This window comes from Coregonus clupeaformis, unplaced genomic scaffold (assembly GCF_020615455.1).
Source record: "Coregonus clupeaformis isolate EN_2021a unplaced genomic scaffold, ASM2061545v1 scaf0374, whole genome shotgun sequence".
Lineage (NCBI taxonomy): Eukaryota > Metazoa > Chordata > Actinopteri > Salmoniformes > Salmonidae > Coregonus > Coregonus clupeaformis.
The window spans coordinates 283587-405775 of record NW_025533829.1 but is presented as its reverse complement, the minus strand read 5'-3'; the positions used below and the strand labels follow the sequence as shown (position 1 = coordinate 405775).

Here is a 122189-nt window from a genome sequence, read left to right as displayed (position 1 = left end):
GGCCTGGACGGCTGGGAGCAGACAGCGGGCGGGCAGGGTTCCTGGACCTGGGAGAAATCACCCGGCGGGATGGATCGCGGCCATGGTCGAAGACGTAAGAGAGGCGACGGAGAACCGGCGTGATCAGTGTAAAGTCGTCGACGGTCGAGAGAGGCAACCCCAAAAAAATTTAGGGGGCACAGGGCATGGACTTGACAGGGCTGACGGAGGCAAAAAAGCTATTCAGAAGGCCACCAGGTTCACACCCACTGTCAAAGTAGGAAAAGAAGGTTTAGGTACGGGAGAGGTACTGGGGTGTGTTGCCAGTCCGGTCCGTGTTCAAGATCCCGAGGTAGAGCCAGTGGTGTGTGTGTCACAGTACGGTCGGCCTGTCCTGCGCCTCGCACCAAATGTCACGGTGCGTCGCCAACCCCGTCAGCCTGTTCCTGCCTCTAGCACCAACCTACGGTGTGCGTCGCAGCCCCGGCCTGGCCTGTTCCTGCCACTCGCACCAAGTCTACGGTGTGCGTGCCAGCCCGGCCGGCCTGTTCCTGCCACTCGCACCAAGTCTCACGGTGTAAGCCCCGCCAGCCCGGCCCGGCCTGTTCCACTGCCTCGCTGCAAATCTACGGTGCCGTCGCCAACTTGACCGTCTGTTCCTCCACTCGCACAAGTCTACAGTGCGTTCGCACAACTGATCCGCCCCCTGTTCCTGCCTCTCGCACCAAACCTGCGGTGCGCGTCGCCCAGCCCGGCCCGGCCATTTCCTGCTCCTCGCACCAAACCTCCGATGTGCGTCGCCAGCCCCGGCTCGGCCTGTTCCTGCCACTCGCACCAAGTCTGCGGTGCGGTGTCGCCAACCAGGCCCGGCCTGTTCCTGCCACTCGCACCAGCTACAGTGCGCGTCGCCAGCCCGGCCCGGCCTGTTCCTGCCACTCGCACCAAGCCTACAGTGTGCATCCCGCCCCAGCCAGCCCGGCCTGTTCCTGCCCCTAGCACCAACCCACGGTGTGCGTTGCCAGCCCGGCCGGCCTGTTCCTGCTCCTCGCACCAAACCTCGGTGTGCGTCGCCAGCCCGGCCCGGCCTGTTCCTGCCACTCGCACCCAAAGCTACGGTGCGCGTCGCCAGCCTGTGGCCCGGCCTGTTCCTGCCACTCGCACCAGAGTCGGGGTGCGAGTGGTCAGCCTGGTCCAGCCTGTTCCTGCCACTAGCACCAAGCCCGGGAGTGCGAGTCGTCTGGTCCAGCCCATTCCTGCTACTCGCACCAAGCCAGGGAGTGCGAGTCGTCAGCCTGGTAAAGCCACGTTGCTGCTCCATGCACCGAGCCAGAGTGCGCATCGTCCAGTCGGTGAGGCCCGTTCCGGCTCCGCGCACGAGCCAGGTGTCGCGCCTCGTCAGCCCGGTCCGGCCCGTTGCTGCTCCCCGCACCAAGCCAGGGAGTGCGCATGGTCAACCAGGTCGGTCCTTTCCTGCCTCACGCATCCAAGCCCGGGGAGTGCGCGTCGTCAGTCCGGCACAACCCGTGCCTGGGTCACCGGTGCGTGTCCAGGTACGGTCCACTGCTCACTGCGCGGGCTGAAGCTAACCGCTCCTGCTACGTCCCGGTTTCAGCTCCAGCCCGCGGAGCGGGCAGGACCAGGGGCCGCCATGGGGAGTTTATTGGAGGGGTGGTGGGCAAGCCCGGAGCCAGAACCGCCGCCGAGGAGGAATGCCCACCCAGCCCTCCCCTGTTTTGCTTCTAGTTGGCGCTGATCGCATCGCGCCTTTAGGGATACTGTTCACACCCTAGCTCTGGGACTCTATATTTTGAGCAGGAATTGTGTTCATTCTATGTGTTGTAATTCTATGTTGGGAGTTCTAGTTTGTTTATTTCTATGTTGGCCTGAGTGACTCCCAATCAGAGGCAGTTATCAGCTGTGGCTGGTTGTCTCTGATTAGGACCATATTTAAACTGTCTGTTTTCCTTTGTGTTTGTGGGTTCTTGTTCCCATGTTGGTCTATGTTACCTAGGGCGTCACGTATAGATTGTTGTTTTGTTATTAGATGTGTGCACTTTAACTAAATAAAGTATGTTCGCTCAACACGCTGCGCCTTGGACTACTCGTTCTGACGGTCGTGACAATTGGATTGAGGTCTTGCGGCTAGGCCATTCCGAACATTTCAATGTTCCCCTTAAATCTGAGTGTTGCTTTAGCAGTATGCTTAGGGTTATTGTCCTGCTGGAAGGTGAACATCTGTCCCAGTCTCAAATCTCTGGAAGACTGAAACAGGTTTCCCTCAAGAATTTCCCCTGTGTTGCAGCGCCATTCATCATTCCTTCAATTCTGACCAGTTTCCCGGGTCCCTGCTGATGAAAAACCATCCCCACAGCATGATGCTGCCACCACCTTGCTTCACTGTGGGGATGGTGTTCTCGGGAGTGATGAAAGGGTGTTGGGTTTCTGCGCCAGACATAGCGTTTTCTTGATGGCAAAAGCTCAATTTGAGTCTCATCTGACCAAGAGTACCTTCTTTCATATGTTTGGGAGTCTCCCACATGCCTGCTTGAACACCAAACGTGTGGTAATGCCTTTTTCTGGCCGCTCTTCCTAAACCCCCAGCTCTGTGGAGTGTACCCGGCCCAAAGAAGTGTTCCCTATGACAGATACCCCAATCTACGCTGTCGTTTGTGCTCCTTCAGGGTTATATTTGGTCTCTGTTGGCCTTCTCTGATTAATGCCCTCCTTGCCTGGTCCGTGAGTTTTGATAGGCGGCCCTCTCTCTTGAGTTTAATGTGGTGCCATGTTCATATGCACCGAACCACTTTTCCTTATTATTTTTAGAATTATTTGAAACAAGTCTTTTTTTTTTTCATTCACTTCACCAATTTTACTATTTTGTGTATGTCCATTACATGAAATCCAAATAAAAATCAATTTATTACAGGTTGTAATGCAACAAAATACGCATAAGGGGATGAAAGCTTTTTGCAAGGCACTGTATCTTTAATTCTTTGTTTATCAGACAGTCACCAACCAGTTGTTTCTGGTCTAAGACCAGTGGTCTTGCCTGTTTCTCAGTCCTCTCTCATTGGCACTGTATCATGGCATTTATGTTCATCCATTGTACACAGATAACAGATACACTGCTGATCGATCACGACAGTAAACCTCCAGCAGTTTGTCATGATGAGAGCAGATCTTCTCCTGCTGATTGTGCAGTGGCTTTTACCAGCTTGTGCTTCTTCAAAGCAGGAGATTCATAGTGAGATTGGTGGTGAGTCTCACAGTAAGAAGCCAAACACGTCAGACGGAGGCAGGGCTTTCCGCTTTCTGTTTTGATGCAGACATCACCAGCCACATCTCCATGTCCAGCATAGCACAGAGCAGGGGGGGAGCAGCCTGGATCTGTCTTCTTCAGTTTCTCCACCAACTCCCGCCAACATATTATTTTTCCTCAGATTAGGCCTTGGAGTGAAGGTCTCTCTGCACTGAGGACAGCTATAGACCCCTTTCAGAACATCCTACATCCCAGCGCCCCTCAATACAGCTCCTACAGTAACTTTGTCCACAGGCAGTAGTGACCGGCTCCTTCAGTAGATCCAGACAGACAGAACAAAACAGAACTGGTACCTGGTCCAGCGAACTCCCTGCTGAGACATTTGGACAAAGGTTGTTCCTCACACGTACAGCCACAGATAACACAGAACTCAGATCATTTCCTTTCCTCAGAAGAGAGTTTTTCGGATGGACACTTCCTGGTTTTGTCAGAGGTGGGGTTGAGGAGAGGGAGGGGATTAGAAGAAGGGAGGAAGAGAGAGAACTGCATGCAACAGGAAGAGGAGAGTCAAATAGTTTTGTTCCTAGGTTAGAGCCCTTAACATGGAACAAATGAATACTAAATCTTAAAATGTGAGTTGTTAGAATATAAAGGGTAACAGTTTCTATGAACTACATATGTGCATAATTATTTTAAGCTGACCTTTATAATGCCTTACTAATACACTTTACTTTTTAAATTAGCAAATAACCTGAGGTGTGGTATATAAGCAGGTTGGTATATGGCCAATATACACTACCACAGCAGAGCTGTGGTCTTGGGCACTACGCAACGCAGATTGAGAATTTGGAACACTTTTTCAAAAATCAGAAATCAAATTATTGGTCGCATACACATATTTAGCAGATGTTTTGCAGGTGTAGCGAAATGCTTGTGTTCCTGGCTCCAAACTTTGTTTAGTGCAATAACGTTAACAATACACACATCTAAAAAAGTAAAGGAATGGAATTGAAATATATAAATATTAGGACGACAATGTCGGAAGTCTTCTGGAGTGTAAATATATTTATAAACTGGGTGTTCAAGCCCTTTGATTAACCGACAGCCGTGGTATATCAGACTATCGTATACAAAACATTTTATTTTACTGCTCTAATTAAACTGCAATAACCTACTCATTCAGTTGGTTTTCTTATTTGTACTATTTTCTACATTGTAATAACTTGGTAGGAACATCAAAACTATGAAATAACACATATGGAATCATGTGTACCCAAATAAGTGTTAAACAAATCAAAATATATTTTATATTTGAGATTCTTCAAATAGCCACCCCTTGCCTTGATGATAGATTTGCACACTCTTGGCATTCTCTCAACCAGCTTCATGAGGTAGTCACCTGGAATGCATTTCAAATTAACAGGTGTTCCTTCTTAAAAAGTTAATTTATGGAATTTCTTTCCTTCTTAATGCGTTTGAGCCAATCAGTTGTGTTGTGACAAGGGAGGGGTGGTATACAGAAGATAGCCCTATTTGGTAAAAGACCAAGTCCATATTACTTGGCAAGAAGAGCTCAAATAAGCAAAGAGCAACGACAGTCCATCATTACTTTAAGACATGGTCAGTCAATACGACGGAACATTTCAAGAACTTTGAGAGTTTCTTTTCAAGTGCAGTCGCAAAAACCAACAAAGCTGTGCTATGATGAAACTGGCTCTCATGAGGACCCTTCATAGGAAAGGAAGACCCAGAAGTTACCTATGCTGCAGAGGATACATTCATTAGAGTTAACTGCACCTCAGATTGCAGCCCAAATAAATGCTTTTACAGAGTTCAAGTAACGGCATCATCCCCAACATCAACTGTTCAGAGGAGAATCAGGCCTTCATGGTCAAATTGCCGCAAAGAAACCACTACTAAAGGACACCAATAAGAAGAAGAACTTGCTTGGCCAAGAAACACAAGCAATGGACATTAGACTGGTGGAAATCTGTCCTTTGGTCTGATGAGTCCACAAATTCTTGATATTTTGGGTTCCAACCGCAGTGTCTTTTGTGAGACACAGAGTAGATGAGACGGATGATATCCACTGTGTGGTTCCCACCGTGAAGCAATGGAGTAGATGATGTGATGGTGTGGGGTGACTTTACTTATGACACTGTCTGTGGTTTCTTTAGAATTCAAGGCACACTTAACCAGCATGGCTACCACTAAAGCATTCTGCAGCGATACACCATCCCATCTGGTTTGGTCTTGTGGGACTATCATTTGTTTTTTCAACAGGACAAGACCCAACAGCCAACCTCCGCTGTGGTTAAGAACTATTTGACCAAGAGAGTGATGGAATACTGCATCAGATGACCCCGGCCTCCACAATCACCAACCCACCTCAACCCAATTATTTTTTTTCGGCGCGTGAAGAAAATCAGCCACTTTACAATGCTCCAGCATATGTAAACTCCTTGCAAGACTGTTGGAAAAACATTCCTCATGAAGCGGTTTGAGAGAATGCCAAAAAATGTACAAAGCTGTCAAGGCAAAAGGTGGCTACTTGAATAATCTAAAATCAAAATATGATTTTTGATTTGATTAAACTACTTTTACTACATGATTCCATGTGTTATTTCATGTTTGGATGTCTTCACTATTATTCTACAATGCTTAGAAAATGTCAAATAAAGGAAAACCCCTTGAATGAGTAGAAATGTTCTAAAACGTTTGACCAGTAGTGAAGGTATCAAACTTTTGACTGGTACTGTATAAGCCAGGCTCTGAACTGTCTGCTCTATAGTCATCATTCATCTTGGGGCCAGAATAACACTGCTTTAGCACCTCGTTTAGACTTTTTTCCATCCCTAGATGGTCCTTTGTATTTGGAATCGAATTTTTCTGTAACAGAACACTTGGTATGTCACAATTCTTGAACCCCTTAAACAGAATTCCATCAAGTCCAGATAGCTCATCCCTCTATTGACCATAAGTATAGTATAGCTTTTGCCAAGACTACCTGCATGTTATGGCTTGAATCACCTTTTGCAAACACTCATCTTCTGCAGCAGCACGTGGAAATAACTGTCCACATTTCATCTGAGACTGGCAACTCTCTCTGATAAAGGTTTGGCATGTATGGTCCGTCCTGCTCATATATATCTGGTTTGGTTCTGAGCTGCATCAAAAGCTCTGTACAATGTGTCTGCCACATACCAATTTCTTTCCCCTGGCCTGTACTCGGTGTGTGCCAAAGTCATATTTCTGAAGTTTTGAAACAGTCCCTGTTCTCTTGGTGGTGTGTGTTTTTTTTTGGGGACCCTTCCTTGCAATAGTAACTTAAGGTTGATGAGTCTGTTTCAGCCCACACTGTTTTTACCACAGATAAACACACCATTTCTCACATGCATATGACAGTGCCAATGCCTCTTTCTCCAATCTGAGCATAGTTACCTCAGAAGTTATCAGAGCCCTGGAGGCATATGCAACTGGCGCCATCTAGTGCCATACTGCTATAACAACACTGCACCTTAACCTGCTTTAGAGGCATCTGCTGAGATTTAGGTTTTGAGCTTTTATCATAGAACCTCAGTAGTGGAGCATGCATGATGTAGTGGACATTCTAATCAATAATGAGGAGCAGGGTCGATCACCAATCAGGATATTACTTTTTCCAAACGTATCTTTTATAGCAAAGATACACCCTCTTAATTCTACATGACAAATAACAGATGTAAAGTGGAATGGGAGAGTCAAAGGTGAGACTAGATATATGAGAAAGGAGTATCCCTAAGCCAGAAAGCATTTGCTATGAAGACTGTTCTTACTGTAGGAAATCAGAGTTTAGCCTCCAAAACAAGCTTCCCTCTCATCATTATCCATTCCCCAGCCATCTCTCCCTGGTACCACATACACCAACTCATTCTATGGGAATGCGTTCTGTAGGTTTATCACCAAGGCATCGTTAGATCTACTGTCAGTGTTAACAGACACATGAGAGTTCTAAGAACCCTTTTCTACCGCATAGAAAACAACCATTTGATGCAATAACAGTATTAGAACATCATCTAACGTCATTGTTGTCCTCCACAATGATCAATGCCTTCTACTCCTCAAACTCTTTCTGATGATTACTGTCCTCCAACACCAATCAGTGTTTTACATAGACTTCTCATCTGACTAGTGTGGTTGCCAGATTAGGTACACATTATGCCCAGCCATAGTTAACCAGCCCTAAGAACCTTTTCGTCCTCTTGATCAGTAGGCAGTAGCAATGTTCTTGATGGCGGTCACTTTTTTGCTCTGGTCTGTCTGAACACCTTCACATGTTCGTTTTTTCACCCAAGAAAGGTTATTTCTGTCTTTCTGAATTCCATTTGTCTGCATTTAGCTTTGGCCCATTATTTTACATTTTAGTCCACGATTTTTAGACACCCTTATGTCCAGAGCAACTTACAGTTAGTGTAAATGAATACATTATTATTATTTTATTTAGCCTGGATTGAACCCAGGATCTCCTGTAAAGTGGCACTGCTAAAGCACAATGCAGTGCCTTAGAACCACTGCGCCACTCTGACTAGATCAAGTGCTGCTTTCAACCTGGTGTTGTGCTCTTCAAGAGTCTGAGCCCATATTAGCACAACAACAATGGACACTGTGCATTGCCTGACACACTCTCGATATCTGTTGGACTGTCCTGTGAAAGACTTCTGTGCTGAAGTGAGACCAAACGCGTGGAGCCTTTTAAATGACTAGCTACCAAAGGAGGGATTGAAAGTACAAAGCCTTGTACTCTCCTTGTCTAGACTGATCTGTCAAAACCCTGAAGAGACGTCTACTTTGAGAAGTATTAGCCCCTGCTATGTCCCTGAATATCTCCCTCTGGTAGAAGCAGCTGAAATGGTTCCTTTTTACATGCTTGTTTAGCTCTTTTGGATCCATACACAGTCTGAGCGGGCCGTCTTCCTTCTCAAACTATTACTAATGAGTAGACCCATTCAGTAGGCTCTTCTACTTTGTCTAGGATCCCTAAGGACTCTAGCCTCGGCAGCTCTGCTTTTAGCTGTCTCTTGGTGATAATGGTACCTTTCTAGGTGCATGGATCACCCCTGGTCTATTTGGCTGATCTAACTCCATTTTGTACTGCACCTTGAGTTTTCCTATTCCCTGAAAAACATCGGCACTATGCATCCTCAACACATTATCATTTCACCATATGGAACCCATTTCACTAGACCCAGTAAGTTACATGACTTTAACCCAATGATGGTAGTGTTGTTTCTCCCTTTACTATGACAAACAGAACCTTCAGAGATTCATCATCTACCTCCAGCACCAACCTGCATGTCCCTGAAGACCACTGGTTTTACCTGTAACCGTAACAATTCAATCTCTGGAATGATGTTGATCTGTGCTCCAGTGTCAATTGAAGCCACAATATCAGTTCCATTAGTCTTGTAGGTAGCAGTCCTCGTCTAGTCCTGCAAGTGCTGACTGTTCCCACCAAGAGGTTCACCAAAAAGACCCATCACTGTACTCATTGTCACCACTGTTGTCCTGGTCCTCGTTGACACAGTGTACTGTATTTTTGTTGTTCTCAGCTGCCTGCATTTGGAGTGAGAAGGGGTTCTTCTTGGGCCACAGTTGTCACTCTTTTATATATGCTGGGCACTGGCAAGGTCTGTGCTCTCCTCCACAGCTGCTGCAGGAGCCGCTGGTTCCCTGAAGTGTGATGCTGTCCTTTGAAGTTAGCCGTTGTGACGGCTGTGCTCTTCCTTCGCTAACGTACTCCACTTTGCAGCTACGCGGTGTCACTGGAACACCGCTGTTCCATTGGCCGTATGCGACTCTGAGTCACCTCTGATTTATTCTGGGAGTTCAAAAGACAGAAATTTGACTTATACCAGTTCATAATCTGCTTGCTCTTCATCCATTAGCTGAAAGCTGTTGTAGACATCAATGGTGTCCTAGACTGTAAACAGTGCGACCTTCTGATGCGTCGTCTTTTAAGCCGCTCCTTAGCCGTCAGATAGAGGGCGAGAAGGCTGCTTGGACACGCTTCATTGCTCTTCAACGTTGCCCGTTTCAGTTTCAGTTCTGCTGGAGGCTTTAGCTGCTCCATAGTCGTGAATACCAGCTAGCACTGCAAACGACTAGCCATACATGCACTGCACCTCCGTTAGCTCCGGCGTGGTTGTTTTTACCTCAGTCTCGTCTAGCCCAGTGGCTAGTTAGCTTCTTAATTAATCAAGATTACTAGCTGTTGACGTCGAAGCCTCTTGGCGGCGTTCGAGCATTTTCGACCAAAACTTCCGATGATGGATGAGTCAAATCGAGTTATTTCCTCCTGGTACCATGTTGTATCTTCTTGTCTAAGAAATACTAAAGAAAACAACTGTTCTTTAAAACATAAGTACTTATTTATTCCAAGTTAACCGGGCCGTTCAACGGTATAAGTGCATTAGCTGAGATCTACTCTTTGTTTGAATGTTAAATGATGAGACAGAGAGCATTGATGCTAAAATGTAACAGTCTTGTTCATATATTGCAATACATACCGGGTATTCGGCTCAATACCAACCGGTAAAACACTGGAGTTACAGTAATTAACATTTACCAACAGATGGCATCATTGTGCCATCTTCCACCCATAACATCTTCCCTTTTATAAAATTGGACAGGAACTGTCAATTCACTAACAAAACAAACGTAGTAGTAATTTCCAACATATGAACAGTTTAGTATTTTTTAATTTTTTTCAGTTAACCACTTAACACATTTTGATACTCTCTTCACTTTTATCTCTGTCTGTCAACAATCCCTAATGGGAAACCTACAGATTTATTTTTTAGTATGGCTGGGACAGACGCCCACACATGCAGTGAGAAAAAACAAACTTGTCTGCGTGGACTGCGGCTCCCGACATAGGCGTGTTACCCTGACTGTCTAAGGGGAGGTATTGATGAAGGCGAGAGTCCGACCTGTGATCCCTGGCACTTCGCCCAGTGCCTCAGGCCCGGGCATGTGACTTAGCTGGGTTCCGTTTGTCATAGCGACCCCTATGACCATCAGAGTTCTGAGTAGATGCTGGCTCCAGCAATCCAGGGTCAAACCCTATTACTGACGGTACAGTGATCCATTCCTTGACCAAGTAGGAGCGTGGTGCCACTTTCTGTACACAGAGATCCGAGTCCCAGAGTCCGTCCGGTCCCCTGGTAGTGGCTTCATTCGCACCGTTCACCACCCTGAGCTCAGGTAAGTATTTTTTATTTGTCATAGATGAACTTGGAGGCCTGTCTTCGCGACGTAGCTTCACCAGCACGTCTGTCACCACACATGGCTGCAGGAGAGTGCATGCTACTGCTGAGACTGCTTTTAAAGCTTGGTGCCATGAGGCGCTGGGCGGGCTGCTAATCATGCCTTCTGTATCGGAGTATTGCGCACTGCAGGATTGCTTTCAGCAACTTTCGGAACTCACTTCAGGAGAATGGGGTCCATTATCTGAAATTACCCTATCTGGCTGGCCATAGCTTGGGCAAACCGAGAGCCTTGCAGCGTTTTGATCATTGTCTCTGCAGAAGGAGAGGTCGGGGAGGAGGTCAATCTCCCAGAAGTCTGAGTAATGATCAACTGACCAGCAGAAAGTCTTTCCACTGTGCTGGAAGAGATCTAGACTTACTATCTGCCAGAAATTTTTATTAACTCAATGGCATATGTCATTTGCAGATTGTTGCATTTACTGACATAGTCTTTGATTTCACTCTCTGCATTCCTGGCCAATACGTAGTGTGTCCGTGCTTGTCTGCCAACAGGCCTCACCTCCAATGTGTGACTTGAGAATGCGCGCGCCAACATCTCAGGGCGCAGAGACCGGGGAATAACGACTCTCTGACCCTTGAATATTCACTCCGTTTTGAACACTGAGCTCTTCTTTGACTGGCCCAATATTCTCTGGTGGCTAAGCAGTTTCTTCCTTGCTGTCAGGCCAGCGTCCATCAGAATCACAGCAACCTCAATGCCTGGAGTTACTCGTCCCCCTGTCTGTGTGCTGCTCTGGTTGTTGGCGCTGGTCCGTAACATTGAGGTAGTCAGCCTGGTTGATGTGTTCAACATCCACTTGCTCTGTTTGTAAGCTGCACCTGCGTGTTGTTCTGCTTGGAGCGTGTGTGAGTGCCTGATACAGTAGCCCTGCTGAGCGTGTCACTCACATTACATCTCTGACCCTGGCTTATACACACCACCTTGAGGTTGTAGTTTTGTAGGGCCCAGTAGCTCTGCAGTCGTTTGGGGGCATTCAGAGAGGCTTACTGAATATAGCAATAAGGGGCTTGTGATCTATCTCTCCGGTAATATTGTCACGCCCGTACAGGTAGTGGTGGAAGCGTTGACGATGCAAACACAATGCTGGGCACTCCTTCTCTGTCTGGGCATAGTTCTGCTCTGTTGGAGAGTGGGAGTGCCCTAGAGGCGAATGCCACAGGCTGGCCCTCTTGCATGAGGCAACAGCCCAGTCCATACTGGCTTGAGTCACTCTGAATCGTGACAGGTTTTGGCACATCGTAGTCGCGTACAGGTGTCTGGGTGACCAGTTGTTTTATTTCCCTCACCGCTGTGTCATGTTTTGGGAGCCAATGCCAGATGGTGTCCTTGTCCATGAGGCCTCCTTAGTGGTTCACACACTTCAGGGAGAGCCGCGGGTAGGAACTTGGCCAGGTAGGTGGCGAATCCGGCGCAATGCTGCACTGCCTTCACGTCAGATGGGTGGAGCATATCCAACACAGCCTTCACTTTTTCTGGATCCCGCTTCAATCCGGTGGAGGACAAGATGTGCCCATAGCGAACCTCTGGCACTTTAAACTGAAGCTTTTCTTGCTTTACTGACCTGTCTGCATCTGGACCATCAGCCAGCAGCTTGGCGTCATGGTCACATTCTGCCCCTCCCTCATCACTGTCCCCCACAGCCCACTACGGAGGATGTCATCTGCTATGGGTTCCACGACCACTGAGTCCACCAGCGCTCGTGCTGTTTCCCGCTGATACCACCTCTGGACCACGGAGACACCAAGCGGGAGCTTCAACCACCTCCTTCCTGCCCCAGGGTGTCCAAAAGGTGGTCATGCTTAGCTGCTGGGCTCGTCAAGCTTGCACTCCAGGAAGGGCATCTCTGGCGTCCACGAGCGTGAAGACTCTGGCCTTTGGGGCTTGTAAGAACATCCCCCAAACGTGGGCATAATGTAATGTGAACGTCTCAGAGCCGGTTGAGGTGTTTAGGATCAATGCACATCCGTAGCTTGTCTGGTTTCTTGACCATAACCATATACTTGTTCCAGTCTGTGGGCTCGGTGACGGATATGATGTGGCCATCTGCTTCGTATTTGTCAAGCTGAGCCTTCGATGCTTTGCTTTCATGGCCACTGGTATATTGCGGGGTGCACTGGACAGGCTGGATTGCTGCGTAACCAACTCAAAGTGGACTTCGCCGGGAACTGACCAACCGGTGCGTTGAAGACATCATGGTACTAGCTTGGAGTGTCTCCTTGCTCAGGGGCTCCAACCTGGACTTCGTCTATAATGTTAAGATCAGCTGGGATGGTGAAGTTAATAAACCCAAAGGCGCTCACATGTAGAACCTGACAGTAATGGCTGTTGACTAGCCTCAACTACTTTCAAACTCAAGAGTGTGTTTCTGGCCACGTCAAACACACTCTGTCACAAACAGGCCTAAAGAGGTCATGAACTGGCCTGAATACAGTTTCAGCTTGGTGCTACTCTGTGTGAGTTTGTCTCTGGCGCGAGCCCTACTTTATCTTCCAAGGCTCATAACGTTGCTGTGGCCCTGAATCTAGCTGGCATTACTGTGGTTTATTATTAAGTAGCAGAGTGACAAACCATTTTTTTCCTTTGCCCTTACTGCCCCTATGCACTCGCTAGCATATACATCCTCTGTGCTGTTGTTCCTTCATCTGTGTTTATTTCAATGGAGTGGCTTTACCCTCCTTTCTCTTGCTTTTCCATGCAGGCCTTGCGAAGTGATTAGCTGTACCACAGGATTTGCATCTTTTCCATAGGCTGGGCAGTGTTCTTTTCCTCGTCCATGAGAAAATGCCACAATATCGGCATGCATTGGGGTTGTCTACTGCAGAGTTGGCTGTAGTATTAGCATTAGCTGTGGCAAAGGGAATTTCTTTACTGGCTGCCTGAATGTACCATGACATTGTCCATATGTTGCCTTTCTAGCTCCATGGACCGTATCCGTATATCAGTAAGCTCTGCTGCACGGCATGTCTCCACTGCCCAAGACCAGTGTCAGGTCCGTTCTCTCCAGCAAATCTCCGGGTGACCTCATCAGTTATGCCAAGCACTATCTTATCTCTGATCAGTTCATCTCTTAAGCACCATAGTTCCCACTGTAGCTGCCTTTTTCCCTTAGCCTAGTGACAAAGCTCCGTCAATGGACTCCCCCGTCCTCCTGTTTGCAACAACCGAAAACATAACGCTCGTAGATAACGTTATTTGCTGGCTTAACTCTTCGAGTCTGGAGCTTTTTTAGCGTTTTGGGTACCTTCAATTTGCCCTATATACACATAAAGAAATGTTTACCAGACCAATGTTGGGTATCTTTTTTCAGCACAACTTCTCACCTATGATCTGTTAGTAAGTTTTTCACTTTGACATACTATTTCAACACCTGGACCCAAACACACAGAAAACACAAGTCCGTTTAGAAAAAAAATATGGTTTTTTATCTGCAAAACCCTCAAACATGGTGAACCAAGCATTTAAAAAGCTTCAAATTGAACCACAAGGTGCAAATATGAACATATAAAGTATTTTGGTGATATACTACAAGCAATAAATAACTATTTACAATAAAAGTAGGTATAACCACTGGCGTTTTTCTTCTATTCCTAACCTAAACCTTTGTGCCACTCCCCTCAAAACAGTTTCTGTCCAAAATGAAAAAAAAAGCTTCAAACTGAACCACAAAGTGCAAATATGAACATATAAAAAGTATTCTTGAGATATATACAAAGCAATACACAACTATTTACAAAAAAGTAGGTATAGCCACTGGCTCTTTACCCTATTTGTGCCACTCTTCAAAACAGTTCCTGTCCACAATGACACAGAGAGCCACATCACAGGCCTTGCACTTCCATGGTGTGACAAACCTCTTCTTGTCAACTTGTTTACAGCGTTGACAAACCCTGCGGCCTGCTGTGGCTTTGTCTTTGGCCTCTGCAACATTGGCAATGGGGCCACGAAACATGGCTGGTGCTTTTTTGAAGTGGAACCCTGTCTGGGTCACTCCGCACAGCCGGGCCACAAGTTCTGCCACAAAGTTCTTGTGCGTCATGGGTGTGACCTGTTGGGTCGCACTGATGTCACAGTGCAGGATGCATGCATTTGTTGTTCCCATGTCCAAAAATGCAGGAAGAGGGTACTGGTACCAGCGAGCAGTTCTGCGATGGGTTGAGTAATACTGGAGAAGCTGGTCTGACAGGTCAACCCCCCTCCCATGTACTTATTGTAGGCCATGATGGGGGTAGGGCAGGGAATGTCTTTGCTACCCAGCGTCCAGGTCCTTCCTTCACCTTCCTCTTGATTGTCTCGCCCGAAAACGCTGGGTGGATTGTGGAGCACACCGACACCTCCCGCGTATCCATCCACTTCACAAAGACCAGGCGATCCTCTCTGATCCATCTCACAGACCCCCTCTTCGATTTGCTGGTGAGGGCATTTCTCTGCCACTAGGACACCCTTTTCTGTTGCTTCTGTAGGTCCCACAGGCTCCCAAACTTCATACTTCCCAAACTCAGGAACAGTTTTGGGCTGGTGTAGAAATTGTCCATATAAATATGGTATCCTGTACCAGATGTGATGGCTGAATGAGGTCCATAACAGCATCATATGAAAGTCCATGCACGCTGGGTGTGTGTGCTTTCCCAACATACACGTTGAAGTTTAGAGTGTAGCCATTGTTAGACTCTGCCAACACAAAGAGCTTGATCCCCCATTTGTTAGGGCTTGTCCTTCATGTACTGGGTCATGCCAGTTTTGGCTTTTGTAGCCACCATCCTCTCATGTCGACTGACAGTTCCTTCCTTAGGGATGGTAATGAGCCTGGCAGGCAGTGCGAATGTCGTCCATCAGAGGTTTGACCCTGAACAGTTTGTCATGCTGGGGTGTACCTTTGCGCTGGTCATTTAGACATCCTCCTCCTGGATCACTTAGGTGGATGTTCCATGAGATGGACCGAATCTGTCTCTTGGCATGACCTTCGCTGGCAATGAAACAGACAATATGTGGCTTTGTTTCCAGTAGTCCTGGATACTAGGCAGAGTCACCAATGAGGTGTAGATGAGAGACCCAGAAATCTGTGCAGTTCCTCCACATCAACGTCAGTCCACTGATATTTGCTCCCCTTCTGCTGATTTCTTGCTGCCTGTTTGTTGGTGTTTCTGCAGATTGTCCTCATTGTATCTGCGGCAGTAGAGCAGGAAGAGGTCCTTTGGTGTGTGCCCTGAATGCAAATCCACCTGGGCTCCTGGTGGTCTGCGGGGCATGAACCTACTGGCTTGTGGGGCAGTGTCAGGATCAAATCTCTGTTTTCCATGGCTCAGAGCTCTGTTCTGGCTGTGCTGCTGACTGGGCTGGAGATCTTGACCTGGTCTTGGCCTGATCCTTCCTTCCCGCCCCCTCTGTGATGGCCTCCGTCGGCTTGTTGTGGGGGGTGGGGGCTGTTGGGCCCAGGCTGCTCGTCGTCGTCACTATACAAAACAGGTAAACGGATTCAAGATTATTCAAAGTTCAAGATGTTCATTGGCATTTGCACCAGTGAAGTAGAATAGAATACTATAGTAAGATAAACGAAAGCAATAAAACAAATTCATTTTAGAAAAATGTTTGTCTTCTTACCTCACGTTTTCAGCAACAAAATCAGGGTCCTCAAGTCATCCTGGCCACTCTCATTGTCTGACAGACGAACTTTCCAAAGTTTCTTCATCGCTCATTTGGAATAACAATCGACGTGCTTGTTCAACGTGAAGTGCGCCTCATGTTGCTTCACAAAAACGATACTGCTGACAATAAAACTCTTGAAATACTAACAATTGAAATACTAACTCGTGAAAAACTCTCCAAAACTACTCATGAACTGAACTAATTCCTCTCGTTCGTTCTTTTCGCAATGGCTAGTTGTCATGGGAATGAATGTTTATATACTCGTGTGCATCCTGAAGAACCGGTTAGCTACAAGCACACGTTTTTCCGTTCCTTTTTATCACAAAAAGACGACAAAGTTATTATAATAAATGCAAAGCGCTCATAAAAGAGCGCATATTTTGACGCACTTTTTTCATGGAATTGAAATTATCATAACTTTGGTTTTAGTTGGTGTATTTACATGAAACAAACACTCAAAACGTAGCTTCGGGTCTCCATTTCTGCATGAAATCGACGGCAGCCCTCTGCGTCACTTGGTTTGGATGCTGCGCGGTCCTAAAGCCGGCCCGCGATTTGAACGCGCCGAAGCGTTCGCCGACTCGGAAGAGTTAAAGTAAAGTTGGAGAGCATTTATTTTTATTTATTTATTATTTCACCTTTATTTAACCAGGTGCCGATTTGAGAACAGTTCTCATTTACAACTCATGACCTGGCAAGATAAAGCATTACGACAGTGTGATAAAAACAACACAGAGTTACATATCGGGGTAAAAAACATAAAGTCAAAAATACAACAGAAAATATATATACAGTGTGTGCAAATGTAGCAAGTTATGGAGGTAAGACAATAAATAGGCTATAGTGCAAAATAATTACAATAGTATTAACACTGGAATGCTGATGTGCAAGAGATTATGTCAAATAGAGATGCTGGGGTGCAAAGAGCAAAATAAATAACAATATAGGGATGAGGTAGTTGGGTGGGCTAATTTCAGATGGGTTTGTACAGGTGCAGTGATCGGTAAGGTGCTCTGACAACTGATGCTTAAAGTTAGTGAGGGGAGATAAGAGTCTCCAGCTTCAGAGATTTTTCCAATTCGTTCCAGTCATTGGCAGCAGAGAACTGGAAGGAATGGCGCCAGGAGGTGTTGGCTTTGGGAATGACCAGTGAGATATACCTGCTGGAGCGCAGACTACGGGTGGGTGCTGCTATGGTGACCAATGAGCTAAGATAAGGCGGGATTTGCCTAGCAGTGATTTATAGATGGCCTGGAGCCAGTGGGTTTGACGACGAACATGTAGTGAGGACCAGCCAACAAGAGCGTACAGGTCACGGTGGTGGGGTAGTGTATGGGGCTTTGGAGACAAACGGATGGCACTGTGATAGACTACATCCAATTTGCTGAGTAGAGTGTTGGAGGCTATTTTGTAAATGACATCGCCGAAGTCAAGGATCGGTAGGATAGTCAGTTTACGAGGCATGTTTGGCAGCATGAGTGAAGGAGGCTTTGTTGCGGAAATAGGAAGCCGATTATAGATTTAACTTTGGATTGGAGATTATTTATGTGAGTCTGGAAGGAGAGTTTACAGTCTAACCAGACACCTAGGTATTTGTAGTTGTCCACATACTCTAGGTCAGACCCAGTGAGAGTGGTGATTCTAGTCGGGTGGGCGGGTGCCAGCAGCGTTCGATTGAAAGCATGCATTTAGTTTTACTAGTGTTTAAGAGCAGTTGAGGCTACTGAAGGAGTGTTGTATGGCATTGAAGCTCGTTTGGAGGTTTGTTAACACAGTGTCCAATGAAGGGCCAGATGTATACAAAATGGTGTCGTCTCCGTAGAGGTGGATCTGAGAGTCACCAGCAGCAAGAGCGACATCATTGATATACACTGAGAAAAGTGTCGGCCCAAGAATTGAACCCTGTGGCACCCCCATAGAGACTGCCATAGGTCCAGACAACAGGCCCTCCGATTTGACACACTGAACTCTGAGAAGTAGTTGGTGAACCAGGCGAGGTAGTCATTTGAGAAACCAAGGCTATTTAGTCTGCCAATAAGAATGCGGTGGTTGACAGAGTCGAAAGCCTTGGCCAGGTCGATGAAGACGGCTGCACAGTACTGTCTATTATCAATCGCGGTTATAATATCGTTTAGGACCTTGAGCGTGGCTGAAGTGCACCCATGACCAGCTCGGAAACCGGATTGCATAGCGGAGAAGGTACGGTGGTATTCGAAATGGTCGGTGATCTGTTTGTTAACTTGGCTTTCAAATACTTTCGAAAGGCAGGGCAGGATGGATATAGGTCTGTAGCAGTTTGGATCTAGAGTGTCACCCCCTTTGAAGAGGGGGATGACCGCGGCAGCTTTCCAATCTCTGGGGTTCTCAGACGTTATGAAAGAGAGGTCCAGATTTTGCAGCTCTTTCAGAACATCAGCTGTCTGAATTTGTGTGAAGGAGAAGCGGGGGCATGGGCAAGTTGCAGCAGAGGGTGCAGAGTTGGTGGCCGGGGTAGTGGTAGCCAGATGGAAAGCATGGCCAGCCGTAGCAAAATTCTTGTTGAAATTCTCGATTATTGTAGATTTATCGGTGGTGATAGTGTTTCCTAGCCTCAGTGCAGTGGGCAACTGGGAGGAAGTGCTCTTATTCTCCATGGACTTTACAGTGTCCCAAAACTTTTTGGAGTTAGTGCTACAGGATGCAAATTTCTGTTTGAGTTAGCCTTGCTTTCCTGACTGCTTGTGTATATTGGTTCCTAACTTCCCTGAAAAGTTGCATATCGCGGGGGCTATTTGATGCTAATGCAGTACGCCACAGGATGTTTTTGTGCTGGTCAAGGGCAGTCAAGTCTGAGGAGAACCAGGGGCTATATCGGTTCTTAGTTCTGTATTTTTTGAATGGGGTATGTTTATTTAAGATTGAGAGGAAATTACTTTTAAGGAACAACCAGGCATCCTCTACTGACGGAATGAGATCTATATCCATCCAGGATTCCTGGGCCAGGTCAATTAGGAAGGCCTGCTCGCTAAAGTGTTTTTGGGAGCGTTTGACAGTGATGAGGGGTGGTCGTTTGACCGCGGACCCGTTACGGACGCAGGCAATAAGGCAGTGATCGCTGAGATCCTGGTTGAAGACAGCTGAGGTGTATTTAGAGGGTATGTTAGTCAGGATGATATCTATGAGGGTACCCATGTTTACGGATTTAGGGTTGTACCTGGTAGGTTCGTTGATAATTTGCGTGAGATTGAGGGCATCTAGTTTGGATTGTAGGATGGCCGGGGTATTGAGCATATCCCAATTTAGGTCACCAAGCAGTACGAACTCTGAGGATAAATGGGGGGCAATCAATTCACATATGGTGTCCAGGGCACAGCTGGGGGCTGAGGGGGGTCTGTAGCAAGCGGCAACAGTGAGAGATTTATTTCTGGAAAGGTGGATTTTTAGAAGTAGAAGCTCAAACTGTTTGGGCACAGACCTGGATAGTATGATAGAGCTCTGCAGGCTATCTCTACAGTAGATTGCAACTCCACCCCCTTTGGCAATTCTATCTAGACGGAAAATGTTATAGTTGGGGATGGAAATTTCAGAATTTTTGGTGGCCTTCCTGAGCCAGGATTCAGACACTGCTAGAACATCAGGGTTGACAGAGTGTGCTAATGCAGTGAATAACTCAAACTTAGGAAGTAGACTTCTGATATTTACGTGCAAGAAACCAAGACTTTTGCAATTACAGAAGTCAGCAAATGATAGCGCCTGGGGAGTAGGAGTGATACTGAGGCTGCAGGGCCTGGGTTAGCCTCTACATCACCAGAGGAACAGAGGAGGACTAGAATAAGGATACGGCTAAAGGCTTTAAGAACTGGTCTTCTAGTGCGTTGGGTACATAGAATAAAGGGGACAGATTTCCGGGTGTTGTAGAAAAGATTCAGGGCATTATGTACAGACAAGGATATGGAAGGATATGAGTAAAGTGGAGGTAAACCTAAGCGTTGGGTAACAATGAAAGAGATAGCATCACCGGAGGCACCAATTGAGTCGGTCTCCGCGTTTATGGGGGGTGGGACAAAGGAGCTATCTAAGGCAGGTTTAGCTGGGCTGGGGGATCTACAGTGAAATAGTACAATTAGAAATAACCGAAACAACAATAAGCTAACCATGTTTGGGCTGAGGCTAAACATAAACAGGATGTAGTACCGTAAAAAGGAACAGTCCAGCAGACATCAGCTGTATAGCTGAGTTATCATAAGGTCCGGTGAACAGCAATAGGATAGTTCGGAGGCTGCTAAAAGCACTAGCGAGTACAGAGGCCATGGCTAGCGTGTGCTAGCGGGCCGAGGGCTATCAGATGGAATCTTCGTGGTCGACGTCGTAACCACATCAGACGATTTGGCTCGGCAGACCAGTCGTGTAGGATCGGCGGGGCTCGTGTCAACACTAGGTGGTCCCGTCCGGTTGACAGAGAGGTAGATAGCCGGGAGATGGGCCTAGCTCAGGATAATTAGCCAGACCACAGCGTCCATTTTGTTGCAATTAGCTGGTAGCGATGAATCCGGAGTTAAAGGTCCAGTGATTCAGTGATTCCGGCAGAAAAACTGATATGTTCTGGGTCGATAACGCGCTGTGCAGACTGGCCCAATAATAGTCCAGACTAGAGCTGGCTGGTGAGTGGTGCAGGCCACGGACAATGGTGAAAAACCGCTAACGGTAGCTGATAGCAATTAGCTAGTTAGCTGGCTACTCCCGTCCGGTAAACCTAGAGGTAGATATGAGCCTGGATCTAGGCTAGCTCGAGGCTAACTGGTGCTTGCATCGGGGGCAGTGGTGATTAGCCAGACAGCAACATCCGTTCGGTTGCGGCTAGCTAGTTGCGATCCGGTGATTAATGTCCAGTGATTAAATTAATCCTGCAGAAAAAAAATCCAATGTTCTGGGTGAAATACAGCTAACTGTGGCTAATAGCAAGTAGCTAGTTAGCTGGCTAGCTAGTTTCAACTGGAGATTCTAGATAAAAGGTAAGTCAATAATAGAATCCGTTCCACATTGAGTGAGGCGGGTTCCAGGAAAGTATATTTTGTAGAAGGATGAAAAGTCTGATAGGGAAATATGTATGAAAAATACAAAAAAAACAGGGTATTTACAGTCACACGACAAGAACAGAACTGCACTACTACGCCATCTTGCATCTTACCTTGCTGAGCTACTGTTAGGTTCAGGTTGTGTTTGTATACGTGTCGGCATTCAGCTCCCATTATAGTCCTCAAAGTGGCAGCCACTACCTCATCGTCCTTTTCCTGAAGTCCCGTTGCTAGTGCATAGTCCTCCCATTCACCTCTAAACGTATCCCAGTTTGTGCTCCAATCTCCGCTGAGCTTCATAACGGCGGGAGGGGGAATGTTCGCTGCCATGTCTAAACGGTGCTAACAACACTGAAGCTAACTAGCAAACTCAATCTAGCTAAGGACAATTCCGACAAAGTTTAACTCAACTAAGCTTTTTTTTTTTTTTTTAAACCAGAACAGGTGACTCTAATTTGCGGAAAGCATGGTTAGTTATCCGACTCTGACACCATGTTTGAATGTTCAATGACGAGACAGAGGCATTGATGCGAGTAACCAGTCTTGTTCAGTATATTGCAATACATCCGGGTATCTCAAGTACACCGGTAAAACACTGTAGTTGCAGTAATTAACATTTACCAACAGATGGCATCATTGTGCCATCTTCCACCCATAACACTCTTCTACGCCGGCTTCGTGTCCGATACAGTATGCCACAGAGGCAGGGTTGCCAGGTGAAGCTACATTTCTAACCCAATGACAACTCAAAACCCGTACAAAAGGCTGAAAACTAGCCCCATTTTTTTTTGCACAGCAAAAAAAAAAACTTTTTCCCTTTTTCCATAATGTTATCAAGCCAATTAAGAAGGAATATCATAGTAACTTGTAACGGCTTTATAAGCAAAATTCGAGTTTCCTCAAAATAATAATTTTTGCAAGCTATGACATAACATAATAAAGGAATTTGAATATGTGGCAAGAGTAAAGATAATTTGCCCTAATTAAAATCGGCAGATCATTTTCCATCAATGGATGTTGATTTAACTCGTTTAACTGCTATGATTAAGCAATAAGGCACAATGGGGTATGGGATATGGCCATATACCACAAACCCCGGGGTGCCTTATTACTATTATAAACTGGTTACCAATCACTGATTTAAATATTAGTAATATGTATATGAACTAAATATGCTTGTCACCAACAGCCAGTGTTTATTTTTTAGAATTTGTTTTACCAATAGCCTAATCTGACTACTGTTACCATCAATCTACTGCGTTCTAACAACTGATCGGCTTTGATCATTTCAAATTTAATTAACTAGAAATGTCCATTAATAATAGCATAATAACACAAGTCTACAACAAACTGAAGTTATAGGCTACTTATTAAATAGGTTTTTCAGCTCCAGGTAGGCTACACAAGTGGCACTAATTGAGTGATATCGTCATTTCAACATATTTATTGTATCAAATCGTAGCCTATAATGGCATATACATTAATAGGCTACTTGATGGCCAACAGAGGCAAATGTATCATTCTCCTCATTTAATGTCAGTTTCATTGAGGATTTTCCCCCATTAAAAGAACCACGCGAAGGAGTTCCATAACTTCCATTTCAAAGTTCCACTCTGGCAGCCCCCGAGACCCAAGAACTGAGCATGCATAAAGCGATTCACTTGATAATGTTTTCTTTAAGCAGTCAACATTAGAATGCAGTTTAAACCACCTCAGAGTCGTTTTCCAGTGCTTTGTCTCCATTATTTCTTGACGTGCATCAGTTGTAGCGTATGAATATGTTTAATGGGAAAAGGGTTGGAAATAGGTGTCTCCATAATGAGAATCTAAATATCCTACCTACAACTGGTAAAAAGTTCTAACAACGTGCGTAATGCTCTCGTTCCTCTCGCTCACGTGACTCAGCCAATAGCTGTTGTGCTCTCTCAATAAACTCTCCTTCGGCCCTCCGCATCACTCACTGCCTGACAGTCAGCAGCAGGTCTCTCAATACACTCTCCTTCGGCCCTCACTTGACCTAGATTGGGGTGAGAGTGGAGGATGAGCTGAGAGAGGAGAGGAGAAGGAGAGGAAAGAAGGAGAGGAGAGCTGAATGAGCGGTGTGGTACATACCCAGTGTATTCCTGGGTCATATTATTTTGGGAGTGGGACAGAGCTTAGACAGTGTTTTTACTCATGCTTTTTTATAAAATGGACTTCTGCTTTTTTTCATCACTGTATTTCTGTACATGTTGTTTTTTTCTTACGAGAAACAGCTTGACCTGGCATCCTTTGGGGTGTTAATATGTTGAGAGAAGTGGTATTGAAAAGTCTGACAGAATATATACCCTAACCTGCGATCTGTGGAAGAGGCGATATCTAGAGAGAAATTGTCAATTGTAACCCATTCGGCTGAGGTTTTCAGCCCTCTATCAAAATATTACAAGTCATATGAGCTTAAAAAGGGTTAATTAACATCCTTTGGGGTCTATGATGTTGATAAAAGTGGCATTAAAGAGTCTGACTGTCACGCCCTGGCTCTGGGGACACTGTTATGTTGAGCCAGGGTGTGTAATTCTATGTTTGTATTTCTTTGTTGGCCTGAGTGACTCCCAATCAGAGGCAACGAGTGTCAGCTGGTTGTCTCTGATTGGGAGCCATATTTAACTGTCTTTCTTTCACTTTGTGTTTGTGGTTTCTTGTTCTTATTTGGTTTGTGTTAAACCGTAGACATCACGTTATCGTCTGTTCTTTTGATCGTGTGATCATTAATTAAATAAATATGTTCACCTTCAACGCTGCGCATTGGTCTCTCCCTGACGATCGTGACAGAAGAAACCACCAGAACTGGACCAAGCAGCCTAGTGAGGAGCAGAGTGGGTGGACTTGGCAACAGTGGAGGCAGAGCTTCAACTGGGTCAAGCCGAATGAGGAGCTGAATGGTGGAGATTGGAAGCAGAAGAGCGAGAGTTGGGCGAGAATTATCGAGCCTGGCCTAACGGGGAAGAGAGACTCCCAGAACATTTTTAGGGGGCTCACGGACGTCGGACCAGCAGGAGGCCGCGATAGAGCGGTCCAGCGGGTTGCCAGAGGAGGCCGCCAGGTTACGGGGGCCACTGGTCGAAGAGGGGATGGAGGATGTAGAGGCACGGCGAGAGGTACTGGCGTGTGTTGCCAGTCCGGTCCGGCCCGTTCAGATCCCGTGTAGGAGCCAGTGGTGTGTGTCCCAGTACGGTCCGGTCCATTCCTGCTTCCCGCACCAAGTCTGTGGTGCGTTTGCGTCAGCCCTGTCCGGCCCGTTCCTGCTCTCCGCAACAAGTCAGTGGTGCGCGTCGCCAGCCCAGTCCGGCCCATTCCTGCTCCCCGCACCAAGTCTGTGAGTGCGTTTGCGTCAACCCTGTCCGGCCCGTTCCTGCTCTCGCACCAAGTCTGATGCGTCGCCAACCCAGTCCGGCCCATTCCTGCTCCCCGCACAGTCTGCGGTGCGCCCGTCCAGCCGGTCCGGCCCGCTCCTGCTCCCGCCCCAAGTCAGTGAGTGCGCCCGTCAGCCCCGGTCCGCCCGCTCCTGCTCCCCGCACCAAGTCAGTGGTGCGCCGTCAGCCCGGTCCGGCCCGGCTCCTGCTCCCTGCACCAAGTCAGTGGTGCGCGTCGCCAACCAGTCCGGCCCATTCCTGCTCCCCGCACCAAGTCTGTGGTGCGGCGTCGTCAGCCCAGTCCGGCCCATTCCTGCTCCCGCGCAAGTCTGTGGTGCGTTTCGTCAACCCTGTCCGGCCCGTTCCTGCTCTCTCCGCACCAAGTCTGTGGTGCGCGTCGTAGCCAGTCCGGCCCATTCCTGCTCTCCCGCACCAAGTCTGTGGTGCGCCAGTCAACCGGTCCGGCCCGCTCCTGCTCCCCGCCCCAAGTCAGTGGTGCGCTTCGTCAGCCGGTCCGGCCCGCTCCTGCTCCCGCACCAAGTCTGTGGTGCGTTTGGTCAATCCTGGCTCGGCCCGTTTCTGCTCCCCGTACCAAGTCAGTGGTGCGTCGCCAGCCCAGTCCGGCCCATTCCTGCTCCCCGCACCAAGTCTGTGGTGCGTTTGCGTCAGCCCTGTCCGGCCCGCTCCTGCTCCCACACCAAGCCAGTGGTGTGCGTCAGTCAGTCCAGCACGGCCCGTGCCTGTTCCCCACACACCAAGCCAGTGGCGTGCGTCGTCGGTCCGCACGTCCGGTGCCTGTTCCACTGGGTGCCTGGTCCGCATCGGTCAGATGCGTTACGCCGGGCTAGAGCAATCTCGCTCCATCAGTGTGCAGTCCAGCTCCGGCCAGCGGGGCCAGACCGGACCAGGGGTACTTTGGGGGGTTGGAGAGGAGTGGGGATCAGGCCGGAGCCGGATCCGCCGCCAAGGCAGAGTGCCACCCGGTCCCTCCCTGTGGTATTTAGTTGGCGCGGTCGGAGTCCGCCGGCCTTTAGGGGGGTACTGTCACGCCCTGGCTCTGGGGACACTGTTATGTTGAGCCAGGGTGTGTAATTCTATGTTTGTATTTCTTTGTTGGCCTGAGTGACTCCCAATCAGAGGCAAAGAGTGTCAGCTGGTTGTCTCTGATTGGGAGCCATATTTAACTGTCCGTCTTTCACTTTGTGTTTGTGGTTTCTTGTTCTTATTTGGTTTGTGTTAAACCGTAGACATCACGTTATCGTCTGTTCTTTTGATCGTGTGATCATTTATTAAATAAATATGTTCACCTTCAACGCTGCGCATTGGTCTCTCCCTTACGATCGTGACACTGACATGGAATATCCTGCCTAACCCTAACCTGTCATAAATGTATTTACTGACACAATATCCTCCCTACCCCCAATTCAGTAGTGGTCTTCAGTGAGGTGCACAGCTGCATGTTTCTATCCTCCATGACTGGGAAAGGCCCAGAAGACCCTACATCCATCTCATTAGATCAGAACAGTATGGATCATCAGTGATTCATATTTCTGGTTTACATCCCAAAATATATTGTGTTCATTGTTTTCACAGCCCTTTATGTGATGAGAACAAGGACAGGTGTCCAGTGACGACCCGTCATTCTGTTTTGAGACCCACATATTTAGCTAATGATAAAATAAACATGTTTTTTGTTTTTGGGGGGGCTTGCCAGTTTTGCATGTTATTTTGGCAATAATATGTGTCACATATCAGTTTGTAAACAATGTAAAAAAAAGTAATAATAATATGTCATTGAATTAATAAAGCTGCATACAAACATGGTCTCTTTTTTGTTTTCTTGAGTAAGGCAGCTCCAAAATGCAGGTGTTTCAGCCTAGCTCAGTGCTTTCTGTGGTGGTGGGACAAGCCAGCAGAAAATACGGAGCGTTGCACCGTGATTGGCTCAGTGTTCTGTCACTCATGGGGAGACTAGTCACCGCCAAGTCTAAGGGTAGAACTAGAAAATTCAAGCCCCTTGGGTGCTGCCATAGAGTTACATATGAAATGCCCATCCAAGAAGGCTCAAGGTCATTGGCCACAGATAAAACTACATCAAATCACGTTATATCTACAGTAGCTTTGATTGGACTGATCATGTCAACATCATACTTTCAAAATCTTAGCTAGCAGTCATCATCATGAATCAAGTCGACAATCTACTGGCAAATCCTTTTTAATCCTTGTCATATGAAGAGAAATAATGAAGAGAAATTATAGATAAAACCTATCGGTGCTCATCGGCCATTGGACATAAACATTACACAACAAGTTGGAAATCGCAAATTCAACAATGAGTGGTTTAGAAGGAATCAGTGGCTAACTGCAACCATTGCAAATCAATCATTAGCCTGATATTCAGTGGTGGCTGTGTGGTCCCAAGTCTTAGATTAAGGGTCTCTTTTCCTAGTTTAAAATGATAAACATTCAACATTGGCCATGCTGTCAATGAAGCATTATTTGTGCCAAGCTCAAAACAACTGTTAACTCGGAACTAGAAAGAAAATCGGACTCAGAGAGGGGGACTCATTGTGGCCCAGGTGGCACAAATCGGACTCATTGTGGCCCAGGTGGCACAAAAGAATCAAAGGTCTGACCGCACGGAGATGTTTGGGAAAATGGTTACGACAGGGGATCAGAGTGTTTGTGTCTCAGGTGAAGAGGGTGGATCTGATCTCCATCACCTAGGACTTGACATAGATTAAGTAGATTAATCAAATCTCACATTCTTATCAATTTCTGCTCAATCTGCATGCTTTCTCAATCAGCTTTAACTGTATGTGCACTCGTAAATCAAGTTATTTCTCGAGTTGGGCTCTGGGATATAACAGCCGTTGAGTATCTGATTTTATGGTGGATTGTGGAGGAGGGGGGTTGAGTGTGTTGGAGTATGTGAGTATGTGCGTGTGTGCTTGTCTGGCATATGTTCTGGGGGGGTGGGGATGTTGGGGGGAGGGGGTGGATGACCACGGGAATTATTTGCTAGGATAATAATTGCTTGTCAATAAATTAAATGTAATACAATGGCAATCCGGGTTATATGTTAAAATCCTACGCGTGAACTGCCGACATTATTACGCATATTAATTGATATGATGGCAAATAGGATATGCATAATATTTTAAAAATAGTTATATATATACAATGGGGGAAAAAAAGTATTTAGTCAGCCACCAATTGTGCAAGTTCTCCCACTTAAAAAGATGAGAGAGGCCTGTAATTTTCATCATAGGTACACGTCAACTATGACAGACAAAATGAGAGAAAAAATCCAGAAAATCACATTGTAGGATTTTTTATGAATTTATTTGCCAAATTATATGGTGGAAAATAAGTATTTGGTCAATAACAAAAGTTTCTCAATACTTTGTTATACACCCTTTGTTGGCAATGACACAGGTCAAACGTTTTCTGTAAGTCTTCACAAGGTTTTCACACACTGTTGCTGGTATTTTGGCCCATTCCTCCATGCATATCTCCTCTAGAGCAGTGATGTTTTGGGGGCTGTCGCTGGGCAACACGGACTTTCAACTCCCTGCAAAAGATTTTCTATGGGGTTGAGATCTGGAGACTGGCCAGGGCCACTCCAGGACCTTGAAATGCTTCTTACGAAGCCACTCCTTCGTTGCCCGGGCGGTGTGTTTGGGATCATTGTCATGCTGAAAGACCCAGCCACGTTTCATCTTCAATGACCTTGCTGATGGAAGGAGGTTTTCACTCAAAATCTCACGATACATGGCCCCATTCATTCTTTCCTTTACACAGATCAGTCGTCCTGGTCCCTTTGCAGAAAAACAGCCCCAAAGCATGATGTTTCCACCCCCATGCTTCACAGTAGGTATGGTGTTCTTTGGATGCAACTCAGCATTCTTTGTCCTCCAAACACAACGAGTTGAGTTTTTACCAAAAAGTTATATTTTGGTTTCATCTGACCATATGACATTCTCCCAATCCTCTTCTGGATCATCCAAATGCACTTTAGCAAACTTCAGACGGGCCTGGACATGTACTGGCTTAAGCAGGGGACACGTCTGGCACTGCAGGATTTGAGTCCCTGGCGGCGTAGTGTGTTACTGATGGTAGGCTTTGTTACTTTGGTCCCAGCTCTCTGCAGGTCATTCACTAGGTCCCCCGTGTGGTTCTGGGATTTTTGCTCACCGTTCTTGTGATCATTTTGACTCACGGGTGAGATCTTGCGTGGAGCCCCAGATCGAGGGAGATTATCAGTGGTCTTGTATGTCTTCCATTTCCTAATAATTGCTCCCACAGTTGATTTCTTCAAACCAAGCTGCTTACCTATTGCAGATTCAGTCTTCCCAGCCTGGTGCAGGTCTACAATTTTGTTTCTGGTGTCCTTTGACAGCTCTTTGGTCTTGGCCATAGTGGAGTTTGGAGTGTGACTGTTTGAGGTTGTGGACAGGTGTCTTTTATACTGATAACAAGTTCAAACAGGTGCCATTAATACAGGTAACGAGTGGAGGACAGAGGAGCCTCTTAAAGAAGAAGTTACAGGTCTGTGAGAGCCAGAAATATTGCTTGTTTGTAGGTGACCAAATACTTATTTTCCACCATAATTTGCAAATAAATTCATTAAAAATCCTACAATGTGATTTTCTGGAGAAAAAAAATCTCAATTTGTCTGTCATAGTTGACGTGTACCTATGATGACAATTACAGGCCTCTCTCATCTTTTTAAGTGGGAGAACTTGCACAATTGGTGGCTGACTAAATACTTTTTTCCCCCAATGTAGATACGCAAGGTAGATGGATTATTTTAAATATGTTGTTGGACCATAAACAGATATGGCTCATTAACCTTTACGGACCAAATAATGATGATCCACAATTCTTTGACAATATATATAATAAATGATCAACCCTGCAAGCAATTCAAGACAATATTATTATGGTGGGTGATTATAATTCTGTTTTAAATAGCTCAATGGACCTTGAAGGAAATCACACCACAAACAATCACCCACATGCTCTTAAGGAAATCGTGAACGTCATGGATACATTAGAACTAGTAGATATATGGAGGCTTAAATATACTGATCTAGTGAGATATACATGGCGGAGACTCAATCAAGCTAGTCGTCTTGACTTCTTTCTTATGTCATTCTCGTTGGCACCAAAAGTAAAAAAAAAAGTGTTGATAGGGGACAGAATGCGGTCGGACCGTCATATAATAGGCATATACATTACTCTTACTGAATTTCCACGTGGGCGAGGATATTGGAAATTTAATCGAAGCCTATTGGATGATAATTTATTTATAATTAGAACAAAGGAATTTATAACTGATTTTTTCCAACATAACATAGGTACAGTGAATCCCCTTATTGTATGGGACACCTTTAAATGTGCCTTTAGAGGCCATGCAATTCAATACTCATCTCGAAAACAAAAGCAATTTAGGTCAAAAGAGTTTATACTAACAAAGGAAATAGAAAGTCTAACAGAACAGATAGATGGCAATAAAAACTGTAACATAGAGGCTCCGAATAAATTAGAGGAAAATCAAAAAGAAATGGAGAAACTTATTCAAGAAAGATCAAGTGTAATATATTATAAAAATAAAGCAAACTGGATGGAATATGGGGAAAAATGCACAAAATTATTTTTTAATCTTCAACATAGGAATGCTACCAAAAATAACTTAATGAAACTGGTTAGGCAATTGACCGGAGTCACCCATAATTCACCAAATGATATTTTGAAGGAAGAAACAAAGTACTTTAAGCATATGTTTTTCTTTTCAGTCGCCTCCATCTCCTCTAACTGAAGCTAATTGTAGAGATTTTTTTTCTATTGATAATGTCAAATTAACAGCCACACAGAAAGACTAATGTGAAGGTGAAATTACAGAGGAAGAACTTCTGGATGCAATTAAAGACTTTAAGTCTGGGAAAACTCCAGGGTTGGATGGCATACCAGTCGAGGTATACCAAACCTTTTTTGATATACTAAGAGCACCGTTATTAGCATGTTTTAACCACTCCTATGTAAATGGTAGATTATCTGACACTCAGAGAAGAAGGTCTGATCTCATTATTACTGGAAACAGGATACAAGTGGAAAATATAAAGATCCAGTCCATTTACAAAATTGGAGGCCCCTTACACTTCAGTGTTGTGATGCAAAAATTCTAGCAAAATGTATAGCGCATAGAATTAAAAAGGTATTGTCGGATATTATTAGTTCTAATCAGACAGGTTTTTTACATGGAAGATACATTGGAGATAATATAAGGCAAGTATTGGAAACAATAGAACACAATGGAAAATATGGGGAACCAGGCCTGCTATTCATAGCAGACTTCGAAAAGGCATTTGATAAAGTTCGACTGGGGTTTATATATAAATGCCTGGAGCATTTCAATTTTGGAGAATCTCTTATAAAATGGGTCAAAATCATGTATACGTAAACCCTAGGTGTAAAATAGTAAATAATGGCTATTTCTCAGAAAGTTTTAAACTGTCAAGAGGAATGAAACAAGGTTGTCCACTATCGGCATATCTATTTATTGTGGCCCATGGGAGATGTTAGCTATTAAAATCAGATCCAATAATAATATCAGAGGATTAGAAATCCAGGGCTTAAAAACAAAGGTGTCATTGTATGCTGATGATTCATGTTTTCTTTTAAATCCACAACTAGAATCCCTCCACAGCCTCATATAGGATCTAGATCTACATTTTCTAACCTCTCTGGATTACAACCAAATTATGACAAATGTACTATATTACGTATTGGATCACTAAAAAATACAATTTTTACATTACCATGTAGTTTACCAATAAAATGGTCTGATGGTGATGTGGATATACTCGGAATACATATCTCAAAGGAAATAAATGATCTCACTTCAAAAAAAATTAATAGAAAGTTAGCAAAAATAGATAAGATCTTACTACCATGGAAAGGAAAATACCTGTCAATTTGTGGATAGATCACTCTGATTAACTCTCAGAGGTGTGGACTCGAGTCATGTGACTTGGACTCGAGTCAGACTCGAGTCATGAATTTGATGACTTCAGACTCGACTCGACAAAATGTACAAAGACTTGCAACTCGACTTGGACTTTAACATCAATGACTCGTGACTTGACTTGGACTTGCGCCTTATGACTCGAGAAGACTTCTACGAGGACTTGTAATGACTTGCAAAGCTTGCTAAGAGGACTTGAAATGACTCGAAACTAAAATGTAGGACTTTGGACTCGACTTGAGACTTGATGGCTTTGACTTTTGACTCGACTTGGGACTTGCCTCATCTTTGACTCGACTTGACTCGGGACTCGAGGGCAAAGACTTGAGACTTACTTGTGACTTGCATAACAATGACTTTGTCCCACCTCTGTTAACTCTTTAGTATTATCCCAGTTTACCTATTTGCTTATGGTCTTGCCTACGCCTAGCGAACAGTTTTTTAAATTATATGAGAAAAAAATATTCAATTTTATTTGGAACGGCAAGCCAGACAAAATTAAAAGGGCATATTTATATAATGAATATGAATTTGGAGGACAGAAATTATTAAATATTAAAGCATTAGACCTATCACTAAAAGCTTCAGTCATACAAAAGTTATACTTAAATCCGAATTGGTTCTCAAGCAAATTAGTAAGATTGTCTCACCCATTGTTCAAGAAAGGCCTTTTTCCCTTTATTCAGATTACAACAACTCATTTGCAGTTATTTGAAAAGGAAATAATCTCCCAAATATCACTATTTCTAAAACAAGCCATATAAAGTTGGTTGCAATTTCAATTTAATCCTCCAGAAACGACAGAACAAATAATGCAACAAATATTGTGGTTAAATTCAAATATACTAATTGACAAAAAACCTTTATTTTTGACAGAATGTTTAAAAAAGGTTTAATCTTCGTAAATGATATCATCGGTAGGACTGGTGAAGTTATGTCGGACATGCAGCTAACAAAAACATATGGAAATGTCTGCTCTACCCAAAATTACAACCAAATAATTGCAGCCTTACCGCAAAAGTGGAAGAGGAAAGTGGAAGGGGGAGAAAGTAAGGAACTTGTCTGTCGGCCTTGCATTAAAGAACATAATTGGTTAAGGAAAACTGTGATTTATAAAAAAGTATATCAGTTTCACTTAACCCTCCGGTTGTCCTAGGGTCAAAATGACCCGCCACTGTGTTTAACCAACTTTATTTAATTTGTATATTTTTGGGATCATTTGTGAGAAGGAGGCAGTGAGACTTTAAAGAAAGTATCTGGATCATCAGTAATACTGGACAGTAATACAGTAATACACAGTTATCTAGCTGCTGTGGTGATGATAGTAATACTGGAGGATGTCCTGGGTAAACCCCAGGATGTAGACCACAGTTATCTAGCTGCTGTGGTGATGATAGTAATACTGGAGGATGTCCCGGGTAACCCCAGGATGTAGACCACAGTTATCTAGCTGCTGTGGTGATGATAGTAATACTGGAGGATGTCCTGGGTAAACCCCAGGATGTAGACCACAGTTATCTAGCTGCTGTGGTGATGGTAAGTAATACTGGAGGATGTCCTGGGTAAACCCCAGGATGCAGACCACAGTTATCTGGCTGCTGTGGTGATGGTAGTAATACTGAGGATGTCCTGGGTAAACCCCAGGATGTAGGCCATCTGGCTGCTGTGGTGATGGTAGTAATACTGGAGGATGTCCTGGGTAAACCCCAGGATGTAGACCACAGTTATCTAGCTGCTGTGGTGATGGTAGCAATACTGGAGGATGTCCTGGGTAAACCCCAGGATGTAGACCACAGTTATCTAGCTGCTGTGGTGATGGTAGTAATACTGGAGGATGTCCTGGGTAAACCCCAGGATGTAGACCACAGTTATCTAGCTGCTGTGGTGAAGGTAGTAATACTGGAGGATGTCCTGGGTAAACCCCAGGATGTAGACCACAGTTATCTGGCTGCTGTGGTGATGGTAGTAATACTGGAGGATGTCCTGGGTAAACCCCAGGATGTAGACCACAGTTATCTAGCTGCTGTGGTGATGGTAGTAATACTGGAGGATGTCCTGGGTAAACCCCAGGATGTAGACCACAGTTATCTGGCTGCTGTGGTGATGGTAGTAATACTGGAGGATGTCCTGGGTAAACCCCAGGATGTAGACCACAGTTATCTAGCTGCTGTGGTGATGGTAGTAATACTGGAGGATGTCCTGGGTAAACCCCCAGGATGTAGACCACAGTTATCTGGCTGCTGTGGTGATGGTAGTAATACTGGAGGATGTCCTGGGTAAACCCCAGGATGTAGACCACGAGTTATCTAGCTGCTGTGGTGATGGTAGTAATACTGGAGGATGTCCTGGTAAACCCCAGGATGTAGACCACAGTTATCTAGCTGCTGTGGTGATGGTAGTAATACTGGAGGATGTCCTGGGTAAACCCCAGGATGTAGACCACAGTTATCTAGCTGCTGTGGTGATGGTAGTAATACTGGAGGATGTCCTGGATAAACCCCTAGGATGTAGACCACAGTTATCTAGCTGCTGTGGTGATGGTAGTAATACTGGAGGATGTCCTGGGTAAACCCCAGGATGTGAACCACAGTTATCTAGCTGCTGTGGTGATGGTAGTAATACTGGAGGATGTCCTGGGTAAACCCCAGGATGTAGACCACAGTTATCTAGCTGCTGTGGTGATGGTAGTAATACTGGAGGATGTCCTGGGTAAACCCCAGGATGTGACCACAGTTATCTAGCTGCTGTGGTGATGGTGGTAATACTGGAGGATGTCCTGGGTAAACCCCAGGATGTAGACCACAGTTATCTAGCTGCTGTGGTGATGGTGGTAATACTGGAGGATGTCCTGGGTAAACCCCAGGATGTAGACCACAGTTATCTAGCTGCTGTGGTGATGGTGGTAATACTGGAGGATGTCCTGGGTAAACCCCAGGATGTAGACCACAGTTATCTAGCTGCTGTGGTGATGGTAGTAATACTGGAGGATGTCTGGGTAAACCCCAGGATGTAGACCACAGTTATCTGGCTGCTGTGGTGATGGTAGTAATACTGGAGGATGTCCTGGGTAAACACCAGGATGTAGACCACAGTTATCTAGCTGCTGTGGTGATGGTAGTAATACTGGAGGATGTCCTGGGTAAACCCCAGGATGTAGACTACAGTTATCTAGCTGCTGTGGTGATGGTAGTACACTGGAGGATGTCCTGGGTAAACCCCAGGATGTAGACCACAGTTATCTAGCTGCTGTGGTGATGGTAGTAATACTGGAGGATGTCCTGGGTAAACCCCAGGATGTAGACCACAGTTATCTAGCTGCTGTGGTGATGGTAGTAATACTGGAGGATGTCCTGGGTAAACCCCAGGATGTAGACCACAGTTATCTAGCTGCTGTGGTGATGGTAGTAATACTGGAGGATGTCTTGGGTAAACCCCAGGATGTAGACCACAGTTATCTAGCTGCTGTGGTGATGGTAGTAATACTGGAGGATGTCCTGGGTAAAACCCCAGGATGTAGACCACAGCATATAGAGTTAGTATTTTTTAGGCCTTATCTATTCAGATTCACCAATGTCCCCCTTTCTGAGAATATGAAGACACCAACAAAAGGTTGGTTGAACCTCACAAAGCAGTCGGTCTATGAAGGAACAATATGTTTCTCTCATGATATTTTGACTATCAGGGAGGGATTCAACAGTCTTAGTCAAGGGTTTCATAAAAATGTGTTTTTATTTAATCAGGTACTTTTTCATATAGTACATTAACTGTTCTCACACACACACACACAGACACACAGATACTTGTTAATATGGTTTATGAGGACAATCAGTTTATAACATGGTTTATGGGGACACACCTTTCCCATGGTCCTATCAATGACATGTAATGTTTTATGTAGAAGACACATCTGACTTCCGATTGGTTCATAGGATCATACTGAAGTAACATGTCTGTAAACACATGAGTTGATAGAATTCTCCTCACTCCTACTCTTGAGGAGGGCTGGATGGAGGGCAACTTCAACCTGAAAACAAACACATATTGTCCACATACCCTCTCAGGTTGTACAACGCATTTAACACAACAGTTGTTTGGAACAAAATATTGACCCAACCGTTGTGTCAAATGCTTTGTATATCAGTGGTACAACCTGAGTCTGTATGGGGCCATTAAGGGGAAAATGACACTGAGTATTCAGGCTGGAATTTCAATAAGTTGGAGATTTATAAAGTCATATATTGGTTGGTGGTGACATAAGACTTACTTCTCTTTGAGCTTCTAGTGGAGCATAGAGCCTCAACAACCTCCTAGTGGAGTATAGAGCCTCAACAGACTCCTAGTGGAGTATAGAGCCTCAACAACCTCCTAGTGGAGTATAGAGCCTCAACAGCCTCCTAGTGGAGCATAGAGCCTCAACAGCCTCCTAGTTGAGTATAGAGCCTCAACAACCTCCTAGTGGAGTATAGGGCCTCAACAGCCTCCTAGTGGAGTATAGAGCCTCAACAGCTTCCTAGTGGAGTATAGAGCCTCAACAGCCTCCTAGTGGAGTATAGAGCCTCAACAGCCTCCCTAGTGGGTATAGAGCCTCAACAGCCTCCTAGTGGAGTATAGAGCCTCAACAGCCTCCTAGTGGAATATAGAGCCTCAACAACCTCCTAGTGGAGTATAGAGCCTCAACAGCCTCCTAGTGGAGTATAGAGCCTCAACAGCCTCCTAGTGGAGCATAGAGCCTCAACAACCTCCTAGTGGAGTATAGAGCCTCAACAGCCTCCTAGTGGAGCATAGAGCCTCAACAACCTCCTAGTGGAGAATAGGGCCTCAACAGCCTCCCAGTGGAGCATAGAGCCTCAACAACCTCCTAGTGGAGCATAGAGCCTCAACAGTCTCCTAGTGGATTATAGAGCCTCAACAGCCTCCTAGTGGAGCATAGAGCCTCAACAGCCTCCTAGTGGAGTATAGAGCCTCAACAGCCTCCTAGTGGAGCATAGAGCCTCAACAGCCTCCTAGTGGAGTATAGAGCCTCAACAGCCTCCTAGTGGAGTATAGAGCCTCAACAGCCTCCTAGTGGAGTATAGAGCCTCAACAGCCTCCTAGTGGAGTATAGAGCCTCAACAGCCTCCTAGTGGAGCATAGAGCCTCAACAGCCTCCTAGTGGATTATAGAGCATCAACAGCCTCCTAGTGGAGTATAGAGCCTCAACAGCCTCCTAGTGGAGTATAGAGCCTCAACAACCTCCTAGTGGAGCATAGAGCTTCAACAACCTCCTAGTGGAGTATAGAGCCTCAACAACCTCCTAGTGGAGTATAGAGCCTCAACAGCCTCCTAGTGGAGTATAGAGCCTCAACAACCTCCTAGTGGAGTATAGAGCCTCAACAACCTCCTAGTGGAGTATAGAGCCTCATCAGCCTCCTAGTGGAGCATAGAGCCTCAACAGCCTCCTAATGGAGCATAGAGCCTCAACAGCCTCCTAGTGGAGTATAGAGCCTCAACAGCCTCCTAGTGGAGTATAGAGCCTCAACAGCCTCCTAGTGGAGTATAGAGCCTCAACAACCTCCTAGTGGAGTATAGAGCCTCAACAGCCTCCTAGTGGAGTATAGAGCCACAACAGCCTCCTAGTGGAGTATAGAGCCTCAACAGCCTCCTAGTGGAGTATAGAGCCTCAACAACCTCCTAGTGGAGCAAAGAGCCTCAACAGCCTCCTAGTAGAGTATAGAGCCTCAACAACCTCCTAGTTGAGTATAGAGCCTCAACAACCTCCTGGTGGAGTATAGAGCCTCAACAGCCTCCTAGTGGAGTATAGAGCCTCAACAACCTCCTAGTGGAGCATAGAGCCTCAACAACCTCCTAGTGGAGCATAGAGCCTCAACAACCTCCTAGTGGAGTATAGAGCCTCAACAGCCTCCTAGTGGAGTATAGAGCCTCAACAACCTCCTAGTGGAGTATAGAGCCTCAACAGCCTCCTAGTGGATTATAGAGCCTCAACAGCCTCCTAGTGGAGTATAGAGCCTCAACAGCCTCCTAGTGGAGTATAGAGCCTCAACAACCTCCTAGTGGAGTATAGAGCCTCAACAGCCTCCTAGTGGAGCATAGAGCCTCAACAGCCTCCTAGTGGAGTATAGAGCCTCAACAGCCTCCTAGTGGAGTATAGAGCCTCAACAACCTCCTAGTGGAGTATAGAGCCTCAACAGCCTCCTAGTGGAGTATAGAGTCTCAACAACCTCCTAGTGGAGTATAGAGCCTCAACAGCCTCCTAGTGGAGTATAGAGCCTCAACAGCCTCCTAGTGGAGTATAGAGCCTCAACAACCTCCTAGTGGAGTATAGAGCCTCAACAGCCTCCTAGTGGATTATAGAGCCTCAACAGCCTCCTAGTGGATTATAGAGCCTCAACAACCTCCTAGTGGAGTATAGAGCCTCAACAGCCTCCTAGTGGAGTATAGAGCCTCAACTGCCTCCTAGTGGAGTATAGAGCCTCAACAGCCTCCTAGTGGAGTATAGAGCCTCAACAACCTCCTAGTGGAGCATAGAGCCTCAACAGCCTCCTAGTGGAGTATAGAGCCTCAACAGCCTCCTAGTGGAGCATAGAGCCTCAACAGCCTCCTAGTGGAGTATAGAGCGTCAACAGCCTCCTAGTGGAGTATAGAGCCTCAACAGCCTCCTAGTGGAGTATAGAGCCTCAACAACCTCCTAGTGGAGTATAGAGCCTCAACAGCCTCCTAGTGGAGTATAGAGCCTCAACAGCCTCCTAGTGGAGTATAGAGCCTCAACAACCTCCTAGTGGAGCATAGAGCCTCAACAGCCTCCTAGTGGAGTATAGAGCCTCAACAGCCTCCTAGTGGAGTATAGAGCCTCAACAACCTCCTAGTGGAGTATAGAGCCTCAACAGCCTCCTAGTGGAGTATTGAGCCTCAACAGCCTCCTAGTGGAGTATAGAGCCTCAACAGCCTCCTAGTGGAGCATAGAGCCTCAACAGCCTCCTAGTGGAGTATAGAGCCTCAACAACCTCCTAGTGGAGTATAGAGCCTCAACAACCTCCTAGTTGAGCATAGAGCCTCAACAACCTCCTAGTGGAGTATAGAGCCTCAACAGCCTCCTAGTGGAGTATAGAGCCTCAACAGCGTCCTAGTGGAGTATAGAGCCTCAACAGCCTCCTAGTGGAGTATAGAGCCTCAACAGCCTCCTAGTGGAGTATAGAGCCTCAACAGCCTCCTAGTGGAGTATAGAGCCTCAACAGCCTCCTAGTGGAGTATAGAGCCTCAACAGCCTCCTAGTGGAGTATAGAGCCTCAACAACCTCCTAGTGGAGCATAGAGCCTCAACAGCCTCCTAGTGGAGTATAGAGCCTCAACAGCCTCCTAGTGGAGTATAGAGCCTCAACAACAACCTGGAGGAGTATAGAGCCTCAACAGCCTCCTAGTGGAGTATAGAGCCTCAACAGCCTCCTAGTGGAGCATAGAGCCTCAGCAGCCTCCTAGTGGAGTATAGAGCCTCAACAACCTCCTAGTGGAGCATAGAGCCTCAACAGCCTCCTAGTGGAGCATAGAGCCTCAACAACCTCCTAGTGGATTATAGAGCCTCAACAGCCTCCTAGTGGAGTATAGAGCCTCAACAGCCTCCTAGTGGAGTATAGAGCCTCAACAACCTCCTAGTGGAGCATAGAGCCTCAACAGCCTCCTAGTGGAGTATAGAGCCTCAACAACCTCCTAGTGGAGCATAGAGCCTCAACAGCCTCCTAGTGGAGCATAGAGCCTCAACAGCCTCCTAGTGGAGTATAGAGCCTCAACAGCCTCCTAGTGGAGTATAGAGCCTCAACAGCCTCCTAGTGGATTATAGAGCCTCAACAGCCTCCTAGTGGAGCATAGAGCCTCAACAACCTCCTAGTGGAGTATAGAGCCTCAACAGCATTGAGGGTTCAGCCCACAGGGTCATGGAGACACGTGACGCATGCTGCCCCACCATGACAGCGTACAGTCAGGTCCAGAATTATTGGCACCCTTGATAAAGATGTGCTCAACGGCATCATGAACTTTACCCAGCACCAGGACATTTTAGCCAGAAACCATGATACAGCAGCTATGCATCAGCACACTGAACCCTCAACCTCTGACCCCTGATTGAGAGAAGAACCCAACAGTCTGCCTCCAGTTTGACCATCATCTCCTCCAGTCTGACAACAGGAACTTCCTACCACAACCAATCATCACAACCTCTGAAAGAAAAACACGCCCCTCACACAAACTCAGACCCGTCAGAGCAAGAACTGAACGATGTCAAAGATCATCCATCCCCTACATGACTCAATTACTGAACGATGTCAAAGATCATCCATCCCCTACATGACTCAATTACTGAACGATGTCAAAGATCATCCATCCCCTACATGACTCAATTACTGAACGATGTCAAAGATCATCCATCCCCTACATGACTCAATTACTGAACGATGTCCAAGATCATCCATCCCCTACATGACTCAATTACTGAATGACGTCAAAGATCATTGTATTATATGATAATATATTATATCCATAGGCTACACTCAGTATAGTGTTAATGATGACTGTTTGTTCTGTACATTGATTCAATGATTAGGACTATCTCACTGTATTCACAGATTAAATCCCAAGAGACCAGGAGACCAAAAGGAAGCCTTCAACACTGCATCCCTTCATCCAGTCATAGTAAACAACCTGTCTGTCTGTTTGTCTGTCTGTCTCTCTATTGTGACAGATGTAGACACAGCCAACTTCTCTGTGGTGGTTGTTGTTGCTATCAGTGTTAAGGTCAAGGTACAAAGTGATTGACCTCACTCTGACCCATATACAGAGTTCAACCACTCTGATATACGTCCATCTTGGAACAGAACTCACTAGGCCACAAATTAGAATACATTTAAAGTTGTCAAAACATGTCATCTTCTTTATCCTGTATTGTATATGGCTCTGATTTCACTGTCCTAACACAACTCTTCCTGGTCTGTAGAAATGGCCATTGTGGGAAGAAGTGAGTGGATTCTGTGAGATCCAGACGTCGTTCTTCTTGCGCTGTAAGGACCTGTGTCTCCGGGTCCTCCATGTGATGGCCTACAGTCTGGGCCTGGAGGCTGAGGTCTTCCTGAGTGCAGACAGACACATAGGGAGTGAGTACAGCACTCTCTCTCTCTCTCCGGGGGTTATCTATGTACAATCACACCTGGGTGAAGGGCTGCTCAGTCCTAGGAATGTAAAACTGAAGTTCCATGGTAATAGAGTGACACTGACACTCAGATCTTTCACTTTAAAATGGACGTCAAACAAAAACTAATGATTGCAAAGTTAAACAAACCTTACACCTTTATGCACAAGGACTACTTTTAACAATATATACACAAAAAATAACAAAAACACATTGACTTGAAGAACAGCGCAGATGCAAAGTTTGGTAACAGAATGACGGCACAGTACTGACAACATAGCTGACCTGATGCAGAGGTGGACCAGTGATGTTTTCCTCTCAGTGGTGAGACTTGCCCTTCCATTTGACACACCTTTACCTCATAAGATCATACAAGATGTTACAGGCTTATTACTTGTGGAAACAGACCTGCGTTCAAATACTATTTAAAATAATGTTGAATACTTAATAAGCAGTGCTTGATTGAGTTTGCCTGTTGTAATGGAACCAATAGAAAAGTCCTAAAAGCACAAACATCAAAAACTTTTCTCGTTCAGTTAGTCCCTCCCTGTTTCAGCTAATTATCTTCAGTTTGGTGCCTAGTGAATACGACTCAGGTCTCTATGGAAACATCAATGTAAATTCACCTTAGATTTCTACTCCTCACTTTCCCTTTCAGGTCTATAGGGTTTTGCTGCCCCCTGCTGGAGACTGGCTTTCTTTGTGCAGCTGGAGGATGAGAGAGAGAGAGAGAGAGAGAGAGAGAGAGAGAGAGAACAGAGAGAGAGAGAGAGAGAGAGAGAGAGAGAGGAGAGAGAGAGACGGGACATCAGGTAAAGTTCTGGAGATGAGGGAATGTGTGTGCAGAAAGAAACTCTCCAGTATGGTTAACCACAGTTAGGCCCAGTATGGACTATCAATACAAGTGACCATTTAGAATGTGACCCAGTTCAATGGGTCTTAACAGAACTGGGGGATGTCAGCCATGAAGTTGTCTAAACACAACTGGAATATAATTTGTTTGTGATTCATTGTTAATGGATTTTCAATTAGGAACATTGGGGAAAAACCTAACACAACAACACACATAACACACAACCAATAAAAACAAAGGGGGAGAAAACCACTAAAGTCATTACCATATTGTCATTTTCTAATGACAGGGAGAAAACATGTAAAATCTAGAAGACTACTTTAGATCTGGTCAGAAGAAGCCTAGTGCACTATGCAGGGAACAGGGAGAGATTTGGGACAGAGACAGTAACTCCTGTATGGAAATCTTCATTCTAATGACAGTGGGCAAATCTCCAATCTCCACCCTATTCCCTATGTAGTGCACTACTTTAGATCTGGTCAGAAGTAGCCTAGTGCACTACGTAGGGAACAGGGTGTCATTTGGGCCAGAGTCAGTAACTCCCCTGGGCAGTGGCGGCTCCTGAAAAAATTATCAGGGGGGGCAATTTTTCTGATGATATAGGTGACCTACACACATTTTAAAAAAGATATGTCCAGCAACAACATGAAGACAGGGGCAGCATATAAGTCAATACCAGAAGCATTTATTGACTGATCTCAAAAGTGTTGGCTTACAAAAGCAAAATAAGTTATCACAGTAAAAATAATCAAGGGTGTTCTTTCACATTCCTCAACACTGCATAAACAATATGCATTTCCATAAAACACCTCATCTAATTGTGCCACAAAGTTGACAAGTCCAAGAAAAATACCAGGGTTGGTGGAGCCCTCAGTTTCATCTTTGCCTCTCAAAGCTAACTCAAACACTCCGCAAAACTTCACACACTGGATTAGCCGGCTGAGGATGTGGCGGTTCTTGCTAACCTCATCGTTGTGGCGGCAGACAGCTAGCCTGTATCCCTCATCCAGTTGAGTGGCAATGTTCACTCTCCCCAAAGCAGACAATCTCAAACAGCTATCCATGTGGGTCTTTGACAGCTCATGTTTCTTAATCTTTTCTGAAAGATGGTGCATGTCCGTTACACCAGTCGCTGTACAAGCGGTGCTGTCTGCCGTGCCGCCTTCAGGGTGAAAGAGTAAGCAGGGGTAGCAGAAGACTGCATTAGCTACATCGCAGCCTGCTAGCCAGGTTTTTCGTTCGTACCAATTTTTGGAAAATCCTCGGGTGTAGGACTTTCCCCCTTTAGTAGAAACCTGTTGAATTATTAAATTTGGTCTGGGAGGTCCTAATTGTTTCGTTGCCAATTTATCTTGATTTGTTCGCCGACAAAAAGGAACTTCTTTCAAAGAGACAATCGAGTTGCACTGAACGCTAGCCATCTTGACAGTAGTACGTGAATTGATTGACGCTGCTACCCGCTCTTTTTCTTAGTTACGTTCATGGTTATGTTACGTATGACGAAAGCGCGTAAGTGCAAGCCCTCCCGGAACCCATAGAGATTGTATTGAAAGCTCTGATATTTGAAAAAAAGATTTTACATGAGAGTCTATGAGAGACTTCTGGGCGATTTTCAACCTGACTGAAATCGCCCCAAAAAGGCGGGGGCCATTTGAAGCACGACTTTAGCCTGATTGGACATTTAGTGGCAGATCAGACGTCTAGATTAGAACACTGATAACTACTGTTGCCGTGATATAATTGATTAGAAAAAAAATCCCTTCCTTTTCCCGTTTGGCAGTGTGTTGTCCATATCGCCCTAATGAACACACCGCCCCTGCCCCTGGGTATGAATTCTCTCTCTATCTTATCTGTCTTCTATATGATGTTCTCCTCTCCTCCTCTCTTCTCTCCTCTATTCACTCTATTCTATCATCCACACCACATGCCAGCTTCAACACAATGCATTTAGAAGTTAAAGACACACCTTGGAATAAATAGCAAAGGAAAACTACTACTAGATATATGTTTTATTTCCCATCACCATGAATCATATTTAATAACTGAACAGTAGCAGACCTAACTTCATCTGTTCCTGACTCTAGATAGTGGATTAAAAATACCATCAATCTCCAATTATATTAAGTACAATTCTGAACATTACTGATATACTGAGTGGCAAGTCAAGATATGTGCTGTTTTTATTGTTTGGTTAACAGCACCACCTGCTGGACAGGTTTAATGTTGCTTGACTGAGCAGTATGGGAGAATAAAAGATGCCAAATTTAGGGTCGGTTTCCCGGACATCTCCATTGAACATGCTTTTTAGTCTAGGACTAGGCTTAATCTGTGTCCGGGAAACCGGCCCATATAGTTCAATTAGCAAGTAAGTAACACTACCTGTTCCATGATACTGAGGAAAATGACATTTAGACAGAGAACCATTTGAGAAAACATTTCAATGGTTCTGAATGACAACCAACATACATTAACAGCATACATCATGATTAATGTGAATATATAAGATTAAAACATTGCACTTAAAAAAACATGAATGCATTGAATTGTAATTCATAACATCTTCTGAAGATCAAATCAATCAAATCATTGTACATAAAAACAGAGCAGAATGAATCATCACATCTGGGGACCATCACCACCAGCATGACTAGTATCTATGTGGACCCTACTACAGTTTAACCAGCTCAGCAGTACCAGAGAGACAAAACCCAGGATAGAGGGGCTGAGTGAATGTGGTCTGGACTCTGTGGAGGAGGGTCATTGTGTCAGAGACACTGTAGAAGGACAGAGTACCTGCCTTGTGATCCAGGTACACTCCTACTCTGGAGGACTGAGGGCCTGATACTTCAGTCCCAACACTATTGTGTATGAACAAATAACTACCTCTATAGTACTGTAAACTCCAGGACTTGTTATTGAGTCCAAATCCACCATCTGTCCCTGTTCTGCTAATGTCTTTATATGAGACTGCTGTAACAACACACCCCCCACTCCACTCCACCTCCCAGTAACAGCGTCCAGACAGACCCTCTCTACACAGAACCATCAAGTAGTTTGTGAATCTGTCTGGACGGTCAGGATATGGTTGGACTTGGCCTGTACGTGTCACCTTTCTGTTCCCTTCAGACAGAGAGAGGTGTGTGCCTGCTGTGTTTGGGTCCAGTGTGAGCTGACAGGAATCTGGGAGAAGAGCAGAGACCAATGAGGGGAGTTAGAACAATAAGTTAAGTCAGATACTGTATCTACCCTGTCTTTGATTAGAGCACAGCAGAGATCAAATCAGAGAAATATGAGGAGTCAGATAGATACCCAGTCTTTGATTAGATCTACTATTGCTATATATTTCTAGAGGGATTGTTAGGAGTGTCAGTAAAAAGAGACTGTTAGTTACTTCAGAATAAAGAGACTCACATTGTAAGAACTGTTCTCTGGTCTTGGGCTCTGGAGGCAGTACAACCTCCACTATATTCACTACAGACACACAAACACATTCACAGAGAGAGGGAATGTTATCATCATACCATAATCCACATGTATATGACTAGTAGGGAACTTTCAATGGTCTAAAGTTGATGTTCTTATTATTTTCAACACACCTGTAGTGGAGATCTTGGTCCATTCTCCTTTAAGGACGTCTTCTAGTTTCTCTCTCAGTTCAGACACAGTCTTACTCACATCTCCAAAGTACTGAAGAGGACGGACAACGATGCTGGGTAAGTCTGAAGATACACTGGTACCGGAGAGAGACTGATAACTCTGGAGAGAGAGAGAGAACAGAACCAAATGATTGAGTCTTTCACATTGAGTTTTAGTTTCATATCACATGTATCAAGGCAGTTGAGTTACCTGAAGGAAATGGATGTGATCCTCTGTGTGTGAGAGCTGCTCCAGCTCAGTGCTTCTCTTCCTCAGCTCAGCTATCTCCTGCTCCAGTTGCTCCAGGAGTCCTTCACCTTGACTCACTTGAGCCTTCTCTTGGGCTCTGATCAGCTCCTTCACCTCAGAGCGCCTTCTCTCAATGGAGCGGATCAGCTCAGTAAAGATCTTATCACTGTCCTCCACTGCTGCCTGTGCAGAGCGCTGTTAAGAGAGAGAGAGAGAGAGAGAGAGAGAGAGACTGACTTGTCTTACTTTAATGAGCCATCCTTATTATACTAACACCCCCCCTCCTAAAAACACATTGCGTGCCACCACAACCTCCACACAATCACATTATACAGTACCCAACACCACAGTACAATACACCATCCAGCACCACATTCCAACCGTCCATCCAACCCCTCCTCTCCAGCCGTACAGACAGCCCCCCTGAGCCCCCATACCTCCTGAAACATCTCCACACTGTTGATCATTTTGTACAACTCAAACTCAACCCTAAGGCGTCAACAGTAATGGCATTACCCTGGCAACACAGAAAAAACATGATGAACAGTCTGTCATTGCAGAAAACGGACACCCCTCCGCAACTCCCAGGTCAACCAGCTATTGGTGTCCAGGGCTCCATGTAATACCCTCCACTGGAGGACCCCTGACCTTTCCAGCACTGGGAGCTTATAGAGCACCCTCCACCTATACCCTGCCATGCTTTCAGCCCCCACAACCCCCTGCCACTGATGCCCCTTCACTCCCGCTAAGCTCCTGATGTGTCTAACCTTGACACTGAGGGTGTACAGCACCTTACCCCCCACCTCCTCAAACTCCCCCAGGCTCAGAGTGTTAAAAGTCAGTAAGTCCTCCGGACTCTCCTGCCAGTCCCCAGTCTCTGCTGTCACTTGCAGTGGTGGAAACGGTGGTGGCCCCTCCTCAGGCTGCTCCAGCCCCCTCCTCACTGCTTCAGGCAGAGCCTCCTGGACCTCCCCCATGACTCTCTCCAGCAGCCTAAGAGACGTTTGTCCCGCCTGCTGTGCCGATTCTTGGGGGGTTTTCCACCCCCCGGCAGCCGCAGGTCTGCTAGTCTCTTGATGCCTGCTGCCATTAAAGGTCCCTGCAGGATGGCTGAATGAGTGGACCTCAACAGGATCAGTGGATTGTGGAAGATGGGCTCCTCCCATACCCATGGCCCAGGCACCACACCCCCCTCTCGTGTGGGCCTCAGTACTGCAGCATAGAAATCAGAGACTACTGCTGTATTGAGTCTCTCCTGCCGCATGATGAGGAGCCGCTGATCCAGCCCCAAACCGCCAGCCCTCCTCAACAGAGCACATGCTGGTTCCCTCCAGCCCACCTCCGTACGGTACAGTAGCCTCTGTGCTGCTGAGTCAGAACGCTGCCACCCTGACCAGAAAATGTTTACTAACTTGCGCTGCAGGTCCACAAGCAGAACGCCGGGGGGGGTTGAGAAAGGCCAATTTATGCCACAGAGAGGATGCCACCAAGTTGTTGATGATCAGCACCCTCCCTCTGTATGACACCTGGGAAATGAGCCACCTCCACTTCGTCAGCCTCGACACCACAGCTTGTGACACTCCTTCCCAGTTCTTCCTAACCCACCCCTCCGAGCCCAGATACACCCCAAGCATCTTGAGCCACTCACAGCCCCACTGCAACCCCCCTGGAAGCTGCAGAGGTGCCCTGTCCCTCCTTACCCGCCCAGCAGTTTCCCGCATCTCCCCACAACAGAAGTTACCCACCCATCAGACCAACATAAACAATGGATTTTCTTGGTTTCCCCACTCTGTTTCTCCAACCCAAAAGAACTGGGAGCATCCATCTCCCTCAACATGGAAAAACTAGCTCTTACAAGTGATCCTTTTGCTTTCTCTGAAAAGAAAGCCCCTAGGTCCCTGAGTAGTTCAGATAGATTATCTTGTAGCCCCACCCTACCTTGCCCCACCAGCTCAGCCTCCACCTCACTTATGAACCGCTCAAGCTCCCCCAGTACTCTCCTGGCCTCTGAAGAGGAAAAATATGTATACTGCTGACAGAAAACCTGAATCTGGGCTTTCCCTACGTCCCACCACTGACTGAGAGACTCAAACTCCCCCTTCTGCTGTCCCCACCTCTCCTGAAAGCCTTGGAAGTTTGAGAAAAAAGTGACATCTTGGAAGAGCTTTACATGGAATTTCCAATAGGACACCTGCCTGGGCCCTGGTGAAACAGAGAACTGAGCCCTGTACTAGGTGCAGACACATTTATGAAAGCAAAGACAAGGTCATTGATTTTGGCTCTAACCACTAACAACCTACCCTTACACACCTCTTTTGCTACCCCTGCACTAAGATTTGTGCCATGGCTCAGCACCTGCGCCCCCTTCCACCAGACCCCCAATACACTTCATTAATTACATCACTGTGTGTCTCGCTAAAATAATCACGTTTAAATGTTTTGGTTTGACATATTCCCCCAGTCTGTGCCACCGTTCATGTTAAGGAAGTCTAACCGTGAAATCTCCATAAGAGGTTGGAGGGAAATCACCACAATCAGAAACCAGTAGAGAAGCCCATAAAGCCGCCATGCCAGAAAAAAACATCAATTTAAGCAGATTCTGAAGACATGCCCTTAAGAACCCATGACCCATTTTCTCAGCCTATACCGCTTCCTGGGTGAGAGGACACTAAACCCCTCATTCTTCATCACGTGTTGTACTGACCTTACAAACTTTCCAGGAACAATCAAATAAGACTCCAGCAGAACCTTCTTTTTCCCCTTTAGTCTCCATCAGGAACCTATAAAGTTCTCTCACCGTATATACTGGGCCCTCAGCCTGACTGGCTGTCAGCTCTGGATCCAATGAGCCGTCTGAAAACGAGGCCTCCTCCTCCGCTCCCGCAGACTCACCTCCCCCCTCTTCCTCCTATATTGGCACGGTACCGTCGTCCTCCTCCTCCCCAGTCTGCCCCCTGCCTTCCCCCTGATCAGAGCCTCTTCCCCAATGACAGCCAATATTTCCTGGGATGAGCCCACCAAGCCTTTGTCGACCGGAGTCTTCAGCAACCTGCCTCTGCTCACGAAGCCATAGCAAATGAATTGAAGCGAACCATCACTGAGCCTCTTCTGACTGGAATGATCCTTAGAATTCAATTTTCCCTAAATGGCACCAAAAAATGTCTACCTTTTTATTTTACCACTACAATCTGTTTTTAGGACGAAACAGAAAAAAATACGTAATAAATAACAACTGGTGTAGAAAGTAAACATCCACACCTCGATGGTGCCAAGTGTGCTTATGTCTGCATTACCAGGAAGTAGGGAACATTTTTTAACTTCTGACTATTTCTGGTCTAGCGATCGATGACAGCAGAGTACGCTGCCCAACCTGATGTCATTAGAAAGAGGAGATGGTGTCCGACATGAAAAAAACTAAATATACACATTGTGAGATATTTTCCGAAATATACCAGCATGCCTCTCCATAGGAAAACAATGGGGGGAGCTCAGAGTTCCAAGGGCAAAAAGTATTTGGGGGCTAGCGTTTGATGACAATGGAGTACGCTGCCCAGCCTTACATCATTACAAAAAGGAGATTATCCTGATTCAAATGGTGTAGAACTTTAAACCATTAAAATAAATACATATATTTGACATAATTGGTGAAATAAACAGACATGTCCCTATTTCCCCAAAACAATGGCAGTCTGAAAGTTCTAAGATCAGTCTTTTATTTAACCAGCTTACCATTTATCTACGACCATTTGCCTTTTTGTGTTTAACATTTTGTGATTTGTAATCTAGCGGTGAAGAGCGTTGGGCAGTAACGTTGGGCAGAAAGGTGGCTGGTTCGAATCCCCGAGCCGACTAGGTGAAAAATCTATGGATGTACCATTGTACATCGACATATTTAGGCACTTAACCCTAGTCTCTCTGGATAAGAGCGTCTGCTAAATGACTCACGTGTAAACTAGGCCTCTGTGAAAGCGTTGCAATAACTTAACTTTTCATTATTAACAGACTGACTCCTCTGACGGCAGGCAGGCAGCACACTCCTGAAAACGAACTGCTCAGCAAAGCAAAGGCTCTTTTGAGAGCTACCAGTTTTATATAGAAAGCTCATTTTCAGTGTCTGTATCCAGTGTCTGTGTTTATGTTAAGGGGGTGATAATGACAACCATCTAAATATATATATATATATTTTGAATATATAATTAACTAAATGTATGGTGTTTTTGGTTAATGTCAGTTCTATATCGTGGAGCTCCGCCCCATAGGGGAGCTCTGCTCCTAGTGGTTTACCCTCTGCCCTAAGGCAGCAGCAGCCTGAGACAAAATTATGCACACACCTTCAGCCAATAGGAGTACAGGTGTCCCTATAAGAGGGGATGCCTCCCCTCAATCAGCCTCCCTTTTTCTTCAGTGACTGGATGACTAGACTGAAGAGCCAAGAAGAGACGAAGCACGAAGACTCAGGACAAAAAAAACGCCGTTGATATTCCAGTCAGCAACGTCGTCTAAATGAGCACACCGGGAGATTTTCCACCCCCAAAAGCTCTTTTCAGAGCTCAGTGCAGATGCACTTCCATGGCTGCGGTGACCACCACAACCTATGTTTCCGTGTGTTTGGGATCCCAGCATGCCAAGGAAGGCGTCTGCAGTCCCCCAGTGCGCCTCCTGCGCCTCTCCTTTCTTTAAAGGAGAGGAAGCAGCGTTGGGCGTTTTCAGGAGGACATCCCCCTTGAGGATGTGCTGGTCGATACTAGCCTCTGCTTCAGGCGTCGTCCGACGGCGCAGACTCGGGGAAGATAGGGACTTTGAGGAGGGGTCTGGCATTCCAATGGAACAGTCGGACCCCGTCCCTCATACTTTCAAGCCCCCCTTTCCTTTGGAGAGCGAGATGGCTTGTATTCCCTATAGCGAAGGGGAAACGAGCTCGAAGGGGATACGAGATACAGTCCTTATTCCAGGCCAAGGAAGGCGGCAGAGCCAGTGGCTCCTGCCATGCCTTCTTTGGCTAGGTACGTTGAGGGCTTGTGGGAGGCACCTTTAGCGGCGCGTTCGCCTGTAAAAGCGTATCTCCCATTCACGAGAGTGGAAGGAAGGTTTCAGGGTCAGGGAATCCCCAGGTTAGAGAGCGCCATGGCGGCGTATCTCGTACCGGGTTCGAGCCCTTGGCCCTCTTCCAAGAAGGCCACGTTGCCATCCCAGAAGGACCGACTCACAGCGATGCAGTTAGAGAAGTCCTTTGGGTTGGGAGCCCAAGCTGTAGCAGCAGCTAACAACATTGCCCTCTTGGCGGCCTCTCTGTCCCGTTTAACCAAGGGTAAGACAGAGCTGGCACCGGAGGAGGTGGAGGAGGCGTCCAGAATTTCTGCCGCCATACTCCACCTGACACAGGCGTCCGCAGTCTGCGCGGGGAGGTCCATGGCCACTTCGGTGGTCGGGGAACGACACCTCTGGTTGTCATTGACATCCATGAAAGATGCAGACAGGACGTCTCTCTTGAACGCCCCCCTCTCTGACGACGGCCTCTTTGGGGTCGCAGTCAAAGATGCGACGGTGCGTTTTTCTAAGTTAGAGGAGGAGAAGAAGCAGTTGGCCAAGCACCTGCCGTTGGCAGGACGACTCGGCCCCCCTCCTCCCCAAAGGCCATCTACCTCCGCCCCTCTAAGTAGACCGGGGTCTCGACGAGGCGCATGTCCGCGTCATCCGGTGGCCACGAGCAGCAAGGGAACGGGCCCGGCCCTCCCAGCAGCTACGGTAGCCCCACTACAGCCGCGAGGAGGTGACGAGGACGCCGACCTGGCCCTCCAAGGGAGGCAAGAGGAGGCGTACGTGACGGGACGCGGGGAGAGGATGGAGGACGCATCGATGGTGTCGAACGTGCCCACTGTTCCCCCCCACCCTTCGGTTGAAGGGATGGGTGTTGATGTAAATGCCTTTGTTGATGTGTTTAATAAAGAGTTGGCTCCACCTGCGTTCAAATCTCACCCTCTCTTCCTTACCACTCTAAGAGCCGTTCAGCCCACCGAGGGTGCGTTGCTGAACAGGCACTAAGAGTAGGTATCCAGAAGACCTCAATCAGGTCGTCACATCACACTTCACGTATAAGAAGTGCTTTACATAGAAGGCAGCAGTCCCGGTCAGATTCTGACATGAGACGCAGCCGCTATTTGGAGATGGCGCACTAGCACAGACTGAGGTCTCCACTAGTCAGAGCCAGACCCATGCTGCGTTCACGGAGGGCCCGATTACCGCGGTCACCAAGGTGCCCAGAGTATCGGCGCCCCCAGGCATTGTAACACAGCAGCTATCTGGGGACGGCGCATTATCGCAGACCAAGGTCTCGGTTAATGCGATTCAGACCCATGCTACGTTCATGGAGGGCAGGATTACTAGCGTTATGGGTATAACCAAAGTATCAGCTCCCCTGACAGAACGAGCCAGTACTCACCACACTGAGCGTGAATCAACACACCAGGGGTGCAGAGTTGAACACACACAGAAGGTGAAAGTTAAGAAGGTATCAAGGCGCCGCCTTGTTTTACCTCATAGAGACCTCATACTACAGACTTCTAGGAGTACTGTAGTGAAGGGCTCTGATAGCGAATTGCAGTCACCTAAGATGACGCAATCGCTTGCTGGGGATGGTGCCCTGCCGCAGGCTGTGGCCTCGGTCAGCGCAATTCATACGGGTTTAACCGACATCCCTACTCCTCTTTCTTTCTCAGAACGCATTGATAGTTCCTCTCCCTTTCACGGGAGGCCCACCTTGGGCTGTTCCACCACTTCAATGTTGGGGAACAGTGGCGGTAAGGGCCATAGATGAATACAGGTCCTTCCTACTGGATGCACCACAGCTTCGCGCCCAGCCACTTTCTCTGCATTGCTGGCATTGGCGAAGAAGCTGCACCCTCTCACGCTGGCTAGAACAGACGTTGCAGAAGGGTTATGCTCTCCAATTCCACGGACCCCACCCCCGTTCAGGGAGTGGTGGAGACGGTGATGAAAACGCCAGACAAAGTGGCCGCTCTGATGACAGAGATTACGGAACTTTTGGCGAAGGAGGCGGTGACAGTAGTTCCCCGGGAGCAAAGGAACAAAGGGCTATATTCGCCTTATTTCCTAGTGCCCAAAAGAGCGGGGGGAGTGAGGCCGATTTTGGATTTACGCATTCTCAACGAGAGCATAACCAAACGGCCCTTCCGAATGCTAACGACAAAAACGTCTGCTGGAATGTGTCCAGAGAGGGGACTTTTGTACGAGCATAGACCTAAGGGACGCGTACTTTCATGTGCCCGGTTCAGCCGCGTCACAGGAAGTTTCTGCGGTTCGCCTTTCAAGGGGGGCGTACGAATAACGAGGATGCCATTTGGGTACGCCCTGGCACCTCGCACATTTTTCCAAGTGTGTGGAGCGGCATTGGAACCTTTGCGTCGTCAGGGAATACGGCTACTAGCCTACCTGGACGACCTACTGGTTCTCACCCCGTCAGCAGAGCTGGCGATCACTCACACAACACAGACAGTGATGCATCTCACAAGTCTGGGGTTTGCTGTGATTGGAAAAAGAAGCGCGCCCTGGCCCACTCATCAGATTGTCTACCTGGGGATACAGCTAGACACTGTGAGGATGAGGGCTCGAATTTCGGACCCCGAAGGGTAGCCTTGTTGCTAGCCCTAAGGAAGTGTCGTCCGAATCACGGTGGCGGCGCTGTCGATCATGTCACTTTTGGGTCTCATGTCGTCAGCCCACTCTGTGGTTCCGCTGGGACTCCTGCATATGCGCAGGATGCAGCGATGGTTCGCCCAACTAAGACTAGACCCATTGCGTCAACGTCATCGGTTGGTGGTGGTTCCCCTCTCGCTCAGTGCAGACCTAAACTATTGGAGAAACTCGCGCGTTCTCACGCACGGAGTCCCGATAAAAAAAGGTGTCCTCTCACATCCCAGTATTCACGGATGCGTCCCTGACGGGATGGGGAGGGACATGTCAGACACAAGCGATAGGAGGTGTGTGGCCTCAATCAGGTCGTCACATCAAACTCCTGGAGTTGGAAACGGTTCGACTGGTTCTGACCCACTTCGCGTCTACCCTTCGGGGTCGCGATGTGCTGGTCTGGTCAGACAACCGGACCACAGTAGCCCACATAAATCACCAGGGAGGAGTCAGGTCTCCTGCTCTCCATCGGGCGGCAGAGGAATTGTGGCTGTGGGCTCACCAGTACCTTCGCTCATTGAGAGCAGCACACATTCTGGGCTACTTGAACGTGGAGCAGACCTCATGTCAAGAGGAGGTCCTCGAGAGACGACGAGTGGTGTCTGCATCCAGACATTGTTCTCCAGATTTGGGAACAATTCGGGAGAGCCGAGGTGGACCTATTCGCGTCACGCATGAGCGCGCAATGTCCTCTGTGGTTCTCTCTGAGGGAACAGGACGAACCGCCACTGGGAAGGGACGCCTTTGCGCACCAACCGTGGCCGGGAGTTCTCCTGTATGCATTCCCTCCGCTGTCCTGCATTCTCCCACTGCTAGCCAGGGTGAGGTCAGGGGGGCTGTCAGTGATACTGATAGCGCCCGATCGCCCGGGGCTCCGTGGTTTGCGGAGATGAGTCAGATGTTGATTGCGCCACCTTGGCCAATTCCACATCGACGGGGACGCGTTGATCTCAGGCGGCTGGCACGATGGGGAAATTGCCCGTAATCGGCCAACCACTGAAGGCCTGGCTGCTGAGAGGACAGGCTAGAGCGCCGTGGGTTATCTGATGCAGTGATCAGGACCATACAGGGTTCACGTGCCAGTTCCACTTCTAAGATGTATGCCAGTAGATGGAACGTGTTTTCACGATGGTGTGTCACACAAGGTGTAGACCCCATGAGCTGTCAAGTGGAGAGTATTCTCTCTTTTCTACAGCTCATGTTTGATAAGCAAAAATCGCCTGCCACGATTAGAGTGTTTGCAGCAGCGATTTCAGCTTGTCATGAGGGTTTTGGCAGAGACAATGTCTTTAGCCACCCTCTAGTGAAACGCTTCCTATTAGGAACGCGGCGACTTAGGCCAACACCTAGAGTCACGCTTCCTCAATGGGATTTGGCTTTGGTATTCGAAGCGCTATGTAAGTCGCCGTTCGAGCCATTGAATCAAATACCCCTCAAGATGCTGTCTATAAAGACAGCACTGTTGCTCGCTTTGACTACAGCTAAGCGGGTCAGTGATTTGTGTGCTCTTTCGACGAGACCTGACTGCTTGGCCATCAATGGTGACCTGAGCAGAGGTTTGTTACGTCCTAACCCGGCATTTGTGCCGAAGGTTATTAAGAGTTCATATAGGTCACAGACCGTGGAGCTGTGGGCTTTTTCTCCTCCTCCTCATAGAGAGAGGAGTGAGGAAAAGCTCCATCGCCCTGTGCCCGATGCCGCGCTTTGGCGTGTTACGTCGAGCGCACAGCAGCGATTAGGTCATTGCCTCAGTTGTTTGTGTGTCACGGTGGGGCTGCACTAGGTAGACCACTTTCAAAACAAAGGTTGTCTCACTGGCTTTGTGAAGGCATTGAGACAGCTTATGAGGTAGCAGGGCGGCAATTGCCTCAGGGTATCAGAGCTCACTCCACTCGTGGAGTAGCGGCTTCTACTGCCCTTTTCAGAGGAACAGGAGTAGAGGATATCTGTAGAGCAGCATCCTGGTCGACGCCGTCTCCATTTATCAGTTTATATCTCTTAGATATGTCTTCTAATTCTCTGGCTCGATCTGTACTCAGCGTGGCTGAAAGGGAGATCTTGAGCAAGAAAGAGAGGAGAAGCAGGACTGTGGACACAGGTTTCCATCAGGTCCGCTTTGGTTAGGAAGACGTGTTTTTGACAGATGTGTTTTCTAACTCTTTGGCTCGGTCTGTACTCAGCATAGCTGAAGGGAGATCTTGAGCTAGGAAGAGAGGGAAAAGCAGGACTATGGACAGGGTTTCCATCAGGTCCGCTTTGGATAAGAAAACATATTTTGTGGCATGAATCCTGACTGACAGGGTCAGTACAGCAGAGGCATGCGTTGATTACAGAATGTGAGGTCATCTATCTGCTTGTTCAGTTAGTATGACTCATGTTTTTTGTTCCTGCCCACTAATCTCTGGGATTCCATTGAGTGAGTGAGGGCGGTCTACCGCGTTCACAATGTAGAGTGACACTTGATGTCATTCCATTAGTGGTCGGTAGTGTTTTCACAGGATATTGAGGCACATCTATCTGCTAGTACAGGTTAGTATGGCTTCTATTCTGGTGATCTGCCCCACTAGTCATTGGCATTGCCATTGGACTAGGTGGCGGTCTTTAACCGATGATGCGGTATATTGTGACGCCCGTGGGGTTTTTGAATTGCAGTACTGCGGACTCGGTTGCAGCCATTGCTAGGCCTGACTTTCTCGTTTCGATGGGAAGTGTTAGGCTCGGCAGGGAGTACATTTTGGAGAGCTACGCTCCGCCTTAAACCACTAGGAGCAGAGCTCCCCTATGGGGCGGAGCTCCACAATATAGAACGATTAGTTACCGGAGTGTAACTCCAGTTCTATGAGTGGAGCGGAGCCCCATAGGACTTAAGGCCCTGCCGACCCTCTCTAGTCTCGCTGAAGAAAAATATCTCGGGAGGCTGATTGAGGGGAGGCATCCCCTCTTATAGGGACACCTGTACTCCTATTGGCTGTTACACTCCGGTAACTAATCGTTTCATTGTTTGTTATGCTATAAATTGTTATTTTATGGTTGTAAGTGATAAAATGAACTAGAACATCTTATATTTCGCAATTCCTAGTAATTACTACTTTAGTAAGTATATACACTTTATTCAGTACTACTGCAATTGCTTAATAATTCCAATAGATGGTAGCATAAGACCACCAATGACATTTCAGAAGCTTAGTTTAGTTCTCTCCCTGGATATACCACCAGTCCCCCTCACAGGAAAACTCCTGCGCAAGTGAGTTGCATGATGAGGTTAATTTTCTAACCGCGAGGGTTGCATGATGTAATTTATTGGCGGGCTGGAAGATGCACTCGTCTTTTCTATTCCGAGGCTGTTTACTCCAAATATGAAATATTAAGAAGGTTTTTATAATGCATGTTAACTAGGGTTGAGGTTAGCGCATCTGACTTGTGATTATTTGGCCGGGATTCAATACCTGCTATAGTTCATATTTTGTTGCTCTCCCAAAAGCAACACAGGCCTAATACGAGATATATAGCTAACTCTGAAGTAATGAGTGACAATTTTAGAAAATCATGGGACATAGTGTTTGGTTGCATGCTATTTTATGGTCAATCATATTGCTGCTTGTAGCCTATAACTGGTGCTTCATGGTCTTATGCTGCAATCTATTGGAAATATTTAGCAATTAAAAGTTAGTAATTCACGTAAAGACATTGGTGAGGTAGCTGAGAAATAAAGTGTATTTTTCTTATTAATTCCGGAGATCAGCCTCAAACCTGCCCCACCTATGACATGCCAATTGCTGGACTTTCACAGAGGTTACTAGGTCACACCCAGTTCAAACCACATTTAAAAAATAAAACACATGTGTTATTTATCAAGTGTTCTGCCTTGCAATAATACCTATAATAAAATGACTAATATAAAGCAAAAAGTTTATATATTTATATATATTTAAAAAATAACAATAAATGCAATTTAGTACTATAATGGTATTTACTAACGTAAAATTATTACTAAAATAAGTTCTCAACGTGTTTACATTTACATTTTAGTCATTTAGCAGACGCTCTTATCCAGAGCGACTTACAGTTAGTACATACATTATTTTATCGAACCCACAACCCTGGCGTTGCAAACGCCATGCTCTACCAACTGAGCTACATCCCCTGCCGGTCATTCCCTCCCCTACCCTGGACGATGCTGGGCCAATTGTGCGCCGCCCCATGGGTCTCCCGGTCGCGGCCGGCTACGACAGAGCCTGGATTCGAACCAGGATATCTAATGGCATAGCTAGCACTGCGATGCAGTGCCTTAGACCACTGCGCCACTCGGTAGACGCTCGGTAGGCTACCCTACCCTAGAATTAGGGTTAGGGGTTAGGGTTGAGGATAAAATTGTTTATATGTAGGGTTAGAGTTTCTGTATAACTTTATGTAACATCTGCTGATGTAAAAAGGGCTTTATAAATACATTTGATTGATTGTTAGGTTTAGGGTGTTTAAAGCAAAAAACTGTATGGGTTATAGCTCTCTTGCTCCTCCCTGTGGCCTTCTGTGAGTACTACATACCTCATTCACAACACTTGCTAGGCTCATAATCTGAGGTAGCAACTGTGTCAGATCTATAAATCAATAAAATACACCTATCCATTTAGTTTACAACTCAGTGAACCTGCGCAGCATTCGCTCAATTCGATGCCTACTAACAAACAAATTACCCAGCAACAATTTAGAAACAATAAATCGTACAATTATTTTGTAAAAATTTATTTATTTATTTATTTAAAAAATGTCTGGCTGTTTAAATCGGCCACATCTTGAAAAAGGAGGACAGGGACATGCGTTCTGTTTAGGTTTTACACCTTTTTATGAAAATAATATGGTTAACCATCGCTAGCACTGTGGGTCACCACAAGGTGTACCCAGGTGAACAGTGAGTTTGCTCACCAAGTAGTCATAACCTTGTTAATAATAAGTTACCTGAGGTAAAGCTACAATGATAATACGGGCTGGTCTCATTACCAGCCCATAATAGTGAAGCTGGCATTGTGACGCAGAACAATGGGCTGGGAATAGAACTTTCATTAGGCGAGTTGGTGCCACAGAGCTCAATACAACTAATAGGAGCTGGCAGGGTGAAACATGCCCTATTATTTCTAAACAACGGCAAGCATCTGGGATATATGGTAATATTATGAAACTGGGCTCCATGGCGGATGCAATTAAGTCGTTTTTATCAGAAAAAGGTGTTAAAAATGTATTGTGTCCAGCCTAGTCCTAGCCCCCGCTGCCGGCTGGTCGCGCTTGTCTGCACTAGCATTATGCCCTACATCCCCACACTAGAAACACCCAAAACTATCTGTGCTAGCAAACCCTGCGTTCCACCCCTCCCCTGCGTAACCTTGAAGTTTGTTAAGAAACAAACACTTGTCTACGAAAAGTTAAATTTTTTACGGATTCCGCTTGGCACCCAGCCGAGAGCACACGAAAACCACTTTATTTTTAAATTTCCAAAACTAACCAACTACTTGCGGTCTGTTCGTAAGTAATAAATGGAGGCTGGACTATAATATAAATCCATTATTGTCAGCTTCCTGCTTCCCCTGTTTGTCTCCTGGCCTCTAGAGGTCAGCTGTGTTCCCCTTTGCCTTAGTTCTTCCTCATGTGTCCTAATTAGCTTATCCAGGTCACCTGTGCCTTGTTTCCCCTGGTGTATTTTAGCTGTGTGTTTTCCCCTTGTTTGTCACTTGGTTATTGCGTCCTGACTGTGTGTCTCCTGCTTTGTCTCACCGTGTCTGTCCTAGTAAGTTTTTGAAGTTATCTTTAGTTTGTTTTTCTCCTCGTGGAGTTGTTTTGTTTTGCCTCCTGTTTTGTGAACATTAAATCTACTTGCCTGGAGTATTGCCTGGGTGTTTCATTTGGGTCCTACAACATCTCCTCTGTGGCTAAGGGGTAGTACCCCCAGCTCTACACTTCTGAGACCGGAGTTCTAACCCGGATTGTGACAGAATAACCAAGGCAATCATGGACCCAGAAACACTCAGTTCCCAGGACCTGTTGGCGGTGATCATTCGACATGAGGCTTCTTTCCAGCGCCATGAAGCCGTTCTCAGCCGACAAGAGGAGCTGATGGCTAGACATTCTCAACTCCTGGCCGAAATGATGAGTTCCCTTCACCAGCTCTTTGAACGCCTCCTTGGTCCTCCCCCCTTCCCCCGGTCACCTCCCAGTGACGACAGGCCTTCTCGGTTGGCGGAGCCCCGACTACCACCGCCCAAGCCCTTTTCTGGGGATCCAAGCTCTTGCCAGGGTTTCCTCACCCAATGCTCCCTCACCTTCGAGCTCCAACCCTCAAGTTTTCCCACAGACCGTTCCAAGATTGCCTACCTCATTACCCTTCTTTCAGACAAGGCGCTCGCCTGGGCCTCTGCGGTGTGGCAGTCCCAGGAGGCCTGTTGTGACTCCCACGCTGCATTTGTAGAAGAGTTCAAGCGGGTGTTCGATCATCCTGTCAGTGGGCGGGAGGCTTCCAAGCGCCTACTGTCTCTCCGTCAGGGCCCCCGAAGCACGGCAGATTTTGCCATTGAGTTCCGAACCATGGCAGCAAGGAGCGGATGGAATGATGAAGCGCTGAGGGTCTGCTTTCAGGGAGGGTTATCTGAGCCCCTTCAAGATGAGTTAGCCACCCGTGAACCAGCTGAAGATCTCGAGTCCCCTCATAGCCTTGGCCATCCGCCTGGACAATCGTCTAAGAGAGCGGAGAACGGCTCGCCGTCAGGTGTCTCAGTCCCAAGTTCCTCTGAGCAGCTCTGTTTCTCCTGTTTGGACTCCGTCATTCAGAGCTGCCCCGGCTCCTGAACTGCCCCAGGATTCCCCGGAGAGCATGCAGTTAGGCCGTTCCAGGCTTTCTTCCAACGAAAGGGAACGTCGCATGAGGGAGCCGCGTCGGTGCCTCTACTGCGGGGTTGCCGGCCACTTCCGCTCCACTTGCCCCGAGCTTTCGGGAAACGCCTGTCCCCGCCCAGCTACAGGAGGGTTGTGATGGGGAAAATTAGAGCTCCTCCTACTAACGCGGTCCTAGCTATTCCAGCCACTCTGTCCTGGGAGGGCCACCAGCATCGGGTCCAGGCTATGATCGATTCCGGTGCCGCAGGTGATTTTATGGATGTAACCTTGGCTAAGGAACTTAAGATCCCCTACCCAACTACTTCCTCAACCCCAGGCAGTTACAGCCTTAGATGGCAGACCTCTGGAACCAGGAAAAGTTACTGAGGCGACTCAGTCCCTGCGACTTACCATCTCTCAACACCAGCAGGAGGAGACCTTCTATCTCATTGACTCTCCCGAGTATCCTATTATCCTGGGTCACCCTTGGCTATGCAGACATAATCCCCAGATCGACTGGCCTACTGGCACCATTCTTAGCTGGGGTCCCACTTTGCCAACTCACCTGCATGCTTCAGAGTTCCTCAGCCCCTAGTACCCAGTTTCAAGAGTCTGTTGACGTCTCCCGAGTCCCCAGTGTTTACCATCGGTTCAAGGCAGTGTTCAGCAAGGCCCGGGCTACTGCCTTACCGCCTCATCGCACTTATGACTGTGCCATTGATCTACTCCCTGGGTGCTGCCCTCCTAGAGGTCGGATCTTTTCCTTGTCCTCCCCGAGCACGCAGCTATGGACACCTACATTAAGGAGTCCTTGGCAGCCCGGCCTCATCTATGCCTCTACTTCCCCGGCTGGGGCGGGCTTCTTTTTGTTGAAAAGAAAGACGGGGTCTGAGGCCTTGTATTGATCACCGGGGACTCAACAAGATCACGGTTCGGAATCGATACCCTCTTCCTCTCATGGCCACTGCTTTTGAGCTGCTTCAAGGGGCTTCCATTTTTACTAAGCTGGATCTCCGCAATGCTTACCATCTCGATGCGGATCCGGCCAGGAGACGAATGGAAGACGGCGTTCAACACGCCCACGGGACACTATGAATATCGGGTGATGCCGTTCGGGCTCACCAATGCCCCGCAGTATTCCAAGCCCTGATTAATGATGTTCTCCGGGATATGCTTAATCTGTTCGTCTTCGTGTACCTGGACGATATCCTCATCTTCTCGAGGTCACTGAAGGAACATGAGGGGCATGTTAGCCGGGTTCTCCAGAGGCTCCTTGACAATCACCTCTACGTTAAGCCTGAGAAGTGTGAATTTCATGTTTCTCAGACTCAGTTTCTCGGGTTTATTGTCACTCCCGGGCACCTAGAGATGGATCCCAAGAAGGTCAAGGCGGTCCACGATTGGCCCACAGCTGCCACGGTCAAGGAGGTTCAACGGTTCATTGGCTTTTCTAACTTCTATCGGAAGTTCATCAAGAATTTCAGCTCGGTGGTAGCCCCCTTGACGACGCTTACCAAGGGAGGAGGGACCAAGATTCACTGGGGTCCGGAAGCAGCAGGGGCCTTCGAGGATCTCAAGCGCCGCTTCACTTCTGCTCCGATTCTGGTGACCCCCTGACCCAGAGAGACCTTTCGTGGTGGAGGTGGACGCCTCAGAGGTGGGGGTGGGAGCCGTCCTGTCACAGAGGGGGTGCGGATGGGAGATTACACCCTTGTGCCTTCATGTCTCGCCGCCTGTCTGAGGCCGAGCGCAACTACCACGTGGGGGATCTAGAGTTGCTTGCGGTAAAACTGGCCTTGGAAGAGTGGCGCCATTGGCTTGAGGGGGCTCAGCACCCTTTCCAGGTTCTCACAGACCACAAGAACCTGGAATATCTCCAACAGGCTAAGCGGATGAACCCTCGGCAAGCACGATGGTCCCTTTTCTTTAATCGATTCCAGTTCCTCCTTACTTACCGACCTGGCACCAAGAACGTCAAGCCGGATGCTCTGTCTCGAGTCTATTCTCCCGAGGTACAAGAGAGAAGCCCTTGGCATCGATTATTCCCGAGGTCTAGGATCGTCGCACCTCTTCAGTGGGAACTAGAAAGAGGGGTACGAGAAGCTCTTGCCCATGAGCCCGATCCAGGCAGTGGTCCTGCCCGGTCGCCTGTAATGTTCCTCTCTCGGTTCGGGCCGCGTCTTGCAGTGGGGTCATGAGTCGCCCTTGACATGCCATCCTGGCAGTGCTCGCACACTGGAGTTCCTCCGACGGCGGTTTTGGTGGCCGTCCATCAAGAGACGTGCAGGTCTATGTTGAGGGCCTGCCCTGTGTGCAACCAGGGAAAGTCGACACGCCAGCGACCCCAGGGACTGCTCCATCCCTTACCTGTTCCTCGAGGCCATGGTCACACCTTTCTCTGGACTTTGTTACGGGACTTCCTCTATCCCAGGGCAACACCGTCATCCTTGTGGTGGTAGACCGTTTCTCTAAGGCTGCCCGGTTTATTCCCCTGCCCAAGCTGCCCTCGGCTAAGGAGACTGCTGAGCTCCTCATGAACCATGTCTTCCGGATATTTGGCATTCCCCTGGACGTGGTCTCTGACCGAGGTCCCCCAATTCTCGTCCCGGTTTTGGGGGGCCTTCTGCAGGCTTATTGGGGCCACAGCCAGCCTATCGTCAGGATTCCATCCAGAGTCTAATGGCCAAACGGAACGGATTAATCAGGATCTGGAGACCACCCTGCGGTGTATGGCGGCCAGTAATCCCACGTCTTGGGCCACCTATATCATTTGGGCTGAATATGCCCACAACACCCTCCAGTCCTCAGCCACCGGATTGTCCCCCTTCGAATGCCAGTTCGGTTACAACCCTCCATTATTTCCAGAGGAAGAGGCGCAAGTTGGTGTTCCCTCGGCCCAGCGCTTTGTCCAACGCTGTAGGCGGACCTGGAAGAAGGCCAGGTGTACCCTCCTTCGGACCTCCCAGAGATACCAAAGTCAGGCTAATCGCCACCGCCGGGTCGGCCCCTAGTTTCGAGCTGGTCAGAGAGTTAGGTTGGCCACTAAGAACTTGCCCCTCCGGGTCGAATCCAAGAAGCTTTCCCAGAGATACATCGGCCCTTTCCGCATTGCTAGAAAGGTTAACCCTGTTTCGTATCGTTTAGTTCTGCCTCGCTCCCTTAGAGTTAACCCCACTTTTCATGTTTCACTCCTTAACTCTTCGGAGTCTGGAGCTTTTTTGGCCGTTTTTGGGTACCTTCAATTTTGCCCTGATATACTACATAAAGAAATGTTTACCAGACCAATGTTGGGTATCTTTTTTTTCAGCACAACCTCACCTATATGATCTGTTAGTAAGTTTTTCACTTTGACATACTATTTCAACACACTGGACCCAAACACACACAGAAAACACAAAGTCCGTTTAGAAAAAATATGGTTTTTTTATTGTAAAACCCTCAAACATGGTGAACCAAGCATTTAAAAAGCTTCAAATTGAACCACAAGGTGCAAATATGAACATATAAAAGTATTTTGGTGATATATACAAGCAATAAATAACTATTTACAATAAAAGTAGGTATAACCACTGCGTTTTTCTTCTATTCTAACCCTAAACCTTTTTGTGCCACTCCTCAAAACAGTTTCTGTCCAAAATGAAAAAAAAGCTTCAAATTGAACCACAAAGTGCAAATATGAACATATAAAAGTATTCTTGAGATATATACAAGCAATACACAACTATTTACAAAAAAGTAGGTATAGCCACTGGCCTTTACCCTATTTGTGCCACTCTTCAAAACAGTTCCTGTCCACAATGACACAGAGAGCCACATCACAGGCCTTGCACTTCCATGGTGTGACAAACCTCTTCTTGTCAACTTGTTTACAGCGTTGACAAACCCTGCGGCCTGCTGTGGCTTTGTCTTTGGCCTCTGCAACATTGGCAATGGCCACAGAAACATGGCTGGTGCTTTTTTGAAGTGGAACCCCTGTCTGGGTCCTCCGCACAGCTGGGCCACAAGTTCTGCCACAAAGTTCTTGTGCGTCATGGGTGTGACCTGTTGGGTCGCACTGATGTCACAGTGCAGGATGTATGCATTTGTTGTTCCCATGTCCAAAAAATGCAGGAAGAGGGTACGGTACCAGCGAGCAGTTCTGCGATGGGTTGAGTAATACTGGAGAAGCTGGTCTGACAGGTCAACCCCTCCCATGTACTTATTGTAGGCCATGATGGGGGTAGGGCAGGGAATGTCTTTTGCTACCCAGCGTCCAGGTCCTTCCTTCACCTTCCTCTTGATTGTCTCGCCCGAAAACGCTGGGTGGATTGTGGAGCACACCGACACCTCCCGCGTATCCATCCACTTCACAAAGACCAGGCGATCCTCTCTGATCCATCTCACAGACCCCCTCTTCGATTTGCTGGTGAGGGCATTTTCTCTGCCACTAGGACACCCTTTTCTGTTGCTTCTGTAGGTCCCACAGGCTCCAAACTTCATACTTCCCAAACTCAGGAACAGTTTTGGGCTGGTGTTGAAATTGTCCATATAAATATGGTATCCTGTACCAAGATGTGATGGCTGAATGAGGTCCATAACAGCATCATATGAAAGTCCATGCACGCTGGGTGTGTGTGCTTTCCCAACATACACGTTGAAGTTTAGAGTGTAGCCATTGTTAGACTCTGCCAACACAAAGAGCTTGATCCCCCATTTGTTAGGCTTGTCCTTCATGTACTGGGTCATGCCAGTTTTGGCTTTTGTAGCCACCATCCTCTCGTCGACTGACAGTTCCTTCTTAGGATGGTAATGAGCCTGGCAGGCAGTGCGAATGTCGTCCATCAGAGGTTTGACCCTGAACAGTTTGTCATGCTGGGGTGTACCTTTGCGCTGGTCATTTATGACATCCTCCTCTGGATCACTTAGGTGGATGTTCCATGAGATGGACCGGAATCTGTCTCTTGGCATGACCTTCGCTGGCAATGAAACAGACAATATGTGGCTTTGTTTCCAGTAGTCCTGGATACTAGGCAGAGTCACCAATGAGGTGTAGATGAGGAGACCCAGAAATCTGTGCAGTTCCTCCACATCAACGTCAGTCCACTGATATTTGCTCCCCTTCTGCTGATTTCTTGCTGCCTGTTTGTTGGTGTTTCTGCAGATTGTCCTCATTGTATCTGCGGCGAAGTAGAGCAGGAAGAGGTCCTTTGGTGTGTGCCCTGAATGCAAATCCACCTGGGCTCCTGGTGGTCTGCGGGGCATGAACCTACTGGCTTGTGGGGCAGTGTCAGGATCAGTCTCTGTTTTCCATGGCTCAGAGCTCTGTTCTGGCTGTGCTGCTGACTGGGCTGGAGATCTTGACCTGGTCTTGGCCTGATCCTTCCTTCCACGCCCCTCTGTGATGGCCTCCGTCGGCTTGTTGTGGGGGTGGGGGCTGTTGATGGCCCAGGCTGCTCGTCGTCGTCGTCGTCACTATACAAAACAGGTAAACGGATTCAAGATTATTCAAAGTTCAAGATGTTCATTGGCATTTGCACTACAGTGAAGTAGAATAGAATACTATAGTAAGATAAACGAAAGCAATAAAACAAATTCATTTTAGAAAAATGTTTGTCTTCTTACCTCACGTTTTCAGCAACAAAATCAGGGTCCTCGAAGTCATCCTGGCCACTCTCATTGTCTGACGACGAACTTTCCAAAGTTTCTTCATCGCTCATTTGGAATAACAAGTCGACGGCTTGTTCAACGTGAAGTGTGCGCCTCATATTGCTTCACAAAAACGATACTGCTGACAATAAAACTCTTGAAATACTAACAATTGAAATACTAACTCGTGAAAAACTCTCCAAAACTACTCATGAACTGAACTAATTCCTCTCGTTCGTTCTTTTCGCAATGGCTAGTTGTCATGGGAATGAATGTTTATATACTCGTGTGCATCCTGAAGAACCGGGTTAGCACAAGCACACGTTTTTTTCCGTTCCTTTTTATCACAAAAGACGACAAAGTTATTATAATAAATGCAAAGCGCTCATAAAAGAGCGCATATTTTGACACTTTTTTTCATGGAATTGAAATTATCATAACTTTGGTTTTAGTTGGTGTATTTACATGAAACAAACACTCAAAACGTAGCTTCGGGTCTCCATTTCTGCATGAAATCGACGGCAGCCCTCTGCGTCACTTGGTTTGGATGCTGCGCGGTCCTAAAGCCGGCCCGCGATTTGAACGCGCCGAAGCGTTCGCCGACTCGGAAGAGTTAAACCTGTCTTGTCTTCTCCTTTTGCCCCCCCACACAGACCCCCGCCACCTCCCAGGATCATAGACGGCCAGCCAGCCTACACAGTCCGCCGGATACTGGACTCCCGGAGGGTCCAGAACTCTCTGCAGTATCTGGTGGACTGGGAGGGCTACGGGCCAGAGGAGCGCTCCTGGGTTCCAGCCAGGGACATCCTGGACCCAGGGTTGATCCGAGATTTTCGCACCCTGGGGCCAGGGTGTTCTGGAAGGAACGTCAGGAGTCGTTTCCTAGAGGAGGGGGTCCTGTCAGCTTCCTGCTTCCCCTGTTTGTCTCCTGGCCTCTAGAGGTCAGCTGTGTTCCCCTTTGCCTTAGTTCTTCCTCATGTGTCCTAATTAGCTTATCCAGGTCACCTGTGCCTTGTTTCCCCCTGGTGTATTTTAGCTGTGTGTTTTCCCCTTGTTTGTCACTTGGTTATTGCGTCCTGACTGTGTGTCTCCTGCTTTGTCTCACCGTGTCTGTCCTAGTAAGTTTTTGAAGTTATCTTTAGTTTGTTTTTCTCCCCTCGTGGAGTTGTTTTGTTTTGCCTCCTGTTTTGTGAACATTAAATCTACTTGCCTGGAGTATTGCCTTGGGTGTTTCATTTGGGTCCTACAACATCTCCTCTGTGGCTAAGGGGTAGTACCCCCAGCTCTACACTTCTGAGACCGGAGTTCTAACCCGGATTGTGACACATTATACTTTGTGACACAAAATGGGAAAAGGGGAAATTATAATAATACAGAAAAACACCCTTCCAACTAACCCTACTCATTAAATACCCACTACCCCATTCCACTACTTTGATCCTATCTGCTCCTGCACCATGCCAACGGCCTGGGAGGACAGGAAACCACAACACAACACACCCTGTAACTCTTCTGAAGTCAAATATTGTATGCCCAAATACTTATCTGCAGCTGCCACCACAACATCTTTTTTCTTTGTTTTACTTTCCATTTCTGCGGTACAGTTGAAAACCATTGCTATGAACTCTAAGAAGCTATCTTTACTGAAGCATATATCACTCGTTGGCCTATTTCTCTGTGCTGGCACAGATCTAATACTCACAGGGATCCTCTCAGGATCTCTCACCCTTGACCCATCCTCCTCTACTTTCTTCACTGTCTCAGCATATGACACCTTCTGCACTACTCTGACTCTAGGCACCTCAACCTGCCTCTCTCGCACCGGACACTTCCGATCCTCAGCAACATGGGTATCCCAACAGTTGACACACACTTTATTCACCAGAACAATCCTTTATCCCATTCTCTTCCGCACACATAAAACATCTTGGAATTTCCCTCCCACAAACTGCTGCGAAATGACCATAAACGTTGCACCTGAATTTATGGATTTGGCACAAAAGCTTGAATCAAGATAACTGATATATCATAACATGACTTTCTCTGGTAAAGACTCAGAACTCAAAAGGACTGACTCCTATGTTTCACCACGTTCACCACCGGGTCTACGTCACACCAAACGGCGGGCATCACAAACAGCAGGAATCTTCATCTTCAATTTCTCCACTTCTACACTTAACGCTACCCCAGAAATCACTCCTTTCAATGGTGTCCTGTTCCTAAGAGCAAAGCAAGAAACAGATCTTGACCCAAGTTGCGTGACATGGAGCGCCCACTCCCTCTGGTCAGAAGAAACACAAACAAATATCACAAGTCCACTACAGGTTACCTTCACTGATTCAACTGCACCCAACTCCTTTCCCACCCACCCTGAAACCACAAATGAATCTGCCAAAAGGTATGGATCCACTTTCTCCAAAAATGTAACTCCTACTGCACCAGATTCTTCTTTATCATGTCCATTGATGCCAGGCTCTGGTTCTGAGCTCATCACCACACCTTCTACCTCACTTAACTTTCCCTCATTCATTTCCATTTCACCTCCAGAACTCAGTCTGGCGAATGACTCACTCTGTTTGCACTTGAATTATAACATTTGAAATGTCTCTATTACTTTGAAACGTTTGTGAGTGTAACGTTTACTGTTAATTTCTGATCATTGATTTCACTTTTGTTTATTATTTATTTAACCTGCTTTGGTAATGTAACATGTTTCCCATGTCAATAAAGCCCATTTAATTGAATTGAGAGAGAGTGAGAGAGAGAGAGCTCTGTTAATGTATAGAGGACATGAGTCACTCATGGTTACTCATGGTTATGTGATGAGGTAGCCCCACTTGTGACTTTAAGACAGCCTGTTCCCAACAGTGGGGCCAGTGGGATTGGATAGGGGCATCTCTCTCTCTCTGACTGGAAGAGAGAAGTGAAATTTTGTGTCTCCTCTGGTCAACAATACTCACCTTGAGAGACTCCACAGCCTGTTGGAGCTCCTTCAGCTCCTTCTCTCTCTCCTGGAATCTCTGCTGGACCTTCTGCTGACTCATCCCCAGCTGCCTCTGTGGATAATCACTCTTCAATGAGCTATCAAGCTTTATTTGTCCAGTAGATCAATAGTATAGTAATGTGACATAGTACCCATAGAAGTTAGGGATTAAAATGTTGAGGAACTGTCTGTGTGAAATTATATTATTATGTTGTTATGTGAATGATTATAGTTGTTATGGTAGGCGTACATGTATCAAGGGGTTGAGGCTGAACTTTGGACTCATAAAAGGTCATTAAGAATGATAATGTTGTTTGACTTTAGAAAATGGTGATACATTTGGAGCAAACCCAATATACTCAAGGTTTGTGTTCATATTTGTTCTGCTGAGGATTGATTTCATTTGAATGATCTCATATTCAAACAGCCTTAGTTCCTACTGTATCTTTAATTCTTTGTTTATCAGACAGTCACCAACAAGTAGTTATGGTCTTACCTGTTTCTCAGTCCTCTCTGCTGCAGCTGACACTGTATCATGGCCTTTATGTTCATCCATTGTACACAGCATACAGATACACTGCTGATCGGTACGACAGAAAACCTCCAGTAGTTTGTCATGATGAGAGCAGATCTTCTCCTGTAGTTGTGCGGTGGCTTTGACCAGCTTGTGCTTCTTCAAAGCAGGAGATTCATAGTGAGATTGGAGGTGAGTCTCACAGTAAGAAGCCAGACACACCAGACAGGACATAAGGGCTTTCTGCTTTCTGGTCCCAGTGCAGACATCACACGCCACATCTCCAGGTCCAGCATAGCACAGAGCAGGAGGGGGAGCAGCCTGGAGTCCTGTTTTCTTCAGTTTCTCCACTACTTCAGCCAACACAGTGCTCCTGTTCAGAACAGGCCTTGGGGTAAAGGTCTGTCTGCACTGTGGACAGCTGTAGACACCTTTCAGATCATCCTGATCCCAGCTTTCTTTAATACAGCCCATACAGTAGCTGTGTCCACAGGCAGTAGTCACCGGATCCTTCAGTAGATCCAGACAGATGGAGCAACAGAACAGTTCCTGATTCTCTGCCATTTTGGTGCTCTCTCCCGTAGGTTAAGCAATGGCAGTGTCAAAGATTACTTTCTGTTCAGTGTCAAAGATGACTTTGTGTTTCATGGAACTCTACACCAGAGGACAGGGAGGGGCTTCCTACTTGACTGTGTACTCTGTATGTAGAGGGGGTGTGTTTTCTTTGATAAGGAAGTGTGACAGAGTGTTGGGTAGTAGCCAGAGATGTTCAGTATTTCTCTTACATCTATTTGAAATACGTATTTTAATGACTTCTGAGTATTTAGTCATTTGAATCACACTGGGCTGAACTAAACTCTTCAAAATACTAAATACTTTTCTATACCATTTTTTTTATTGTGATTCACATTTTGCATTAATTGAAAGTCGCTCTGGATAAGAGTGTCTGCTAAATGATTACAATGTAAATGTAAATGCAAAAATGTATAATTGCAATCACTGAAAAACTCAATTTAAAGGGATTATTCGGGATTTAGGCAATTAACCCCTTTATCTACTTCCCCAGAGTCAGATGAACTCATGGACACCATTTTAATGTCTCTGCATCCTGTATGAAGGAAGTTAGAGGTCGTTTTGGGAGCCAATGCCAACTAGCGTTAGCGCAATGACTGGAAGTCTATGCATGCTAGCAGTTACTATAGACTTCATAGCGTTAATGCTAGTTAGAAACTTCCTTGAAACTGTAGAGACAAATAAATGGTTCCATTCATTCATTGATTTTTAGAACATTTTCAGGTCATTGTTTATTTTCAGTGGAAAGTCCAAAGATTCCATCAGGTTACTACATTCAGACCATGAACTCTAACCTGCACCTGAACAGCTTCCTCCTGCCCATCGGTGCCATGAACGTCATCAGCATCCTACCTCTGCTGCTGCTGGCCCCTCTCATGGAGTGTGTCACCTCCTGCTACCTGTCCATGGAGAAAACACCCTTCTCCCACGCCAGAGTCATCAGTAAGCACACACACACACACACACACAGAGAAAGACACACACACACACACACCCTACTGGTGTACCTGGAAGCTAGGGTTAGGATGCCCCCTACTGGTGTATTAGAGACAGACAAGAGACGTTTGAACCAAATGAATGCTTTTTTCTCTTCCCAGTCTTCCTCTCTTCTCTGTTCCAGGCTCTGTGATCTCCTTCCACCTGACACCCAGTCATATCAGAGACATCTCCCTGCACTTCCTCCCCCTGTGGATATACTGCTACATAGATGACTGGAAATAGCTGATTCATTGTGTCAATCAATTCAATAACAGAGCAATTCCAATGTCATGATTTTGACTTTTATATTGAAAGATCACATTGATGCAGTAATTGATTCAGAATACAGAATTGTTTGTATTCATACATGTATATGGGTGATTTAAATATTCTCATCTGATCATAAATGGATCAACAATGATCCCAGTTTCTGATTTGACTGGTTTGCCAGTACTACAGTTTACATCAAGAGAAAAAGAGACACATTTACAGAGGATTGCAACAGCCAAGAGGTGATCAGGTAGACAGTAAAAGTCTGAAGCCTGAGTGTCAGTCTGTATGTGCCATCATGCCATCTGTTTAGCAAGACCACTAACAGATCTGGGACCAGGCTACAAAGAATGTGCTATGTCTAAACATTTATTTTCTTACAATAATGTTAAAAAAGGGGAATTGAACCAGATCATAGCCCTATTGGAAGACTGTTACAGTTTTTTACAATCACTTTGGCACTAATTTCAGAACCTTGACATCATTTTTCAAAACTCTAGACACAAAACTCAAAACGGTCATCACTTGTAACACAGGCTGTCCAATGTTCAAAACATTGCATTGTGCATTCATATCTTTAAAGAACTATTGCACTTGCACAATCATTGGTTCAAAAAACAAATGTATTGTGAAATACCAATGAAACGTTAATTTAGATCACCCACACACAAGCAACCGATAGTTTCACTGTGTCATTGTACGAACAATCATTAAATATTGTAGTACAAAATAAGTGATACATGTTTCATTATGGTACTACATGTAAATACATCCCTGTAAAAGTACTGAAAAACAATACAGTACTGTAAAACATCAAATGCAGTGTTCCTCAACTTGCTTGCTTGTACTGTAAAAAGCAAAAATAGGAGTGATTACTGTACTTCTACATTTTCATCAACTCTGTCTTGTGGATTTGGCCACAGGTTCTAATCTACATCACAATGGATGTTTTCATTAGCCAAACATCTTGGAAAAAACCTTCGGGCATGGCGAATCCAGGCCTGACACTGGTCTGCCGTGACGTCATTGCATGCGTCATCCATGGCCTGGAGAAGAGTCACTTGTTCATGAGGGTGCCTATCATAAACCTTCCATCTCCATGTGGAGAGAAATTCCTCAATCGGGTTAAGGAAAGAAGAGTATGGGGGAAAATACAGGGTGGTAAATTGTGCATGGGCCTGAAACCATGCTTGCACCATATGAGCATGGTGGAACCTGACATTATCCCACACAATGACATAGGTCACACCATCAGCTCTACAGACCTGATCGAGCTCATCAAGGAAGGTTACAAGGAGAGCTGCGTTATATCCAGTTGAAGCTCGCATCCGTTACAAGACCATGGTGCTTGCCTATGGAGCAGTGAGGGGAACGGCACCTCCGTACCTTCAGGCTCTGATCAGTCCCTACACCCAAACGAGGGCATTGCGTTCATCCACCTCTGGCCTGCTGGCTCCCCTTCCTCTGCGGAAGCATAGTTCCCGCTCAGCCCAGTCAAAACTGTTCGCTGCTCTGGCACCCCAATGGTGGAACAAGCTCCCTCACGACGCCAGGACAGCGGAGTCACTCACCACCTTCCGGAGACATTTGAAACCCCACCTCTTTAAGGAATACCTGGGATAGGATAAAGTAATCCTTCTAACCCACCCCCCCCAATTTTTTTTTAAATAATTGTAAAGTGGTTATCCCACTGGCTATAGGGTTAATGCACCAATTTGTAAGTCACTCTGGATAAGAGCGTCTGCTAAATGACGTAAATGTGCCCTTGAGCAAGGCACTTAACCCTAATTGCTCATGTAAGTCGCTCTGGATAAGAGCGTCTGCTAAATGACTAAAATGTAAATGTAAATATGATCCAATACGAGGTCTGCGTCCCACCACACCATCTTCTGATATAGCCGCACACATGGTAACGTTGGCCCCACGTTGTCCAGGTACTTGGATGGTTGCCCGCTGGCCAATGAAATTCCGACCTCTTCTCCTTGTCTTGGCCAGGTTAAAGCCTGCCTCATACAAATATATGAATTTGTGATGGTTATCATCAGCATCCAGCTCCATCACCCTCTAAAAATACATTTTGGAAAGAGATTTACTGATTACTGTACAATGTAGAATTAAAGAATGATGATTAAATATTACATCCATAGATAATGTAGTCTAATTGGTTCATGCTCCACACTAATTGGTGACAATTAATCTCGTTATCTTGAAACTTTCATGATCTAAACATGGAATATTGTTTGTCTGTTTCCATACAACTATGCATTAAGAGTAATGCAACAGTTACTTATCATTTTGAGCAATTGTATCAATTGATAGTTGGATAATTGTAATGAAATGAATAGACACTCATCTGAAATGTAATGTGTGAATTGCCTTTTGAAATAGTAGTACTTTGATGTTAAGTTGTGTCATATTGAACAGGTGACTTTTGTTAAATGAACAAATGATCTTAGTTTTATGTGTATTGTATCCAAGCAATTGATAACAGTGTTAGAGTTTTGAAAAATGTGCATTTTGATCATTGGTTGTGAGTTTTGTGTCTAGAGTTTTGAAAAATGACGTCAAGGTTCTGAAATTAGTGCCAAAGTGATTGTAAAAAACTGTAACCACTAACATTACCGTATGATATTCTAATCTTGGAATGAGGTAATCACTAACATTACAGTATGATATTCTAATATTGGAATGAGGTAATCACTAACATTAGAGTATGATATTCTAATATTGGAATGAGGCAATCACTAACATTACAGTATGATATGCTAATATTGTAATGAGGTAATCACTAACATTACAGTGTGATATTCGAATATTCTAATGCCAGTGAGCAAATCTCCAATCTCCACCCTATTCCCTATGTAGTGCACTACTTTAGATCTGGTCAGAAGTAGCCTAGTGCACTACGTAGGGAACAGGGTGTCATTTGGGCCAGAGTCAGTAACTCCCCTGGGTATGAATTCTCTCTCTATCTTATCTGTCTTCTATATTATGTTCTCCTCTCCTCCGCTCTTCTCTCCTCTATTCACTCTATTCTATCATCCACACCACATGCCAGCTTCAACACAATCCATTTACAAGTTAAAGACGCACCTTGGAATAAATAGCAAAGGAAAACTACTACTAGATGTATTTTTTATTTCCCATCACCATGAATCATATTTAATAACTGAACAGTAGCAGACCTAACTTCATCTGTTCCTGACTCTGGGTAGTGGATTAAAAAGACCATCAATCTCCAATGATATTAAAGTACAATTCTGAACATTACTGATATACTGAGTGACAAGTCAAGATAGCTGATGTTTTTATTGTTTGGTTAACAGCACCACCTGCTGGACAGGTTTAATGTTGCTTGACTGAGCAGTACGGGAGAATAAAATATGCAAAATTTAGGGCCGGTTTCCCGGACATCTCCATTGAACATGCTTTTTAGTCTAGGACTAGGCTTCATCTGTGTCCGGGAAACCGGCCCATATAGTTCAAGTAGCAAGTAAGTAACACTACCTGTTCCATGATACTGAGGAAAATTACATTGAGACAGAGAACCAATTGAGAAAACATTTCAATGGTTCTGAATGACAACCAACATACATTAACAGCATACATCATGATTAATGTAAATGTATAAGATTAAAACGTTGCACTACAAATAATATGAATGCATTGAATTGTAATTCATAACATCTTCTGAAGATCAAATCAATCAAATCATTGTACATAAAAACAGAGCAGAATGAATCATCACATCTGGGGACCATCACCACCAGCATGACTAGTATCTATGTGGACCCTACTACAGTTTAACCAGCTCAGCTATAGACTACACCAGCATGACTAGTATCTACAGTGGGGGAAAAAAGTATTTAGTCAGCCACCAATTGTGCAAGTTCTCCCACTTAAAAAGATGAGAGAGGCCTGTAATGTTCATCATAGGTACACATCAAATATGAGAGACAAATTGAGGAAAAAAATTCCAGAAAATCACATTGTAGGATTTTTAAGGAATTTATTTGCAAATTATGGTGGAAAATAAGTATTTGGTCACCTACAAACAAGCAAGATTTCTGGCTCTCACAGACCTGTAACTTCTTCTTTAAGAGGCTCTTCTGTCCTCCACTCGTTACCTGTATTAATGGCACCTGTTTGAACTTGTTATCAGTATAAAAGACACCTGTCCACAACCTCAAACAGTCACACTCCAAACTCCACTATGGCCAAGACCAAAGAGCTGTCAAAGGACACCAGAAACAAAATTGTAGACCTGCACCAGGCTGGGAAGACTGAATCTGCAATAGGTAAGCAGCTTGGTTTGAAGAAATCAACTGTGGGAGCAATTATTAGGAAATGGAAGGCATACAAGACCACTGATAATCTCCCTCGATCTGGGGCTCCACGCAAGATCTCACCCCGTGGGGTCAAAATGATCACAAGACCGGTGAGCAAAATCCCAGAACCACACGGGGGGACCTAGTGAATGACCTGCAGAGAGCTGGGACCAAAGTAACAAAGCCTACCATCAGTAACACACCACGCCGCCAGGGACTTAAATCCTGCAGTGCCAGACGTGTCCCCCTGCTTAAGCCAGTACATGTCCAGGCCCGTGCTAGAGTGCATTTGGATGATCCAGAAGAGGATTGGGAGAATGTCATATGGTCATATGAAACCAAAATATAACTTTTTGGTCAAAACTCAACTCGTCGTGTTTGGAGGACAAAGAATGCTGAATTGCATCCAAAGAACACCATACCTACTGTGAAGCATGGGGGTGGAAACATCATGCTTTGGGGCTGTTTTTCTGCAAAGGGACCAGGACGACTGATCCGTGTAAAGGAAAGAATGAATGGGGCCATGTATCGTGAGATTTTGAGTGAAAACCTCCTTCCATCAGCAAGGGCATTGAAGATGAAACGTGGCTGGGTCTTTCAGTATGACAATGATCCCAAACACACCGCCCGGGCAACGAAGGAGTGGCTTCGAAAGCATTTCAAGGTCCTGGAATGGCCTAGCCAGTCTCCAGATCTCAACCCCATAGAAAATCTTTGGAGGGAGTTGAAAGTCTGTGTTGCCCAGCGACAGCCCCAAAACATCACGCTCTAGAGGAGATCTGCATGGAGAAAGGGCCAAAATACCGTGTGTGAAAACCTTGTGAAGACTTACAGAAAACGTTTGACCTGTGTCATTGCCAACAAAGGGTATATAACAAAGTATTGAGAAACTTTTGTTATTGACCAAATACTTATTTTCCACCATAATTTGCAAATAAATTCATAAAAAATCCTACAATGTGATTTTCTGGATTTTTTTCCTCATTTTGTCTGTCATAGTTGACGTGTACCTATGATGAAAATTACAGGCCTCTCTCATCTTTTTAAGTGGGAGAACTTTCACAATTGGTGGCTGACTAAATACTTTTTTCCCCCACTGTATGTGGACCCTACTACAGTTTAACCAGCTCAGCTATAGACTACACCAGCATGACTAGTATCTATGTGGACCCTACTACAGTTTAACCAGCTCAGCTATGGACTACACCAGCATGACTAGTATCTATGTGGATCCTACTACAGTTTAACCAGCTCAGCTATAGACTACACCAGCATGACTAGTATCTATGTGGACTCTACTACAGTTTAACCAGCTCAGCAGTCCCAGAGAGCCAAAACCCAGGATAGAGGGGCTGAGTGAATGTGGTCTGGACTCTGTGGAGGAGGGTCATTGTGTCAGAGACACTGTAGAAGGACAGAGTACCTGCCTTGTGATCCAGGTACACTCCTACTCTGGAGGACTGAGGGCCTGATACTTTAGTCTTAACATGATTGTGTCTGAACCAATAACTACCTCTATAACACTGTAAACTCCAGGACTTGTCATTCTCTCCAAATGCACCATCTGTCTCTGTTCTGCTGATGTCTTTATATGAGACTGCTGTAACACACTCCCCACTCCACTCCACTCCACTTCCCAGTAACAGCGTCCAGACAGACCCTCTCTACACAGAACCTGGTAGGTGTTTGTGAATCTGTCTGGATGAACAGGATATGGATGGACTTGGCATATATAGGTCACCTTTCTGTTCCCTTCAGACAGAGAGAGGCGTTTGTGTGCTGTGTTTGGGTCCAGTGTGAGCTGACAGGAATCTGGGAGAAGAGCAGAGCAGAGACCAATGAGGGGAGTTAGAACAATAAGTTAAGTCAGATACTGTATCTACCCTGTCTTTGATTAGAGCACAGCAGAGATCAAATCAGAGAAATATGAGGAGTCAGATAGATACCCAGTCTTTGATTAGATCTACTATTGCTATATTTACATTTACATTTTAGTCATTTAGCAGACGCTCTTATCCAGAGCGACTTACAGTTAGTGAATACATATATATATATATATATTTTTCATACTGGTCCCCCGTGGGAATTGAACCCACAACCCTGGCGTTGCAAATTCCATGCTCTATCAACTGAGCTACATCCCTGCCAGCCATTCCCTCCCCTACCCTGGACAACTGGGCACTGCCCATGAGTCTCCCGGTCGCGGCCGGCTGCGACAGAGCCTGGAATCGAACCAGGATCTCTAGTGGCACAGCTAGCACTGCGATGCAGTGCCTTAGACCACTGCACCACTCAGGAGACTGATTTCTAGAGGGATTGTTAGGAGTGTCAGTAAAAAGAGACTGTTAGTTACTTCAGAATAAAGAGACTCACGTTGTAATAACTGTTCTCTGGTCTTGGGCTCTGGAGGCAGTACAACATCCACTATATTCACTACAGACACACAAACACATTCACAGAGAGAGGGAATGTTATCATCACACCATATTCCACATGTATATGACTAGTAGGGAACTTTCAATGGTCTAAAGTTGATGTTCTTATTATTTTCAACACACCTGTAGTGGAGATCTTGGTCCATTCTCCTTTAAGGACGTCTTCTAGTTTCTCTCTCAGTTCAGACACAGTCTTACTCACATCTCCAAAGTACTGAAGAGGACGGACAACGATGCTGGGTAAGTCTGAAGATACACTGGTACTGGAGAGAGACTGATAACTCTGGAGAGAGAGAGAGAGGGAGAGAGAGAGAGAGAGAGAGAGAGAGAGAGAGAGAGAGAGAGAGAGAGAGAGAGAGAGAGAGAGAGAGAGAGAGAGCAGAACCAAATGATTGAGAGTTTTAATTTCATATCACATGTATCAAGGCAGTTGAGTTACCTGGAGGAAATGGATGTGATCCTCTGTGTGTGAGAGCTGCTCCAGCTCAGTGCTTCTCTTCCTCAGCTCAGCTATCTCCTGCTCCAGTTCCTCCAGGAGTCCTTCAGCTTGACTCACTTGAGCCTTCTCTTGGGCTCTGATCAGCTCCTTCACCTCATCTCAATGGAGCGGAACAGCTCAGTAAAGATCTTATCACTGTCCACCACTGCTGCCTGTGCAGAGCGCTGTTAAGAGAGAGAGAGAGAGAGACTTGTCTTACTTTAATGAGCCATCCTCATTACACTAACACCCCCACCCCTAAAAGCACATTGCGTGACACCACAACCTCCACACAATCACATTATCCAGTACCCAACACCACAGTACAATACACCATCCAGCACCACATTCCAACCGTCCATCCAACCCCTCCTCTCCAGCCGTACAGACAGCCCCCCTGAGCCCCCATACCTCCTGAAACATCTCCACACTGTTGATCATTTTGTACAACTCAAACTCAACCCTAAGGCGTCAACAGTAATGGCATTACCCTGGCAACACAGAAAAAACATGATGAACAGTCTGTCATTGCAGAAAACGGACACCCCTCCCCAACTCCCAGGTCAACCAGCTATTGGTGTCCAGGGCTCCATGTAATACCCTCCACTGGAGGACCCCTGACCTTTCCAGCACTGGGAGCTTATAGAGCACCCTCCACCTATACCCTGCCATGCTCTCAGCCCCCACAACCCCCTGCCACTGATGCCCCTTCACTCCCGCTAAGCTCCTGATGTGTCTAACCTTGACACTGAGGGTGTACAGCACCTTACCACCTCCTCAAACTTCCCAGGCTCAGAGTGTTAAAAGTCAGTAAGTCCTCCGGACTCTCCTGCCAGTCCCCAGTCTCTGCTGTCACTTGCAGTGGTGGAAACGGTGGTGGCCCCTCCTCAGGCTGCTCCAGCCCCCTCCTCACTGGGTCAGGCAGAGCCTCCTGGACCTCCCCCATGACTCTCTCCAGCAGCAATTCAGTCACCTCTGGTCGACAAAAATTTATTTTTCTAGTAAATTAATTGTCAAATTCATCAACCAGCACAGAGCCACTCTGCCTTCTCGAACAAGTAGCCAACTCAACAAGCCCCGCCGTCAGCGGCAGCGAGCACTCTGCCTTCTAGCACAAGCGAGGGGCATGTTGAGGTAAATGTTCTAACTGCGATGGTTGCATGATTTATTGGTGGGCTGGAATATATGCGATATTAAGATGATGTCATAATGCATGTTTACTAGGGATGAGGTTAGCACATCTGACTAGTGATTATTTGGCCGGTGTTCAATACCTGCTAGAGTTAATATTTTGTTGCTCTCCCAAAAGCAACACAGGCCTAATACGAGATATATAGCTAACTGTAAAGTAATGAGTGACCTTTTATGAAAATCATAGGGAATAGTCTTTGGTTGCATGCTATTTTATGCTTGTAGCCTATAACTGATGCTTTGTGGTCTTATGCAGCAATCTATTGGAAACATTTAGCAATTAAAAGTTATTAATTCACGTAAAGACATTGGTGAGGCAGCTGAGAAATAAAGTGTATTTTTCTTATTAATTCTGGAGATCAGTCTCAAACCTGCCCCACCTATGACATGCCAATTGCTGGACTTTCACATAGAGGTTACTAGGTCACACCCAGTTCAAACCACATTTAAAAAATAAAACAAATATGTTGTTTATCAAGTGTTCTGCCTTGCAATAATACATATAATAAAATGACTAATAAAGGTTACATAGGTTTTATTTAAAAAATAACAATAAATGCTATTTAGTACTATAATGGTATTTACTAACATAAAATTATTACTAAAATAGTTTCTAAACGTGTTCTAGGCTACCCTCCCCTAGAATTAGGGTTAGGGGTTAGAGTTAAGGCTAAAATAGGTTATAAGTAGGGTTAGAGTTTCTGTATAGTACTTTGTGACATCTGCTGATGTAAAAAGGACTTTATAAACATTTGATTGATTGATTGTTAGGTTTAGGTTATTTAAAGCAAAAAAAATGAATAGGTTTATAGCCCTCTTGCTGCTCCCTGTGGCCTTCTGTGGGTACTACATACCACATTCACGACACTTGCTAGGATCATTATCTGAGGTAGCAACTGTGTCAGATCTATAAATCAATGAGCTACACTTATCCATTTAGTTTACAACTCAGTGAACCTGCGCAGCATTCGCTCAATGCAATGCCTACGAACTTACAGATTTCGACGCATATCAAATTACCCAGCAGTAATATAGAAACAATAAATTGAAAAAAAAATGTAAAAGGTTATTTCTTCATTGAAAATATGTATTCTGGCTGTTTAAAAATCGGCCACATCTTGAAAAAGAGGACGAACATGCGTTTTGTTTAGGTTATACACCTTTTTCTGAAAGAAAATATGATTAACTGTGACCAGAAAATGTTAATTGTTTGATTGCTATGCGCCAACCATATGTAGCACTGTGGGTCACCACAACGTGTACCCAGGTGAACAGTGAGTTTGCTCACCAAGTAGTCATAACCTTGTTAATAATAAGTTACCTGAGGTAAAGCTACAATGTTAATACGGGCTGGTCTCATTACCAACAATAGTGAAGCTGGCATTGTGACGCAGAACAATGGGCTGGGAATATAACTTTCATTAGGCGAGTTGGTGCCACAGAGCTCAAAACAACTAATAGGAGCTGGCAGGGTGAAACATGCCCTATTATTTCTAAACTACGGCAAGCATCTGGGACATATGGCAATATTATGAAACTGGGCTCCATGGCGGATGCAATGAAGTAGTTTTATCAGAAAAAGGTGTTAAAAATGTATTGTGTCCAGCCTAGTCCTAGCCCCCGCTGCCGGCTGGTCACGCTTGTCTGCACCAGCATTATGTCCTACATCCCCACACTAGAAACACCCAAAACTATCTGTGCTAGCAAAACCTGCGTTCCACCCCTCCCCTGCGTAACCTTGAAGTTTGTTAAACAAACAATTGTCTACGAAAAGAGAAAACCACTTGCAAATTTACCTAATCTAGCCAACTACTTGCGGTCTGTTCGTAAGTAATAAACCGAGTCAGATTAGCAACTACAACTCTTGTCGAAAGAGGCAAAATCAGCACCAGCACACCCCTCACAAAAATTCCACTCGCAACAAGACAAACCTTTTTCATTAACACAACCACCGCCTTGTTCATTCTGGATACAGAGTGCAGATGTTCCGCTCCAACCTGTTCGCCGACCATGAGCAAAACTTCCTCCACACCTTTCTCCGGATCGCACCCGAAGCGACAGCGTTTCTTCTCCACTCGGTTGAGGCCATCACGCCGCCCTAACAAACTACCCCTACTCCCCCCTCAACTCTAAATGATAAACAGTGGAAACCAATAAACAAACCCTCCACCATGAGAAAAAAAATTCAGAAAATACGCAAGAACCAAAAGAAAAAAGAATAGTAGCCCTCCTCACGAACGACAAAACTCTCACACAACCAACTTCTATGATATAATGGCGGTCCACAAACCAACGTTAAAGGTGCATGCCGCCACCTACTGTGCTGGAGTGTGTGGTCAATCACGGTTTCCAACATTTCTAAATCCTCCTACCTAACTCAGTACTTCTGAGAAAATAAAGAAGAGCCCTACTAACTTCTAATAGACCCTCCCCCATCCCCAAAATCCCTTCCAAACCCCCCCAACCCCGTCCAACCTCAATGACCCTACACTTCAATCTTTCCCTCTCTTCAACATACTAACAACAATATAACACACATGTTCCACAGTTTCATCGACCGTACCTTCCAGACACAAACCATTCCCATGCTTGCCAACTAGATGTAATGACGAGTTCAATGTACAATGTCCTAAGCGCAATCGACTAAACACCACCTCTTCCTTCCTAATCTGACCTTTGAATCTTGGTCCATCGACCTTTTTGTAAAACTGTAAACTATTCATATAAATGCCGGCCCTTGTGCTCAGAGTACCATCTCTTCTGCCACACATCTATCAAAATGGCTCTGATCTTACATTTGGCCTCACCTCTACCCAGTGGAACATTAATATAAATTATATCTAGTTTCAAACCTATTTTAGCTAACTGGTCTACAATTTAATTCCCTTCCACACCAGAATGTGCTGGGACCCAGCAGAATCTCACTACTACACCCATTCTCTCAATTCTCCATCATAACATTAATACCTCCAATAGCAGGTCACTCCTATTAGATTTACCAGATGATAAACTATTCAATACAGACAGAGAATCTGAGCATACTATAATTCTAACAGGTTGTACGTCCTCCACCCACTGGAGGGCAACTATTATCGGCAACAGTTCAACTGAGTATACTGACAGTTCATCTGTTAGTCTTCTACATATCTGCACATCATATTCAGGAACGTAAACGCCTGCTCCTTTGCACCCACTATCTCATAATCAATTGTCGTCCTGATCAGAGCTCTATAAATATCCATCAACGATTGTCTGTCAGCACCCCATTCATAACCAGAGACCCACACAACCAACTACCGCAAAAGTGATGGAATGAGAGACAGAGACATCGTTACAACACTGTACATAGCCATAATATAACATTTCTTCTTCTTTGTAGTTTAACAGCGGTTGGCATCCAATATGTTGCATTACCGCCTCCAACTGGACTATAATATCAATCCATTATACTTTGTGATACAAAATGGGAAAAGGGGAAATTATAATGAAACAGAAAAAACACCCTTCCAACTAACCCTACACTCATTAAATACCCACTAGCCCATTCCACTACTTTGACCCTATCTGCTCCTGCACCATGCCAACGGCCTGGGAGGACGGGACACCACCACTCAACACACCCTGTATATCTTCTGAAGTCAAATCTCATATTTACAAATACCTCTCTGCAGCTGCCACCACAACATCTATTTTCTGTGATTTACGTTCCATTTCTGCGGTAAAGTTGATAACCATTGCTATGAACTCTAAGAAGCTATCTTTACTAAAGCATATATCACTCGTTGGACTATCCCTCTGTGCTGGCACAGATCTACTGCTCACAGGGATCCTCTCAGGATCTCTCACCCTTGACCCATCCTCCTCTACTTTCTTCACATGTTCAGGATACGACACCTTCTGCACTACTCTGACTCTAGCCACCTCATCCTGCCTCTCTCGCACCGGACATTTCCAATCCCCAGCAACATGGGCATCCCAACAGTTGACACACACAACTTTATGCACCGAAACTACACAATCCTCTATCCCATGCCCTCCTGCACACTTCCCATATCTTTGAATCTCCCTCCTACAAACTGCTGCAACATGACCATAAACGTTGCACCTGAAACAGCACAGTGGATTCGGCACAAAGTTCTAACAGGATAACTGATATATCCTACCATGACTTTGTTGGGTAAAGACTAAAAACTCAAAAGGACTGACAGTGACTCCTCTGTTTCACCACGCTCACCACCAGGTCTGTGTTGCACCAAACGGCGGGAATCACAAACACCAGGAATCTTCAACCTTAATTGCTCCCCCTCTACACTTAACGCTACCCCAGAAATCACTCCTTTCAATGGTGCCCTGTTCCTAAGAGCAAAGCAAGAAACAGATCTTGACCCAAGTTGTGTGACACGGAGCGCCCACTCCCTCTGGTCAGAAGAAACACAAACAAATATCACAAGTCCACTACAGGTTACCTTCACTGATTCAACTGCACCCAACTCCTTTCCCACCCACCCTGAAACTACAAATGGATCTGCCAAAAGTTATGGATCCACTTTCTACAACAATGTAACTTCTTCTGCACCAGATTCTTCTTTATCATGTCCATTGATGCCAGGCTCTGGTTCTGAGCTCTTCACCACACCTTATACCTCACTTAACTCTCCCTCATTCATTTCCATTTCACCTTCAGAACTCGGTCTGGTGCAAGGCTCACTCTGTTTGCACTTGAATTATAACATTTGATTTTGATTTATTTTTATGTCTCTATTCCTTTGAAACTTTTGTGAGTGTAACGTTTACTGTTAATTTCTGATTTGTTTATTATTGATTTTACTTGCTTTGGTAATGTAACATATGTTTCCAATGCCAATAAAGCCCATTTAATTGAATCGAGAGAGAGAGCTCCCTGTTAATGTATAGCAGACATGAATCGCTCATGGTTACTCATGGTTATGTGAAGAGGTAGAGCCGCTTGCGACTTTAATTCAGTCAGAACAATAGGGAATGTCCTTTTGGTCAAGATTACGGTTTCTCCCGCAGTAGACCTGGGTTCATAACCAGTCAGTTACATTAAGCAGTCTATTCTCTGACAGGGGTCCAGACAGCCTGTTCCCAAAAGTGGGATTGGATAGGGGCCCCTCTCCCTCTCTCTCTGACTGGAGGAGAGAAGTGAAATGATGCCTCTCCTCTGGTCAACAATACTCACCTTGAGAGACTCCACAGCCTGTTGGAGCTCCTTCAGCTCCTTCTCTCTCTCCTGGAATCTCTGCTGGACCTTCTGCTGACTCATCCCCAGCTGCCTCTGTGGAGAATCACTCTTCAATGAGCTATCAAGCTTTATTTGTCCACTAGATCAATAGTATAGTAATGTGACATAGGGCACATAGAGAGGAATGTCTAAAATCTTGAGGAAGTCCCTTTACCATTTGACATTTTCTATGTTGCTATGTTAATTATTATAGTTTTTATGGTAGGTGTACATGTATCAAGGGGTTGAGGCTGAACTTTGAACTCCTAAAAGGGCATTCGGAATGATAATAGTGTTTGACATCAGAAAATGGTGATACATTTGGATCAAACTCAATATACTCAAGGTTTGTGTTCATATTTGTTCTGCTGAGGATCAATTTCATTTGATTTCTCTCATATTCAAACAGCCTTAGTTCCTACTGTATCTTTAATTCTTTGATTATCAGACAGTAACCAACAAGTAGTTCTGGTCTTACCTGTTTCTCAGTCCTCTCTGCTGCAGCTGACACTGTATCATGGCCTTTATGTTTATCCATTGTACACAGCAGACAGATAGACTGTTGATCGGTACGACAGTAAACCTCCAGCAGTTTGTCTTGATGAGAGCAGATCTTCTCCTGTAGTTGTGTGGTGGCTTTGACCAGCTTGTGCTTCTTGAAAGCAGGATATTCATAGTGAGGTTGGAGGTGAGTCTCACAGTAAGAGGCCAGACACACCAGACAGGACATGAGGGCTTTCTGCTTTCTGGTCCCAGTGCAGAAATCACACGCCACATCTCCAGGTCCAGCATAGCACAGAGCAGGAGGAGGAGCAACCTGGAGTCCTGTCTTCTTCAGTTTCTCCACCATCTCAGCCAACATGTTATTTTTCCTCAGATTAGGCCTTGGAGTGAAGGTCTCTCTGCACTGAGGACAGCTATAGACACCTTTCAGAACATCCCAACTAAGTGACCCAACGCCTGCAACCCAACATTTGGGTCAACCAAACAACCCAGCATTTTATAGAGTGTGGGGACAGCTGTAGACACCTTTCAGATCATCCTGATCCCAGCTTTCTTTAATACAGCCCATACAGTAGCTGTGTCCACAGGCAGTAGTCACCGGATCCTTCAGTGGATCCAGACAGACGGAGCAACAGAACAGTTCTAGATTGTCAGCCATTTTGGTGCTTTCACCTGAAGGTTGAGCAACAGGGTGTCAAAGATGACTTTCTGTTTCATGAAACTCTACACCAGAGGACAGGGAGTGGCTTCCTCTTGACTGTGTACTCTGTATCTAAAGGTTTTTTGGGATGGAAGTCAAGCTAAGAAGATGACGTTGCATACAGCTGTGTCCACAGGGAATAGTAACTGGATCCTTTAGTAGATCCAGACAGATCAGACAGCAGAATGGATCTTTTAAAAGGTCCTCTGCAATGTCCATACAACAAACTGCACAGCAGAATTTCAGAGATAACTTTAATTTCTTTGAAAGTCTGAGTGGTGGGGGAGGCCTTTTAGATCTGTTTGGAGACGTTAGTCCTGGATGGATGCACTGAGGTATATAGGGATGGATGCCATAGTGACGTGTAACCAAATATAAGGTTGTGGTAAAACATTACAACGTTTTAAAGGTTCCATAAATGTACAGTGACCTATTCAGAAGCCACAATGGTGAATGATGAATATGTCAAATCAAAAGTTTTATTTCATTTTCAGTCATGTAAAATGATCATGAATTGTAAAGAAACATGTGGATACAGTGGGGTGCAAATACCTCTGTAAAATTAATTAAGCAAGAAATGGCAATGGAAACGGCTTTATGCACAAATATTGATATAATAACCATAATATTAAAGTAAACTTGGAGTCACACAATGATATGTGATGTGGTCCTCCCACTACGACTCGTGAAACCATGCAGTTTATTAAGCTACAGATGAAATAAGTTATGCTGAACTTCACAGGGTGGTGAAAGTTCACAGTGATGAGCTTGATGCTCCTTTCCAATAAATATCGAGGGTCTTTTTGTCCATAATAATGTCATCATGTAGGCAGCCTATCCAGAGTGGGCGTGATCACTATATAATGCCCCCAAAACATCTGACAAAACCATCGGTAGAGTTGAAAATGTGATGGAAACCCATTTAACAGAACGTTTTTAACCGGTTTTTGTATTTTCCCCAAAATATATTTGTATGTGCATTACATCATCACGCACAGCCATTTATCCTCAACAAGTCAATTTGATGGAAACATCTCTGCTGGTAAAATTCACGTTTTTATGAAGATTTTACAATATTCACATGAAAATCTGTCGCCAGTCGAATGGAAACAGATTTTCATGCAAATTTTCAAAAATCTGCATAAAAACAATATCCTCATCTATAAACAATATCCCAATATAATTGAATAGTAAATTACGTATTGAGTCATTTTGGAAATAAGAACATAATATGTTTAAGCGACTCCAAAATGACACAATACATTATTTACCATTCAATTCTATTGGGCACAACATCATCTGAAACACAACGGAAACACACTGCAAATGCATCCAACAAGAGTCCCAAGCTTGATGTAGTCATAGCCTGCTAGGAATATGGGACCAAATACTAAACTTTTGACAAAGTGTAATACACTATAAGTGAATTTGTTCAAATACTTATGACACCTTCTAATGGAGGGCCTAGATACAGATGAAGTCGGAAGTTTACATACACCTTAGCCAAATACATTTAAACTAAGTTTTTCCACAATTCCTGACATTTAATCCTAGTAAAAATTCCCTGTCTTAGGTCAATTAGGATCACCACTTTATTTTAAGAAGGTGAAATGTCAGAATAATAGTAGAGAGAATGATTTATTTCAGCTTGTATTTCTTTCATCACATTGCCAGTGGGTCAGAAGTTTACATACACTCAATTAGTATTTGGTAGCATTGCCTTTAAATTGTTTGGGTCAAACGTTTCGGGTAGCCTTCCACAAGCTTCCCACAATAAGTTGGGTGAATGTTGGCCCATTCCTCCTGACAGAGCTGTTGTAACTGAGTGAGGTTTGTAGGCCTCCTTGCTCGCACACGCTTTTTCAGTTCTGCCCACACATTTTCTATAGGCTTGAGGTCAGGGCTTTGTGATGGCCACTCCAATACCTTCACTTTGTTGTCCTTAAGCCATTTTGCCACAACTTTGGAAGTATGCTTGGGGTCATTGTCCATTTGGAAGACCCATTTGCAACCAAGCTTTAACTTCCTGACTGATGTCTTGAGATGTTGCTTCAATATATCCACATAATTGTCCTTCCTCATGATGCCATCTATTTTGTGAAGTGCACCAGTCCCTCCTGCAGCAAAGCACCCCCACAGCATGATGCTGCCGCCCCCGTGCTTCACGGTTGGGATGGTGTTCTTCGGCTTGCAAGTCTCACACTTTTTCCTCCAAACATAACGATGGTCATTATGGCCAAACAGTTCTATTTTTGTTTCATCAGACCAGAGGACATTTCTCCAAAAAGTATGATCTTTGTCCCCATGTGCAATTGCAAACCGTAGTCTGGATTTTTTATGGCAGTTTTGGAGCAGTGGCTTCTTCCTTGCAGAGCGGCCTTTCAGGTTATGTCGATATAGGACTCGTTTTACTGTGGATATAGATACTTTTGTACCTGTTTCCTCCAGCATCTTCACAATGTCCTTTGCTGTTGTTCTGGGATTGATTTGCACTTTTCGCACCAAAGTACGTTCATCTCTAGGAACAGAATGCGTCTCCTTCCTGAGCGGTATGACGGCTGCGTGGTCCCATGGTGTTTATACTTGCGTACAATTGTTTGTACAAATGAACGTGGTACCTTCAGGCATTTGGAAATTGCTCCCAAGGATGAACCAGACTTGTGGAGGTCTACAAATTTTTTCTGAGGTCTTGGCTGATTTCTTTTGATTTTCCCATGATGTCAAGCAAAGAGGCACTGAGTTTGAAGATAGGCCTTGAAATACATCCAAGGCACACCTCCAATTGACTCAAATGATGTCAATTATCCTATCAGAAGCTTCTGAAGCCATGACATCATTTTTTGGAATTTTCCAAGCTGTTTAAAGGCACAGTCAACTTAGTGTATGTAAACTTCTGACCCACTGGAATTGTGATACAGTGAATTATAAGTGAAATCATCTGTCTGTAAACAATTGTTGGAAAGATTACTTGTGTCATGCAGAAAGTAGATGTCCTAACTGACTTGCCAAAACTATAGTTTGTTAATAAGAAATTTGTGGAGTGGTTGAAAAACTAGTTTTAATGACTCCAACCTAAGTGTATGTAAACTTCCGACTTCAACTGTAAATAAAGTATATTCATTTCTAAACAGTAAAACAGACATTAATGAAAATACCCTCAAATAAAAGGTGACATTCTGTACTGTCGCCTCATATAAAACATTTAATGTCAAATCTAAAATGCTGGAGTATAGAGCCAAATTCAAAGTTTAATACATTCAAAAACCAAGGGTGGGTCAAAATTATTCCCATAATGTAGAAGTTTCAGTAGATTAGGAACTGCTTCCTATAAAGCTATGTGGTGTATAATGTAGCTGGACATTGTAAAGTCTGCTTCCTATAAAGCTATGTGGTGTATAATGTAGCTGGACATTGTAAAGTCTGCTTCCTATAAAGCTATGTGGTGTATAATGTAGCTGGACATTGTAAAGTCTGCTTCCTATAAAGCTATGTGGTGTATAATGTAGCTGGACATTGTAAAGTCTGCTTCCTATAAAGCTATGTGGAGTATAATGTAGCTGGACATTGTAAAGTCTGCTTCCTATAAAGCTATGTGGTGTATAATGTAGCTGGACATTGTAAAGTATGCTTCCTATAAAGCTATGTGGAGTATAATGTAGCTGGACATTGTAAAGTCTGCTTCCTATAAAGCTATGTGGAGTATAATGTAGCAGGACATTGTAAAGTCATACACACAATTATATTACTTCTTATTGACATTCAACCTGGGAATGAAAATGTAAGGAATTAATGTACACACGTACAAAACAAATCCTGTAACAAAGGACCAGGTGTGAATGTTCTGGGGGATCTAAGTCTACCCCTAACCAGTTTGAATACAATGTTTGATTTCACCCCCAGACCCCAAAACACACCCCATTCAAAATAGTTTCAACAGCCCCCCACCCGATGCAACTCAATATTAAGAAGGCATACAGTCAGTGTACAGCCCAATGCACTACCCCCAGGATCACAACAAGTCCCTCACACCTGGGACAACACACACAATGTGAATGGAAATATATTATCATATTTTTATATATATTACAATCACAAGAAAGGGTGTTGGTTATTTTAGTTTTACAAGTAACCTTTCTTGCACATGCCCTTACTTTAAAAATAAGCATGTTTGTCTTGTTTGAATCAGCCCAATTCTCTGGTTATAAATAAAATAACCATGATTGGCAGAATGTTTAATTCACATCTCTGGCTATTAATAGATTGTGGAACTATGAAAAATAGGGAATAATGTTCCCAACACACCCACCTCACAGTTCCTACACAGACTCTGAGGCACCATGCAGGTCTGACACCAGAGGAGGCTGGTGGGAGGAGCTATAGGAGGACGGGCTCATTGTAATGGCTGGAATGGAATCAATGGAAGGTATCAAACACAAACATACTGAACCACATGTTTGACTGAGTTCCATTTATTCCATTCCAGACATCACAATGAGCCTGTCCTGCTATAGCTCCTCCCACCAGATTCCACTGCCTGACAACCATTCTATTGTCTTGAGGACTTTACAACCATTTGGTCTGATCAAAGAGCAGGACACCCTTTCAAATAGATACATCCTCTCAGCCTTGATGACTAAACTAATCAAAGACTAACACACACACACACGCACACCACAGTAACCTGATCATGGTGACTCCACAGTAATAACATTTATAACTCGTAAGTCACCAGGTGTGATTTACCTTTTGACAGATGAAACCCTACATCAACTACTGATGACTCTTATGGGAGGAAGTGAGCATTTCACATCTTAAGCTATGGACTGAATTGCACATTTTATGGTGACTTTTAATTCAGGTTTTTTTAATGCTTTGGTACTACTTTTCCAAGTATGTGGTACATTTTCACAACACTTCTTACAAAACTCCAAACTGGTCACACTTGTAACGCAGCAAGTCTTTCAATCAAAACCTGTAATTGTGAATTCATTTGAATTGTAAACATATCTCACCACACAACCACTGATTCAAAACATACACTATTGGTCAAAAGTTTTAGAACACCTACTCATTCAAGGGTTTTTCTTTATTTGACTATTTTCTACATTGTAGAATAATAGTGAAGATATCAAAACTATGAAATAACACATATGGAATCATGTAGTAACCAAAAAAGTGTTAAACAAATACAAATATATTTAATTTTTGATATTCCTCAAATAGCCACCCTATGCCTTGATGACAGCTTTGCACAATCTTGGCATTCTCTCAACCATATTCACCTGGAATGCTTTTCCAACAGTCTTGAAGGAGTTCCCACATTTGGCTGCTTTTCCTTCACTATGCGGTCCGACTCATCCCAAACCATCTCAATTTGGTTGAGGTTGGGGGATTGTGGAGGCCAGGTCATCTGATGCAGCACTCCATCACTCTCATTCCTGGTAAAATAGCCCTTACACAGTCTGGAGGTGTGTTGGGTCATTGTCCTGTTGAAAAACAAATGATAGTCCCACTAAGCCCAAACCAGATGGGATGGCGTATCGCTGCAGAATGCTGTGGGAGCCTTGCTGGTTAAGTGTGCCTTGAATTCTAAATAAATCACAGTGTCACCAGAAAAGCAACACCACATCATAACACCTCCTCCTCCATGCTTTACGGTGGGAAATACACATGCGGAGATCATCCGTTCATCCACACCGCGTCTCACATAGACACGGCGGTTGGAACCAAAAATCTCAAATTTGGACTCCAGACCAAAGGACATGTTTCCACCGGTCTAATGTCCATTGCTCATGTTTCTTGTTCCAAGCAAGTCTCTTCTTATTATCGTTGTCCTTTAGCAGTGGTTCCTTTGCAGCAATTCGACAATGAAGGCCTGATTCACACAGTCTCCTCTGAACAGTTGATGTTGAGATGTGTCTGTTACTAGAACTCTGTGAAGCATTTATTTGGGCTGCAATTTCTGAGGCTGGTAACTCTAATGAACTTATCCTCTGCAGCAGAGGTAACTCTGGGTCTTCCATTCCTGTGGCGGTCCTCATGAGAGCCAGTTTCATCATAGCGCTTGATGGTTTTTGCGACTGCACTTGAAGAAACTTTATAAGTTTTGAAATGTTCCATATTGACTGACCATGTCCTAAAGTTATGATGGACTGTCATTTCTCTTTGCTTATTTGAGCTCTTCTTGCCATAATATGGACTTGGTCTTTTACCAAATCCGGCTATCTTCTGTATACCCCTCTACCTTGTCACAACACATCTGTTTGGCTCAAACGTATTAAGAAGGAAAGAAATTCCACAAATTAACTTTTAAGAAGGCACACCTGTTAATTGAAATGCATTCCAGGTGACTACCTCATGAAGCTGGTTGAGAGAATGCCAAGAGTGTGCAAAGCTGTCATCAAGGCAAATGGTGGCTATTTGAAGAATCTCAAATCTCAAATATATTTTGATTTGTTTAACACTTGTTTGGGTACTACATGATTGCATATTTGTTATTTCATTGTTTTGATGTCTTCACTATTATTCTACAAAAATAAAGAAAAACTCTTGAATGAGTAGGTGTTCTAAAACTTGACAGGTACGTTAAAATCTCCAATCTCCACCCTATTCCCTATGTAGTGCACTACTTTAGATCTGGTCAGAAGTAGCCTAGTGCACTACATAGGGAACAGGGTGTCATTTGGGCCAGAGACAGTAACTCCCCTGGGTATGAATTCTCTCTCTATCTTATCTGTCTTCTATATTATGTTCTCCTCTCCTCCTCTCTTCTCTCCTCTATTCACTCTATTCTATCATCCACACCACATGCCAGCTTCAACACAATCCATTTACAAGTTAAAGACACACCTTGGAATAAATAGCAAAGGAAAACTACTACTAGATGTATTTTTTATTTCCCATCACCATGAATCATATTTAATAACTGAACAGTAGCAGACCTAACTTCATCTGTTCCTGACTCTGGATAGTGGATTAAAAAGACCATCAATCTCCAATGATATTAAAGTACAATTCTGAACATTACTGATATACTGAGTGGCAAGTCAAGATATGTGCTGTTTTTATTGTTTGGTTAACATTACCACCTGCTGGACAGGTTTAATGTTGCTTGACTGAGCAGTATGGGAGAATAAAACATGCCAAACTTAGGGCCGGTTTCCCGGACATCTCCATTGAACATGCTTTTTAGTCTAGGACTAGGCTTCATCTGTGTCCGGGAAACCGGCCCATATAGTTCAATTAGCAAGTAAGTAACACTACCTGTTCCATGATACTGAGGAAAATGACATTGAGACAGAGAACCAATTGAGAAAACATTTCAATGGTTCTGAATGACAACCAACATACATTAACAGCATACATCATGATTCATGTAAATGTAGCCAATTAAAACATTGCATTTGATACAAATACATTACGCTTTAATTAAACTCTGAAGATTAAATCAGTGAGACAAAAATTATTGTGCAGAAAAACAGAGCAGAATGAATCATCACATCTGGGGACCATCACCACCAGCATGACTAGTATCTATGTGGACCCTACTACAGTTTAACCAGCTCAGCTATAGACTACACCAGCATGACTAGTATCTATGTGGACCCTACTACAGTTTAACCAGCTCAGCTATAGACTACACCAGCATGACTAGTATCTATGTGGACCCTACTACAGTTTAACCAGCTCAGCTATAGACTACACCAGCATGACTAGTATCTATGTGGACCCTACTACAGTTTAACCAGCTCAGCTATAGACTACACCAGCATGACTAGTATCTATGTGGACCCTACTACAGTTTAACCAGCTCAGCTATAGACTACACCAGCATGACTAGTATCTATGTGGACCCTACTACAGTTTAACCAGCTCAGCTATAGACTACACCAGCATGACTAGTATCTATGTGGATCCTACTACAGTTTAACCAGCTCAGCTATAGACTACACCAGCATGACTAGTATCTATGTGGACCCTACCACAGTTTAACCAGCTCAGCTATAGACTACACCAGCATGACTAGTATCTATGTGGACCCTACTACAGTTTAACCAGCTCAGCTATAGACTACACCGGCATGACTAGTATCTATGTGGACCCTACTACAGTTTAACCAGCTCAGCTATAGACTACACCAGCATGACTAGTATCTATGTGGACCCTACTACAGTTTAACCAGCTCAGCAGTACCAGAGAAAATACAATTTAAATGAAACCCAGGATAGAGGGGCTGAGTGAATGTGGTCTGGACTCTGTGGAGGAGGGTCATTGTGTCAGAGACACTGTAGAAGGACAGAGTACCTGCCTTGTGATCCAGGTCCACTCCTACTCTGGAGGACTGAGGGCCTGATACTTTAGTCTTAACATTATTGTGTATGAACCAATAACCACCTCTATAGTAGTCTAAACTCCAGGACTTGTTATTGTGTCCAAATGCACCATCTGTCCCTGTTCTGCTGATGTCTTTATATGAGACTGCTGTAACACACTCCCCACTCCACTCCACCTCCCAGTAACAGCATCCAGACAGACCCTCTCTACACAGAACCATCAAGTAGTTGGTGAATCTGTCTGGATGATCAGGATATGGTTGGACTAGGCCTCTATTGGTCACCTTTCTGTTCCCATTAGACAGAGAGAGGTGTGTGTGTGCTGTGTTTGGGTCCAGTGTGAGCTGACAGGAATCTGGGAGAAGAGCAGAGCAGAGACCAATGAGGGGAGTTAGAACAATAAGTTAAGTCAGATACTGTATCTACCCTGTCTTTGATTAGAGCACAGCAGAGATCAAATCAGAGAAATATGAGGAGTCAGATAGATACCCAGTCTTTGATTAGATCTACTATTGCTATATATTTCTAGAGGGATTGTTAGGAGTGTCAGTAAAAATAGACTGTTAGTTACTTCAGAATAAAGAGACTCACATTGTAAGAACTGTTCTCTGGTCTTGGGCTCTGGAGGCAGTACAACCTCCACTATATTCACTACAGACACACAAACACATTCACAGAGTGAGGGAATGTTATCATCATACCATATTCCACATGTATATGACTAGTACGGAACTTTCAATGGTCTAAAGTTGATGTTCTTATTATTTTCAACACACCTGTAGTGGAGATCTTGGTCCAATCTCCTTTAAGGACGTCTTCTAGTTTCTCTCTCAGTTCAGACACAGTCTTACTCACATCTCCAAAGTACTGAAGAAGACGGACAACGATGCTGGGTAAGTCTGAAGATACACTGGTACCGGAGAGAGACTGATAACTCTGGAGAGAGAGAGAGAGAGAACAGAACCAAATGATTGAGAGTTTCACATTGAGTTTTAGTTACATATCACATGTATCAAGGCAGTTGAGTTACCTGGAGGAAATGGATGTGATCCTCTGTGTGTGAGAGCTGCTCCAGCTCAGTGCTTCTCTTCCTCAGCTCAGCTATCTCCTGCTCCAGTTGCTCCAGGAGTCCTTCAGCTTGACTCACTTGAGCCTTCTCTTGGGCTCTGATCAGCTCCTTCACCTCAGAGCGCCTTCTCTCAATGGAGCGGATCAGTTCAGTAAAGATGTTATCACTGTCCTCCACTGCTGCCTGTGCAGAGCGCTGTTAAGAGAGAGAGAGAGAGAGACTGACTTGTCTTACTTTAATGAGCCATCCTCATTACACTAACACCCCCCCTCCTAAAAACACATTGTGTGACACCACAACCTCCACACAATCACATTATCCAGTACCCATCACCACAGTACAATACACCATCCAGCACCACATTCCAACCGTCCATCCAACCCCTCCTCTCCAGCCGTACAGACAGCCCCCCTGAGCCCCCAGACCTCCTGAAACATCTCCACACTGTTGATCATTTTGTACAACTCAAACTCAACCCTAAGGCGTCAACAGTAATGGCATTACCCTGGCAACACAGAAAAACATGATGAACAGTCTGTCATTGCAGAAAACGGACACCCCTCCCCAACTCCCAGGTCAACCCGAGCCAACCAGCTATTGGTGTCCAGGGCTCCATGTAATACCCTCCACTGGAGGACCCCTGACCTTTCCAGCACTGGGAGCTTATAGAGCACCCTCCACCTATACCCTGCCATGCTCTCAGCCCCCACAACCCCCTGCCACTGATGCCCCTTCACTCCCGCTAAGCTCCTGATGTTTCTAACCTTGACACTGAGGGTGTACAGCACCTTACCCCCCACCTCCTCAAACTCCCCCAGGCTCAGAGTGTTAAAAGTCAGTAAGTCCTCCGGACTCTCCTGCCAGTCCCCAGTCTCTGCTGTCACTTGCAGTGGTGGAAACGGTGGTGGCCCCTCCTCAGGCTGCTCCAGCCCCCTCCTCACTGGGTCAGGCAGAGCCTCCTGGAACTCCCCCATGACTCTCCAGCAGCCTAAGAGACGTTAGTCCCGCCTGCTGTGCCGACTCTTGGGGGTTTCCACCCCGGCAGCCGTAGGTCTGCTGGTCTCTTGATGCCTGCTGCCATTAAAGGTCCCTGCAGGATGGCTGAATGAGTGGACCTCAACAGGATCAGTGGGTTGTGGAAGATGGGCTCCTCCCATACCCATGGCCCAGGCACCACACCCCCCTCTGGTGTGGGCCTCAGCAGCTGCCAGGCCCTCAGTACTGCAGCATAGAAATCAGAGACCCCTGCTGTATTGAGTCTCTCCGGCCGCATGGTCTCTCCTATCATTGCTACTCAGACGACACACAATTCTTTTTCTCCTTTCCCCCTTCTGATAACCAGGAGGCGAATCGCATCTCTGCATGTCTGGTAGAGCAATGCCACAGGCCTCCAGTTCTTTATGTCGCTCAAATCTACTTGTTTGGGTTGGAGACTAAAAGCCTCCCGTCTACAGCTTAGCGACAGCTCCCCCACCCCGACGCACTCACACAACACACGCCTGTCCAATAACTTCCCAGACCTTTGAAAAAAAAATCAGAGGCAGACTGTCTGAGAGACGGCAGCTGTTGAAAGGCCAGGGAAATGTCAATTCTCTGTGACAGAGAGAGTTTGGAAAGGTCTGTGAGCAGAACCTGAGAACAGGATCACAGAGTTCTGCCCTCTATAAATCAGAGTACAACTCCACAGCCCGCTCCCTCATCTCCCAACAACAGAAGCTACCCACCCATCAGGCTCCCTCATCTCACAACAACAGAAGTTACCCACCCATCAGGCTCCCTCATCTCCCCCACAACAGAAGTTACCCACCCATCAGGCTCCCTCATCCCCCCACAACAGAAGTTACCCACCCATCAGGCTCCCTCATCTCCCCACAACAGAAGTTACCCACCCATCAGGCTCCCTCATCTCCCCACAACAGAAGTTACCCACCCATCAGGCTCCCTCATCTCCCCACAACAGAACTTACCCACCCATCAGGCTCCCTCATCTCCCCACAACAGAAGTTACCCACCCATCAGTCTCCCTCATCTCCCCCACAACAGAAGTTACCCACCCATCAGGATCCCTCATCTCCCCACAACAGAAGTTACCCACCCATCAGGCTCCCTCATCTCCCCCACAACAGAAGTTACCCACCCATCAGGATCCCTCATCTCCCCACAACAGAAGCTACATGCCTATAAGACCAACGTAAACAATGGATTTTCTTGGTTTCCCCACTCTGTTTTTCCAACCCAAAAGAGCTAGGAGCATCCATCTCCATCAACATGGAAAATCTAGCTCTTACAAGTGATCCTTTTGCTTTCTCTGAAATGAAAGCCCCTAGGTCCCTGCGTAGTTCAGATAGATTATCTTGTAGCCCCACCCTACCTTGCCCCACCAGCTCAGCCTCCACCTCACTTATGAACCGCTCAAGCTCCCCCAGTACTCTCCTGGCCTCTGAAGAGGAAAAATATGTATACTGCTGACAGAAAACCTGAATCTGGGCTTTCCCTACGTCCCACCACTGACTGAGAGACTCAAACTCCCCCTTCTGCTGTCCCCATCTCTCCCAAAAGCCTTGGAAGTTTGAGCAAAAAGTGGCATCTTGGAAGAACTTTACATGGAATATCCAATAGGACACCTGCCTGGGTCCTGGTGAAACAGAGAACTGAGCCCTGTACTAGGTACAGACACATTTTGGAAAGCAAAGACAAGGTCATTATTTGGGCTCTAAACACTAACAACCTACCCTTACACACCTCTTTTGCTACCCCTGCACTAAGATTTCTGCCATGGCATTTAAATGTTTTTGTTTGACATATTCCCCCAGTCTCTGCCGCCGTTCATATTAAGGAAGTCTAACCGTGAAATCTCCATAAGAGGTGGGAGGGAAATCACCACAATCAGAAACCAGTAGAGAAGCCCATAAAGCCGCCATGCCAGAAAAAAACCATCCATTTAAGCAGATTCTGAAGACATGCCCTTAAGAACCCATGACCCATTTTCTCAGCCTATACCACTTCCTGGGTGAGAGGACACTAAACCCCTCATTCTTCATCACGTGTTGTACTGACCTTACAAACCTTCCAGGATCAATAAAATAAGACTCCAGCAGAACCTTATTTTTCCCCTTTAGTCTCCATCAGCAACCTAGAAAGTTCTCTCACCGTATATACTGGGCCCTCAGCCTGACTGGCTGTCAGCTCTGGATCCAATGAGCCGTCTGAAAACGAGACGCCTTGTCCTTCGCTCCCGCAGACTCACCTCCCCCCTCTTCCTCCTCCTCCATTGGCACGGTACCGTCCTCCTCCTCCCCAGTCTCTGCCCCTCTGCACTTCCCCCCTGATCAGTGCCTCTTCCCCAATGACAGGCAATATTTCCTGGGATGAGCCACTAGCCTTCGCCCACCGGAGTCTCTGTTACTACAGAAACCTGCCTCAGCTCATGTAGCCCAGCTGCAACCCTCCCCACCACCGCTTTCTCCACGGCCTGCGCACCACCACTTGGCCATGCACTACTACCGTGTAGCTCAGTTGGTAGAGCATGGCGCTTGCAACGCCTGGGTTGTGGGTTCGTTTCCCACGGGGGGACAGTATGAAAATGTATGCACTCACTAACTGTAAGTCGCTCTGGATAAGAGCATCTGCTAAATGACTCAAATGTAAAAAATGTACTCTCCTCCCTCCTGGTACCCCCGCCATTTATTTTGCAATTCTGAGTAATCACTACTTTAGTAAGGATTAGTAAGGAAAAACTATTTATTCAGTACTAATGCAGTTGCTTAATAATTCCAATAGATGGAAGCATAAGACCATGAATGACATTTCAGAAGATTAGTTTAGTTCTCTCCCTGGATACACCACCACTCCACCTCACAGGAAAACTCCTGCCTGAGCTTTTTACTGTCCCTTTCCACACTGCTAACGCAAGAGGAAGGACTGAAAACACATTACTGTGAAGTAATATAATGATGATTCATGTTTATTATTACCTGTTTTTATGGTCATGTTTTGAAATTATACTTCATTACTATAATGATTATCAATAAACCTGAACATTAATTCAGTCACCTCTGGTCGACAAAAACATATTTTCCTAGAACATTAATTGTCAAATTCATCAACCAGCATCGAGCACTCTGCCTTCTCACGCAAGCGAGGGGCATGTTGAGGTAAATATGCTAACCGCGACGGTTGCATTATGTAATTTATTGGTGGGCTGGAAGATGCAGTGTTTTTTATTTTCTATTCAGAGGCTATTTACTCCCAATATGAGAATTTAATATAGAAGGTTTGTATAACGCATGTTTACTAGGGTTGAGGTTAGCGCATCTGAGTAGGGATTATTTGGCCGGGGTTCAATACCTGTCCTACCTATCAATCATATTGCTGCTTGTAGCCTATAACTGATGATCCCCACACTAGAAACACCGAAAACTATCTGTGCTAGCAAACCCTGAGTTCCACCACTCCCCTGTGTAACCTTGAGGTTTGTTAAGAAACAAACACTTGTCTACATCTGCACCAACACACCCCTCACAAAAATCCCACTCACAACAAGACAAACCCTTTTCATTAACAAAACCACCGCCTTGTTCATTCTGGATGCAGAGTGCAGATGTTCTGCTCCAACCTGTTCGCCGACCATGAGCAAAACTTTCTCCGGAACGCACCCGAAGCGACAGCGTTTCTTCTCCACTCGGTTGAGGCCATCACGCCGCCCTAACAAACTACCCCTACTCCCCCCTCAACTCTAAACGATAAACAGTGGAAACCAATAAACAAACCCTCCACCATGAGAAAATACATTCATAAAATACGCAAGAACCAAAAGAAAAAAGAATAGTAGCCCTCCTCACGAACCACAAATCTCTCACACAACCAACTTCTTCTTCTATGATATAAAGGCAGTCCACAAACCAACGTTAAAGGTGCATGCCGCCACCTACTGTGCTGGAGTGTGTGGTCAATCACGGTTTCCAACATTTCTTAAATCCTCCTGCCTAACTGAGTACTTCTGAGAAAATAAAGAAGAGCCCTACTAACTTCTAATAGACCCCCCCATCCCCAAAATCCCTTCCAAACCCCCCCAACCCCGTCCAACCTCAATGACCCTACACTTCAATCTTTCCCTCTCTTCAACGTACTTTACAACAATATAACAACACATGCTCCACCGTTTCATCGACGCATTCCCTAGACACAAATCATTCACATGCTTGCCAACCAGATGTAATGACGAGATCAATGTACAATGTCCTAAGCGCAATCTAGTAAACACCACATCTTCCTTCCTAATCTAACTTTTGAATCTTGGTCCATCGACCTTTCTGTAAAACTGTCAACTATTCATATAAATGCCGGCCCTTGTGCTCAGAGTACCATCTCTTCTGCCACACATCTATCAAAATGGCTCTGATCTTACATTTGGCCTCACCTCTACCCAGTGGAACATTAATATCAATTATATCTCTTTTCAAAGCTCTTTTAGCTAACTGGTCTACAATTTCATTCCCTTCCACACCAGAATTTGCTGGGACCCAGCAGAATGTCACTACTACACCCATTCTCTCAATTCTCCATAATAACATTAATACCTCCAATAGCAGGTCACTCCTATTAGATTTACCAGATGATAAACTATTCAATACAGACAGAGAATCTGAGAATACTATAATTCTAACAGGTTGTACGTCCTCTACCCACTGGAGGGCAACTATTATCACCAACAGTTCAACTGAGTATACTGACAGTTCATCTGTTAGTCTTCTACATATCTGCACATCAAATTCAGGAACGTAAACGCCTGCTCCTTTGAGCCCACTATCTGGGTCCTTGGATCCATCTGTGAAAAGTGGTAGAAAAGCATAAAAACTTCTACCAATGTAATTGTCAACCAGTTTCACTATATCACTGACTTCTGACCAATCTTTCCTTTTCTCTACCAAGGTTAGATCAACAACAGGGTCTGGGAGTAACCATGGAGGAACATCCCCTATCACCACAGAAGGGCCAACCTCCAACTCCCTCAAACCACTCTCATCAGCAAGCTTTCCAACTGTCCAACCAAAACCACTGCCTTGTCTACTAGTATATTCCCAACAGTCATCTAGAACAGTAGCAGTGGGATGCTCAACCTCACAGCCTTTCAACCCAATAAGATAATGACAATTTTTTACGCTGTATATCCAAAGGCATCTCTCCTGCCTCCACCAGTAAGGCACATACAGATGTTGATTTAAATGCACCAATACATATCCTTAAAGCTATATACTGGATTCTGTCCAGCTTCTGAAGCCAAGTTTTGCCTTGTTCGATAAACTGTACACCCGTAATCAATTGTCGTCCTGATCAGAGCTCTATAAATATCCATCAACGATTGGTTATGAATGGGGTGCTGACAGACAGGGACCCATACAACCAACTACTGCAAAAGTGATGGAATGAGAGAGGCAGAGACACTGTACATTGCCATAATGTAACGTTTCTTCTTCTTTGGAGTTTAACGGCGGTTGGCATCCAATATGTTGCATTACCGCCCCCAACTGGACTATAATATAAATCCATTATACTTTGTGACACAAAATGGGAAAAGGGGAAATTATAATAATAATAATAAAACACCCTTCCAACTAACCCTACACTCATTAAATACCCACTACCCAATTCCACTACTTTGACCCTATCTGCTCCTGTACCATGCCAACGTCCTGGGAGGACAGGAAACCACAACTCAACACACCCTGTAACTCTTCTGAAGTCTAATCTTGTATGCCCAAATAGTTCTCTGCAGCTGCCACCACAACATCTATTTTCTGTGATTTACATTCAATTTCATTCCATTTCTGCTGTAGAGTTGATAACCATTGCTATGAACGGCAAGAAGCTAACTTTACTGAAGCATATATCACTCGTTGATCTATCCCTCTGTGCTGGCACAGATCTACTACTCACAGGGATCCTCTCAGGATCTCTCACCCTTGACCCATCCTCCTCTACTTCCTTCACTGTCTCAGCAAACGACACCTTCTGCACTACTCTGACTCTAGCCACCTCAACCTGCCTCTCTCGCACCGGACACTTCAGATCCCCAGCAACATGGGCATCCCAACAGTTGACACACACAACTTTATCCACCGAAACTACACAATCCTCTATCCCATGCCCTCCTGCACACTTCCCACATCTTGGAATCTCCCTCCTACAAACTGCTGCAACATGACCATAAACGTTGCACCTGAAACAGCACAGTGGATTCGCCACAAAAGCTCTAACAGGATAACTGATATATCCTACCATGACTTTGTCGGGTAAAGACTCAAAACTCAAAAGGACTGACAGTGACTCCTCTGTTTCACCACGCTCACCACCAGGTCTGTGTTGCACCAAACGAAACACAAACAAATATCACTACAGGTTACCTTCACTGATTCAACTGCACCCAACTCCTTTCCCACCCACCCTGAAACTACAAATGGATCTGCCAAAAGGTATGGATCCACGTTCTCCTACAATGTATCTCCTACTGCACCAGATTCTTCTTTATCATGTCCATTGATGCCAGGCTCTTGTTCTGATCTCATCACCACACCTTCTACCTCACTTAACTTTCCCTCATTCATTTCCATTTCACCTCCAGAACTCAGTCTGGCGAATGGCTCACTCTGCTTGCACTTGAGTTATAACATTTGAAAGTTTTTATTCCTTTGAAACTTTTGTGAGTGTAATGTTTACTGTTCATTTCTGATTGTTTATTTCACTTTTGTTTATTATCTATTTCACTTGCTTTGGCAATGTAAATATATGTTTCCCATGCCAATAAAGCCATTTGAATTGATTTGAATTGAGAGAGAGAGAGAGAGAGAGAGAGAGAGAGAGAGAGGGCTCCATGTTAATGTATAGGGGACATGAGCCAGTCATGATTTCTCAAGGTTTTGTGATGAGGTAGCCCCGCCTTCGACTTCAAAATCAGTGTCGGCCCTCAGCCCAATAGGGAATGTCCTCTTGGTGTAACGGTCAAGATGTTGGTTTCTCTCCTCAGTAGACCCGGGTTCATATCCCGCCGGTTACATTAAGCAGTCTATTCTCTGAAAGGGGTCCAGACAGCCTGTTCCCAACAGTGGGGTCAGTGGGATTGGATAGGGGCCCCTCTCTCTTTCTCTGACTGGAGGAGAGATGTGAAATGGTGTGTCTCCTCTGGCCAACAATACTCACCTTGAGAGACTCCACAGCCTGTTGGAGCTCCTTCAGGTCCTTCTCTCTCTCCTGGAATCTCTGCTGGACTTTCTGCTGACTCATCCCCAGCTGCCTCTGTGGAGAATCACTCTTCAATGAGCTATCAAGCTTTATTTGTCCACTAGATCAATAGTATAGTAATGGGACATAGTACCCATAGAAGTTAGGGATTAATATGTTGAGGAAGAGTGTGTCTGAAATTATATTATTATGTTGTTATGTGAAAGATTATAGTTTTAACAGTGCACAAAACAGGGGAGCTGATTGGGTGTTTGATAACGAATGATAATGGTGTTTGATAACGAATGATAATGGTGTTTGATAACGAATTATAATGATGTTTGATAATGGTGTTTGACTTTAGAAAATGGTGATACATTTGGAGAATCTGGGTTAACATATCTATATAATCAATGTTTGTGTTCATATTTGTTCTGCCGTGGATCGATATCATTTGAATGATCTCATATTCAAACAGCCTTAGTTCCTACTGTATCTTTAATTATTTGTTTATCAGACAGTCACCAACAAGTAGTTCTGGTCTTACCTGTTTCTCAGTCCTCTCTGCTGCAGCTGACACTGTATCATGGCCTTTATGTTCATCCATTGTACACAGCATACAGATACACTGCTGATCGGTACGACAGTAAACCTCCAGCAGTTTGTCATGATGAGAGCAGATCTTCTCCTGTAGTTGTGCGGTGGCTTTGACAAGCTTGTGCTTCTTCAAAGCAGGATATTCATAGTGAGGTTGGAGGTGAGTCTCACAGTAAGAGGCCAGACATGCCAGACAGGACATGAGGGCTTTCTGCTTTCTGGTCCCAGTGCAGAAATCACACGCCACATCTCCAGGTCCAGCATAGCACAGAGCAGGAGGGGGAGCAGCCTGGAGTCCAGTCTTCTTCAGTTTCTCCACCAACTCAGCCAACATGTTATTTTTCCTCAGATTAGGCCTTGGAGTGAAGGTCTCTCTGCACTGAGGACAGCTATAGACCCCTTTCAGAACATCGTGATCCCAGTAGCCGTCAATACAGCTCCTACAGTAACTGTGTCCACAGGGTATGGTGACCGGCTCCTTCAGTAGATCCAGACAGACAGAACAACAGAACTGGTCCTGGTCCAGCAGATCTCCGTGCTGAGCCATTTGGACGGTTGTTCACTCTCACACAGACAGACGACACAGAGACTCAGATCAGTTTCGTTTCCACAGAAGAGAGTTTGTGGGAGGGAAGGGACTTCCTGGTTCTGCCAGAGGGGTGGGGTTAGAGGGAGGGTGGGGTTAGAGGGAGGGAGAGAGAGAGAGAGAGAGAGAGAGAGAGAGAGAGAGAGAGAGAGAGAGAGAGAGAGAGAGAGAGAGAGAGAGAGAGAGAGAGAGAGAGAGAGAGAGAGAGAGAGAGAGAGAACTGTCCACAATGTTAATAGGTTAGGGCCCTTAATATGGAATACATTAAATAGAGTGGTTAGAATATATAAAGGGTAACAGTTTCTATGAAGTACATATGTATAATGCTTTTAATGAATTGTGTAATGCCTTAAACTTATGTGCTATGACACTAACTATAAGCATCCATAATAACTAATACGTGGTTGTAAAACTGTACAATGTGTTATAGATAATTAGCTACAATGGGGGAGGGGGGACTTGAAATGGATACAATGTACTGTAGCTGAAATGAATACCGTATGTATTGACTGATCATTGAGAATGATGTAACACTTTACATTACAGTGTGTTTATTGGTGTGTAATTATTCCTGTTAGTACAGTGGTGTAAAAGTACTGTGATGCCTCATTCTTACACTGTACTAGCAGCAGTAACCCTAGCCAGTAATAAGGCTACTGTAATGGAAAGTGTTACAGGAAATATAAAGGAAGGATTTATACATGTCATCTATGATATACTCTATGTAATGATATGTCTATGTCTTCTATATGGTGTTCTATACTGTATGTAATGATATGTCTATGTCTTCTAGATGGTGTTCTATACTGTATGTAATGATATGTCTATGTCTTCTAGATGGTGTTCTATACTGTATGTAATGATATGTCTATGTCTTCTAGATGGTGTTCTATACTGTATGTAATGATATGTCTATGTCTTCTAGATGGTGTTCTATACTGTATGTAATGATATGTCTATGTCTTCTATATGGTGTTCCTTACTGTATGTAATGATATGTCTATGTCTTCTAGATGGTGTTCTATACTGTATGTAATGATATGTCTATGTCTTCTATATGGTGTTCCTTACTGTATGTAATGATATGTCTATGTCTTCTATATGGTGTTCTATACTGTATGTAATGATATGTCTATGTCTTCTAGATGGTGTTCTATACTGTATGTAATGATATATCTATGTCTTCTATATGGTGTTCTATACTGTATGCAATGATATGTCTATGTCTTCTATATGGTGTTATATACTGTATGTAATGATATGTCTATGTCTTCTAGATGGTGTTCTATACTGTATGTAATGATATGTCTATGTCTTCTAGATGGTGTTCTATACTGTATGTAATGATATGTCTATGTCTTCTATATGGTGTTCTATACTCTATGTAATGATATGTCTATGTATTCTAGATGGTGTTCTATACTGTATGTAATGATATGTCTATGTCTTCTATATGGTGTTCTATACTGTATGAATTCTGAGGATTTGAAATATGAATCTATAATCATGCTTCCCTTTCAATGTCAATGTGTATTTGTAACATTCTAACCCTGTTTACAATAGTGCTTTGACGAAGAAGCTTTCTCCAAAACGTGTCAGCAAGTAATATCACTGAAGGGAATTAATCTGCCGTCCTGCACCTTATTTTACAAACAGTGAGCTCGAGAGGGTGGTGACCTGGGGGATCTGAGGTACTGGAATGCATAAAAATATATCCTTTATAATAAAGCATTGCATTCATATCATCACATTTGCGTAGTGGCATAGAGCAGTAGAGTAGAGGCACTTACAGAAAATGGACACATGGGGGACATTTTTTGTAGCATAATGGCCGAGAAAATGTTGGCCTTTTATAAACGCATTTCATGCAATTCTATGTCATTTTACATGACGAGACTTTGGTAGAGTATTTGTTAATACCACACAAATGATGGAAATGGCAGGCTACACTGACAAACTGAGAATCAGAGATCAATAAAAACGACCTTGTCTTGAATCCATCAATAGCCTAGGCCTAGGTCTGTGGAGACACATATTGTAGGCTACAATATGAGGAGGAAATTATAGTCCTAAAAATGCTTTCCAGTTTCACTGACTCACCCAACGATGCCTTGCTCCCTCACTGGTGATGGCCGATGCACTCGTGCCAAAAGCCTATCTCTCTCTCTCTTTTGTAAAACAATATTTGGAAGTTGATCAAATATTTTGGTGGCCTACAGCATAGAGTCTAAATAAATGATGAAGTGCAACGCTTGAGAGATGAGAGTTCAGGCTCCTGTCTATCAGAGCAGAGAGGGAGATCATAGAAAGTGAATCTCATTCTAGTTACATTTGAAGTCGGAAGTTTACATACACCTTAGCCAAATACATTTCAACTCAGTTTATCAGAGCAGAGAGGGAGAGCGATCGTAGAAAGCAAATGTCATTGTCACGACTTCGGCCGATGCTGCCTCTCCTCCTTGTTCGGGCAGGCTTCGGCGTTCGTCGTCACCGGCTTACTAACCACTGCCGCCCCAATCATCATCACAATTGTCTTGTCTTGTCAATCACACACACCTGGTTCCTATCCCCTAATTAGTCAGTGTATAATTGTTCCCTCTACCCACTTGTCCTTGTGGGGGATTGTTAATTGTGAGAGTAGTGTAGCTCGGTGGAGCTACTCATAACATTGTGTTGCCAGGGTAGATTTCCCTCTTGTGCCTATGTATTATTGGATTCCGTTACAGTGTATTTGCCAGGGATGTTAGTTTGCCCTGTGCCTGTTTCATTGATCGCTATTGGAGCGCATTTGTGTGTCAACGTAGGAATAAACTCTGTATTCGGTGATTACCCTCCTGCGCCTGACTCCTTCCACCACACTCATCACAGTCATTCTAGTTATGTGAGAGATACAGGCGTGCTTCTCACACAGCCACCGTCACGCGTCGGCCACGCGTTTGTCTCCAACATATACTATGCCCACATACTCTAGTGTAGCTGTGGGGCTTACGAGTCTGAATTTCTTACAGCCTAATTTTCAAGACATCAATGTACAGCAACATTTTTAGGTGTCACTGCAGAACACCCTCCATATGCATATGAACACATACTCAGAGGTGGGGCTTACAAGACTCACATTTCATATACTCAGAGGTGGGGCTTACAAGACTCACATTTCATATACTTTAAGACATCACTGTAGGACAAACATATCACAATCATTTGATTTGATATCAGAATATACTTCAAATAAAATAAATCAATGTAGGCTACAGCAGAACACATATTATAGTATATAGGCCTCCTGCCTATGTGATAATATGAAGCGCATATTCAGATTAACTTCACAGTACAGAACAAGTTTGTAAAGTTTTCCAGAACCTCCCACAACACGGCCATTTCCTGGTGCGTCTTCTCCTCCCTATCTCTTGTTTTGCTCCTGGTGTCTGTGACACATCTGGGTCCTTTAGCAATCCATGACCTCACATAGGGGACTGGGTTGAATTTGGTCAGGGGTGGGCCAACAAGGTTCAGATAGAGTAGCCCTGATATGGTGGAGGTATGCAGAGAGGCGCGGGTTGAGGTGCAAATCAGATTCATTTGAGAAAATCCCTGCTGGCCTTCTGCACTGGAGATGAGGATGGTGCTGACCACCATCAACATCTCTTTATGTCCATCTGCAGATGGGGATGGTGCTGACCTCCATCAACATCTCTTTAAGTCCACCTGCATGTGGGGATGGTGCTGACCACCATCAACATCTCTTTAAGTCCATCTGGAGATGGGGATGGTGCTGACCACCATCAACATCTCTTTAAGTCCATCTGGAAAGTCTCCTTTATCATTACCATCAGTGTCCCTGTACTGCCTGTAGGCCCGTATGACCGTACGTGGACTGTCAATGCCAAACCTCTGGCAGAGCGATTCTATCTCTGTTTCTCCATACAGTGCTCCTGCATCCTCTGGCCAGTATTGAGCATAAAGCACCTTCAGCTCCTCTATGAACTGGCTGTATCCTGTATTATCCACTGGTGACTGCCCTGTGTGCAGTAATAACACCCTCACTTCCCTGGTGACTGCCCTGTGTGCAGTAATTACACCTTCACTTCCCTGGTGACTGCCCTGTGTGCAGTAATAACACCCTCACTTCCCTGGTGACTGCCCTGTGTGCAGTAATAACACCCTCACTTCCCTGGTGACTGCCCTGTGTGCAGTAATAACACCTTCACTTCCCTGGTGACTGCCCTGTGTGCAGTAATAACACCCTCACTTCCCTGGTGACTGCCCTGTGTGCAGTAATAACACCCTCACTCTCTTTTGGAGCTCGAGTGAAAATTCAGATAGTTGTTGAAGTGCATCACACATAAGACCTAGATTGTTAACAAACGTATGCGAGGATATCCCCATGGCAAGGCCACTATAGCTGTGATGGTCACGCCGTCGCGGGAGGCATCCTCAGCTGCTGTGGTGAAGTGCTTGTGAAGAGCCTGGTAATTTCTCATTTTTTGGACCTTGGTTTGGGCATGTTCAAAACCCTTTTTTCTGAGGGCTCTTTGTTGCTTTTTTACGTCGGAGGCAGAACATGTTACTGTACATTCCACCCACTCCTTTGCTAGTTTCAACCCTCCAGTCGTTTCCGGGCCCAAGCTCCCTACCTTTTTGCATGTTGTACAGGCCAGCTTTGAATATTGCTTGACAAGCCAGGGGTTATACGTTTGTTTGGTCTTGAACTGAGCCTCCGTCCAAATTGCACCTGCTCCGGGGCACTGCCCCCCCGTACACTTCGTCGGTGGATGGACATATGTACAAATAAGAGAGCAGGTCTGAAATCAGTGGGGAAGGATTAGGATGACTGCACAGAAGGATCACCACGCTTTTACATGATGGTTTTTCTGGGAGGCTGGAGAAATAACCAGGAGGCAACTTGATTGAACTCTGATCGCTTTTTTTAATGTTTACAGTGCAAACAGTAAACAAATTGTATAAATAATGCGTGAGGTACCGGAGCCGGGCAAATAGGTGCTGGAACAAATGAGGTCAAACTTGAGAGGTGCCAGATCCAGCTCAAATTAAGCACCGGAACACAGGTCTGGAGTGTATGACGTTGGTGTATTGGTACTGAATATACCAGAGATGGAGACAAGACTGATTGGAACCGAACCAATGAGACCCAGACCAAGACTCAACCACTAGAGACCTCTAGACCCATGTGTCCAACCTGTAAGGAGACCAAGACCAGTTTAAATGTGTCCAACCTGTAAGGAGACCTAGACCAGTTTAAATGTGTCCAACCTGTAAGGAGACCTAGACCAGTTTAAATATGTCTAACCTGTAAGGAGACCTAGACAGTTTAAATGTGTCTCACCTGTAAGGAGACCTAGACCAGTTTAAATGTGGACAAATGAGCCCCAGAGTGTGAACATTAATGCTAGTGTGATGATGATGCTGTCAGTACAGCATAGTGTAGTGAGTTTCAGAGTTGGTCATTAGTCCTCATAGGGGATGGTTTCATTCTATGGAGTAGCAGTGGTCTTCATGACATTGTGCATGTTTTAGATCAAATCCATTGCGGTCAACTGCACAGACTCACTAATCTACAAATCCACTTGCATCTCAAATATTGACTCACTAAGTGGTCCAGATCAGGGATTCTGCGCCTCTCCTTGATCAGACTGATCCCCTCCAACACACTGATGCCTGTTTCTCAATATAGAGGCGAGTCAAGCAGGGCCAAACTGGGCTGGCTAACACTACAGAGCTGAGTCAAGCAGTGCCAAACTGGGCTGGCTAACACTACAGAGCTGAGTCAAGCAGGGCCAAACTGGGCTGGCTAACACTACAGAGCTGAGTCAAGCAGGGCCAAACTGGGCTTGCTAACACTACAGAGCTGAGTCAAGCAGGGCCAAACTGGGCTGGCTAACACTACAGAGCTGAGTCAAGCAGGGCCAAACTGGGCTGGCTAACACTACAGAGCTGAGTCAAGCAGGGCCAAACTTGGCTGGCTAACACTACAGAGCTGAGTCAAGCAGGGCCAAACTGGGCTGGCTAACACTACAGAGCTGAGTCAAGCAGGGCCAACATTTTTTGTTTATGGGTGGTCCCAGGGATCGAACCCACTACCTTGGCGTTACAAGCTCCGTGCTCTACCAGCTGAGCTACAGAGGACCAAAATGACATAACAATAATGAGGCTATATACAGGGGGTCATTCTTGAGGTGGAGTAGCTCTGCCAGTCAATGTGTGGGGGTACAGGTTAGTTGAGGTCATTTGTAAAGTGACTATGCATAGATAAACAGCAAGTAGCAGCAGGGGGGTCAATGTAAATAGTCCGGGTGGCCATTTCATTAATTCTTCCCCCATTAGTTTGGGATTGAGACCTGCAGTCATCTTGATTTAAGACCACTTTTGAGATGTGTTCCACAGGCAGTAAATCTATTGTAGAATAAATGGAACCTGGATCCATTTCATTCTATTAACATGGCTTATGTGTGTTATAGCAGTAATGGGGTTAAACTGATATTAAAATGACAACTCCATAGGTGGGTACCAGGTCAGGGGAGTTCATCTCTGCTCCCAGCATCCCTGGGACAGTACTGATCAACATAGCTGACCTGATGCAGAGGTGGACCAGTGATGTTTTCCTCTCAGTGGTGAGACTTGCCCTTCCATTTGACACACTGTTACCTCATAAGATCATACAAGATGTTACAGGCTTATTGCATGTGGAAACAGACCTGTGTTCAAGCACTATTTAAAACAATTTAGAATACTTAATAAGCAATGCTTGATTGAGTTTGCCTGTTGTAATGGAACCAATAGAAAAGTCCTAAAAGTACAAACAAACCCCGCCCACCTGGAAGACTAAAGCAAATGCTAAAAGTATTTGTAAGATTTCAAATATTTTTTGAATCCTGGGTCGTATTCAGTTTGCAACAGAAAATGAAAAGTTAGTCCCTCCCTGTTTCAGTTAATTTTCTTCAGTTTGGTGCCTAGTGAATACGACTCAGGTCTCTATGGAAACATCAACGTGGTCCTCTGTAGCTCAGCTGGTAGAGCACGGCGCTTGTAACGCCAAGGTAGTGGGTTTGATCCCCGGGACCACCCATACACAAAAATGTATGCACGCATGACTGTAAGTCGCTTTGGATAAAAGCGTCTGCTAAATGGCATATTATATTATATTTATCAATGTAAATTCACCTTAGGTTTTTACTCCTCACTTTCCCTTTCAGGTCTATAGGGTTTTGCTGCCCCCTGCTGGAGACTGGAGCACAAGGCAGTCCCTGGCTTTCTTTGTGCAGCCGGACGACGAGGCCCTCATCACCTGTTGTGACGGGTCCAACAAATATCCCCTGGTGAAGGCAGGTTCCTATATCATCCAACGCTTCAATCACTCTTATAGGAGGGAAGGAGCATTTCCCATGTTAAACTATGGAATGAACTGTACATTTTATGGAGACTTATAATACAGGTTTTCTTTATTGCAAGAATACATCTGAAAATGTGATTATTTTGTGTACTGTAATTATGCTAGTGAGACAGAATAAGTCAGTAATGAGAGAATAAATAAGTCAAGTCCAACCATTACCTCTCTCCTCTTTCACATCCCTCTATCATCACTCCATGGGGGACGTCCCAATAATCTCTCCTTCCTCTTGAAGTGTGCACTCATTCACTACTCCTCACAGATGTAAAAGCATCAGATTGGTGTTGGCATAGGGTAGAGGGAGTTCACATATACCAGTCATACGAGATATTGATGTTTGATGGCCCGAATGTATGGCGAATATCAAAACTCAAGCCAATATTAAACAAGCTTTTCGCTTCTGAGATTTGTATCTGCTCCACCACGCACCTGTTGGGTAACGTTGAACGCCTCCTCTCCTACTCAGCCTCCTGAAAAATCTTCTCCCAAGCGGGTGTGACACCTACTGCCGTTACACTGCTGCTTGGATCCCACCTGGCGATCTGTTCACCGTCTGTCGGTGCCTGTCTCCCCCTGTCTGGTAAAGGTACCCCCGCCACACTCCACCCTCTCTCCCGAGCTTTCGCTCACCTCCAGCACACACCGCAGACTTTGGACTGGTAGGAATTTTATGTAGGCTAATTAACTTGTAAAGCTTATTATGTGAGATTACTCAGAAACACTTAAATTAACTAGTATAGACCTATTATTTATTTATTTGATCTCATACTTTTATAGCCTACTGGACTCATAGAGAGCTACTTTCTCAGGTTATCTTGTTGGGGCGGGTGACTCTTTGAACTTACAATGTCTAGCCCCAAGTCGTTATATTTTTTTATTGTGCTTTATGCTATTTGCCTCATGACTCCTGCGTGCTTTGTTGACTATGAACTTGCTTGTTTACCCAACCGTGGGACAGACTATGTTTGATCCCACACTCGGGACTCTGACTCTCTATTGGTTACACGGACTCTTGAAGCACCAATCCACTAGAAGCTTATTACCTAAAATGGATCAATTGAAAGTGTGGGTTCACAGCTCCAATCCAGATGTGTTGGTCATTACTGAGACGTGGTTAAGAAGGGGTGTTCTCAACACTGATGTTAACCTTTCTGGTTATAACCTTTTTCAGCAAGACAGATCTTCCAAAGGTGATGGAGTGGCAATCTTTACCAAGGAACACCTTCAGTACTCGGTTGTCTCCACCAAGTCTGTCCCCAAACAATTTGATTTGGTGGTTTTAAGCATTAAACTTTCAAATAGCTCTTTGTTGACTGTTGCTGGGTGTTATCGTACCAGGAAAATAACCTCTCACTCAACATCAACAAAACAAAGGAGATGATCGTGGACTTCAGGAAACAGCAGAGGGTGTACCCCCCTATCCACATCGACGGGACCGCAGTGGAGAAGGTGGAAACCTTCAAGTTCCTTGGCGTACACATCACCGACAAACTGAAATGGTCCACCCACGCAGACCGTGTGGTGAAGAAGGCGCAACAGAGCCTCTTCAACCTCAGGAGGCTGAAGAAATTTGTCTTAGCACCTAAAACCCTCACAAACGTTTACAGATGCACAATTGAGAGCATCCTGTTGGGCTGTATCACCGCCTGGTACGGCAACTGCACCGCCCACAACCGCAGGGCTCTCCAGAGGGGGTGACACTCTAGATCCAAACTGCTACAGACCTATATCCATCCTGCCCTGCCTTTCGAAAGTATTCGAAAGCCAAGTTAATAAACAGATCATCGACCATTTCGAATACCACCGTACCCTTCTCCGCTATGCAATCTGGTTTCCGAGCTGGTCACGGGTGCACTTCAGCCACGCCAAGGTCCTAAACGATATTATAACCGCGATTGATAATAGACAGTACTGTGCAGCCGTCTTTTATCGACCTGGCCAAGGCTTTCGACTCTGTCAACCACCGCATTCTTATTGGCAGACTAAATAGCCTTGGTTTCTCAAATGATTGCCTCGCCTGGTTCACCAACTACTTCAGATAGAGTTCAGTGTGTCAAATCGGAGGGCCTGTTGTCTGGACCTATGGCAGTCTCTATGGGGGTGCCACAGGGTTCAATTCTTGGGCCGACACTTTTTCTCCGTGTACATCAATGATGTCGCTCTGCTGCTGGTGACTCTCAGATCCACCTCTACGCAGACGACACCATTTTGTATACATCTGGCCCTTCATTGGACACTGTGTTAACAAACCTCCAAACGAGCTTCAATGCCATACAACAATCCTTCAGTAGCCTTCAACTGCTCTTAAACACTAGTAAAACTAAATGCATGCTTTTCAATCGAACGCTGACAGCACCCGCCCACCCGACTAGTATCACCACTCTACGGGTCTGACCTAGAGTATGTGGACAACTACAAATATCTAGGTGTCTGGTTAGACTGTAAACTCAACTTCCAGACTCACATAAAGAATCTCCAATCCAAAGTTAAATCTAGAATCGAGCTTCCTATTTCCGCAACAAAGCCTCCCTTCACTCATGCTGCCAAACATGCCCTCGTAAAACTGACTATCCTACCGATCCTTGACTTCGAGCGATGTCATTTATAAAATAGCCTCCAACACTCTACTCAGCAAATTGGATGTAGTCTATCACAGTGCCATCCGTTTGTCTCCAAAGCCCCATACACTACCCACCACTGTGACCTGTACGCTCTTGTTGGCTGGTCCTCACTACATGTCCGCCCAAACCCCACTGGCTCCAGGCCATCTATAAATCACTGCTAGGCAAATCCCCGCTTATCTTAGCTCATTGGTCACCATAGCAGCACCCCACCCCGTAGTCTGCGCTCCAGCAGGTATATCTCACTGGTCATTCCCAAAGCTAACACCCTCCTTTGGCCGCCATTCCTTCCAGTTCTCTGCTGCCAATGACTGGAACGAATTGCAAAATCTCTGAAGCTGGAGACTCTTATCTCCCTCAATAACTTTAAGCATCAGTTGTCAGAGCACCTTACCGATCACTGCACCTGTACACAGCCCATCTGAAATTAGCCCACCCAACTACCTCATCCCTATATTGTTATTTAATTTGCTCTTTTGCAGTCCAGTATCTCTATTTGCACATAATCTCTTGCACATCTAGCATTCCAGTGTTAATACTATTGTAATTATTCTGCACTATAGCCTATTTATTGCCTTACCTCCATAACTTGCTACATTTGCACACACCTGTATATATATTTTCTGTTGTATCTCTGACTTTATGTTTTTTTACCCCATATGTAACTCTGTGTTGTTTTTGTTGCACTACTTTGCTTTGTCTTGGCCAGGTCGCAGTTGTAAATGAGAACCTGTTCTCAACTGGCTTACCTGGTTAAATAAAGGTGAAATAAAAAATAAATAAAAAAAGAGGGTGGTGTGTTCTGCCGAACGCATTACCGGGGGCAAACTACCCGCCCTACAAGACACCTACAGCACCTGATGTCACAGGAAGGCCAAAAAGATCATCAAGGACATCAACCACCCGAGCCACTGCCTGTTCACCCCGCTATCATCCAGAAGGCGAGGTCAGTACAGGTGCATCAAAGCTGGGACCGAGAGAATGAAAAACAGCTTCTATCTCAAGGCCATCACACTGTTAAATAGCCATCACTAGCACATTAGAGGCTGCTGCTGCCTATTGAAATCACTGGCCACTTTAAGAAATGGAACACTAGTCACTTTAATAATGTTTACATATCTTGCACTACTCATCTCATATGTATATACTGCATTCTATTCTATAACATTCTGCTGTATCTTAGTCAATACCGCTCTGTCATTGCTTGTCCATATATGTATATATTCTTAAATCCCATTCCTTACTAGTTTTGTGTGTATTGGGTATATGTTGTGAAATTGTTAGATATTACTGCACTGTCGGAGCTAGAAGCACAAGCATTTCGCTACACCCGCTATAACATCTGCTAAACACGTGTAGGTCACAAATAACATTTGATTTGATTTGATCAACACCGGCCTGTAACCTGCCTGCCCTAAGCTCTCTCCTGGCCCCTTACACTAAGTCTGAATTCATTTGTCCTGCTAGGTGACCTAAACTGGGACATGATTAAACCACCTGACCAAGTTCTAAAGCAAGGGGACTCCCTAAATCTTTCCCAGATTATTACCAATCCCACAAGGTATGACTCCAAACACCCATAAAAGGCTACTCTCCTTGATGTCATCCTCACAAATAATCCTGATAGGTATCAGTCTGGTGATTTCTGTAATGACCTTAGTGATCACTGTTTTACAGCCTGTGTTCGTAATGGCTGCTCAGTGAAATGACCTGTCCTGTCACTTGCTAAAATAATTTAATGAGCAAGCCTTCCTTCATGACCTGGTCTCTGTAAATGGGTATAGAATCTGCTTGATCACCTCAGTCGAAGATGCTTGGACCTTATTTTTTGATATTTTCAGTGGTATTATTAACAAACACGCCCCCATAAAGAAAATAACAATTAAAAACAGGTTCAGCCCCTGATCTGGCAGAGTTACTCCACCTCAAGAATTCCATTTGGAGAAAGGCTCGGCACACGCATACTCAGGCTGACTGGCTCTCGTTCAGGCAATTGAGAAATAAGTACACTCAGGCTATCCGGAAGGCCAAAGTTAGTTACTTTAAGGAGCAGTTCTCTCTCTGTGGGTCTAACCTCAAGAAGTTCTGGAAAACGGTAAAGACCTGGAGAATAAACCCTCCTCCTCACAGCTGCCCATGTCCCTTAATATTGATGATGTGGTTGTTACTGACAAGGAGCACATGGCTGAGCTCTTTAAATCACCACTTCATTAAGTCAGGATTCCTATTTGACTCAGCCATGCCTCCTTGCCCGTCCAACATTTCCTCATCTTCCACCCTTTTTAATTGCGACTAGCCCCGATCTCCTCCCTCTTTTTCCCCTGCCCGCTACAAAGTTTCTCCCAGCAGACGGTCACTGAGTCTGAGGTGCTAAAGGAGCTCCTTAAACTTGATCCCAAAAAACCATCTGGGTCAGACGATTTAGATAATATCTTCTTTAAGGTTGCAGCACTATGATCGTCAAAGATCTGACACTTTTTTTCAATTTTCGCCTAAAATGACATACCTAAATCTAACTGCCTGTAGCTCAGGACCTGAAGCAAGGATATGCATATTCTTGATACCATTTGAAAGGAAACACTTTGAAGTTGTGGAAATGTGAAAATAATGTAGGAGAATATAACACATTAGATCTGTTAAAAGATAATACAAACAAAAAAACATGCGTTTTTGTTATTTGTAATTTATTTTTATCATCTTTGAAACGCAAGAGAAAGGCCACAATATAATATTGCAGTTTATGTGCTATTTAGATTTTGGCCAGTAGATGGTAGCAGTGTGTATGCAAAGTTTCAGACTGATCCACTGGACTATTTTGGATCAAATCTGCCGAATTGGTCAATTGATACATTGTCAAGTACATAACTACAGAGAACATACAAAAATGATATGGTAATACGAAATGTAAGTTTACACACTCCCAGGAATGTCATTAGCTTATACACTAACTTTCACCCATCTAGATGGCCGGGCGGGGTGGGTGTGGATCCAGAGACAGCAGGGGTTCAAACTGTAGAACCCAGTTCCTACATTTGAATATAAAAATGGATTTTATCAAACAAAACTATGCTACATTTTATCTCTGTGACCCTTATGATGACAAATCAGAGCAAGATTACTGAGTATAAGTACATTATTTACCTTCAGATGTGAATGTATCAAACCAGTTGCCATGATAAGATTGGTGTTAATGTGCACTCAAACAATAGCATGGTATTTTTTCACTGTAACAGCTACTGTAAATTGGACAGTGCAGTTAGATTAACAAGATTAACAAGAAAACTCGGGGCGGCAGGTAGCTTAGTGGTTAAGAGCGTTATGCCAGTAACCGAAAGGTCGCTGGTTCTAATCCCCGAGCTGACTAGGTGAAAAATCTGTCGATGTGCCCTTGGGCAAGGCATTTAACCCTAATTGCTCTGGATAAGAGCGTCTGCTAAATGACTGAAATGTAAGCTTTCTGCACACATAAGACATCTCTATGTCCCGGAAGGTTTGCTGTTATTTACAACAGTTATGCTAATCACATTAGCGCACGTCCCCGCAGGAGGCCTTTTGGCAGGCCGTCATTATAAATAAGAATTTGTTCTTAACTGACTTGCCTAGTTAAATAAAGGTTAAAAGCAGCACTATTACGGAGATAAAACCCAGGATAGAATGTTGATGTACAAGATTAAAACATTACATTTGAACAAATATCAGAAAATATCATTTGTATTCATTAAGTGGGCCCCTACTACAGTTTAACCAGTTCAGCAGTATCAGAGAAAAGACTATCAATAGAAAACCCAGGATAGAGGGGCTGAGTGAATGTGGTCTGGACTCTGTGGAGGAGGGTCATTGTATCAGAGACACTGTAGAAGGACAGAGTACCTGCCTTGTGATCCAGGTCCACTCCTACTCTGGAGGACTGAGGGCCTGATACTTTAGTCTCAACATTATTGTGTCTGAAACAATAACTACCACTATAACAAGCTAAACTCCAGGACTTGTCATTCTCTCCAAATCCATCATCTGTCCCTGTTCTGCTGATGTCTTTATATGAGACTGCTGTAACATCACACCACCCACTCCACTCCACCTCCCAGTAACAGCATCCAGACAGACGCTCTCTACACAGAACCTGCCACCGGTTGGTGAATCTGTCTGGATGAACAGGATATGGTTGGTCTTGGCCTGTATAGGTCACCTTTCTGTTCCCTTCAGACAGAGAGAGGCGTTTGTGTGCTGTGTTTGGGTCCAGTGTGAGCTGACAGGAATCTGGGAGAAGAGCAGAGCAGAGACCAATGAGGGGAGTTAGAACAATAAGTGAAGTCAGATACTGTATCTACCCTGTCTTTGATTAGAGCACAGCAGAGATCAAATCAGAGAAATATGAGGAGTCAGATAGATACCCAGTCTTTGATTAGATCTACTATTGCTATATATTTCTAGAGGGATTGTTAGGAGTGTCAGTAAAAAGAGACTGTTAGTTACTTCAGAATAAAGAGACTCACATTGTAAGAACTGTTCTCTGGTCTTGGGCTCTGGAGGCCCAGTACAACCTCCACTATATTCACTACAGACACACAAACACATTTACAGAGAGAGGGAATGTTATTCATCACACCATATTCCACATGTATATGACTAGTAGGGAACTTTCAATGGTCTAAAGTTGATGTTCTTATTATTTTCAACACACCTGTAAGTGGAGATCTTGGTCCATTCTCCTTTAAGGACGTCTTCAGTTTCTCTCTCAGTTCAGACACAGTCTTACTCACATCTCCAAAGTACTGAAGAGGACGGACAACGATGCTGGGTAAGTCTGAAGATACACTGGTACTGGAGATAGACTGATAACTCTGGAGAGAGAGAGAGAGAGAGAGAGAGAGAGAGGGAGGGAGAGAGAGAGAGAGAGAGAGAGAGAGAGAGAGAGAGAGAGAGAGAGAGAGAGAGAGAGAGAGAGAGAGAGAGAGAGAGGAGAGGGAGCAGAACCAAATGATTGAGAGTTTTAATTTCACATCACATGTATCAAGGCAGTTGAGTTACCTGGAGTGAAATGGATGTGATCCTCTGTGTGTGAGAGCTGCTTCAGCTCAGTGCTTCTCTTCCTCAGCTCAGCTATCTCCTGCTCCAGTTGCTCCAGGAGTCCTTCAGCTTGACTCACTTGAGCCTTCTCTCTGGGCTCTGATCAGCTCCTTCACCTCAGAGCGCCTTCTCAATGGAGCCGGATCAGCTCAGTAAAGATCCTTATCACTGTCCACCACTGCTGCCTGTGCAGAGCTCTGTTAAGAGAGAGAGAGAGAGAGACTTGTCTTACTTTAATGAGCCATCCTCATTACACTAACACCCCCACCCCAAAAGCACATTGTGTGACACCACAACCTCTACACAATCACATTATCCAGTACCTAACACCACAGTACAATACACCATCCAGCACCACATTCCAACCGTCCATCCAACCCCTCCTCTCCAGCCGTACAGACAGCCCCCTGAGCCCCCATACCTCTGAAACATCTCCACACTGTTGATCATTTTGTCCAAACTCAAACTCAACCTAAGGCGCCAACAGTAATTGTACTACCCTGGCAACACAGAAAAAACATGATGAACAGTCTGTCATTGCAGAAAACAGACACCTCCCAACTCCCAGGTCAACTTGAGCCAACCAGCTATTGGTGTCCAGGGCTCATGTAATACCCTCCACTGGAGGACCCTGACCTTTTTCCAGCACTGGGAGCTGAGAGCACCCTCCACCTATACCCTGCCATGCTCTCAGCCCCCACAACCCCCTGCCACTGATGCCCCTTCACTCCCGCTAAGCTCCTGATGTGTCTAACCGACACTGAGGGTGTACGCGCACCTTACCCCCCCACCTCCTCAAACTCCCCAGGCTCAGAGTGTTGTAGTCAGTAAGTCCTCCGGACTCTCCCTGCCAGTCCCCCAGTCTCTGCTGTCACTTGCAGTGGTGGAAACGTGGTGGCCCCTCCTCCAGGCTGCTCCAGCCTAAGTACTGTAGCATAGAAATCAGAGACTCCTGCTGTATTGAGTCTCTCCGGCCGCATGATGAAGAGCTGCTGATCCAGCCCCAAACCACCAGCCCTCCTCAACAGAGCACATCAAATCAAATCAAATGTTATTGCCACATGCCCCGAATGCCAACAGGTGTAGACATTACAGTGAAATGCTTACTTACAAGCCCTTAACCAACAATGCCATTTTTTACCGGTACAGAGTCAATGGCGGGTGCACTGGCTAGTCGAGGTAGTTGAGGTCATATGTACATGTGTAGGTAGAGTTAAAGTGACTATGCATAAATTATAAACAGAGTAGCAGCAGCGTAAAATCTTTTCAGTCTCCTGAGGGGAATAGGTTTTGTCGTGCCCTCTTACGACTGTCTTGGTGTGTTTGGACCATAATAGTTTGTTGGTGATGTGGACACCAAGGAACTTGAAGCTCTCAACCTGTTCCACTACAGCCCCGTCGATGAGAATGGGCGTGTTTCAGTCCTCTTTTTTTCATGTAGTCCACAATCATCTCCCTTTGTCTTCATCACGTTGAGGGAGAGGTTGTTGTCCTGGCACCACCACGGCCAGGTCTCGAGCCTCCTCCCTATAGGCTGTCTCATCGTTGTCGGTGATCAGGCCTACCACTGTTTGTGTCATTGGCAAACGTAATGATGGTGTTGAGTCGTGCCTGGCCATACAGTCATGGGTGAACCCAGGAGCAGGAGAGGGACTGAGCACGCACCCCCTGAGGGCCCCCCTTGGCGAGGATCAGCGTGCAGACGTGTTGTTACCTACCCTTACCACCTGGGCGCGCCGTCAGGAAGTCCAGGATCCAGTTGCGGAGGGAGGTGTTTAGTCCCAGGATCCTTAGCTGTAGTGGATAGCTTGAGGGCACTATGGTGTTGAACGCTGAGCTGTAGTCAATGCATAGCATTCTCATGTACAGTGGGGAGAACAAGTATTTGATACACTGACGATTTTGCAGGTTTTCCTACTTACAAAGCATGTAGAGGTCTGTATACCTTTCTCATGGGTACACTTCAACTGCTGAGAGATGGAATCTAAAACAAAAATCCAGCAAATCACATTGTATGATTTTTAAGTAATTAATTTGCATTTTATTGCATGACATAATATTTGATCACCTACCTACCAGTAAGAATTCCGGCCTCACAGACCTGTTAGTTTTCTTTAAGAAGCCCTCCTGTTCTCCACTCATTACCTGCATCTAACTGCACCTGTTTGAACTCGGTACCTGTATAAAAGACACCTGTCCACACACTCAATCAAACAGACTCCAACCTCTCCACAATGGCCAAGACCAGAGAGAGCTGTGTAAGGACATCAGGGATGAAATTGTAGACCTGCACAAGGCTGGGATGGGCTACAGGACAATAGGCAAGCAGCTTGG

At 45.3% G+C, this 122189-nt stretch overlaps 2 protein-coding genes across 2 annotated transcripts; both read right to left on the bottom strand.

Annotated features, from left to right (window-relative positions):
• Positions 1 to 44357: 44357 nt before the first annotated feature.
• On the bottom strand, positions 44358 to 69901 carry LOC121540075 (tripartite motif-containing protein 16-like). Its single transcript, XM_045215125.1, has 6 exons — positions 69244 to 69901; positions 68725 to 68820; positions 45536 to 45769; positions 45286 to 45445; positions 45101 to 45160; positions 44358 to 44869 (listed from the first exon to the last, which is right to left on the bottom strand). The coding sequence occupies exons 1-6, from the start codon at positions 69823 to 69825 to the stop codon at positions 44358 to 44360; spliced, it is 1644 nt and encodes a 547-aa protein (XP_045071060.1). The 5' UTR covers positions 69826 to 69901.
• A 24226-nt stretch (positions 69902 to 94127) lies between these two features.
• On the bottom strand, positions 94128 to 104723 carry LOC123484618 (tripartite motif-containing protein 16-like). Its single transcript, XM_045215124.1, has 6 exons — positions 104127 to 104723; positions 103559 to 103654; positions 95324 to 95557; positions 95070 to 95229; positions 94885 to 94944; positions 94128 to 94648 (listed from the first exon to the last, which is right to left on the bottom strand). The coding sequence occupies exons 1-6, from the start codon at positions 104721 to 104723 to the stop codon at positions 94128 to 94130; spliced, it is 1668 nt and encodes a 555-aa protein (XP_045071059.1).
• Between the last annotated feature and the right edge of the window lie 17466 nt (positions 104724 to 122189).

Coding starts and splice junctions, on each gene's coding strand:
- LOC121540075 (XM_045215125.1), bottom strand. CDS start 69,825: ATGGCAGAGAATCAGGAACTGTTCTGTTGCTCCATCTGTCTGGATCTA. Junction 45,446..45,535: donor ATCACATCCATTTCCTTCAG/GTAACTCAACTG, acceptor CTCTCTCTCCAG/AGTTATCAGTCTCTCTCCGG. Junction 44,870..45,100: donor CAGAGAACAGTTCTTACAAT/GTGAGTCTCTTT, acceptor CTCTTCTCCCAG/ATTCCTGTCAGCTCACACTG.
- LOC123484618 (XM_045215124.1), bottom strand. CDS start 104,723: ATGGCTCAGCACGGAGATCTGCTGGACCAGGACCAGTTCTGTTGTTCT. Junction 103,655..104,126: donor CAGAGAGGACTGAGAAACAG/GTAAGACCAGAA, acceptor GATTCTCCACAG/AGGCAGCTGGGGATGAGTCA. Junction 95,558..103,558: donor AGGCTGTGGAGTCTCTCAAG/GTGAGTATTGTT, acceptor CTCTCTTAACAG/CGCTCTGCACAGGCAGCAGT.